We start from the raw sequence: 135,855 nt of genomic DNA, 5'->3' as shown, positions 1-135,855 counted from the left end.
CGCTAAGACTGGGCCAGCCAGCTGAATTGAATCAAGCAAACAGCGGGTTCCTCTACCCCTGAGGGAGAAAATTATGGTGGCCAGCGTTCCCAGAAACATGCACCCCGAATAAAACAAGGAAAGGAGGCAAGCGAGAGTACAATCTCTACGCAAGGCCTAAGAAGGACCAAGAAGAGAATTCAGACAGACCGACGCGGCAACGCACAAGAACAGAGTGGCCCACTCTGTCAGCGTGCTCAACTGCCTGGGAGAAGAGGTAGCAGCTGCCTCGGTCAACACTCCAGATACCCACTAGGTAGAAGTAACGGCGATAGCCCATGACGGCCACGACGAGCAAGTGAGAGGAAGAGCACATCCCAGCCATCACGGACTCCAAAACAGCATGCAGAAATTACCAAAGGGTCGGGCCGCATTTCCAAACAAGTCCTGGGCATCATCAAGAAACTAAGCAATTTTCGAGAAATGTCTAATGTCTGGGCTCCGGAACACGAGTTCCTAGCAGGTAATCTAGCAGCTCAGGCCACCACCCGAAATCACATTCTCCGAGCTGTCCCGTCGGGTTCATGGCATCCCGAAAAGACGCATCGACACGCTGAGCCATTACAGACTGGGTAGGTGGACCTAGCTACCCACCCCCGCATCCCAAGCTAACCAGAGAAGAGGCAGTGATGTTCCTGAAGTTGTATACCGGCACATCCCTACGTGGAACCATGCTGCACGCCAGGTATCCTGCGATCTACAATTACAAATGCGCCTTCTGCTCTGTGCCAAGTAACCTCTACCGCACGGTATGGGAGTGTGAGCACAACCCATGCATCGACACCACCGATCACTAAACCAACCATCGAGCAATGGGAGGCCCAGCTGACAAGCCCGGGCCCTGAATACCAGTATCGACTGGTGAGTAGGGCCAAGCTATTGCTAAGACCCACGGCATTCTGGACAAGGGATGCCGCCCACCTCGGACGATTCCACCCTCAACTCATTTCTACAAATAAATTCTATTGCTCCTCCTCATCGAAATTTGCAAAATACACTGACAATAAGAAGCTGAAAAATTTTTCGCGAGAATTTTGTTAAGTGATATTTTTTTTCTAGAACAGACGTAAAACAGAAGAGTGCATTGCAGTTCCTTATATATTACCTGTGTAATACCACTGGAGCTTGGGATTTTGCACCTGTTTTACGACTCTGAACATGGTTGTCGTTCTTTAGCGATAATGTGGCTCCCACGTGAAGAATTGGTCAAGAATTCTTGCCAAGTTGTAATGCGGTAAGATAGAGTAAATGCTGTTGAAACGTAAAACTACATATTAAAATGAAAGGAATATCAGTAATGATGACCAGTGGTAATTAAGTGGAAAGTACAAAAGAAAGAAAAGAAAGAGAAAGATGCAAATTTCACAGAGCGTTCGGCTGGACTGAATAAGGAATTTGTTTGGACGGGCACCACTGTGGCTCAATCCCGGGCAGTTCCAAGATTCATTTTCTTTCAACCCTAAAGCGACTACAAGACGGAATGAAGTGTGGAATTGTTTGTTCTTCATTACCAAAAGGGCACATAGGAAAGGGCCCCAAATTTCACAATAATATGTTTAGGGCGACCTCAAACATTCATGTATTGCAGAATTCGTTAGACCAGGGAAGTATCGAGTGCGTATAAAAAGAACAAGCGGTGGGCATATCGGGTCTGATAATCCTCTCATAAATGCACGCGTGCAAAAGTTAGCTGCCGCAATCTTAAAACAGAGCAGTCGTGAGCCAAACTGCTTCCTAGTTTGCTCCGATCGAATAGAGGACGCCTGCTTCTTGTCATTCAGCGTTGGGCGAACCCATTTAATCATAAATTTTGTGTTTAAACCAAAGCTCAGCAAGAAAATTTTTTGATTGCCTGTCCAATTTACCAGTCATGTTGGACTGGGCTTTGAAGAGGTAAAGATAGGTAAAGATAAAGATCATCTAAGTTAACCAATAATGACCCGTCAATCGTTTTGTATGTCCTCTGCGCAAATGCGAGGCTCAACTCATCGGGGATCGAGTTTGTCTCGTCGTTTGCGACAGCTGCTGTAACCTTACACTGTCGCGCCAGTCCAAGTCCTCTTCTCTGCCGTCACAGAATTAAGCCTTGACGTCAGCGCGCCGTGATCGTCGTCGATCGACTGCAAGAAAGGGGACAACCTCTTACGCGACGGGAAGCGGTTACCCGGGATACAGCTGGTGGCCTCGCTGCGCTCCTCAAGAATCTCGCCTTGCACTGGCAGCGTGGAATGCGGTCGCTAATTGACAGTGATATTGGGGAAGTAGGACATAGGTGGTGCCATGCAGGAAAAAGTCGTGACATATATCGAGGTTTCGTGCGGGATTGGACATTGTATATAACGCTTTGCCGTGTCAGAACCTCGAGAACTCGGTTCTTTTTCTGGCTATGCCGCCACGCCTCGAAAGAACGGACAGCGAAAAGATATGTGAATGCGATCTTTGAATAGTGTGATGAATCGTTTTGTATCGCACGCAAGAGACAGCGCACACAATTTCAGACGCAATTCCACAATGAAACTACGCGCGTGCACAAATTCTGGTCAGTAAATGTTACGTTCGCAAAATCGCAATTTATCAAATGGAGGGGCCACCATGCTACACACACTGGTGCTCACCTTCACAACCAATTATTAAACCTTTGGTGGAAGACCTTTTGCTTACTGATGTATAGAGAGTTTGAACTCAGTGTTCAAGCGTATTTGCCGCCCTGTATGTTGTTGTGCAAAGTAAGCCTTCCCTTTATTGCTCAAAATGTGTATCCCTAACTTCCAGCATATGGTCTTTCTGAAGAATATATAGTTTAAAGAAGTTTTTAGCCACATAAGACGCCTATATTGATTGACATTTTCTTAGTAGCGTTATTCTTCGTCGCGATACCTCTGCGCAACTTTTGTAGCTGTCGCTTCCAGGGTAGCATGGTCCATTTCTGCATCCATGCCTTCATTCATCCATGTCCCTTTGAAAAATGTTGTACATGGTCTTCATCCAACAAATAAATAACTCGTGGGACTAAGAAAAAAATCATATCGAGTACTAGACATACAGGTCGTGGTTGCGCAATGGCTGCGGCTTTCTGTTGCCGCGGAGCACGAGGTCGCGGGTTAGATACCGTGCTTCAGCGGCTGCACTTCGATGTTGGCTTAATGCGAAAATTCTTCGTGTGCCGCGCTTCGAGCGCCTGTCGAAGGATCCCAGGTTATGAAAATAACACGAAGTCCTCTATTATAGTTTGAGCGGTAAGAATCTGAGGGGCTCGAATTTTTTTATTAGTTGCAACAATACGTAGAAACAGACAGTGAAGTCCGAGAAAGCGTAGGGGAAGTTAATGGCTGTGTTCAATTGAAACGTGGAAGTAACGATACAAAGGTAACGGAAAGCAGATAAGAAGATAACTCGCCGCAGGTGAGGACCGAACACGCGTCGTCCGCATTACGTGTTCCGTGCTTCACCAGTTTAGATATCGCGGCCACCATCCTTCCGCTTCTTTCGGTGTTTATGTACACGTACTAGATTAGCCCTAGGAGTGTGAGCCAGCGCCGCGCAACGGTGAAGGTTGTCGTGTTGTTTTGGGACGCGAAATCCATTGAGTCAACCTCGCACTGCAGTACCATGAACAAACTTGGTGAACAAAATGAATAAATATGTCTATAAAGGGGGCAAGAGGAAAAAAAAAACCACACAAAGATTCAACGCAGTGTAGGAATCTAAATGACACAGAGCTTTTTTGAGTTAGTGAGGGTCCTGCAGACTCGTGGCCTGTTAGCAGTTAGCTGCCTACAACACGAGTACGTAGATCTGTGACACTTGTCGAGCGAAGGATGTTCAATAAAGCTTGTTATTGGGCGAGTTGGTTCATAATGTTTAGAAAAAGATACTGCACCTCCCCCCCTCCCCCCCAATAAGAACATATAATCAGGAGGGGGTTTGTTGACGTGACGTATGTATACAGAGAGGTACGACAAATATCGAAATGCATTCGAGGCTCTGTTCCTCGTACGTGAGGTTAGTAGATTCATTCTGGGTGATTTTGCCAGGAATGGGCACTTACCCAGTGACACATATCTAGTTGCACGTGCCCAGTGCCCAAATTGTCTGTTGGGGCACAAAACCAGTGTTCCCAGTTGTCTTCTGGACCAGACAGCAGACAGCAGCAAATTGTATATTCAGGCACATACCTTGTCACCAAATTTTGCTATTCCGCGAGACAGTAACCGGCCGCAGCAGCGGCAGCAGGAAAGTTGAAGAAGCAGGCAAATAAAACATCGCTTTAAAATTTTCGGTGGGTTATCTTGGCCTCTTTAAAGCAATCGCATGAATTTAGGGTGACAAGCAGTACGTGTTCACGGGATAAATTTGTGAGGCTGTGAAACAGCGTGACGCGAAATTCAGCTGGCAGAGCAACGGCTAAGCCTATAGAAAGAACAGGCTAGTGATCACGGATACAAAATGTGTTGAGGAGCTTGCGAAAAAAGTAACGTGATAAAGAGAGAGATAAGGAGAACTGAAAAGAGAAAGGAAGTGAGGTAACCCAGGACGTGTCCAGTTAGCTACCTTACAATTTAGGAGCAGAAAATGGGGGAAAGATAGATAAGAAACATGATAAGCGTCTAACTATAGAATGGCTCTAATCTTGCAGCACGCATTTGAAAGGTGAGGCTGCGCTGGCACAGGTATATGGCACATAATATGGCATTACATACGCTACACAACTCCAAATATAATTGCCTCCTAAGGTAAGTTCGCAACATAGATGCAAACGTCAGTGAAATGCATGAGGCATTGCAACATACTTCAAAAGCGTCTGTAGTGGTTCCGACAACGACATTGAAGACATTGGTGCTGAAGAAGGTACTTGAGTGTCATTTTACTAATCGCAAGCGATTATCATTTGTGGTTAGCACGATATACGTTCAGTACTGACATTTTAGCTTCCTTAGTTATCAAGAGGTGGAGTTCTTGGGCCGAATTTGATCAATCATATATTGCGCACAACATCAATCACCAGTCGACGCTGTTACTTCGTGACAATATTTTCAACAAACGGAAGCATAAATTTTAGGTCTGCTGGCGTATGACAAACATACTATGTGTTAAAACAATAGCAAACATATTTGCGAAGACACCATAGTGACCAAGAGATGGCGGCTCTTTTTCGAGAAACGTAACTTGCGGTATTCACAAAGCAGCTTGTCCGCCAGGCTACAAGAAGTATTATGCAGCACGGACCTGGCGGAGCAGCTCTGGGCCGTCCAGTGAGCCCACCATGCGGCCAGGGAGTTACAACTCCCGGTCCCAACGTGAGAGTAGCCCGCTCTCTGGGGCCTTGCGCCCCGTAGCTCGCAGGACCTTTCATTAGAGTTATTTCATCCATCCCTCGGGCGGAGTGGTGCAATGCTTGAAGTTGCATTTCAGTTCAGCTTATAACACGACTTTGCCACTCTGTCTGGCGGAAATCCGGTTACGCCATTTTCGAATGAGAAAAGCGCGAGCATTCAGTTTTTCATTAGAATCGGAGCCCGTATTCCCGTAAACTTTTCTGCCCTATAGAAAACTGCTCGTAAGAGCAAAAATGCCAGGCAGTCGTGAGGTTGCCACCACTGCGACTGATTTCACACTGAAGAATGGCTTATGCTTGAGAATCGAGCGTTGGCCAAACGAAAGTATTAGTACGCTTTTGAGAAAAAGCGCTTATAGCCAATGGTATTTCTTACTACGTTGTTTATTCCATTAGTATTAGATACGTCAATATAAATTTACAGAGATTTACACCATTCGGACTTCTTGTGTTTTGTAGATATTGCTACAGACTTGCATCACGGTCGCCTCGATTCATTGAACGCACCGCACCGTTCATTGAAGGCAGCGAATATGTTACTGAAGTGTCATCTGATGTGCTGTGTCAAAGGTGAATAAAAAGTAGACCTACAACCCACACTCATAACAACGTTAGAGCAGGAAGTTGACATGTGACGTATTACAAATTCAGAGCATTGAATTGCAGTGACTATAACATCGGTAGAATGGCAAGATCAGCGACGTTTCGTATGACCAGGCTTTCGAGAAACAAGATCATGGAAAACCCAACCAAAAGAACATTTGAGCTATTCTCCCGAATATTTGGTGTCGAAGTAGAAAATCACAAGCAAATGATGAGTGTCAAAGGTCCGCTTATAAGGGCGCCGAGCTTCAATCTTTTTTTAATTCTTGCTTTAAAGCAAGCAATGTGCATGCGCAGGGCAAGCTGTCGTAGAGGGAAATAGCCAAGCTTTCGTCTTTTTCAAGAATGTGAACATAGAATAACTAGAATGAACAAATAGTTTCGCTTGGTGGGTATCGCGTTTCTGTATGAAGACCCGCGAAATGGGGACGACAGTGAAACAACAGGTGGCTTGAACTTGCGCCAGTTCCCCTTACAACAGCTTCACAACAAAGTTGTTCGCAGCGATACAACCATGACAAGGGTTGCTTCACACCGTTCACTACTCACTTTTATCTCCTCGATGAACGAATCGGGAAAGTCGGATAGGCTCGCCATTGCCGGCGTGCTGCAGCAGCGTCTGCTCTGGAAAAGTTTACGTCTGCTCAGGGAAGTTGCGTCTGTCGCCATGTTTCTTTTCTGTTTTCTTTCCCGCAGATGAAAACGCACTGGGGTTAGAAGAGAGTGCACGCCCGCCGCACGAAACAATGAGAGCGCACTCGGTTTGAGTCGCCGCAGCGATCACCAATCGAAAAATGTACGCAACACCCATCCTCTTATCACTTCTTATAGGACTGCAACTCCCCGCCTCCCTCCCCTTTTCCCCTCACGTCCCCCTTCCCCATTCTCCCTTCGAGAGCAGTGCCAAGTTAGGGAAGCGAGAGATACGCATGGGCCACCTGGCGGACGCATCTGGTGCCTTCCGTTGGCTGGCGCCTAGAGATTGTCAGCGGGCGCGCCGAACAAAAGGGAAAGGAGACGGGACAACGTGGGGATGGCGTTGGAGAGGTGCTGAAATACAGAATGCCAATGAAGATTCCAGGGTGCGCTCCTTTCTTCCACTTTCCTTCTCTCGACTCGCTTTTGCTGGAACTTCGACGGAGGGAGCTCTCACCCAAGTGGAGCGGACGTGTTCTTCGGTAAGCTCACTGAAACACAAGAAGAACGAGATACAGTGGCCTTTCCCGGCCATTCCATGCGTATGCGGCGCAAACAGGTAGCTAACAAGTAACTCACAAGGCAGGTAACTTAAAGCTTTCGACATCTTTTGGTCAGCGTCTACTTATATTTAACCTCTATTTCCGATGTTTGCGACAGATGAAAATTCTGTCTGTAAAGTCAACAGCTTAAACTTTACACTCATGTTTGACTTTGAGGGGCGTTGAGTGCTGCGTGAGGTGCTTAGGCAAGTCGTAAGAAGCCTTGCCATAGCATGTTTGGAAAACGGAGCATTCCAAACTTCAGGCAACTTCATTGTCACTCTGTCATAACTTTCAAATGCCTTTGTAAGTGGCATCAAAACAAGGTTATTATGCTTAAGCATGAGAAACACAGATGACTAAGTACATTGCAAGCTTAATGCCTACCTCCGTACTCTCGCAATGATGTGGAAGTGAGGCGAAAGTTTGGTCGCTGGCGGCCCCTGAAACTAAGAACACCTCAATATAATGACATAAGATTGACGCCGAGTGGAGCTTTAAAATATGATAAGATGTTAGGAGACGCTAATAGACAGGAAGAGAGCGGCATGGAGGAGAAAGCAAACGGGGATAGCCGATATTCTAGATGAAATTACGAAAAAAAAGACACTAGCTGGGCAGGACATGTAATGCGTAAGGCAGATAACCGGTGGACCATTAGGGTTACCAAATGGGTGCCAAGGTGCCAAGGAAGCGTAGTCGAGGATAGCAGAAAATTAGGTGGGGTGATGGATTTAGGAAATTTGCAGGCGCAAGTTGGAGTCAGCTAGCGCGAGGCAGGGGTAATTGGAGACCGCTGGGAGAGGCCTTCGTTCTGCAGTAGACATAACAATATGCTGATGATTAAGACGATCATGATGATGATGATGGTAAGAGGCTGAGTTAAGGACGACCCTCGATTTGGCCATCTTTAATTTGGCGTAGTGTTGTATGCTGTCGTGCGGTTGAGCACGAGGTCGCGCAGACTCAAGCCTAGACACGGCGGGCCCATTCTGATAGAGGTGGAATGCAAAAAACGCTCGTGTACCGTATTGAACTGCGTATTGAAATGACACAATGCAGTAAGTTAATAATGCAGTCGACGCCGAATTAGTAAAGTTCGACACCTTCTCATATGAGCATCACCAAGTCGAGACTGTATTTGCACGCTCTCGTAGGAAATAATTATATTTGAGGTTCTGAATTATTTTTACAGGTCTTAATGTTTTTAAATAAGTGTTATGATTGACTCAATCATAATGGTCAATCAATCAATCAATCAATCAATCAATCAATCAATCAATCAATCAATCAATCAATCAATCAATCAATCAATCAATCAATTGATAGGCCAATAACAATAATATTAAAAGTAAAGTAAGGAAAATACATTTATTGCTCAGACTTTGTAGATAAGCTAACATCACAATTTGTTTCATCGTGCGGGTAATTTGCAAATAATATAACTACTAAATTTTTGCACTGAAAGCACTCAGCACCAATATAGGCGGAGGCTCATGTGCATCCGTCTTGGAGGAGTAAACGGCCGTTTTTTCTGAAGTTCTACCCGACTTTAGAAGAAAACCGGCTGAAGGCGGCACGACAGGCAGCGAAAGACGCCAGCGGGACAGCACACTGCCCAGCTAGAAAAGGGAAATCGCCTGAAGGAGGCGCCATGCCGCGTGGCGCCATCTCTTAATGCGACGCGAAACCCGCGCTGCGGAACTCACAGACCACTGGCGTTCAAAAGAACACAGGCAACCCTATATCAGCACCAAAAGATGACAATGAAGTACATGGTGCCCTGTATCTTGCTTTTGAACGCCACTATTAAAAATGACAAATAAAACTTCAGCGTACTAGAAGTCACAGCTTCAGCGATATTGCGAACAAACATTAGGAAGAACTAGGAAGCAGTATTGTTGTAACTTGTTTGGGCAGTAACTAACGCATGTAATGCAGTCCTGTACAAAGGATTATAGACCAGCGACCGCATTTTCTTAAGTTTTGACTGGTTGCACGGATGTTCTCGTTTGAGTGCCCGAATAACGGCTCTGGCTTTTGGCTCAAGGTCACCTGAAATCGCAGACTACGGGAGCTACAAGCATTTCACGCTTAATAACGTTTACGCTGTTCCGCACACGTGATAGAACTGGATACAAGAAATGCGAAGTGTAAGCCACCTCGAATTGCCAATAGCTTGTGCGATGCGGGGGAAACAAAGTCAGGCTATCAAGTATGTGGTGGTAACGACAGAACTTGGCGATAGAGTTCGCGTGCTGGCCTTACGACGAATTCTACCAACATTATCATATGTGACCTCTGCGGCATTCTTCAGTGAAGGTGGCTGCGCTATAGTGGACAGGTACTACAATGCCTTATCTACACCTGAAATTAGTTTTCAGTGCTTACGTGACATTCAGAGATGACAACAACGCGAATAACAATAGCCAAATACGTGCAGTGGGATGCAGTAAGGTGCGCATGTAAATTTTTTTTTGAACATATAAATACGCTCTTGACTTGAAGTGTTCCTCTGGTACCGGAGCGTTTCTTCACTGAAAGACTTAACGTGTGTCATCGGTAACGCATCTGTGTTACATGAGTTTACGCTTGATGTCATTTTATATTGACAAAGACCATGCAGGACCTACGCGTCTGATATTGCTCATGCAGTGATGTTTAAGAAAGTTGAGAAGGGTCGAGTTAGAAAGACAAGTATATTTTCCTTCTTGTTTGAGAGAAAGGAGAAATGTCCGAGTCATTGCAAGTCCCCTGGCGATCAGATGTCAACTGTAGTCGGACAGAATCTCTTTTGCGCCCGGATGTTCTCGGATGGTCATGCTATATAAAACAATAATAGCAAAGGTGTCTTGCGAAACTACGCACAGCTTGAATTTTGGGGTTTTACGTGCCAAAGCCATAATTTGATCATGAGGCGCGCCGTAGTGAGAGACTTCGGATTAATTCTGACCACTACGCATAGCTTTGAAGTGACCACACGCACAGTGGGGAAGAAAAAAAAATGACTGCACATTTAGCTAGTGCATACTTCCACAGGCAAATAATAATTATTGAGTTTATTACTATACTGGTTATGTTGTGGCTCACGTAATACTTCACAGATATTTTGTACGAGTGTTCTCTCCGCGGCCAGAAATAATGCCGAACAAGTGCTTCTAATTTTCCTTGATGTAGTATGGTGTTTGACCTTTCTGGTGCCAATGTTCCGAATACTTAATATAACCCTATTATACCAAAGAACGTCAGTTTAATCATGATTGTCAATGCAGTGTGTGTCCCAGGTTCAAGCTAGCACTACTTCGCCCACTGTGAAAGATCCTGCGTCCCCCCCTCCCTCTTGACCCTTGGTTAAGGTGTTACGGAAAACTGGTATTCGCTTCAGGCGGGTACTTAAAAGCGGGCTTCTGACTCACGTTTGCTCCACGGCACCGCTATTTCGCATTATACACAGGGTGCCGCCGCTCCTCGAGATGCGATTCATCGGGCTCTTGCGTGGGAGGCGCAGAGATCGATGATGGTTGCCGGACGGGTGGCACAGCGAAAAGGGCCGAGAGGGAAAGATAGATAAGGGGAAAGGGGAGGATATGAGGGTGGCGTCGAACATTCCCAGAGATAGCGGGGCCGCTCGGCATAATCGGGCCCTAACCGGCAACGTTCGAGTGAAGAAAAATAGAAGGCAGGCCCACGCTGGAAGAGCGATAAACGTCGGAACCAAGTGTAAGAAAAAAAAAGGGTTGCGAATGTGGCAGTGCGAGGGCCACCGCCGTATATATATATATATATACATCCAAAAGGAAGAAGATGGTTCTCTATCTGGCCCACGCACCGCAGCTGGCGCGTGGATCAATCACGTGTGCACCACGTGACCACCTGTGGCGTGTTTCCAACGAGATGAGGCTCATTGTGAGGCCGCCGCCGTCCTGCCTCCGCCCGAGTGAAACGGGACCACATTCGGTTTTCTGAAAATGGTTCTCCCTCTCTTTATTATTTTTCTGTTGGTTTTTTTTTTCCCGCAATTCAGCCTTACGTGCGCCAGCAGCTACGAGTTTTTAAATTTAGCATGGTGCATTTTTTGTTTAATCAAACGCAACGCATATTATAGCGTCTCGTTAAATTGGAGTTGTAGCAAGTGCAGTGCATGGTTATCATAATTTAAAGGCTGGGCGGCCATCACGTTTGTAATATCTGCCGTTGCTCGTTGTCTTGACTTCTAGAATGCTTCCGATGCTAATAAGTAAGCTGTGCAGCTGTTTCCTACATAGGGTTTCCCCATTGAGATTAACAGAAAATGTAAGAACTGTTTTCGAGAGAACCATAACTATTAAGAATCCATCCTTCATTAGTTAAGCTTTACCATGTACCTAGCTAGTTGCTTATAAGAGCATTCGTTAATATTATGTAGGGTGTACTATCTAATTTTGAGGTTAACCTTTAAGCGTAAACAGTACGCAAGGTGCATGTTTTCCGTTTATATAATGTAGTGTAAGCAGACAGCGCAGTGTTGCATGTGCGATAATGCCCGGTAGCACTAAATCACGCGGCCAGCAATCCCAGTTTCAATCACGGAGCCAAGACATCATATTTTGGTGTGCGATTCACATATACGGGGCGATCATTTGTATATTTCGAAAAAAAAAAAAACCGCTTACTGCAGAGAACATAGTATTTATCCTTGAGCTGGACTATTCTGACTGGTGGACATTACTTGCCTGAAAAATCGAAACATATATTCAACTAATTAGCGATGATTCACTAATTGCTTTCATAATTATTTATTTACGGCACATATGGCAATTTACGAATTGCAGTCCGGAAGTACATGTTGCTAGGCTAGTCGATTCATATTGCTGAGTAGACCATAAATAGGATCGCTTGGCGCGAACAAGGAAGGACGGAAAGGAACAAGGGGGGCGCTTCCCTTATTCCCTTCCGTGCTTCCTTGCTTGCGCCAAGCGATCATATTATGGTCTACTCAGCCAAACATGTCTCGACCACCTTTGGTCGAGGCATGTTTGCAGTCCGAGGGTGGATGGATGGATGGATGTTATGAGCGTCTCCTTTGGAACGGGGCGGTGGGTTGCAACACCAAGCTCTAAAGAGAGCAGGGACAGCTAGCGCCGTCTGGTGTGTAATCATTGCACCTACGAGAATGTGCCTCCACGCCATAGGTGGATAGATGGATGTTATGAGCGTCCCTTTTGGAACGGGGCGGTGGGTTGCAACACCAAGCTCTAAAGAGAGCGGGGACAGCTAGCGCCGTCTGGTGTGTAATCTTAGCAGACAACTTAGCAGACAAAAGTGAAGAGGAGTGACACAATGCTCAGGCAATGCTAGGGTAAATTCGACGTTACTTCTCCCGAGTGTCTTCTTTCCTGAAATTTTCGATGTACCCAGAGCACTAGGCGTTCGCTCAAAACTCGAATGCGGTGCTTCAGAGCGGGACCCACGCCTTAACAATTCCGCTCGTTAGAAATGACTCAGCATAACTCCGAGAATTTCACCCTGGGTAATCACAACGGAGCAAGTAGCATAACCATCACGAAAAAAATAATGGAGCGGAACCTATCTTAAGATGACTGTCGTCTGTAATTGCGTTTAGCAGGGAATATGTGTAGCGATACAACGTATTCTCACCGTCGAAACGAGTAATTATGAGGCGTGTATTGCAGTGGTGATTTCTCTTTCACTCTTCTCCAGGAACACTCGGCGCCATCTAGCGCCACTGCCACGAAGCCTGGGCATGGCTTCCGAAATGCGTGGCGCGCACGTGCGTGCGAACGCCCGAGAAACGCGTCATGCGGCAACGAGGCTCCTCTCACGCGACCGCGGGAGTAACACGCGCTGGAGTTGAGTAGAGACCACCCGCTGAGAAGACGTCAGGGCCCGCGTCACGGCGCCATTTAGTCATGGTGTCGTTCTGCAGGCGACTACATGAAGTTGTTTCTCTCTCTCTCTCTCACGCGCCTCTCCTTCTTTCCTTTTGGTTGAAAAGCTGAGCCATCTAGTGGGGTTGCCCAGAAGTCCACGCATGGCCTCCGAGACGAGAAGCATGACGTACCGGTGCTTGCGGACGCTGGGAATTTGTTCCCTTGCTTGACGCACACTCAATGACACCTAATTAGTGACCCAAGTTGGCGATTGAAGAGCGGCAGAGACCCACTGCACTTGTGGCACATCCTGGTATAAAGCGTCGGGTTGCTGTCCTCGAGGACCCCTTGCATTTTTGACTTAATCTTTACCGATCAAAGCTTCACTGGGCTCGAGAAGACGCCGCCGACATCTGTGAGGTGACGGTGAGTCGGTCCGAGGATTTCGAAGTGGCGTCGTCTTTCTTTTTTTTCCCCGTCTTTCCTGGCTTGTGAAGCGTCATCGCATAACAAGAGTTCCCGTTTTTTTGGTTTTCGCAACGGTAATTTAGTAATACGCTTCGACTTCGTTTTGCCGTGCCCCTTTTGATATTTTGTTAGATGCACTTTTCAAGGATATCAGTGTGACGAATCGCCCCTGGGGCTACGAGCCATGTTTTTGAGACGACAACAGCAGCACCTTCGTGTGCTGTCAAAACTTGATATCCGTCCGCTTTTTTTTATCCATTTGCGATGAAGCTAAAAAAAAAAAAAAAAGCCGCGTAGTTCCGCCGACTTGTTTCTTGCCCTTGCCATATAAAGCTCGACTACGCCCACATTTTATTTGCGCGCAGATACTGCTCACTGAGTGCGTAATACATTTTACCCCAGCATATACAATCTGTAATCAATGCAATGCGAAAGTGGTGGTACGATACCCTGCGCTCAAAGGCAAATCTATGCTTGTAGTTAAAAAAACGCAATGCACGCTGCTAAAAGGACGGAATATTATACGTTCTTAGGTTATGTTTGCAATTAGCTGTGCGTTCGTTCATTATTCCGAACCAACAGCCGTATAAAAAGAATATTTTTTTGCGACAATTGAAAGTGTTGTCAGTTGTATGGCCCTTGCTCATAAATGGCGCGTACTGAATTACCAAACGTAGGGACAAACACGACTCAAGATAAGCTGATAAAAACAGATGCTACGCAGTAATCTTCGCCAGGTACCTGGTAACCAACCAACCGACTATAATAGCGCATGCGTGCTGCAGGTTTTCTATTGAGCCACGTGCATGCATTTGATGAAGCGTTAAGAAAGGAAGTGGCAAATTTTTGATATAGATATGAAGCGTAGCGTGATGCAACGAAGTTCTTTCCGCAAGATGACAGCAGCATTAGTAATCTAAGACGTCACTGAACCAGGAGGCGGTGGCCCAGTCTATTCGATGCTCATATAAACGAGTGATCACGCAGGTTAGAGCACTTTGCCTGCCGCCGTCCATCTTCAGCCATGGGCAACTCACCCAGCCAAAAGGAGCAGAAGTCCGCAAAGGTTTCTCGCGTTGAAGATGACGAAAGTCAGCAGAACACACAGGGTGCATTTCGCACCGCGCATCACGAGGCTCGAAAAGTTCCTGTACGGGAAGAAAATGAGCGGACGCAGCTTTCATCTATTCCAACTGAAGACCACGGACTCAGCAGCGACGGCAAGCATCCCTATCCTGAACCAAGTTTCAAGGATTCGGCTATCACAAGCGAACCCCAAGTGTCACCGCTGAAGGTGAGCAAAACTCCAAAAGGCAATGTCCACGGCCAAGACTGTTCCCAGGATGACCAAGACCTCGAGGCGAGCGTGCAAGCAGGCACCACTACTCAGTTGCGATGCCAGAGTTCAATGCTTCCAGACGAGACCATAGAAGTGCGAGACATTGTTTCAGCGTACAGTGACACAGTGGCTGAGAGACAAGAAGGCTCAAACCATTCAGGCAACGTTGACAACACTGTCGCAGAGGAAGGGCCTCAAGGCGATTGCACAGATGGACGTCGAGACCTGAAGGACCCTCCCACCGGCCCGTCGGAGTCAACGGGGCTGTGGACAGAAGCTAGGCACTCAGGCCCACATCACTCGACCGAAGCAGCGAGCGAAGTTCACGCACAGAGTCACCAGAAATCGGTGCGTACTTTGAATTTAACATCAGCGCAAGAAGTGCCCATTTCTTCCACTCCTTCTAATCCGTCGTCGTCTAAATTTCTAAGCGAGAACCGCAATCTACCAAGTTCTTCTTCATTACCTACTCGTCAGGTGTCCGAAAATCCAGGGAAGAGTGCTTGGGGCGCGTCACTGCTACGCTTGTTGCCGTCGTATTCCATGGATATGACTAATGTAGCAGACGCTTTTCGAATGCCGGATATGCTAGAACCGTCATCGTCATCAATGGAGAGTTTGCGCTACAAAGCTGATGCGGAGCGCTTCTTGCGAATGAGAAGCGAACGTATACCTTGTCCACCGAGCTGCGTTTTCTGCCGAACAGGAACGTACCCCATCGCTGAAATTCTCGAGGAAGACAAATGTGCCTCGATGAACACAGCAGTAAAACCTTCGACTGTCGACCCTGCTTATAGTTTCAATTCCGGCAACACAGAAAGTCATACCGCAAGTCCCTCAAGTTGCATGTCAAAGGAAACGCTCATGAAAATGTCACCGGAGACAGCGGTGGTAAGCGCACTTCCTAAACGAATGATACATCCTGGAGTTACGAATAACTGCGCTTCGCCATTGGCTATTCATGACCAAGCGATGCCTCGCTCCCACCTAGAACCCCCCTCTTCAAATTCCGAGCAGGCCCTTCTCCCGAGGGCATGCCTCAAATCATCGAGGCGACTTCATGAACACGAAAATAACGTCGTTGACGAGGAACTACTTGCCCGAGGCGTTTACGGCCAGGGAGCACAGATGCAAGGAAACGAGTTATTGCCGACGTCGTCTTCATTTACGTTTGCGTGTCGAGAAGATTCATGCAGCATTGCCAGGTTGCTCACCCGCCAAGACACACCCCCAGAGCACGCAATATATTTTCCTGACGAATGGTTTCTGCAAACGGACGACTATGATATCTTGGGCATAAAAACACCTACAGGCAGAGTTGCTGTCCGAAAAGTAATTGAAGCCCCTACTGGAAGACTGCTCCGTATGCAAAGAAATGCAAACGCGTATGCTTGGAAGTTTCTTAATGATCCCCAGCTTCTACGTAATATTGTTCAGTTAATCAAACTGGTTGTTGCTTCAAGAAGGCCAATGTTGTCTTTTGCACCAGCCGATGAGCATGACATAGAGTTGAAGCTGCATAACCTGGAACAAGGAAGCCCAAATGAAGACCACGGAAACCAGAGAGTTCAATTGTCGTTCGACGGCGTGTCTTGTGGCACTCAAAGAAGTGAGCGTTTTGGGCCACAAATAATGCTGTCGCCACCGCAAAAACCAAGCAGCTTGCGACCTGCGCCGCTAAGCCATTCGAAAGTTGGTAGCCTCGTAAAACAAGTTCGCTCCTTGTTGCAACAACTACAGCAGTTCTCACTAGAGGTCGAGAATTTCCCTCAGCAAGTCCAGACAGTTCTTGAAGTCAAGACCTTTCAGCAGCGAGCAGAGCAGATTAAGCATGAAATCGACAGTTTTGCAGAAGAGGTTTCAAACTCTCAGACCCGAGCACCTTGCGCTACGCTGCAAGTGCGTAGACTCGGCAAACTCCTACACAGCTTTGCTTCGATTGTCGAGTGCTTAGCTCGACTCACTCACACTTTCTCGCAAGAACTCAGGTATTCAGTGGACATGACCAAAGTTAATGCTGCGTCGGAGGGGTCCCAGGGTCACCCACAGGACGCCTGCAGTCTATTCGAGGAAACGAAAGCCATGCAGCGAAACGTGCAAAGTTCACCACAACGATACGGGAACTCCTGGCAAAATGAGCACACCTGCGCCAACCACGGCCATGCTTCCACACAGCAAGCGCACTTCTATCGCTCGTGGCAGTCTTGCATCATTCAGTCAATGATGAACTCGCCTACGTCACGGCATTCTCAGAGTTCAAAACGACGCAACTCCCCGCAAGAAGTTGACTACGTCAGCACTGCGGCAAAACGAGTGCGCGGCGGTTTTCCTAGAGGATTTGGCGGCGCCCGTCGAGAACCGCGTGACTTGAACGGAGGGGCGGGTCACGCCACTGGAAACCACGATCTTGGGCCCTGCTCTGAAAAATCGCCACTTACGAGTCAAACTGAAACTTCAGGAAATCCTTCGACTCCAACTGGTTTTGGCATGACGGGAAGGCTGACGCCATCTTCTACGGAAGACCGGAGTCGAGTGGACCGCTCAGTGCCGTCCACAGCACCACCACCCGCGGAAGCTGTCGTGCGTGAGGAGGACAGTGGGCTTGGGAAGGACTCGACACCGGCTTTGGGAAAGCGTCCCGTCGAGCCACCATCCGCGTTAGGAGCCACCGCTTCAGAAAATGAGTGTTCCTCGCAAAGCGGACGTCTGGGACCGCATCCCGAGTCACCGGCAAAAGACACTTCACCTAACGACTTGCTCGGAAAACCATCGGAAGGCGGCGAACAGTGTATTCCGCCAGGAGTGTCGGAAGTAATAATGCAGCCATCACCTTCACAACACTCTGAAGCGTTACCAGATGTGAAGTCTTCAAAGGACGGCTCCCTGACTTCGCCTAATGCTCTGACGCAATTGTGGCGGTCTTTCTCGTTTATTCGAAAGCGCTCCCGCAAAGATCGGAATGCTGAGTAGTTACGAAACCAAGCAGGAAGTTTTCAGTGTGATGTGCTAGCGAAACGACTGTGGAACACACGCGAAACGAGGTGTCGCTTTTATCTTTGCAGTTGCTGGAGTATCGTATATGGGCCATTGTACGTTTGCTATATGCAGCAGGCATGCCTCAGTGTCAAGAAGTGCAACACTGACGTATTTAGTAAAAAAAAGCTGACAATGGGAGGACCGATTGCAGTACTAGCTTATCCAGTCAGCATAACCGGCAGTTGAGAATCGCACGAGTTGATGACCAAGCCTGGACGATCACTTTCGAAATAAGCTATCAGATGTACGTGTATCTGTCGACATACTTGGTTGTACTTGCCGTTTTACATTTGTTCTTATCGTTTAGAGGCTTCATTGTAAGCTTACATTGGGGGAATGGAAGGTTCTTTTAATGAAAGCTAAAGTGCAAAATACACGTGACGTTTGTGAATAGCCAGAAAATTTTCGTTGTCATGTGTTCTGTAAGGAAAGACTTGGAAAGAGCACTGTGGCAAAGGTGCATGAACTGTACAAGGGTTTCAGACACAAGGCCTTACCATGCGGCGGCGGCGGCTCCGATTGTGGCCGATATTTTTTAGACATGTGCTTAAAAGTGCTGCAACATTGATGTCAGACTGTCTCTGTGCGTAAACTGTGTCGAATGTATTGCAGACTGCGCCGTTTTGCGGCCACGAGCGTATTATTCGTGAAATTGACGAGCCGCAATGGCTGGCGACAACGTTGACTGCAACATTTTTATTCAGTCACCAGTCCCCTGCTCTTATGAATGAACGAAATTCAATAAAGCATTTTCCTTTGCCACGTATGCGTCCTTGACATCATGGGTTTCATGCTGCTCAGTCTGCTTCTCTTTCTATATTTGATGTAGCGCAAGTTAGAATTCGGTGTGTATTATTTGTTCATTGCACTTTACAGAAGTTCTTCGATGCCGTGTGCAACGATCCGAAAAGGAAAAGCGATTATGGAGCGAATACGTGTCGTATATCTTTGATAAGAAGCCGAGAGTATTTTCTCTTATGACAGTGCAGATTAGTGCGCATGTCCTTGCTTGATTTAGCACCAAACGTTGTTTAATAAGCTGGGCTCGCCAACTTGCTTACTCTCAGCAGGACCAGTCTTTTAAACACCAACTTCACATGCCAGTCGAACTGACTACGTACGCCTGGTTCGGCGACTACATTGCACGTCGTGTCGTTGCCGTGAAGGCTAATGCAGGCGTCAGAACCGGACCATGTACTGCCGTGCAGAGTCACAAAAGCGCAGTGTTGGCTATAAAGTACCAGTATTACGCCTGCGTCACTAAAATCGCTAAGACGTGGCTCAACGACGTAGTAACGTTGCCAGAAAGGTTTACTGTAAGCAAAATTTAAGAGTACGTTTGTGTGCATCGTGGCGTCGAAAGTTCACGTTTTCAGGTAGGCGCAGGCAGGTTTGGGGACGTGACGCCGCAACCAAACATCACGCCATTCTTGCACCCGGTTAAGATCAAATTGAAGGGCTGTTTGGTCAGTGATGGTTTTGAACCAACTAAAACCCCGGAAAATGTTTTCGTGACCAGAATGTTTGGCAGCAGGGCATTCTGCAGCTGCTTATTAAAACGATCTAATACTTACTCCGAAATGTACGTTGCTTAGACGCCGCTATTAGAGCAATATTTCTGCAGTGAACGCCTAATGTAACTGCGGCATGCTGCACATAGCGAGCGTGCAGCCTGCAGGTAACGCTTGTGCTATATCTCCTCGTGTAGGAAGTTGAAAATCCTGGTGCAGCTTCCTAGCAGCGCAGAGGGAAAGGCATGTTCTATTGAAGAGAAGCTCGGCCAACCAAAATCGGTCGTCCTCGAGCGACTATATCGGAGACCATGCTGACATCCCCGAGGGCGTGAAAAAGTTTCCGCAACAATGTGGCTCAGTAACATACCACAGTACCATACCATAGTACCACATACAGAAAGACGACACCTAATCAGGGAATACGAGCGAAAATTTGAAGAAAGGCGACCTGGCGCACTTGCCTGTCCACCGCATCGATTGCTTGTGTGAGTCGAGTTTCCAAAAGATTAAAATTTTAGGTAAAAGCAAAGACCAAACTGCACGTGAACGGATGGAAGCATGCCATACAAAAGAACAGGCGACCCGCTTGGACAATGTAAACTTTACCGCAGCGGAGCGGAATCTGGTAAACGACCTCAACGGCGCAAGTCTGGTAAATGACCTCAGTGACTTGCGCCACGGAGGTCGTTTGCCAGATTCCGCTCCACTGCGGTAAAGTTCCCATTGGCCAAGCGGGTCGCTGTATAAACGACCGACTCAGAGAGCACTCGGTGTCTTCAAAGGCTGTTGCGGGTGGTATGCAGCTACCTGCACACATCAAAGATTGTGGTTGCACCTATTTAGAAATGCATCCAATTTAAACAAGTGTAATGACAGACTGGCGAGAGAAATTATTGAGGCTGGCCAATCTGCCACGTGTGTCAGTGTCCCGTCAGTTGCCTCGACGGATAAAAATATTAGATATATCCTTGGGCGTTAGTGTTCTTTGCATGTGATTATGCTTGAGATTTGTATGAGTCTTTTGACTGGGCATGTGCTGCCCTCCATTGCCTGGAAAAACTTTCATTAAACTTCAGTTGCAAGTGAGTGTCTGTCCTATCTACTCAGTTTCTTCCCGCCCGTATTACCTCTCAACAACACTACATGTGGCTAATTACGTTCACCTTAACACCAACGGTCGTGGGTTATAGTGACGCAATTAGCTCTATCTTAATTAAACCTGCGTTATCATATTCGCTATCAAACATGTCAACGAACGATGAGGGTTGTTAGGGGCTTATACTGGTCGGATCAAGTTCCATAACAATGGTAATGACACTGGGTTTCGTGGATGTGAGCAAGTTGCACAATGCTTACGCATAGTTAGACAACTACCAGAGGAGTTTCAGCGTTTTTTTTTTTTGTTTCGCAGGAGAACTGCGATTCAAATTACCATCGCTTTTTTCTACGAAGCGAACGTGCCAGCCTCAGACGAATCACTTCGCTGGACGAAGGTGCTTGAAGGCTGTGACGTTGCTGTCAGACTGCTTGTATGCTCAGACTGCCTAGAATTCTTACTAGAGAATGTTTTGTTTTGACAACAATGATATTATGCGTTAAATAGTCATGGTAGTGGTCAACAACAGAATGTCCAACGATTCTTGACGCACTTGCTAGTAATGTGTTACTATTTAAATGCCCTAGAGGCGGGACACTTCAAGAAAGTGTCGTTTTTTATTTTTTTATAGTGAAAGTTATCGGAATTGCGTCGAAGTGCATATTTATCGATTATTCGATATCGAAACAAAATTGGTGGTGGCTAAACGATGCTGCTTAGGTTTACTTTTGACAGGAAATTACTAGTTGTTTGCCCAGATAAACGCTGATAATCGCATGTACAGTATTCCTTCAACAAAAGACAAACACACACTGCATCAAGCTGCTCTAAGTAGTCCCGCTTCCCCGCACAATCAGGTGATTCTCACTAAACCAAGAAGCGAACCGCTCGAGCTGACAGTATCGAAAATATTCTCTTTGACTGAAACGCATACAAGGAAGGAGCACCCACCAAAAGCTACTGAGATTACCGGCTTGACTGGGTGGTTTCGTCTTTACACTACTACAAGAATTTCTAAAATCTCCTTTTACATACATAACCGCTTTTGTAACGAGCCTATTCATAGAGGACGATTTCATTCGCAATTGAAAACTTAACACAATCACATATATGAAATCATGCATAGAATCGCCACCGTATGTCTAACGCCGGTACTAGGGTCAGATATCGTGCGGTCATAAAATGTCAGAAAGCCTCGTGGAAAGGACAACGGGAATTGCGTGCAGAATAATAAAAAAAGGAAAAATAGCAGATCAGCGAAAAGCGTTTGTCCCTCTTCTCAGACGCGATAATCACGTACGAAAACGAAACACCCATGAGGGTCATGGGTCCAGCACTGTATCCTAGATCGTCTGGCGAAGTGGCGTGTACGTCAGCGGACAAGTTAATAAAGTCTAAAATGTGCACAGCTTCGGTGCCGCCATAGGGTCCCGATCGCGGCAACCGAACGTCTTGTGGAACTCCGGCATGCTGGACGCGGCAAGCGTGCAGGCAGCTGACGCGACGTCCCTCTCCAAGGAATTGAAGTCCTGGCGCAACTGCCCGCCAGCGCAGAGGGAAAGGCAAGCCCGTTTGAAGAACAGGCCCTCTGATGAAACTTTAGGGTCGTCTACTGAGCTGCCCTCTCCCATCAACGGCCTGTATCGATAGGCCAGCTTGATCGCCAGGGCTGCCGCGACGGCCTCGTCAAACTGCTGTTCAGTTTCCAGAGGTGCGTGAAATGCGGCCGACCGGTTGGCGTAGCACTTTCGTAGGGCGCTGTAAGCAGTCGCTGTCTCGTTAGACCACGAGTACCCGGCGGCCTGCGATCCGATGAGAAGGCCCAGCATCTTGCGCGCCATCTGGACACCAAGCAGTGCGATGTTGGGGTAGCTGGCGCCCGACAGATCGCTGAAAAACACCGGCGGGATGGCAAACATTTGCGGCACGGTGATCTTGCCAGCGGCGGGGTCGACAGCCAGCTCGACCTCGACGGTGTTCGCGTATTCGTCGTCGTCTCGCACCGCGTCCGCGTCGTCGTCCACGTCGTCGGCTAGCTTGAGCCTCTTCAGCACGGTCACCTTGTTGAAGATCCAGTCGTTCTTGCGCATACCGAAGCTCGGGTTGAAGCGGCTGTCGCCAATTTCCTCCTCAGACAGGGAGCTATTGCTGAACATGGATATCTGCAACTCTTTCGCATTCAACAAGGTGCTTTCACGGTCGACCTCGCTCATCCATTTGAGGTCGTCGTCGATGCGCTGCTCCATCGCCGTCTTGAAGACCGAGAAGTAGCTGCCCACGGTTAAGGCGGTCTCCGACGAGATGGACAGTACCTTGGTCAAGGATGGTAGCCAGAGGCGTTTGAAGACGGCCATGGTGTCCTGATGGCAGACCTTCTGCACCAGCTCCGGTTCGAGCTTCGAACCTGAGGCGAGCATGTAGTCGAGCTTCAGTACGTTGACCGCCACCAGTGCCAATGGGTACAATGCCTTTACGGGCATTTCGACGTGGAGAAAAACGGACATGATATCGCTGCACGCATCTTTGAATTCTCTCCCGATGACAGTAACGTTGGCGGGCAACTTTGGTGCGTCTTCAACAGCGTTGACTAGCGTAATCCATTTCGGAGGCGGAAACTCGGTGCAATCGTCGGCTGAAATTGGGTCTGGCGAGGAATTGTGACCCCGCGTTTCCTTAAGCCCGATGCTATCATCGAGAGCCAAGCATTCTTTGACCACCGTGGCACTGACGTCTTTGCCTGCGATGGTATTCAGCACGGATTCGAGAAACGCGTTATCTTGACTGTCATTGCCGATGTTGGGAAGCCGGCGTTTGAAGGAAGTCCACCTGTCTATTTCTAAGTAGGTATGGAAATCGTCTTTGTGCGTAGTGATCCTGAAGAGGGAGTGCAACCGATAGACGTAGGTCAGCCGTACGAGGTTGGCAACTGCAGCATCCATGGAAATGTTTTGCCATGGTGCCGGGGTTATGCCAGTGACCTGTGGCAAAACGATTCCATTTGAGTTAGATTGAACAGAAGCAAGTTATTAGGCAAATGCGCTGACAATGTAAGTACCTATAAACGTCTGTCTACCGCTAGCGAGAAACTGCGGTCACTCTATTATCCCATTGGTAAACTTTCTAAATGTGAATGTTCTAAGACTTGCGCCATACGCCACAACGATGCTTTAAACTGCGTGTTTACAATTGGTAATCTTGCTGCTATCTCTGGGGAAACACCAGGTTTCATGCAGCAATACGGCAAGAACGCCCATGCTAAGGCGAAGAGTAGCATTACTTCTGCAAATTTTATGCACTGCGGAATGATGGTCCCAAACATAAATGTTTGCAGCGCTAATTAACTTCAATGAGCCGGAAAGATTGCAAGCTAAAGACTTTGCGCCATGCATGCAGCTCGTACGACAAAGTTGATTAACTGTAGGCCGATGGTCACGGAGAGATAAGTGCCTGCAGCGTTAACGAAATTCGATAAGCCAGGACGAACGCAACCTAAAGATACTTTTGGACGTTGCGTCATGAATGCAGCTCGTCGCAGCTGTAGACATAAATTGCAGATACAAAAAAAGTATTCAGATGTTACGTGCTCCAGAAACAGCTGCTACGCGCACGCGCGCGCACACACCCACGCACACACGCACACGCACACACACGCACACACACCCACACACACGCACACGCACACAGCCAAGTGTCATTGGGTCTGGCATTCTATAAAGGTAACACCTAACTTTCGACATTATTTTCTTGTCGTCATTGTCTGTGGAGTTCTAGCGGTTAGTCCAAGAATACCTGGCTTATTCTATACGCTTATATACAAACAGGCGCAAGCGATCTGGCGAGTGATTAACCTTCAATCTGTCCATGATGCACAGTACCGACAACTGCGTCCTCATAGCAGCGTCACCTTAAAGAGCTTCTCCACTGTTTCCTGCAGGGTCCTCGGGACGCTGTTGTAGGCGACGCAATACACGTAGTAACGTGACACCGAGTCGGCGGGCTCAGCCCACGACTCGCGCGCCATCATCTCGCGGTGCCTCCTAGCGGTGTAGTTTCGTAGAACATCCGCCATGAAGGAAGACGTTGGCGGCGCTGGCGTCGGCGTTGGCGAGGTCTCCCGTGAGAGCCAGTGGCCGCAAACGTGCCCGTAGAAGTCGTTGCATGGCTTGACCTTCCTGTCCACGATGGCTTCCATGTATTCCAGCACCTGTGACGGGTCGAGAATTACTCGCGCATTGTAGAACGTTCCTACACTTCGCATTTAATCTTGCCTCGTTCACGACAATATTTGGCAACATTCTCTTGGAATCGGAGTGGTGATAAATTGCCTGTGTGAGCTATTATGTGTTACCATAACGTAATGTAGTACGATCTACTGCATTCTTTATTTCATGCAGTTACATATGCCTGTGATGATCGCAATCCGCATTTCTTGTATTCTTTTTTTTCTCCACCATTACTCTGAAATTTTCTCGCTTATCTTCACCGCTGACTGAACTTAATTCCACCGTCAGCATTGAACCGTGATGCTTCTGGAAGGCGAACGTTCCCTGCAGTTCTAGGATATCTTGGCATATTCCATTACAATGCGCTGATTGGCTAACCTTTTTTTTTTTCTACAGTACACACGTGCCTCACACTGATGCAAATATTTGCACCTGTATGTTCTTGTCACCTCTTCCATTACGTCACACTGAAGTACCGTCGCTCGCGTTTATACGGGAAATTTAACACAACAGAATTTTGACCTTAATTTTCGCTTTGAACAATGAATCGCCTAAAACATACGAAAGTTGTCAGTGCATCCATCTTCAGAAGAGGATGGGCGAAATTATTTGGATTGGATTAGAAAAACTTTAATGAAAGTCCTGCAGGACGCACGTCAGCGCGCAGTGGGCATCTCCCACGCAGGGGCCGACAGGGAATACCTGGCGGCCGCTGTGCGAGCCTGCTGGACGGCCTATTGCTGGTCTTGTAGGAGCCGGCTTCGTATGGTCTTCTCCCGCTTACACAGCGAAATTATTTGGGTGTGTTTTTTTAAATACGTTATGATGGTTATTACGAAGAGCGACACACACTCAGTGGCACATGCCCATTTGCACATACTCAGTGATCGAAGTTGGCGCGAAGGAAAAAGGTTGGGTCCTAAAAATGCTAATGACATTAATATACTAAAATAAAATTTCGAGTGATTACGTGATCGAAATAAGCAATTTAGAGATTATCTTTACTCTTTCTTTAAAGAAGGATCGAGGGGCCAAGAGACGGGTATGCCACCGCCGTCTCCTCATAAAGTGTCACCTGCTATACCGAGCAGTCAAACAAACAAGAGCGATGCATTGACTAAGCGATCAAGTGGCGAGCGCTATCTTCGCGCGCCGTCTGATTTCGGAGCCTGTGAACGGAAGTTCTTACCTCCCTGCATGCCGTGTAAACGCAGCCTTCCCCTACACTGCGGCCGAACCAGTTGAAGATCACAACGCTGATCGAGATCGCGATGACCGCAAGCAGGCAGGCCGCAAATATGGCGACCAAGCTCGGGCGGATAGAGGCGTCTGCAGTTTCCGCTACAGCTGCGAATGAGACACACACGTCAGCCATGTTCTGGCTTACACAAGAAGGGCAGAGAAATCGGCCTGTGGTACCCACAGAGCGAAAGTCTAAGTTCCGTGGCATTAGTAAACAAATGTTGCATTTCTTGTAGCACACAAATGCAACGTGGATTGAGATTCGGAGCTTGTTCATCGGGGCGTTCGTCGTACACATGGACTATTACATGGACACGGAGGGAGAACGAAACACATGCACATAAAACTGTGTGTGCGGGTTCTGTTCTTCGGAGTCCGTGGACTACACTTGCGGTACAGTAAACACCTTCGTGGTGCCACGTGAAATCGTTTCAGTGCATTCCGGTTGTCGAACTCGCGCGTGGAGGCTGCCCTACTTGATCTGAGCTTTGATGTTTCTGCTGTGAAGAAAAAAAAAAAACAAGTTGGACGGCGATTCAACCTCCAGTTGAAGTCGATGAAAGACAAAGGCTTCCTGAGTGAGCTGGGGGTGAGATAATGCCGGGCGGAGTCACTGAACACCGCATTTTAACGTCCTAGAAATCATGCCTAGAAACTTCAAATGACAGGGCTTATTTTTTTTTGTCTCTCATTTTTTTACGGCCCAGCCGCCGACAACGACCGCACGTGACGTCACCCTCTTAACCCGTTAAGACTAACCTGCCGAGACTGACGTGGCGGCCTTTGACTTAGATAGGCCCACCCATGGAAATGTATGCCTGCCTTTCTCAGGAACCTTGTCCCTGTTTGTAACTTTTCTACTACAGTGTTCTACTCCATCGGTCGCCTCCCCTTCTTGAGTTTGGGTTTACGCTTAAGCATCGCTTCTCATAGATTTCAATATGTGCTTCTGATCTGCATATTTTTTTCCTTTACGTGGGCTCGTTAGACTAGCTACAGGTGCAGAACTGTGACCGCTATTCAGACTCACGTTTGTCAGCAGGAGTTGGTTGTTTCCCGACTTGCTGCTGCTCCTGTAATTCCTTGCTGCCTGCGGCAGCCGGTTGGGTCGACAGCTGTTGCTGCTGCGGTTGTTCTTGTGGTGCTTGGGGAGACTGAGCCTCTTGCTGCAATGGATCTGCATATTTTTTTCCGTTACGTGGCCTCGTTAGACTAGCTACAGGTGCAAAACTGTGACCGCTATTCAGACTCACGTTTGTCGGCAGGAGTTGGTTCTTTCCCGACTTGATGCTGCTCCTGTAATTCCTTGCTGCCTGAGGCAGCCGGTTGGGTCGACAGCTGTTGCTGCTGCGGTTGTTCTTGTGGTGCTTGGGGAGACTGAGCCTCTTGCTGCAATGGACTCCCCGTCTCGCCTTTCGCGTTTGCGTCCGACAACACTTCGTCATGATGGCTAGGCGAAACTGAGAAAAATACGTGCAAACGCGTGTTTACTTGCGGGATTCGAGAGTTTTATTTCTGCTTGCTACATGATACCTTACAGCGATACGTCACACGTTAGGACCATGTTGCGCATGCGCGTCGTATATCGCGTATTACGTATACTGCGGCAGTGAGCAGATGACGCGGTGCGGATGAACGCATCTCGAAGGGCACTCGGCCCTCTTACTGTCTAAGGAGTCCTCCAGCTTCCACAGTGCTTTCAAACGGCGTGCTCAAAGTGTTCGGCTTGTTCGCGTTTGAATTCATGTTGAAGGTAAATGTGATTCTGTGAAGGGAATAAGTTTTTAGTGGCACACATCTCGTCTTCCTCGTGCTTGCGTTTCTTGTTATTCTTTTTGCGTCGCTTGCACATTTACAATCGCATTTACTTCATCCTAAATTCAAAGACCCTCCATGGTTGCTCAGTGGCTATGGTGTTGGGCTGCTGAGCACGAAGTCGCGGGATCGAATCCCGGCCACGGCGGCCGCATTTTGATGGGGGTGAAAGGCAAAAACACCCGTAGTAGTTACGTGCACGTTAAAAAAACCCAGGTGGTTGAAATTTCCGGATTCCTCCACTCCGGCAAGCTTCACAATCAGAAAGTGGTTTTGGCTCGTAAAACACTGGAATTTAATTTTAATCCTAAATTCAGAGAGTTGATGTAGCTCCCGCGTGGTATACGTCCGGTGTAATCACCCGCAAGCAGAGCAAATTTAGCTCCATATACCAGTCGAATGTCACTTTGGACGATATCAAACGGGAGTGTGTTTGTATCATACGTCTTTCATGTTGTCCATGTCTTCTGCACACTTTTATTATTCCTAACGTGAAATAATGTCATGTTTTCGAATTCGGACCCTCTTATTCGTGCCGTTGCAATAGTGTGCTAACACCCCAGAAAACTTCCGGTCATAAATTTTTGACATTAAGCCAAGGAAAAATTAATTTTTTTTGTGCCGTATTTGACCATAGGTATAATATGTTCCCGGTGTATTCAGATAAAAGGAACGTGTCTATTGCGTTGGGCGCATGTACTTAGCATCCTTGTTGTACTTAGATACAAAGCTTATTTGTCAAATACTCTAACTGCACAGTAAGATGTGCCAGCTGGAGAGTTGTATATATTTGTAAGGTATTGCAACTTGCGCTGTTCCAGAGCGCTTATCCGGAAGTTGCTTAGAGGCTGTGCATGCTAACATAGAAACGCAATAGACGCTGACAAGAGGGAGACATTTACATCTTGGTGCTATTTCAGAGTATACAGAAATAACACTTCCGTACTGTCGAAAATGGTAGATGTTGGACGAGCACTTCGCCTGCCATGCAGTGTAGCTAGGTTCCGTTTGGAAGTTATCGATAACGATTTAAATTTAAACGGACATTACAGAGAAAGTTAGGTAAGATATATTAATAAACTACTCTTATAGAATACGAAGGAAGACACCCTTCTCGTGAGGGCAGTCTTAATAAGCTAGAAAAGACGCAAAGTGGATGACTGTTGGTGACACCACCGTGAAGTTCCCGCGCTAGCCGGTCGTTACCGTCATGTTAACTTTGGCGGTGCCCATTCGGCCATGGAAATTTTCTTATCAGCAAAAATGACTTACACTGTGTTCTAAAAGAGCCAGGGTTTGAACACACCAAGTCTCCAGTACATATACAGAGCCGCGACTACCCGAATAGGAAATAAGTATTAAAATCTGTGACGTCACGCGGACGTAGAGGCACTAAGGTATCGAGCGAAATTTAAAATGAAAAAGATAGTTTGGTCATTATTTTTTCTTCTAGTAATCAACCCTTTGTACGAAATTGGCGAAAGTAGTGCTGTGAAAGAGTACGTTATCTTTCCGGACTGATTTACTGTTTGCCCCCGAGTGTTCGGTTGAGTTTGCGTGTTTACCTTATGTAATTGGTAAGCGCACACTATAGTGCGTGTTTGCCTTACCTGACGCCACAGCGTCGCGGTGCTTTCCTGCGCGGGAGAAAGAAAAAGAACGTACGATAATTTGGCTGCGCATGCCGCATGAAGCTAAGCATTGACACCAAATAAGCGACAGTGCCTACGAAAATACGAAAGTAATACATGAACAGGCGTATCTCGCGCTCAGCTTTCTTTCACGTATTGGAGGATGAATATTCTGTACGTATATGCCCTTCAGTCGCGGCTTACGCGTTTGTGGGCGCGGCTTATTTTTGCCGTTACATTGCCGTGGTTGCAAGGAATAGACAACGAACATTAAGCATTGAGTAAATTGAACATCCTGCTTTCCTAAAGTACACCCACTTCACTTCTGAGAGAAATTTATCGCTTTAGACGACTGCTTTGGTGAAGGCAATACCGTGCTTGGCGGGACGTTTGAAGTGGGACGTTTCGGTAGTAATTTCGAAAAATGTTTTTCCCTTGTTGCAATGCTTGTGCCAAATAATTAACCTCTGAATGTAATTCGAGTGGGTGATTAAATATATTTAATGAAGACACGCAGCATTGCTGACCGTACGATAAATAATACATAATTACCATGTAATTATGGTAGCTCTCTATAAAATGCACAATCATTCTCACCTCCATCCTCCAGCACCTTGGCATAAAATGATGTAAATTTTACACACTTATCCACACTTGAATATAATTGGTGACTGAAGGGGATATGAGACTCAGTTCTAGGTGAGCATCCTACAGTGCCTGTGCTTTTGTTTCGTTAGCTGGTTCGATTACAGGCGAACGGCCTAACCAAAAACACAAAGAAAGAAAGAAAGAAAGAAACGAAGAAAGAAAGAAAGAAAGAATGAAAGAAAGACGAAAGAAAATATTGTTGCCTGTTTTGCACTTAACAAGCAGAAGAAAGCAATAAGTGGGCAGTAAAGTAAATATTTATTGCGTATCCTAGTTTCGCATTTGGCGTGTTCTTTAACAGTCCTTTCTGGTCATGTGGTTACTAAAAGAATCACAATTAATATTCGAGAAGGCGAAGAGCAAAGCCGAAACTCACTGGTGAAATGAAAGTGTGAGATGCTCTAATTATAAAGCATGTGGACTTTGCGCTGCAGATCACTGATTCTCACAATATTAAAAAAAAAAAAGCTCCCACTTTGTCTCAACTCAGACTTGGCGCCTGAACTGTATCTATGGAGGCCAGCATGTACGGTGCACAAAGCGCCACAGCCGCAGCACAAAAAATATCGCAGGTATTTTGTGTCTATCGCTAACACAATTGTCTCTGAAATTTTGAAAGTTTCAACAAGCTCTTTGCAGTGCACAACATTTATGCCAAATGGTTCTCTCATGTCGTAAAAAAAGGCGCTTTTGAAAAGCTGTTTTTCTCCCTTTCTTTCCTCCTTCAGCTGTATAGAACATACGTGTTTTTTTACACCGGCAAACGCACAGATCTTGCGCACTGTTGCAAACCTAAATAGCGCGAAGCTTGTATAAGCGAGGAAGCAGCAGTGGCTGATAACACAATCCCAGTCTCGTCACCAGTAGGTGTTATCTTTATGCGTCACGAGATGAAGACGGTGTACCATGCTTGCCCTGAGAAGGATGTTGAGAGGCATATGCACAGAGACGTACGGCACATCAAAATATGCTTGACGCTTCGTGCCCCTTTGTCACAGCGGCGCGCACCCATTTTATAGGGGACTGGTCAAGAAGTGGTACGCATCCAGTGCCGGGGGTTTGTCTTCGGGCGCATACCAAATGGCCCACACACAGTGGCCTAAGTTATCTGCTCTGACAGATAGCAGCCAGCAGTAAGTTGTCTGTTGGGGCATGCCAAGTTGCTGCCTGTGGCACACGCCCACTAGGCCAAGTTGCTGCGGGTACTCGGCAAGACAGCAGAATTCGCAAAATCACGGCAAGATACAAAACAAGCTTCGCTATAAAACAGCACTTAGACCACAAAGGTATAAGAAATGGAAGCGCTGACACGTCTACGCAAACGGTTCACGTAAGCTAAGCTCCAGCGTAGTGTGCATGCGCACGGCGCAGTCCAGCGTCCGGCGCAGTCCAGCGTGACCGGTGCCGTTTGGCGCGCTTTGGCGCGGTCCTCGTAGGAAGAGAACGTGGCCTATCTCACGCCGAAGCCGAAAGACCAGACTGCATCGCACGCCAGCTTGACTGGCCGGATGCATGATGGCCCACAGTTTCGGGGGCATGCACTGAAAGAAGCGAGCCGAGTTTGCGCGCACTTCTGCGCATGCGCTGCGAAAACAGCTGATCGCCTCACTCCTCCGGGCCACGTACGACGCGCGGAACAATCACGAGGGCCAATCTGCGGCGATTCTGGCGTCGCCGGCGTGACGTATCCGATTTCGCGCCGGCTTACTGGCACGTTCGAAAACGCCGGACTATTAATTGCTCCTTATAGGCGAACTTCATCAACCACGTCGGCTGTTCGAAAGCGAAACTTCATATGGGCAGCAGTACTCTCCATGCCAACGCTTTAGCTGGAGCCGTCACCGATACGCGGCTGAGCCGGTCTGCAGAAGTTGTATAGGCGCAGTGCGTTAGAAAGTTTGGAAAGAAACCCCACCGACTGCACATGAGACGCAGTTCGCGGGATTGATTCGGGAAGTGCTTCTATTCGTGCGAGCAATAAGACGTGCGTCGAAGTGGTAGAAACAAGAGCTGCGTCACTCGTGCACTCAACTTACGTCGGCTCGATTTCGACCTGTGTCGCTTTTCTGCAAGGCCCAAACAAAACTGAGGTTCACAGGACGATGGAGATTTGACATAACAGAGGACAGAACAAGTTTTCTCTAATTAAAACACTTATTGAAATAGCGCATATTTCCCTGTGTATATATATACCCGCAAGCTCTGGAGAATTTCTGTTTTTACTATACAAAGCTACTTTCAAGAAACACAATAATTTTTTTGAAGTTATTCTTTTTCTAACGCTGTTTTTTGTTTTTGCTTGGTTTTAGCAGAACGAAATTTTGACTTCAATACTGTGAGGGAAATAAAATTTTTTTGTTCGTTTAGCATTCTAAAGTAACATTTTTGAGCAGCCTGAGCACCTACGCAAGTGCAGGCGGAAGGATTTCATATGCGTGAGCCAATTAGTGTAAATTACGAAGGAAAAAGAAGTGCAGCTGCTCAACGGGCCACCCGTACAATTCACTGCATGGCTATATATATGTGCTGGCAGAGATGATGTTTATATGCGTCCACTATGAGTCTTATTTTGTACCAGGCAGGCTAATAAAAAAAATGTCAGTGCAGGATGTCTGGTCGCTTATCATATGTTCTAAGTAGCGTACTTATGTACGTACTTGTGCGATCTAAATGACCTGTCCCTCAGTATAAAAATTGCTGTAGGTTATAAAGTAAAAGTTACTCCAACGTTATATTTTTCTGTCAAATTAGGAAAGAAGCAGTCCATGAAGCAGTTTTGCAAAATAACAATAAAGGCGAGAAACAGAAAAAGAAGTATGCCACACTTTGTTTTTCACACACACGCACAAAAGAAATTCAGGGTACAGAATGTCGCGTGTTCAGCGTAGGCCAGGAGGAGTATATTGAATGCATGCACACCAATCACATTTCGTACACACAAAAGTTTTACCCACCAGCATCGACCGCAGGATCTACTTCATCCGTTGGGGGGCTCTGGGGGTCCGGGCCTTAAAATTGAGTGAAGAAACGTGTCCACTTATCAGATATTATGAGAGACGAATATGAGGTCCATTCAACTGGACTGCAGTACCTGAACTAGTTCTTTATAATTTTAACTATATCAATCTTATAAAAGTTATTGAAGTTGGTAAACGTATGTTACCAAAAAATCCTACATAGCAGAATTGCTGTTGCTCCAGTACCAATGATGTGGAGAAACAACTAGAAAAATACAAATACAGAAGTGAAAAAAAAATATTTCAATGGCGATGCACTTAAAAATGGTGAGAGATACTATGCTACTGTTTGTTCAGAAGGGCTTTGTCAGCCAGCTCTATTTCTTGGAAAAAGGAGTACTCAAAACAGTGTTGGCAGGGTGATCTCTAAGCAAAGCCCATGATCTATCTATAAGCGTGACCTGTTGGAAATGAAGAGGGTCGAAGTGTCAGTGGTATGGTTACCGTTTAGTAGTATAAAAAAGAATCCAGAAGTTGTACACCTCGACCATTCTTGCACCAGTGAAACACTGTCTCGTGTGCAAGTTTCCATTCGTTTCACGTGGTGCAGATTTAGGGCGGAGCAAACTCACTGCATTTCTAGCATTTGCGGGAGTAGTAGTGCGGGACCAGTGCAGGACGTACCGTGCCAGTTCTGCAAGATGCAGTTACTCGCACTACACCGCAGTGAGATTGTTCACGAACTGCGTGGCGAATCGAATCTCCCTGCGGACATCATGGTCAGAGGTTGTGACCATGCATGGCGTGAACATCCATATCCTTTGTTTTACGACTCATTTCTGCACAAAATATCAAAAGACTAGGACTGCCTTCCTCGACACATTGCAACCTTCACAGACCATCTTCACTTTTGTTCATCTTTAGATAACATTGTACACTAAGAAGAAAAAAATCTGATTCTTACGTAAGCACGATGCTTTATTTTAGTGAGAACTGTAAAACTTATCGTCTCGTTGTATATCCAAACCTACGCCAAGGAACCCACGAAGCAACCCGCGTTTTTATTCTAACCATTTAGAAAAACAGATCTTGCGCTTAACGTTTAAAAGTCCCGTACAAAGTCGCATTTTTGGTTCACAAAGTTCACGAATACATTCGACATTTTTTACTATGATTTATACACAAAATTATACACCACCATATTGTCACGTTGTTGTGACAGTGAAGAACAACAGGGACACAAGGGTGAATCAGAAAACTAACTGAAACCATGCTGAAGGAAAAGTCCAACAAACTCATGCGCGTGTTCGAGTTAGGTACACAAAAGCGAAACTATGGAAAACCAGGGGTGCGGTAAAAATATTCTTTAAAAATATATCGCAACGTAGACGTGGGGCATAAAACCAAGTGGCACCATGCACGGGGGTTTGGCGAGTGCACTGAATTTTCTGCGCGGCCGCGCAGGATAATACCTAATTTACATCTACTACAGTGACTTCCGAACGTTTTACCGCAATGTGGGCTGCTACATTTCCCTCAATAACCAGAAATGTTACGATTGGATAAAACACGTTGGCTAATGTTTCGAAGTTAAGACTGATTCCACAGATTAAAGCTAAGTGTGGATAAAGTTGCAAAGTCTCTACAAGAAGCGACACAGTTTCTACGTGGAAGAACGTTCAAAAAGTGAAGGACAAATGAACAAAAAGAAATTGCAGGCAGCTTACTCCTTCCGCTTCCAGCTGTAAAATATGAACGTATTTATCAATTTTAACATAAAGAGCATTGAGTGTTATCTTAATGCACTTTCTAGGACATGTTCACTCATCGTAAGAAGGCCGACCTCCTTTTATCGCATCTCATTCCGACCAAAGAACACCGAACGATAGCGATGAGTGCCCATGGGTGTGCATGTATCACAACCTCTGCGAGACACTTATGACCTGACAGTTCAGATATAGCTCCCACTACACTCGACATAGCGACCAGGATGGGAGTCTTAGATACTCCCAAAATGGTCACAAATTCTGAGTCACGCCTACAGGCTCCGCAGTGGCAGCCTGGCAACCAGCCAGGCCACCTTTTGATAGTTGAGTTGTGCTTAAAGCGTCAAGAGCACCCGATTTGTGACGCTCATTTTGCCATCAATTCTGATTAGGGCACTTGAGAGGCTCATTGAACAGCTAGCTACTGATGGAACTCTCGAGTTTGATAATCTTATCACAGCATAGAAACATCCGCAGCATTTCACTTGCGTTTTTCTTTCCTCGGCATCCACAAGGTTTGTCTAAGGCAAATCAGGTAGGCTGTAGCTCGCTAAGAGGAAGGAGTTTATGAAATAGCGATATTGTCATTCACTTAGGAGTAGCACAAGGTGACAACTGCTAGCCTCTTGGTTAGCCTAAATAGAACGATCACCCAGCGAAGGCCTTGGCCTTGGGTTTGATTTGCTTACGAGCACAAATTTTTTCTGTAACTGTGACCTCTCCGAGAAGTCCGTATAAGCACAAATGAATAGCTTTGCGCTGTTCTTGGGTAGCTTTTCCTTTCACTGTTTATATAATAGACCGTCAGTTATCTGCTGCGCTCATTCCTTAATTTTAACTATGATATATCTGAAATCAGTAGTCGATTGGGCGTCGGCTAACAAAGAACAAGGTCACCTGGACACCACTGGGTGAGGCCTTTGTCTTGCAGTAGACTATGCTCTCGAGATGTTGATAATACTAACGGAGACGAAACTAAAGCCTCATCTCCCCAATTATACGCGCTAGAGCTTCACTGCATTTGTTAGAGCTGTAAAGATTCAGCGATAAACTCATCTGAGGAAGTCAGCTCAGGAATGACTAAGCATTTCCTTCAGATGACGTTTCATCGTCTTCATCATTATTGTCCCCATCTTTTATTTATTGAACGCTGTCGTCATTAGCTATAACATAAAAGGAAGAGTAGGCTGCACGTTGCGGCCTTGTATAGCCAAGGAAAATTCACTGGAACAACCATGGCATTTTGAGCATTTCTTGAGTGCCTCTTTCTCAAAACTATAGTGAAATAGTTACATAACTCCTGCAAAACTGGCACCCTTTGCCGACTAGCTGGCCTAAATTTTGGAAATGTATGCGTACAAAGGTTGCCAAAGAAAAGTGAATTAGCGGGGTCCTGAACCACGCCCCCGGGCTTGGTGAAAGAAACGTAATCCGGCGATAGGATACGCTGCTGTGAACGTCTCAGCCAAGCTTTGTAGTCGCGCGCGGCGCGCGGAGCTCGCAAGCTGGGCGTGAGTTCACCTTTCTCTGAAGCGCTCTCTTATCAACAAAAGCCGGCTCCCCACGCTTTTCTGGACGCTTTATTTCGTAACACAGCACATTCCCATACCCGGCTGCTATTGGCTAACAGCTGACGTCAATAAAGAAGAGTGTTTGGGTCAGTGGGCCTCTTTCCTACGGCCACTGTGCGTATTTATCGACGCAGTTTAATAAACCGGCTGAAGTAAGCGAAAGTGTGCGGTTGAATTTCGATAATAGTTACTTCCGGAGGAAGCAGACTATAGGCTGCTCACGCTCTGCCTCGGTCGTCCACGTAGGAATTAACTTTTGGCCACCCTGCTTATCATTGTCGTAGCCGTCGGCTCCTGCTAATTTCGGCTAGCTTTGAATGCTCAAGTAGCCTCGAACCACTCAAAATTCAAGGACGGACTACACGCACGCTTGCCAGTGCACACTCACTCTGACCACTCCTGGTTGAACGCCTTGGCAGACTTATTGATTGCGCTTCAAAATGCACAAGTTGCATGTGACTACTATCCGTCGGTCAAGCTGGTGAACGACAAAGCCGGACCGCATGAGGTAGCGCGGTCACACTGGAGCGTATGAGCGCGAGCATGCACTGAATCCCAGTCGTGCATAAAGTAAACGCTGCGCACACGCACTACAGTTGCATGTAACTGCGGTCTGCTACAAATGCAGGGCCTCCGTGATCACCCCGGCGTCGCGAGTGCGACGTCGGAGGCCATGGCTACGTAGCGTCAATACCGCGGCCGCCGCGGGGTGCAGCGACGAGTCCACTCGCTGAAAGCATTGCGGCTCGCTGAGGACAACCGCCTTTTGGCTTACTTTGGCTTTGGCGCGTCGCAGGTGCCAAAATCGGAAGATAGCGGCGTCTACGTTAACATTCAAAATCAGACTTGAACTGCGGTCCACGGTGACGCCAGTAGGCGAGGCGTTGTGGGCACGGCCCGCTCCTTCTAGCCTTCGCAGTGCAAGGCGTTGAGGAAGGCAAGGAAGAACCGCGAAGGGCGTATCTGATTGACAGTAACTCCGCTTCTGCTGAACGCACTGAATCACTACTTGCGGCGAAGTATTTCTGAAAGAAGCCTCTTTTAAATGCAAATGCATTTCTCCGATTCGATAAGGAGTGGCTGAGGGCTCCTTAAAGGTAATGCAGTTTTGAAGTTACTAATCAGAGAGTGAACTGAGGTATTTTGGTTATTTAAAAAAAAAGCACAGTAATTCATAGACCCTAGCGTCCGTCACCGCGAGCGGGACATCGGTAAAAAGAAATGTCCTACTGTCTGCTGCGCTACGTTTAATGACATTTTAAATCTTCTCTTAGACACCCATTGCAATACTTGACCAAACATGCGATGGTCAACTTGAGCCTTCTTCTAGCGAGGCCCTGCGGTTCCTCACCTGTTCGCTTCTTGTGGCGTTTCTTCTTTTCGTGCTTTTCCTTTGTTTCGTCTAAGTGGGTGTGTTGCTCGTGCACGGACTCCTGCAATGGCACCGGCTCCATGGAGGCGCTATAAAGAAGGCAGCTACGTGATAGGCCAGACGTCCGATGAACGGTGTGCGTCCCTCAGTGTATGGGGCAGGCTACGGGAGAGCTCGCTCTGGCAGCAGGGTGTCACGCGGACCTTAATGACGATGGCGATGATGGTGGCCCCAAACGTTGGTACACACCGACAACGGGAAATCGACAATGAAGCTAGCGGTGGAAAGAAAAAAAATGAAGGGATAGAAGAAGATAAAGAATTACTCGTACTAATTTAGTATCTTTGGATGCATCAACTCCTGGCCACAGCGACGCCAAGGTTGGCACAGCCATTCCGAGTTTTCTTGTAGGGTAAATGTGACCTAAATTCTAAATTCAGAGCATCAGATTTCCTCTTCTTTCCAACAAATGGAGTTCGGCTCATTTTGTTTATCTATTTTTGTTTATTTCTCCATTCTTATGACAACGTGTTCTCCAATCTATCTCCTTTGATTCTGATCTGCCAACACTCAGATTTCGTCTTCCTTTTTTCTACATTTCTTAATTCATATTGAACTACGCGGTTCTTAAAGAATCTAATCTTCCAGAGCTGGTATAGGTCGATTATATTAAGAATCTACACCTACACTATCATCAGCTGCTCTAGTGAGTGAGGAGGCGGTGGAGGTACACCATCTCTCGCCTTACAGATTTCGCTTCCACTTTTGAAGCAGAGCTTCTGACGATGATTGTCGCGCGACGCAAATGACCTTTGAATGCATCCACTGCTGCTATTATTACAGATTCTCTTTAAGTTCTTTCTTCTGGAACAGAGTCACTAAATTCACCAGTCTCAAAAGGGCTCCTATCATTAGTTCCACTCGCACCGTAGTATTATTGAATCATTAATGGTAAAGGGTCACTGGGCTATATTTAAATGAAATGGACAAAAAGTAGTGTGAAAACGTGAAAGAAGCCCGCTAGAACACGCAATATTGCCGCGCGAGTGGCCGCTCGAGGCACTTTGCGTGTATTCGTGGGCTTGTTTCATGTTCGGAAAAACCTTTTTATGCAGCATGTATCGAGCAACAGAAAGCATTGTCGGGAGTTTCTAGTGTTGCTCTACAATATTCTAATTGACATCTTTCATGTAATTATAATATTTGAGAAGTTAATCAATTAAGGCTAATTATGTAATTAGGCAAAATGTAAGAAAAATGTAATTTGAGTATCTCCAAGCGACGGCAAACATTACCTTGACACGGTCTAGCTACGTGGCCTCTGCATATTTTTACATGTCTTGCGTGGGCAGGACATGTAATGAGGAGAGATAACCGATGGTCATTAAGGGTTACGGGCTGGATTCCAAGGGAAGGGAAGCGTAGCAGGGGGCGGCAGAAAGTTAGGTGGGCGGATCAGATTAAGAAGTTTGCAGGGACGACATGGCCACAATTAGTACATGACCGGGGTTGTTGGAGAAGTATGGGAGAGGCCTTTGCCCTGCAGTGGGCGTAACCAGGCTGATGATGATGACACTTTTATACGCTCACTAAAAAGACACGTGACAAGCTCAGTACCGTTTTCCGAGAAACGCTGGTTCCTCACCTGTGAGGTGCAAAGAGAGGATGCTATGAGAATCAGTGCCATAGGCACGGTATTGTTTCAGCTTCGATTTTCCTAGTGAGCTTATCAGCATTTCTGTGACAAAAGGGCTTGCATTAAACCGTCGTTCGCAGTTCACAGGGACAAACACCATTGTCGACCTGTTCTTTCATATAGCTCTACGATGAGAACAGAACGTGCGATATATGTTAAGCAACGCAAATAAAGCTTTATTGCTAGCTTAAAGAAAAAGAGTGAAAGTGGAGTCTTGGAAGGCAGGTATTTCCCATGTTATCACCTGAAAGAGAAAAAATTAATTCAGTTGAATGGCAGCAAATGCACGTTTTCTAGCACGATGTTGCTTTTGAACGGCTTGCTATTTCACAGATTTTCTGTTCTCTATGCACTCTCATACAAGCTTGATTGCGCAGAATGGTGCTGTACTTGTATGCTCCGTAGCCATTTTGGCAATATAGGAGTATACGAATATTCGAAATTTGCCAAGAAAGAGTCAAATGTGTCCTGCTCGATTCGTTCATCGAATCGAATAGCAACTATATGGAAAAGCGAATAAATTACGAACAGTTTGGAATATTTCACAGTACAAGCTGTACGCGGTGAATCACGAACTTGTGACACAATTTCATTTTTGCCAGATTAGATATAAGGAACTGGAAGGTGCATTAGGCTTTCGGCGTTGCACTGGAAGCCAGACTTTTCCAATCAAACCCCAAGTATTCGCACTAAGTTTTCACTCGGATATGACATTGGACAATGGCATTGTTCCGTACTATTTATCAGTGTTGCAACTGGGTGTTCTGTTAAGATTAACTCTGAACACAATCGATTACCATATTATTTTCTATAATAGTGGCAACTTCTGCAGCGACCATTATAACTAGAAAATAAGTGCTTTTGTTTTTCTCTGCCATCGCTGAAGTTCAAGCGCATTTCTGTTTTAGTATCGAAGGTTTCTAGAAGTGCTAACAGCCCCATCAGACTGCCTATTAAATAAAACTTAATAGCCATAACGCACTATGCATACTTAAGTTTCATTCCGATGAACTTGTATATTTGTTCGTAATGCTGCATTTGAATTTTTGTTAAAGTGTACTTCATAATGGTGGAGTGGCAAAGATCGAAACTTGTCCATGTAGTGGATGCTCGAATGTCAACATTGTTTTAATAATAACGGGGGGAAATGCTTGTTTTACATTCGAAAACTGTTCCATTTTCAGTTTGGTACAATTCGGTTTTCGCATTATTAGGTTCGTATTCAATTCCGTCTAAAAAGAGATTCGGCCTCGTAAAGTATATTTTAAGGCAGCACGTCAGCTCACCAGTGCGAATACTCGTCGTCGGTCCTGCCCCGCGGGATGTAGTCGTGATGGAGCAGCGGCTGGTGGTACCAGTCGAGTTCCGGGGGCAGGTGGTACCTCATCAAAGTCGTGATCAGCATCACCGGCCGAGGACGCGTGCTGGGCGCATCCTGTGTCGCAATGAGAACACGGTTGGTGCCCCTTCATGACCCTAACAATGCGAGACAGGACACACTAAGAAACTACAATAAATAAGTACTCTAGGCGCGCGGCAATGTTTCTCTTTGTCCTATGCGTTCTTGCTGCCAAAGGTTCTACATGTCAGCGCGTTTTCCTGCCAAAGAAGGCACATGAATGCACCTTTTGGTCAGGTTGTTGCAGCACGTTTTCTTGCCAAAGAAAGCGTTTTTGGCAAGGTTGTTTACAAAGTCGGTGCACCTGTAATAAATAGGAATTATAGGCGGCGTACTGCAAGGCTTCACGCCTCTCCTCACGCCTACGTTCTTCAGGGACGCAGATTTGGCTGCCACTACAATGTGATGACGATAGCTTACGCAACGCATGGCACAAAAAGGACCCGGCTAACCCTGCTCGTTAGCACATAAACACTTTAAAACTCATAAGTGAAACATGGGGCGAACAAGAGAAGCCTCCGTCAGAAGTGAACATCTCGACGAGGGGAGAAAGAGGGATCCCGATGTTCGATGGTCGGCTCTAGACCGAAGCTTCTTTCTGTACGGCACTGTCAGTTGTGTCGTCTTCGTCTTCCTCCGACCTCTTTGTCTTGTTCGGATGCCAGTAACACACAGCACAGAAATGCACAAAATACACAAAACACAAAAGCGTAGGCACTGCAATGACACACGCGCGACAAACGCGCAAGACACACACACACACACACACGCACACGCACACGCACGCACACTCACTCACTCACTCACTCACTCACTCACTCACTCACTCACTCACTCACTCACTCACTCACTCACTCACTCACTCACTCACTCCTACCGGCAGCTTCATCTGTCGCAGGGACTGCGGCAAGTAGCAGGGCCCGTAGTAGCGGTGCTGCCCGTCAGCCGACGCGACGCAGCCCTGCACCAGGATGACGTCCTGCACGGCCTCGTCCAGGGAGAACTCGATGGCGTAATACAGGTTCGGCATGATGCCGCCTTCGAGGAACTGCTTCAGCTTGTCGTGGGTCCAGTCCTGCCTCGACAACATGGGCAAAAAAAAAAAAAAAACAGCAACCACACGAATCACTTTTACATTCCGCAGTTCCAGCAAACTTGTGCTTCTGCATTCTAAGTCATCGTATTTTTATTGTTTTGTGATGGAAGCCATAATGTTGGGCATTTTGAATCAACAAGTTACTCATATTTATGGAACACGAATACTGGTGCACATTCAAATTCAAATTTATTTTGTTCTCAAGGATGAGGGTAGGGTAGGGACAAAAGTGACGTTTGTCACTTGAGAACCTCAATCTCCCTGATACACGGAAAACAACGAGGACAAGAGGGTGAGTTCACTAACCATAAACGTCTTCAACAAAGCATGAGAACGGTGTTACACAATACAAGTCATCATATGTATGAACACCCAATGCTATATACAGAAACTACAATATGCATAGTTTCCTCAGCGCCTAAATAAACATCTCCTTTCACAATAAAAGTGCTTCCTTTGTCTCACACGGACTGCATTGTTCATTTGTTATCATTCCGTGGAATAATTTATTTTACAACACTTGAACGCCAGAACCATACCATTTTTCGCTGAAGGTGTGCTCTGCCAAATGGAATGATCCAATGTTTCACATAACATTCATTTGGTAAAACAGAATGCTGCGTGCGTTGCCGGCAGGGTATACTTTGGCTATGGCAGGCAAGAACGTGCGATGTCCTTTATAGCGCACGAAGACATCTTGTGTGCTAAAGCCTTTACAACAGCAGCTATGACGAGCTTTTCGGTAGTTTAGTCATCACATAATAATCGCATGCGAATTATCGCACACAATAAAATTTAAACGAATGAAACGTTTTGTCAGTGTCCATTTTTTAGCATGCATTCCATCGGGTGTCCTTGAGCAGTGTCTAGCCATAATAGAAGACCGATTCGGCTGTGTATTTGTTTTATTGATGTACACTTCATTACATTTTCATTATCCTTATAAGGAAACTGTTATCCTGTAAGGAAAAAGCAGAACGGTTTAGGAAAACCGCAGAATATTAACGGCATTTCTAGTTTCGGGTGTCTTTCGGGTGTTTCGACACCAGAACTTGTCTTTGGCGAGGCTCTCGCAAAGTCTCCTCGTCGCAGTTGGTCACGTCCTGAGGTGGAAAATTCCGAAAACAACTAGCGTGTCATAATTCGCTATATTACGCCACTGAAGGTTGCCACACACCTGGTACCGTTTGTGGTTGATGAGAACGCCGAGAGCAACGCGCACGGCCACCGAAAACCACATGCGGTAGAGGACTGTAGGTGGGTCCGGGTGCAGCTCGGTGACTCGCTGCATCACCTCCATCGGTATGCTGCACAGCTGCGGGCGGTGGAGAGAGGCTTGGGTTGAAGCCTTCCGTGCGCGAAATTTCTTGCGTCAGAGGCACGATCACAAACTTAACAAGTGTTTTGCTACATGTTTGTTGGTACACGACTTCGTGAAGGGGCGTTTAGCGCAATGAGCAATTTCAGAGGAGGACAGAATGAAGACAGGTGTTCACGCGCGATTATTCTCATTGACGCCGGATTGCACATAGTTACCCGAAAAACCTCATCAGACAACGGATGTCCATATGCTCTACGATTATGGACTATGCATGCGTCGCGGCTATTTCCATGCTGAAAGCCATCGGACATGTCACACTATGTTACATAGTGAAAACACGGGGAAGGCGGGAGATGGAAATTCAAGACGATGAGTGAAACGAGATGACGGTGAAAGCAGGAGCCAATGTTTCGGCAAATGGACTTGTCTTCTTCAAGGCGACATATGCTTTTCTCGCCGCAGTACATGTGCTGCGCGCCGGAACGTTGGCTCCTGCTTTCACCTTGTTCTCGTTTTGCTCATCGTTTATGTTACACCGTGTGTGCAGGTTCGGTGATATTCCCAACGCATGTATCTGTGATTCGATTTCATTTAAATCATTCGTTTAACGTTAGAAAAAACAGGGGGAGCCGCAGAGCTTGATTTTTCTTAGTCCCAGTCGAGCCTGTCACTTTGTATAATTGCGTAATGTTAGCGCTTCTGTATTCTTTTTTCTGTCTTTGCAAGATTTATTTTTCGCTTGCCACCTATTCAGACGTCCACAGCCATTAGTAAAAGTCTGACGATATTAGCGCTTCGACAAGTGGCGTTGAAATAAATACACTAAAACAAGGTTTTTCAGATAGTACGAGTGATACTGATCACATCATCATCATCGTTTTCTGAAACGTCGCCAGCCCTAAATGGCTAAATTTATGTCTTTAACTTAACTTTTTATTAACGCGTGTACGGCATTGTAGGCGACGAACAGTAAACAAAAGTAACACAATTAAACGCATTGTAATTGCAGAATTGAAGCTAACTGGACTGTTAAACCCCCTCATTTGCTTTAAGTCCATTCCCTAATACTAGACTCTAGAAATGCATCCTCAAAATCCGAGGCAGTATGCATTGCCGTTCTAATGAACACTTATAAGCACTAAATTTCTTGCAGAGCTTATAACTGTTAACTAAAGCTCCCACACATTTCACCGCACTTTTTTCAGGATGTGCTTCTTGGAACTGTAACTTGGCACAAGACTTCAACCGAACGTGTAACATTTATAGTCTGGCTAGCTTCAATTTCGCGAATAAAAGCAACGTGCCCCGTAAAGATGTTACTTAAAAAGTTAATGAGCGAATTGTACTTAGGTTGTGAATTCGTGAGTAACGCATACATCCTAACGTCCGTCGCCGCCATTCCCGCAGAGCGACAAAATTTGGCAGACTGTACTGTATTTGAGGTTTACGCACTGCGAAGCGTTGATTATTTGTAGAGATCCGTTGTGTAGCGAAATGTTATGTAGAAATTATATGCTGTAATCCTTACACTTATAATGAAGGCCGACACTATATTAACATCCTGGTTGATTGAAACAATAAACGATGTACCACGTACAAGCGAACCGGCGAAGATAATCAAAATGTCCGGGTAAAAATGCGGTGGGTGCCAAGAACATGCGGGCATCGATGGATATGGGAGAGCACGGGGTGTGGCGGCGTGCGAAAGCCGTACCATCCGCGCCGCAGCCACGGCCCTCTCTTCTTACCACGCGTCGCCCGTGAGCCCAAAAGAGAAACGTCTTCGCAGCAAATACAGACGTGCGACACCCGCCAAGGAATGCTGAAACTTGCCAGAGAACGAAATTCAATGATTGGCCGCTTCCGTCGACAATGCTAACAGCTGGACAGGCACTTCTCCACCGCCTACAATATGGTTTTGCCCTACAGCCCCTTAAGTCATTGATCGCTAGAGCTCCTGTATCCCAAAGGAAAGAAAAGGGACCCACCAGGAAGGCGAGGACACACCGATGCACTTCTTCTGTCAGTGTCCCTACTGCCGCACACCATGTCGTCACATGGCCTAACAGCCCTTCTGGGAATGCCGGGCTCACGATGAGGCACTTCGCAAACACCTAGACCGGACGAACATTCCGCACTACGAGGTTCCAACCAGCGGAAGGCGTGAATAAGCGTGCCATGTACGACTCGCTTCTCGTCTTCGCTAACGAGTCTGGTTTACTGTTCGGACCATGAGGACCACGTAGACAGCTGAATAACCGTCATCTGTTCACGCCTCATTTTCCACCCATTCGCATACCTGAATCTTCCTAGCCTTCCAACATAGGCCAAAACGCCAGCCTCTCCAATGAAGATTCAATTATTCTCATTTATAGTGAGTATGACAGAACGTTTGTAATGGAAAAATGTCATATTGAAAGCAAATGTAATCCCCACTGGCATGTGTATGTGCACTGGCCCGGTGGACCTAGTGCACACACACAGTGGCGTTTGCCCCGTTGCCCCAGAGGCAGACACAGAGTGACATATTCTGTCACCCTTGTTGTGTAACAAAATTTTACAATGCACTAACACTGGAATCGGCCCACTGAATCGGCCAGATAAACCGGCCACCCGCAAGAAAATGGCTGTACTCGAAGAAGAATGCTTCGCTTAAGACATCGTCTCACAGTGTCTATTTTTCTGTTTAATTGTTACTAGACTTCATGCTAAATTTGGTACACACATGACGCTACAATGTAACGTTTCAAGGGTGTTGTTTTTCTGGAATGCGTATGCAAGGATTTGACGCTTTCCGTTCTACACGCACTTCCACGTCGGTCTCGCAGACCGCCTGGCAGACAGACGGTTGCGCGGTGAGGAAACCGATGAGACCGATGCAGTCCGGCGACACCAGGTAGTCCTTGAAGTCGCCTTCGCTGAAGAAGTACTGGTTCGAGTCTGCGTTCGGCAGGCGTCCTTCTGTATCCGTGCCCTGTCGCCTGCCTTTGCCGTAAACCTGCGATGAGAGTATTAAATCGGTGGCGCGTAGTAACAGAGCATCGTATATAAGAATAGGCACAGAAATTGTCGAGGATAAAGTTACGCACATCATTATCACACATAGTTTAATGTTTTCGTAAAACTATGCATAGCTATAACAGACGGAAAAGCAATATCAAAGGCAGGAATAATCCCGGATGCTTTTTCGTGTGTGTCTTGTTAGGGCTGTGAAGCGCAAGTTACCATCCATGATTAAGAACGGCAACTTTTTAAAGGTGAAAGCAGGCAGAGAACTTGTGCAATTAATTTCACCCATTGAATTATGTACACACTGGGCACCGCAATGCAGGAGCAAATGTTGTAGCGATAGTGCTGAGAGCGCGCATTGCCTCTATCACCAGTTTTCATCACGACTGTATTTGAGCATCAGTGCGAAATTCCTGTATCTTGAGGAAAAGAATATAAGTATGTGTCCTTCTACCGGTTTTTCCTCAGTATGAAACAGTTACTAAGCCAGAATTGACACGCGAACCATTGAAATATTTCGCACATAAAATCAGAAGTTTGCGATGGCTGCAGCAGCCAAACGTATCAACTGCACTAGTATTACTGTTCACTTAGGTTGCTTTCTGTGTTTCTGCATTAGTTGTAGACTGCTCCCTGCCGCCGTGAGCCTTTGGCGGCTACATGCTGTTGCTTGGAATAAATTTTCTAGTAGCACGATTCCGTTTGAAGGCTCACAAAACTTCGTGTAAATCGACGTGGTAGCCAGCGTGTGGGCACAGACAGAATATCCTCGCTCATTCCTTCTCGTTTTTCACGTTATTCCAAAGCATGCATGATCGCTTTCAAAAGATGCGATAAGCGACTTGGTAACACATGTGGCTGTATCATATAGCAAGTTAGCATAACAAACATGACTCCGTTGTTACTACATGATTTGAATTCGTCCGTAATACGACACGTATTACGTTATGGGTGATTGTTGAAAGCCATATTTGCAAATGGTGAACGTAGTTTATTTTTTTCCCCATTGCGGCAATGGTTATCCTGCAAGTCGCACACATGATTTCTTCAAATTTCAGTTAATATAATGGATACAAAATAATTTTGTTGGCCAACCTTAGTATTACTTTCGTTGAAGTAAATAACTATTTAACTAGGAGAGGACAATAGGTGACTGTCGGTGACACGGTAGGTGATATAAAAAGCACATCGCAGCTTTTATTCTGGTTTCGTTTTGGGCGCAAATCTTTCATGAGTTACCTTCACGATTCCCGAGCAGATGATGGAGACTCTCTCGTGCTCGTGGCCGACAAAAGCGAGCACGTTGCCTTTCTTTTGGGTCAAAAAGAACGACTGCAAAGCAAAACGGAACACGGTGAATTGTAGCGTTGGTTACATGAGACGTAGTCAGCAGAGCGTCAGATCGACCTGTGGGCATATTCACTGCGAATAGCCGCAGTTAGGACTGCGGATAAGCATGCCACGTGCATGTGTCTTGTACGAGCCAGCTTTGAGACCAGGGTATCGTACATGCCCGGCCACCAAGCGGATTAAGTATAAAGAACGCAAAAATTCGATATAGCCAATAATTTGTTATAAACATGTTCGCTGGAGCGAGTTTCAACTAGCAAGGAAAGCCGTAGTAGAGAGGTCAGGGTCGTATGTTGCGACAGCTCTAAACCGTTTGTAGGCAGACCAAGTCAGAAATACCTTGAGCAGCTTGGTCACTTCTTCCCTGGGTAGCCAAGGGATGCTGAGCAGGATGCAGTGTGCCGTGTCCCCCACAATAATGTTGGTAGGCATGCCATCCACGCGGTGGATCATCCACGTCAGGTCCTGTGAGTCATGGTTCGAGAAAAACAAATGAGGCGGTACAGTGTACCAGCACTGGAAGACCCATACTCTTTTTTGAGTGGAAAGGCTATGATGAGTAGGGTGTGTCTCACAGTCAATAACACATCCGTGAACTGTTAAAGTTGCCATTTTACTAGCAGTATTGGTAGTATTGTTGGAGGTTGGGTGAGTTCAGTAATGACATTATGAAATATAATCAAAGCTCTAGGAAGGACGGAACACATGTTTGCGTGAAATGCACGTCATGTTTTGTGTGTCTTAGCGTCGCAACTGCGTTTCATAATTTCAAGCAACACAAGTGAATGTACTGCTGAACAAGTGCTAAATAATAAAATGCAAAAAAACTCTAAGTGATTTGAACTTCACCGTGAAAGTGGTTACCCAGGCGAAGCAGATGTATCAGTTTGAGTGACAGATGACGAATATCACGCATGTAGTCACCTCATAAAGCATGCCGAACTGCTTGTCGTCCAGGAGACCGCCATCGTGAAGGTCGTGCAGAGCATCCAGAGCCTTGTTAAGCGTCTTGCGCGCCGCCTGGCGCGTCTTTGTGGCGACTTCGATGTTTGGGTACTTCTGCTGTATGTCGATCACGTTCTTCAGTGTCTGTGCATATGCATCGAACAAGTCAAGCATAATGCACGAAATGGCAAGCACTCGCTCGCTGCCTCTAAAGTTTCCACAAGGATTAACTGCCATCATCACCCTCATTATTGTCCATTTTCACATCGACTTATTACGGAGTGAACTTCGCCTACGAGACACTTCCCGCAAACACGAAATCCCTGTGAGCACAGTAAGGACGGATATGCTGGATGAGTAGACCTTAACATTGTCTTTGTTCAATTATGGTGGTGTCAGATGCTTCCGGTTTATTGCTTACAGTCCTACTGAGCTTTTTCCATTTTTTTAAAGATCAGTGATCCTTTGCGGAGTGACGTTAGGTCTGTAACTATAATTAAGCACAAGGTTAAATTAGGAGTAACTGAAAAGGGCACTTTCACGGAATTTTCGGTTACATTTATGCCACAACCTCCCTTGCAGTCCTCTTCACGTTCTTCCTACTGTACTAAAGACTCAGAAGCTCGCGAAGGCTCACTAAGGCTACATTTATCAACGATTCAAAGTGCAAAATTTTATGGAAGCGTAAAAGCTTATCTTGCCCTAAGCGCATACTAGGCAGGAATCGCTCTTTACTGAAAAATGTTTCCCCTATAACATTCTATGTTCGAAAAAAAAAAAAGCCATCTATCTTCATACAGCATGGCACGCAGTTGCGCCAAGAATACCATGGTTACCGGTATTCTGGCATTTCATTGACACATACATAAAAACTTCTTAATGGCTATGTGGACACTTGTTGGAGCCCTTCTAAGAAACTTATGGGACACAGCTTCAGCACTTTTCAACCTGTAGCGCTCTTCAGCATTGTTCACCACTGGTCGTTCAAACCTGAAGCTTGTTGCGTCCGCACGAGTCCCGGATCTTGTTGGCCAGCTGGGTGTTCTTCACGAAACGGCTCGCTTTGGCCATAGCTTCGTCTTCGGCGGTGATGTAGGCCCAGCTGACGTCGTAAGCGTAGAAAAGCTTCCGGTTCAACACACCGTCCATCAGGTCCCACAGCCACACGAAAAATACCTGTGATGATGAGTATTATAATGATGTTTTATTGGCATCCCCTCTGAAATGGGACGCAGACAGATCGTCACCTAACCTGGTTGAGTTGCTCAGGGATGCTATCAATGCTTTTTCCTGCTAGCATTCTTGTATACATCTCTTTAGTCATTTTTATCTACTTTGTACCCCTGCCTATGCCTATAATGGATTCCGTCGTATTAGTCACTTCCCTGCTTTTTTTCACCAATTCGCTAAACGTCCCTTGCTTATCTCAACTGCTGACCGGTTGATATTTCCATGTACCTTAAATTCAAGCGCTTCTGGGAGTTGTACGTTACGTACTGGTCTCGCTGGGTGTATCCCTTGGCATTCCATTAGGATGTACTGAGTGGTCTCCAGATTTTTGCTGCAGCATACACATGCCTAATATAATTAAGAATTCATGCTCCGGTATGTTTGTCTTAAGGCAACCAGCTCGAGTCTCAACCAGCAAGGCACTTACTTCCCTTGGTGTTGTACAGATTTTCCCTTCTAATTTCCTTTTTCCCATTCTTGTAAATCTTCATGGTTTTTTACATTTCCTTCCTTTGCATCCTATTCGCTGTCTCTGTTTCTCTCACTTTCTTTCTGATTACTCCTGGTTGTTTGTCTACACTGTCAATTACCCTGTGCTTGGTTGCCAAATTTCTCTTTGTCCACACTTTTAGAGTACAGATACTTGTGCACTTTAGCCGCCCATTTATTTTGATCCGTGTTCCTGAGTCTGTAAAACTGATTTTGCTCTGCGCTTCACTGACTTCAAGTGAGGCCCAACCCATGTCTCCTTGCACTATCTCATTCGTGGTTTTGCCGTGGGCTCCCGAAGCCAACGGGCCCAAGGATGTTTGGTTGACTTCCAACCCCGACTATATATCCGAGAGGGGGCGGCCGACGACAAGCATGCCCCCCCCCCCTACCCTCAATTACGCAAAACTAGGTACACTTGCTCTCAAAAGTATCAAGGCAATAACATTCATTGTCAATCATGTCATTTCTGTGCAGGGCAAGCCTCTTGTAACACTGCAGTAAATTCAATAGCGCGAGCATTAAGAAGAATTGCCTCTTCTATCTCCGACAGTGGTCTATGGCCTATTGGAACACTTGACTTCACATTAGTACAGCTCAGGAACCCAAGTGGAGTTCTCGTTACATGAGTCGGCGATGGCTCCTTCTCACGAAACATCTCAAGTTCAAAGCATAGAGTTTAATTCTGCATAGATAAACAACTTTTATCTCCTTTCCATGAGAAGTAATGTAAAAGCGCCGAAGGAACAACAGTAATTTGTGAGCAGGCACTCGTCGTTATACTTGCGAATAATGCTCTCATACGCAGGCACCACGGTTCGAACGTATCATGTAGGTACGTTGTGACAGCATTGGTCGTTGCCCGCAGGCTATACTGAGGGCATTCACCGACTGCTACGAAGATAAGACCGCAGTGCAAGTGTGTAGCTCATAGTTATTTTTCGTTCCAGCTAACATCCTTAGGATAATCCCTTTTGTTACACGCGTAAGTTTTTGCTAATGGCATCAGTGAGTTAACGATAGGCGTTCGATAACGCAGTCCCGGGAAAGTACTAGCTAAGGCATAAATGAGATTACTGTGACACTCAGTCATGTAATAAGTCCGCGCACACTGCACACAAATTCGATGGCACAGCAGCAACTACCATACAATCTGACATTGCTCCTTGAACATGCTTGTTTTCTTTACCGCGAAACAAATTTATCACACGCTCTATCGAAAAAGAAAATGCTTTCCGACATTCACTCACGGCAGTTAGAGCATCTTGGGTACTCGGTGGCCTTCGGTGTTAAGAAAGCCGTAGGAAGTAGCATGACCTCTAAATAGGTGCAAGGGCCTTCTCTAACAGGGGATAGTGAATACGCTTTTTTTTTTCAATGGTTATGCAAACGGCATCTGCTGAAAAAGCACAGCTCTAACACAACACAACAACACGCTAACTACGGTAGAAACTTATTTTGTGGTGTAATAATCAGCGTACACAAACTATGTGCAGCATAACGTGCTAGACTGAAACTATTTATACGCTGAAATGGTGACGCATGAACCCAGACGTGAACTCGAACACTATGTAAATTCTACCCGAGCCTCACGTGCAGTTTATAGAAGCTCTGCAGGCATCCTTACGGAAAGTAGTCAAACTCTTTGTTCACTATGGGTGATGAGCGTTAACTAGGATAGCAAGCGTTCGTCTATGCCGAATTAGGATATGCCTCAAACAAGTGTCAATATTCTATAGTCTACTTACACGCTATAGACTGCTGACTGCGAATAAACCAAAGACACACTTTAAGGAATATATATGTGCCCTGTCCGCTTAATGCTATTCTATTAAAAATAAGATCAAGTTTATGGGATGGCATATAGGACTAAAAGGCGTCTACAGACTGCACGTACAAACCTTAAATTCATTTCAACAGTGAACAAGAGAGGAATAGACGCTTACGGCTCTCTTCTGCAGCGTCTTGACGGTCCTGCAGGCGACCAGCAGTATGAAGCTGCACTGAAGGAAGATGGCGTACCACTTGTTCTTCGTGTCTTCCATGCTAACAGAGACGAAGCTGGTAAGCACGAACTCGGACACAACGAGGACGAAGATGATCAGGTCTAACTGGCGCCACACATCCCGGCCCATCCGGAACATGCCCATTGAGTACACCTGCAAGGAACCAACAGCAACAAAGAGCAGTAGCGTGAACCATCAGCTTGCGTTGCCGACCGGTCTTTTGACCTTAAGCAGGTTTATACGAGGTGGCAATAGTGTTCTAGCAAACTCTAGCCTCTATTTGGTAGCAGCTTTCTTACATTGAAGGGCAAACATGTAAACTTGTCATTTATATTATGAAATAAATATAAAGATATACTTGCGAGACAGCTGCACAAGAGTTAGTTTTACAGATAAGAGTTAGCCGTAAGTTAGTATACCTGCAATGTCTGCTACCTCGTTTTGAAGTTGAAGTTGAGGTTTATTTTCCTTCAAAGATGAAAGAGGGAACTGCGACAAAAGGCGGTAAAGCCTGACGAGGTCACAGTTCCCCAAAACAGCCGATACAGCAGTGAGCAACACAGAAATAAATATTAGCATAGTATGATAGTGAAAAATACATTGAATCAAAACAACATTGTATCAAATACATTGCATCATAGTATGATAGTGAACAAACTACATTTCATGAAACGACAGTATTACCGTGAAAAATATTACTTTTAATACAAATACAGTGCACCATAAATCAAAGGCAGTGTATAAACATGGCATGAGGTCGATAAAGAAAACACACACATAAACAGCGGTTACCAGGGACTTTCTTTTCTTGATCACTCTCACATCATAAAATTCTTTATTCATCTCTCGCGTCGAGTGCATCAACTATTCGATAAAAGTATAGCGCGGCGGTGCCCGACTGAGTGACGAAGCGTAAAATAAAGCAAGAACGAAATGAACCACTGCACATTGCGGGCCCAGCTTCCTGCTACCTATTTATGAACACAAGATATTTACATAAATCAAATCCGAGGATCATCTGTGCACGGTGCTGATGTCAATGGCAGCCACAACCTCGTCCCAGCCACGATAACACGTCTGTGCATATCTGCGCTACAGTTGATTCATTATATGTTGTACCAACAAGCCCAAAGAGCCACAGTACAATAAACGGTGGTTTTCTTGACAGACAGTTCCCAGTTATAGGTGACTGTCCTTTCTGTAGCACGCTGTGCACTATAGTTAGTAACTGTTTTCTAATGTTACCGTTAGTATAGCTGCAGTTAATAAGTAATTGGCAAGTTTTTAGATAATCAGCTACCAACTTATTAGCCAAGACAAATGCTTTTTATTATAAACGCTCCTGCCATGCTTTTCGTATATGGCCCTCTGTGGAAATCCAGGAGCATGAGACACTGCTACCATAGTGGGTTTTGCCGACCTCCGTACACGAGCCTGGACAACGACTTGGTTAACTAAAGGAGAGGCAAATGCCAGATGTACTCACCACGAGGAGTATCTCGAGAGCGTACAGCAGGACGTACAAGCCCTGGACGCTGACCACGACGGACATGATGACGTCATTCATCTTGTACTGGGTTAAGAACGCCAGCCCTCCGAGCAGGAGCACGAAGCCCACGGCCACGAGACCCACAAGCACGTGGTACCAGCCCTGAGTGAAATGAACGTGAAGCCAGACAAGAATTCTAACCGATGCCCGAAGCATGGCAGTTGAAATAAAAACTACATGTCAACCTTCCTCGACCTGCGTCACGGAACATTCACTCGAGGAATGGATACAGAAAGGCCCGCCCTTAGATGCGTAGCATTATATGGTCAGTCGGTAGAAAAATTCCATGTGAGGCCAGGAAACCCATCTTCCAATACAGGGTTAGAATGCGTAGTTTAAGACTATTGAATGCGCGGTTGAAGCTGCCATCAACTCTGGTTCAACTCGGTAAATCAATGCCTCACTCTTTCCACACCTGCGTTATGGAGTTGGAGAGCAGGTCCATCTCGACCACGCTGGTCTCGGTCTCCTCAGTGCGGGCGCTGACGCGACCCGAACTTCGACGCTCGATGACCTCGGTGCCCGCAAATCGCTGCAGGACGTTCTTCTGCAGAACGGAGAAGAGCCGAGACATACATCACTCAAGAGGAGCACGAAACCGAACTTTTGGCAGTGCTCTGCTATATTGAATGATTCGTAGATTCATTGTTTATTACACATAATATTGTCGCGGCTTTCCATCCAGCTACTGCCAAGTTAAATAGTTCCCGCACTAATATTAAGTTTCTTCGTTTACTATAATGGTATATATTTTGAATGTTGAGAATATCTATTTTACCTCCACCTGCACTATATTTGTAACAAGGAATTAGAAAAAAATGCGATGTTTATTATTTTAGGGTTTACATCCCTAAGTTGATCAGTGGGTTATGAAGGACGCCGTAGTCGGGCGCTCCGGTCTAATTTTGTCCACCTGGTGTTCAGGTTTACGCAACACTAGCGTTGCTGTGTTCTGCCTCCATAGGAATACGATCGTCGTGGCTTTGAGTCGAACACGCGACCTGGTGTTCAGAAGTTGCATACTGTGGCCACCCAGCCAACATTGTCTATATACGGGTATGTCACAACGCACAACGCAATGAAGCCCCGCTCTGCACCAAGCACTGCTTCATCATCTTCATTTACCCGCGTTGTTTCATTTGTCGGCATTGCTGCAACAAACTGTCTCGTGATAGAGTCGGTAAACCACATGCCTGCAATTATAGTTTACGGCAGGTGTAGCCTGCGCACAACTGAATGAGTTTAAATAAGTGTAAGGCTCTTCGAAATAATTGTGGAGTAACGATACCCACGAGAAACAGCTTCGAAACCATTTCGATTAGATATAAAAATGAGTCACTTGGCAAGATAACTTGCAAAGGATTTAGGGCGTCGCCCGACTCACCAGCGAATAAATCCAAGCTGGCACCGTTATGTACTGTGTCATCATGTCGATGTTCAGGTACCTGCAAAATGTACGCTCGTTACGCAAATACGTCTTTACTGAAAAAAAAAATGCATACGCTCCATATATAACGTGGGCATTCGATGCGATACTATAGAAAACTGTATGACCTGCCATTCCGTATTCTGCTAACAGGTTAGTGAGTTACTGCGCTCACACGTTTATTCAACACGGCATTCTGAAATAACGGCTCTTGCGCAGAGGGTATTTTAGGAACGAGCAGAATTACTCATTGTTGAGGGCACGTTGACGGTCATTATGAGGAATAATGTTGTGTATATATATATATATATATATATATATATATATATATATATGTGTGTGTGTGTGTGTGTGTGTGTGTGTGTGTGTGTGTGTGTGTGTGTGTGTGTGTGTGTGTGTGTGTGTGTGTGTGTGTGTGTGTGTGTGTGTGTGTGTGTGTGTGTGTGTGTGTGTGTGTGTGTGTTTTACTATGCCGACATCACGCAAAGCTAAGCAAGCAGCAGTCATAAAAAGCTTTTCGGGACTTTCGTAATCACAACAATCGAATGCGAAATTGTTAGAATTACTTCGCTATGATAATCACACACCTTTTTCAATTCAACCAACGAAGTATTTGCGCGGCACTTGAAACGAGGACTGGGGGACGTCCCCTAGCCCTCATTGATCGTGAATTGTAGCCAACTAGGCCAAGCCATTCCTCTTGTAACCTTTATCAAGGTTGCGTACCACCACGCGTGATCCAAATGCATACAGCCACTGCACATTGGCACCCCACCTGACCTCCTCCGCATATAGCCGGAGCAACTTCAAGTGCGATCACATTATAAATCAACGCTTGAAAAAGGCTGACAACCTGATCTCAAGGTATTGCGGTTTTTGTGGTCCCAGATCACAACGGCATGCACCACTTCTCTAAGTTTTCGACTCACAATTCCCTTTCCAGCGGGTACTGCAGGGCGGCTAGAATGGTAGTTTTTGTGCGCTTGTGAATCATACCGTCTTCGTACTGCTTGTTGTAGCACACCTGTGAAAAAAAAAGACAATTGTTGTTTCGACTACGTTGTGCAACTTCGAAAAACTTTTAAACGAGTTCACCGCCGTCTGAGTCGGGCCTTCATTGTTACCATTTCCACATACACACACAAAAAATGTCAGAGGTTAATTTGATTCTATTGATTTATCAACGCATGCAGAGCGTCGACGAAGACAAAAATATGTGTAGTATCGGTTCAGGAATTAGTCGTTATTATTGTTTAACTGAATAGCTGTGCCACAGATTTCCTGTTTCCACAACGCGCTTTACTCGCGAATAAAAAAAATACATTTAAATAAAAGTAGCATTTAACTTTGATTACTGTTTACATTGAGCTGTTCTTTAGTGTTCTTTTTTTTACTTCTGCTGCGTGCTAGTCTTCTAAAATTTATTTAGAAAGAGGGCTTTACACTTATTATTATTTGTTATTGTTGCTTAACTTCTAGCATAACTACTCATCAGCCGAGGACACATTTTTGCGTGTGATCAAATGTAGATGTGCTTGTTTAAAAACACCAATAATACGTAATTCATTCTTTAATAATATGAAAAGTATTTTTGTTCGCCATACTCAGAAAACAACCGAATGGTAGAAATCAAAATCTAATTGAGGCTAGTTGTTTACAACGAATTAGCGGGAGAAATGAACTTCAAGGTTGTTAATATCCGAACCGACAAAATTCTTTCACGTCAGGGGTACAATTTTTAGGGAAATCGGTGTAGTTGGCAGTAATATTGCTGCTAGACATAGCAGATGGAAAACCAAGACGATCACAGTGAGGAAAATTATTGCATTGACACTCATTCTAAGGTTATCGATCTGACGTCCTGAACAACAATGACAGTTTTAAAGATAACTATTTTTATTTCTTATTTTCTGTATTTATTGATTTATTTCGAAATGCTGCACGCCAACACTTTTGGCCTGCAGCAATAAATGTATCGGCAATAATTTACATGCTGGCCAACGAGTTTGCTACAAGAAAACACCAAAGGCAACTCCAGATGTCAAGATGGTTGTGGTCTGCGACCACATTTGGTCAGTAGCGCATGCGTCCTTGACCAAGGCCGCCACCACGCGGGCAAGGGCTAAAGCATCGAGGCACCCTATCTTATGGCCATATATACGTAGCGCCTCAACGACAGCGTCTCAAGGAACCAATGCGAGAACAGTCCCCTTAGCTCCGTGCCACCGTGTGGTATCGCACCGTAAGAACAGTATAACCTCGCTACATCTGTGATATTTTTACAGATGCGTAAGACTGCGTTATCTTCGGCATTAGCCCACAAAAAAAGAAAAACAGTTAGGTACTCCCGAGAAATCACCGGTTAGTTCCCAAAGAAAGCTAAAGTTTCCAGTCACCTCACGTGACTGGAACCACCCTCCTGCCAATCTTGTTTCCATCACGGATCATGCTTTGTTCAGACAATCCTTATTTGCATTTTTTCATTCCAACTAACCGTGTCATATAGCGAGTCATTTTGTTTGCATCACGCCGTTCGTTTTTCGTTTTGTTGATTATTTCCTTGTGTTCTGCCTTAATAGCTTTTGTATTACCGTTTCTATTGTATAACTTTGTATACCTTACCGTTTCTTTGTAACCACTCCCCTCTACAATGCATCTACGTTAGAGGGTATTTGGAATGAATAAATAAATAAATAAATAAATAAAAATTAAATTAAATTATGGGGTTTTACGTGCCAAAACCACTTTCTGATTATGAGGCACGCCGTAGTGGAGGACTCCGGAAATTTCGACCACCTGGGGTTCTTTAACGTGCACCTAAATCTAAGTATACGGGTGTTTTCGCATTTCGCCCCCATCGAAATGCGGCCGCCGTAGCCGGGATTCGATCCCGCGACCTCGTGCTCAGCAGCCTAACACCATAGCCACTGAGCAACCACGGCGGGTAAATAAATAAATAAATAAATAAATAAATAAATAAATAAATAAATAAATTAATTAATTAATGCTTTAAGACGTTGAGGTCTTGCTTAGATATTCTAGCGGAGTGCTATAATTATCAAGGGACTCCATGCTCTGGCGTTGAAAAGTTGGCCACGCACCTTCTGCAGCCGCAGTATGTTGGTGTTGGCGCTGTGCTTGGCCTCAGCCAGCGTGTCCTCCCGCCGCTGCAGGGAGATGCGGGGACCCAGGGCGCTGCGCTCCGAGCCAGCGGCCGCAACCTCGGCGTACGGGTTCTCGATGAACGTGTGCAGCTGCACCCACTTCCAGTCGGCGCCGCTGAAGTTCTTCTCGCGGCGCTGCTTGTTGGTCGACTGCTTGGCCGTGTTGCGCAGCGCCGTCACCACCACGTTCATGTTGGCCTTCTCGGCCTCCGACATCTGCACTAAGCCTAAAGAGCGCGAAACCTCGAGGTGCGGTACACAGCTTGAGTGTCTTTTTTAGCTCGGAACTATAGAGAAAAATGGGGGGGAGGGGGGGAGTCGGTATACGCTTACATAATGAAACAAAAATCGGAGATGGAACGTAATAATGTTGGAATCAAAAGGAGGAGAAGTTTATTTCTGTTAGCGACGTAGCAGTAATGCAGCCAGTGCCACGAGCACCACCTCGTCACCTTTAGCTGTTACATCTTTGGGTACTGAGGCCGAAGTCGATGTGTGTTATTTATCGAGGGTCGTGTGTCCATGGAGATGTATGTACAGATAAGTACGACACATATCTAAACACACATTCCTCGTATCACAGTGGGTTTATGCAGCCACTGGGGGATTATTTAAGGATGGACACACAGCCATTTGGACATACTGAGTATCCGAAGTTGTTTCTTTTTACTCGGTAAGATCACACCAGCGAAGTGTGGGCTAGAGGCAAAGACAGCCTCGACACACAAGGTGGAGAGAAAGACAATATATCTAATACCCTGTACCTCCATCTGCATCTTATATATCGCCTTTTCTTCTTTTTTTCGTGCTGTATTTCGTTTTCAAGATTACTTCGCTTCACAACTTATCGCCAGCAGACATGTCATCGCTCAAGCATAAGTCTAGTGCCCTGAAACTGCAAAGCTCATGATCAATAATGCAATGTTTGAGACAGTGTTTCGACTAGGGGAATAGTCTTCATCAGGGTCCCTTGTATAAAGGTTCGAAACGCTCCTGCTCGATTACTGTTGATCGTCTCAAGTCTCCGTCGTGCTGTTAACGCCTGGCTTCTTACAAGTTTGTTAGAGAGAGGGACCCTGAGAGACGCCGTGGCTGATCAGTTACAGGGTGGTTTTCACTACCTGCGTTTGTTTAAAGCTCACCGAAAGCTAGGCGTACATGAGCGCCTTATTGTATCGCGCCGCAATCGAAGTGTGGCATCCGCTGCTGGGGATTCGAACCCCCTGCCTTCTTCTCGGCAGCGAAACGCCGTAGAGACTTAGCCACAACGACCATTGTGTCGCCTAATGCGCTAGTAATTCTCTGTAGCCAGGCACAGAACTCGGGACATTTTTCTTTTGTGAACAGCACTGTACTGACACATTCAAGCTGTCATCCTTCATCAGCGCCAATAAACTGAAGAGAAAGCGAAGACATTCTCCCGAGGAAAAGAAGAGAATGAAAAAAAGGTCGAGCTCGCCTCAGGGAGACTAGCTTACTCGGAGGAGAAGTCTCAGAAAGATTGCGCGCTCACCTAATGTCCACATCAGCTGGGGCAGAGTGAGGGTGTTTATGGCTTGTACCAAAAATACCAGGCCGAGTCGTATTGCGTCCTCCTGCAAGCGAGAAAAAAAATCTTTTTTTCCTAGAGGCTCTCACTCTTGACATGATCTTTCCAATAACGCGCACAATTTGAGTTGATTATTTCCTCTTAACTCACGTAATTACGACGTCCTCTGCATGACCCGGTGCTAGGGTAAAAAGCTTTGGCAAAAGTTTTGGTTGAGCTCCCTACACAGCTACAAAAACAAGTACGCGACCTTGAATTAGTATTTCGCGAGCCATTTCACAGTTTTAGAAAAAACCGATGTGCAGCAAAACTCTTGTACTTACTAGCACCTTATGATTATGCAGGTCTAACTTTATGTGGTGTGTTTCAATTAAGAATTTGTGTTATTAGCAAATAGAGTGCAGCGACCATTATAAGAAGCCGATTGTTTCGGCAATACATCATTTGGCACGGCACGCACATCAGCTTATGTTTGATTATAGGTAATGGACGGAATAATTAACTGAGTTTGACTGACTGGCTTATGGTGTGCGTTGCCGGGTAGGAAATTTTTGCCCGCTGGTAATCCCAAGCGCAACGCCAAGGCAGAAAACTATCTCCTCAAGATATGCGGCGAAATGATGTGTTATTATAGTTAGCATCCTTTCTAATGATATTATACGCAGAGAGCCTTTCAAACTCCAGCTGCAAGATAAATGTACTTCGGCATATATTTTGAGTGCGCATTTCTCAAAATCGGTTAAAGGAGCTAGGATGCTTGCAAATGGGCTTGATTTGCGTACTTCCTTGCTTCCATTCTGCACTTATGGCATAATCTCTAATGCAGTTGATTAAGAGGGTGATTATCGAATAGTGGTCATTCTGACCATTAATAATTGTCACTTAAAAGCGCTTCCACGAATGCTGTGTTGCCGTAAAAATTGTATCCATGTCTGCGGCGCTATACTTACTTATGGTGTCTCCCACAAAACCTGTTAGGCAATTCTACGTGATCATTGGGGCTATTAGATGTTAAAGTAAAAGGCACCTAGGTTTCCATTCATTTACCTAACAAATTAATTTATTTCTTAAACAGGCATTTTCCGTTTCATCATAGTACCACCCATGACGCAGGGCGAAGTTGACAGCCGCTTGATCCGTGACAGACACTCAGAAATTGCGCCTGCCAATCTTCAGTTACGACGCCCCACTACAACTAAATTTGACTGTCTAAACGGGTTATAAATGAGTAGTATATACTATTGAATCAATCCTGGCAAAGCTGCAGGCCTGGTACTAATTATGTTTCTTGTTTCTTGTTTCTTATTTCAACCAAGCAGACGATGCAAGTAGACGATGCGTGTAGCTATAGTAGTTAGCGAATATGGCATAAATACCACCACGTCACCCACGGAGTTCTTCACCGCGTCGCAGGCATGCCGCGGCGCAGCATAATTTGCACGTTTACGCTGAGGATCCAAGCTGGTTTTCAGCGTTGTGGGTCTTGCGTCACTTCCAGAGAGCGGTAACTGCCGCATTTTTGTTCTTTGTTTTTCAATGGTAATATCAACAGCGTTTATTGTTTGCCACGTTCTTGTCGCGCATCCACTCACATGCAAAAGTAATATCTTGCACGGCGGTTGATGTAAATGGATACACTCTCTGTTAACTTCACACGGTGGTGACTAACAACAATCGAGCTCCTTGGTTCCCTTTCTTGAGTTTGTGTTTGAGTTTATTCAGCCACATGGCAGGTACATAACAGTAGACATAGACATAATTAGGTGTGATGGGTAAAAAAAGCTGCATTTCACAGCTTTATTGGCCCCATCACTCGGAAAACAAAATTACAAAATTGCAAAATTCTTCTCGTTCTATCTAGAACTGGGCCTTTTACGTGGTCCAGATATTCGGTCGCAGTTGACCTTTCAACGACACTAAAAGTCCGAATTTGGCTCCAGCTTCAGAAGTGTACCGAGAGAAATAGACTTAAATCGACTAGACAGGCAACATCATTCGCGTATCTAGCCAGTGGTGCCGTTATTGCTGGGACCCCGCGCGAAGCAGCGCTATTGAATGCGGCGGAATGGCTTCGTCGAACGGTGTACCCTGAGGGCCACGCTGACGTTGATGTTCGAGATCCACGACGAGAGCGAGAAGCCCATGATGACGGCGCTCTTGAAGTTGATCCAGACCAGAGCCACGCACTGGCGCCAATTGAGGTCGTAGCCCGTCGAGCAGAGGACCGGGTACAAGACGAGCACCATCAGACCCCTGAAAGTGCCACGCGTTGTGGAGGATTGAACAGTATCCTGCTTGTAGTGAGTGTAGCGAAGAGTAGGAGCGCCAGATATTACATGCCTCTTCACGCGAAATCGCTCGCTTGGCCGCACTCGAACCTTCCACAGATGCAAAGTAGCATTTTGCCGTCAGTTAAGCTTAACGCCATGTTTGCGGGCGTTCCTTATGTTCTCGTTGCGCTCTGGTTGAACTCAGCATCCCCATATTGCGCTACAAACGCGGCCGATCACGTTGTTTGTGTGTTTTTTTGTGTGTGTGAACTGGCGTAGAAGAGAAACTTCTCATTTAGGCATAAACTTAGAGAACCCGCTTCTTTGGGATGTGTGTAGCAATGCGATATACTTGCCGCTGTAACACAAAAGGTGCAAAATCCCTAAATGTAGCAAGTTATGCGTGGTACTTTGCTATACATGCATCTGTCACCGCCATTCTTCCCTCTACAAGCATTATGCACTGCATTCGTTCTGGTTACATCGGTGCGTACAGACGCGTCTGGCGCTTTATGTGCGACTAATTTGTTTTTCGTATTAGGGGATAACATGTGAGTGGTCGAGTGCATAAACATATAATTTGCATGAGATTAAAGTTGGAACATTCATCGTGGACAAACATAAACATACTGCATGAAATTACTCGTTGCATATAGGATTGAAGTAAACAATGATATACGCGGGGTCGTTAGTTGTATAACATTTAAGTAAAAGCATTACTAAAGGTTTGCTCCACTTAGGCTCCGAAGAGCACGTTACGTCGATATATTCAATTCATGTATAGGGTGCCCCAGCTAACTTTATTCAAGCTGGTGAACGAAAAAAATGTGATAGAACACGACGCCAGACACAGTTTTAAAACCTATGGTCTTCGGTTTTCGAAGATTTGACGTCCGAACACGGTAGGTCTTGTAATTGTATCATGCACCACGTTTTTCTTTTTTTTCGTTGAGCGGCTTGTGGAAAGTTAGCTGGGACACCCTGTTTATTGTAATGGCGTTCGAACGTCTAAAGGTTTAACGAACAGCAGTTGCTATATTGTTTAACTTTGTTTTCGCTGAAGCAGAATGAATAGGCCAGCACCGCAAGTAATTGCACTAGGTGCTCGCAGATACGAACATCTACTAAGCCCTATATCGACTCACCTGACAATTATCTTGGCGGCGTACGTGTGACCCAGCAGGATGATGTCGTCCACGTCCAGATATTCGACCGCGTCGCGGCCTACTTTGAAGGCGGCCAAGAACACGATAACCGTATTGTACGTGTATCGAAACAGCATCCAGAACCTGCCCCAGGGAGACAAAAAGAGAGAGAGCACAAAGTCGAAACCGGATTTTGCGAAATTCTTGATTATACGAACAACTTCTCGTTCTCGTGAGGTATCCCAATTAGCCTTTTATTTATTCCGCAGTTCTTCTCCGAAAGGTGTGCCATTTTTGTTTCATTAAGATCAGAAAAACTGAGCCGAAAGATACGAGCGAAGGGCGAGGTCCTCCCCCAAAACCATGCTGCGTGCGCTTCCCATCATTTGGCGTTCCTCAACGGCTGGTGGAGGCCCGAAGGGAAGGCGCCATCATTTCTCAATAACCAGGAAGGGGCGCATTTCACAAGCTGAACGCATTCAAAGAGAGAAAGCTCACAGCTCTGCAGAACCGCAAAACCGACGAACGTGCAGTCAGAGCCAAACGTTTGCACGCAGCGCTCACGGCGAGTACGCTGCATCGCGCCATGAAGCGCGCATGAAAATCCTAACAGAGAAGGATCAAGCATGTTTCCTCGCTCGAGGATGCTACTGCGTCCCTCAGTCACGGTTGTACAGGCCGAATTCGGCTAACCTCAGCGTTTTCACTGTGCGCGCGGTTCGCGAACTTTCGTCCCCGACTATGCATGCAGACAAAGGACAGCATGGAAACAGCACGAGCTGTACGAGCGAAACAAGGATCTGAACACTTTGCATCCGTGCGCTACACACACGCGCAAGTGACATTCACAATGCGCAGGCTGGCGCTGTGTATCATAGAAACATCGTGGGTACAGCACGAAGTAGACAGGATGAGAAGAAGTAGACACACACCCACCAGCCGAGTAACGAAGTGAAATGCGATCGCAATCTCCGTGCGCACACGCGCAAATGTAAATGCAATCCGAAACGCATCACACATTTCCTTCAGTGGCGGCTGTGGCCGTCTTCTGCAGTTTTTATCATCTCTACAATCGCCAGCATTAGGCTTCATGCTTATACGTCACTCAAGAACGGAATCCTTGCTTGCGTCAGTGTAACGACGCGCGCAGCATCGGAATCGAGCCTTACTTCCGCAGCACTATCGGGTCCATGATGGTCGAGGCACTATGCGCGCTCGCGGTGAGTGCGAGCGCGATGATTGACGTGACGCCGCTGCCCAGGAACGCGTGCTCGCTCAGCAGGAAGGTCAAGTAGACGGCGCACAGCGAGACCAGGTAAGTGATGGACACGTCCTGCGACAGCGCGATGAGCAGGTAGGCCAGCAGGTGGCCCACCAGCTTTCCGAACACCGGGCCCAGCACCAGCGTGGTCAGCACGGACAGGCCAAAGTCTGTGAGCGAAAGGAAGTCCGAGCGTTTAAGCACGCGGTTTCCAGTTGAACCTTTCGGAGCGACTCGGAATGGAATAGGCTATAAACGTTTACTTCGAAACCGACACAGAACTTTAATGATGGCTGGTTTCGATCATGCTGCTGTGACGAGGGCTGGTGTAGGAGAGAGAAACGGGCTTTATTGTAAAGACGGCTGTTTACCCGAGCCGATGTCGCCGGTAGGGCATCAGTTATTGCTTTTAGGCTGGGAATTTCACCTGAATGTGCTTGATCTACTGCACGAGGATTCGGCGGCGCATGTGGAGAGGGGGTTGTGAGGCGATATTGTGGAGCGATCACTATCAGGAATACGATCACCTTTGCGAAATTTCACGTGACTTGGCACCGGACATGACGAAGTATTCGCTCCGCAGCGTTGCTCACACGGTGCGAAAGTACTGGGGGCGAGCTCCACTACTGGAAAAGCTGGCGCCATCATCGGCGTGACGTGGCATGAGGGATCACGTGGACAAAGTGGCCGCGTTGGCTGCTTCCGAAGCACCGAAGCGAACTGAAAACGAAAGTCCCACCTGCGCTGCAGTTCTGATTAAGTGGCGAGGTTTTCCCGCCTTGGATAACTGCTTGACAGCATTTGAAAGCACTATAATAAGTAGTGGCTGCTTTTGGAGGCGTGCTGCATAGCAGGCTACTGCTCGGTGCCACAGTGCCGGACGTGGGTGACGGAGCCTGGTGTCAGCCTTATTCACACGTAGCCGCAAGACAAGAAGCTGCTTGAAGCTTGGCTCACGAAACTTAGAACCGGCAATCAGCCATCGGCTACAACTCGGGTAAGCAGGAAGAACAGAGGCGAGGAATATTTCTGCTACGGCGTCGGGACTGCGATGTTCGGTGAGTAGCAGAAAACGCGCACTGAGGCACTCGCCCGAGCACGGCTACCCGGCTAGTGTCATGACGCGTTATTCGGTCTATGAACTTGTTGATGCTAGACACTGGCAAGTTCACTGGAATGGAAAGGGAGCGGTAGGATGCACGTTAAAGAAAGGCATGGCACATGGTCGTGTTTGTGTTGTGAATTTCTGGATTACGAAAAAGAAGCAGCAGGAAATCGCACGCTGAGAAAACGGATAAAGATACAGTGCGGCGCAACAGGAGAAATAGTGATATTGAAAACATTTAAGAATTTAGAAAAAAAAAAGATTGAATCGTCACGATGGCACGAAATTATTTTTGAACAGCTCTGATAGCGTCCACGCAAGAATGGTTGCTGGTGTACTGTCAAACGCTTATATTATGCGGCCTAAAACTCATGTCACAGTGCGAAAACGCGCTCGCAGCGAAAGCAAAACATTGTGCGCGGACATGCATGCAGGCACGCAGTCGGTCGCTGCGAGCCCGTGCGATTGCTGCATTGAGGCTTCATTCTGTTATGTTCTATTGGGCTATACAGACAGTCCACTATAAGAACATATTTCACATATTTTGCTCTCAGCGTTTTCCTACCTTTCACCCAAGAAGCCGGTTCGGGAGACACCATAGCGGCGACCGCGCGCAGTGGCGCTCACTGTAGATATTCGGTAAAGCGACATAGCGTCTGTAAACTATTCTGTGCTTTCAGTTTGCCCAAGATTGTTATTTTGATAATATAAACTTCGCTCGTTTTGAGAGTTCTTGCAGAAATTTTCAGGAGGGCCACTGCGTGGTGTTTTTATTGAGTGCCGTAAGCCAAACCTATGAGGAGCGTGCCGCGTTATCCCTCGTAGTACGCAAGAGAGGCGCTTCCGACAGATGGTGACTCCGCAAGTCCTCTCCCCCAATAGCACAGTGGCATAGTGCCAGGAATGCTATCGGAGCATCCGGTGCCGTGTCACGCGGAATCTCGTAAATGTGATAGTAACCCCGAAAGCGATCGCTCGAGAATACCGCCTCTAGTGGAGCGGGCCAGCTCGCCCATGAGCGGAGAAGTGATAGGGGCAGAGGAAAATGATGGAGGAAATAGAAAGGATATTTAGCGTGAGGACATTTACAGTTGGTGAAAAGGCCATAAGGGCATATCGCCGCAGGCCTGACCGGACATATAACCTTGGCGGCAATCTACAATATTCTAATTGACATTAAGAGAAAGAATTGGTGCTGGGCAGGTCATGTAATGAGCAGATTAAATAACTGTTGGACCATTAGGGTGACAGAATGGGTACCAAGAGGTACCAAGAGAAGGGAAGTGCAGTAGAGGACGGCAGAAGACTAGATGGTGCGACGAAATTAGGAAATTTGCGCCTGCTATAGTTGGAATCGGTTGGCGCAGGAAAGGGGTAATTGGAGATCGCAGGGAGAGCCTTCGTCCTGCAGTGGACATAAAACATGATGATGATGATGGGTACTGAGTGCTTGGGGCATACACCGGGCCACAGAGTTCAGGAGCTCTGCGTTTGTCTCTCACGAGCGATGAAGTGAGCGAATTCTCTCTGCATCACCTGGTGTCCGGCAGCCACTCTAGGATGACGTGTAGCGCCTGCATAGTTGCATGTATGATGAACGTGTGCGTTGCTTGGATGTGGGGAAGTAAGGAGTTGTGACGGAATAAGGACACGTGCGGTATTCGTCTTACTCGCCGCGTGCCACATTTTGAGTAAACGAAGGAAACGTACTTCACGCAATATTTTTTTTAGACATGCTGTACGTGTTCTTTTTGGATTTCCAGTGGAGTACATCTCTGCCTGCTGTCGAACGTACCTTGTGAGAGGGTTTTGCAACGTTGTTCTTCGATAACAAATCCAACACTGCGATTGGCTTATGTCTGTTCTTACAAGGAGTTCTGCCGTAAGACCTTTCTTTTTGTGAATATGTCATGCGCTGTGCGCTGCTTACTGGAGAAGGTGAACTCCTTGACAACTGCGACGCTGTTGTAGACGAACCAGAAGAATGACAAGCCCACCAGTGCTTCACCCATGACCAGAGTCTCGAGAATGTGAGACTTGGCTGCATGAAAAAATTAATGTGAAGCATTTGACACAGGCGCCGTGGCTACGGAAAGTTCTTAATGTAGTAAAATCAGATGTTATTACAAGACTGTTTACTGCATCAAGAATACGTAACTTGAAACGAAATAACCATGCGGAACCGGATGGAGAATCAGTCGTCATTCCGGATAGCAACTCGAGCACTATGGTTGTCTTTCTTAATTGCACTACAATATTATAACCTTAAAATTCTTGCTGTTATTTGTGTGCCGTTATACTTGATGTCGTACCTCCGCTAAGACCGGTAGACTATTCTTTATATTTAGACCACAATTTTAATTATTCATTCTCGTAATAAATCAACAGTCTGATGGTAAAATTTGACTATCCTAAGACAAAGAAACAAATAAAGACATTTCGACAAAAAAATATAAGGGTCATAAGTGTTTTTCGCGGACGTTTCTTTGCCGTGTAGCTTATGACTTGAATAAGGAGAACACAGTCTCGCAACGTAATACTGCATCGCGAATCTTACATGCCTGCGGCAACCTGATTGGCTGACCATGCTCCTAATATGGCGCCATTGCCGTTGGTCAAGTTGCCGTAACAGTTTATGAAGACATCTTGGTTATTTAGAAGCATCATCATTAAATTGTTTGGTTCAGGCGTCATTTGTGCATTTGTGTGTAGAGCACCACTGAAGTTGCAAGATAAACAGGTCTGGTGACTAGACCATCGGCAGGTGGTTGAGGAATTGGCGGTCCTGAAATTTCTCTGTACATTATTTCGTTGCTTGAAAATGTTCGCATTCTGAAGCTGCCCGCCGTGAACACAGTACCCGTGAATTATCAGCAAGTAATTGCTGGACTTGCAAACTGATGCTGTTACATGTCCCAGAGGGTTTATTGGAAATGCCGCAGTGGAAGGTTCCTTTTTAATGTTTACTATGTTGGGTTCTTTCGTTTTCTTCCAAAGCACTGTAAGCGAAAGTTCTTGCATCTCGCCCAAACAGGACTGCGGCTGTTACCGTAGCCTGGAATTGTAGTAGGGACGTTGTGCATAGTAGTATAAAGTCCCAGTTACAAAAGAACGGCGGCGGGTAAAACAGCTTACTACAGATTGTCCAAGGACAAAAGGACTAACCTTGACGAGCTTTAACTTGACTTTACATTTGGCTTTAGCGCGGCGCGGCCACAGGAAATATTGGGGGCTCATTGCTTGCCTGTGGTTAGAAATGCAATCTCGGTGTAGAACATGGGTTCCGGGCAGCAGACCAGGAAGCCCATGAGAGCTGATGTGGCAGAGTTGTCCCCTAGGCCGTCCCGACCCGGGCCCATGGTGTCGTGTCCACTGACGCTTTCCTTGCTTGAGGGCACCATGAACGTCATGTACAGCACGAACATGCAGCAGCAGAGCACTGAGAAACGCAGCGGGAAGATTCCGTTGTTCAGTAATGTCTGAAGGTGTGCGAGATAGTACGAAATAATTGCACCAGGGTGGCCAACCACTTCTCTGGCGAGGGAGTGTCGCTGCGTCATTCTGTCGACCTTGCAAGCAACTTCGGTCATGCTAATTTAGGTTCAACAAGTACAGAACTGTAGGGCATGTATATCGTGCTTGTGTGGTTGTGCCTCGTCCGGTCTTTCGAGCCAACACTCCGAACTTCACGCTGGGGCATCACTAGGGAGGGAGGGGTCACAGCTGGCAGGCACTACCACTACACCCTCTCCCCGAAATTGTGTACCAGGCAGCCGCCGGCACAGCCTTCCTATCGACACCCCTCCGTCCGTCCTCGATTAAGTGCGGACTCGCACCGCCTCACCCCCCCCCCCCCCCCCCCCTCCGTTCGAAAAAAAAAAATATTTTCCTGGCTATGCCACTGAACTCAATCAAGAGAGACACGGGGAAGGCGAGAGATGGAAATTCAAGACGATGAGCGCAACTAGAACAAAGTAAAAGCGGGAGCCAATGTTTACACAAGTGTACTTACCTTTTCGGCACAGTATACAGTGTGTGCCACGTTACCAGATGGAACGGCGGAAAAAGTGGATATGCGCGGTCTGTAGGCAACAGTACGCACAGTGCTCAGCAGTTGAGTACTATACCCGGAGCACATGGGCACTGGCGCTTTTTGCATCAACTGTATGTGCTGGAGGCACCGAGCTCATGCATCGTAGCACAGTGAGAGCGAGAACCTTTGTGGCGCATTCTGACTGCATTTGGTCCCACGGCGATCACCTAGAGCTCATCTGTGGCGCAGAAAAAAAAGATAAAGACGGTGGCAGCCGCACGATTCGAATGTTTCGTTTCAATCGTTGAGCAGTCTACATTTCTAACGCTGATTTGCCATGGTCTAGTAGTTCTAGCATTAATCAAGGAGCCTTTCATGCGAAAAAGCTTCGCGTCCCATGGTAATTGCCTGTCTTCGCGTCCGCAGCTGTAACTGCTCCGGAGCTTCGGCTATGAAGGCGAACAACCAGATATCCAGCCGCCATTTTACCGTCGTATGCGTGCATCAGTCTTCCTTCTAGGGTATGTTTCCCTTCCCCGCGCTTCCCAACTCTGGTTCCGTCCTGTACATGACTGTTTGCTGTGCATCGATGGCGAACAAAAACGCAACGACGTCTTCACATTCGCAGCCACTGGCGACTTTCATCGCGCCAAACTGTCTGAATTGGACCATGACTGAAGATTGGGCTAGCTTTTAAGACATCAAGAATGGCGAAGCATTAGAAAGATAAAAATAATTGCAACGGACAGAGAACAAGAACTTACCTACACATGTGCGATCGGCGAAGGAGCTCAAAAAACACAGTCGGACATACGCCTCCTTTTCTTTGTCCATAATTTTATAGCACAGCTCTTCCATTCCTGCGTTGACTGTCCGCAATGGATGGAAGAGCGAAAGCGAAGCAACGCGGAGCATGAAAGACGGCGATGTCAAAGAGAGCGCGAGGAGGAAAGCGGAGGAGGAGGGTACGGGGAAAGCGTGCGAAGAAAAGCGTAGTTTCGTACAAGGCGGCCGCGGGCTCTGCGGCAGCGACCGCTACGGCATGCCGCCAGACTAGTGCGTCGCCGTCTGTGCACCGATGGCATGCGTACCGCACGTCGAGCGTTACCGTATATGGAAACAAAGCGCTGCATGAGCGGGGGTCTGTTTACAGCGGCTGCTGTGAATCACGGCCACGCTTCACGCACGCGCTGTCTCTAGCGATCCCTCGATCAACGACGCAGTCGCGCCACACTTTGCTCCGTTTGCAATGGGCCGCACGAGACATTATCCGCGCCAGCCAATATATCGTGGAATCAAAACGCGTACACGTTTCGCATTGGGGAGTCTCGTAATCGTCGGCGAATTTTCTACTCCGGAAAGAAACGATACGACCTGGGACAAACGTAAAGGCGGTACTATGTCTCGTAGCATTTTTCTAGCATTCAGCTACAAAGAAAGGACCGGGGAATGAGAGCTGACCCCGATGGCGGGGGGCAGTTTGACAGTGTCCCAACGCGTTAGCTGCCACGAGATGAGAACAGGACAAGCTGACGCGCCCCCGTGAGGCAAAACATTAATTCAGTTAATTAAATTATGAGGTTTTACGTGCCAAAACCACTTCCTGATTATGAGACACGCCGTAGTGGAGGACTCCGGAAATTTGGACCACCTGGGGTTCTTTACCGTGCACCTAAATCTAAGTGCGCGGGTGTTTTCGCATTTCGCCCCCATAGAAATGCGGCCGCCGTGACCGGGATTCGATCCCGCGACCTCGTGCTCAGCAGCCCAACACCATAGCCACTGAACAACCATGGCGGGTAATTCAATTAATTCTAGTTTCCAAATGGAAGCTAGAGCGCACACAAATGTTCTAACTCGTGCTGTGTGGAACGCGATGTATTCGTGCCACTCGTATCAAAGGGTAATACAGGTCACTTCATTGTAAAGGTCGCGCAGTGTACCTGTTCACACAGGAATAGACCATGCCGTACCACAAAGCGGCGCTCGGATTAGTTGGCGTCGGCATGAGAGAAGCATGTGTACGGCTCAAACATCGCGCTGCATGATTTTGTGGTATCGGGGTGAAGAATGCACCGCCCATTAGCAACATGGCACAGTGGTTACACCGTCATTGGAGCCAAATAATGAACGCACCACCGTAGGTGTTATCGTTCACAACCACTACACTCACTCGGGCAATATTCGTAGTCTCCTGACAAAGATTTAATCATGGTATAATTCACGAGGATATCAAAACATTCTTCGTGCACAACCTCGGTAGCATCGAAAGACTCTTAGCGCAGTATCTCCATGCAGAGCCCTGAAAGAGCACAAACGCGATGTTGGAGGTCACATTTGGCAAGGACGTGCTTCTTGAGAGCCGAAAAAAAAAAACAACTGGAGGACGCTTAAGCTTCACCTTTAAGAGGGGAACGCGACAGCATTCCTCCCGACTGCCTTTCATGCTTCCCGGCAGCTGCAGCTTACGTAACCGTAACGTTTACTGGGAAACGCTGGCGGCGAACGCTATGCACGAAGGCAAGCTTTCTGGTAGAAACGCGGCCCCTTGCGTGGGTCGATCTGCTGTCATTATTTCGTACTTTTAATATTTCAGTCTTGAGAAGAGATAACATAAAATATATGCGCAGTCGGTGTTTGATTTTTCTAATGCATTTGTTTGTGAGGTGCCGTTCTCAAAATTCCGAGGAATAACTTTGTAAAGAATGAAAGACAAGGTATGAGCAACTTTGGTAGTGGAAGAGTGGTTGGGTATGCGTGGTTCGAAATTTCGTTCGATGTTCATTTTGCCTATGCGACGTCGGACGACGCCGGATTTTCTGCCAGACGGGGCCGTTAACTCTGTCGTGTTAAATACCTACAACATCAAGAAATATCGCATCACCTGAGCGTAACCGTCAAGGTGTGAGGTTGTGATACTTGCAGCGACCCAAAATGAAGTACTATTAATGTTAACGTACACGGCAAAATAACATCTGGAATGTAAATGGTGGAGGTCCACGTCATAGCTTACCGTAGTGAGCTCTGTTGGTGGGGCGCATTCGCATCGAAATTTGGACTGATTTTCTACTTTATATATTACCAGGTGCCGTGAATTTGTGGCCTGCCTCGTACAAGTGGCATCTTTTCTCAAAAGCAGACGCACGAGAAGGCGTTTTCCGGTACGTCATGCCTTAAATCCTGCAGTGCGAAATCACTGGCAGCACCGTGAACGCTTTCGTCCCGTCTTCTGCTTCACATGCCAGTGCTTTGACGTCTGCCGTTCGTGGTGCTCTTGAAGTAACAGCACGTTTGAGTGCGGCGGTGATGTTTGGGGCGGACGGACGTGTTTTTTCAGGGCTCCGTGGCGGCGACGAAAACATGTTTTTCGTGCATGCTTTCACCTTGCTTCTGTTCTTGACTTACTCTCTTTGACCTTGAAATAGTAATTGGGCAGTCTTCCTTTCATTGTTTTTTGCCTTTTTGTGTGCGCGCAGGTGTGCATTGTGTGTATTTGGTTTTGCTGGATAGGGAGAGGGTGGTTTCGCGCCACCTGTTTCAACACGTGCAACCGTGTGAGACGTTCAATATTTATAGCCTTTAAATAGTTGCACGGAACCAAGGTAATGTTTGCCGTCGCTTGGAGATACTCAGATTGTTATTTGTTTTTTCATTCCGCCTAATTAAATAACTAGGCCTAATTAATTGAGCAAGTTGTCAAATATTATAGTCACGTTAAATGTGTCATGAAAAAAATTGCAGAGCAAGATGAGAAACTCCCGATACAGCTTTCTTGTGCTCAATACTGCTACACGAAGGTGTTTTTCCGAGAGTAAAAGAAACCCGCAAGTAGACGAATAATTGACGTTCGAATGGCGGCTCGAGGACCTTGCGTGTTTTGGCGGGCTTCCTTCACGCTCAGAAAAAAAAACACTTTTGTGTAGCACATATCGAACAACAGAAAGCTGTATCGGGAGCTTTGCGTGACGCTGTGCAATTTTCTCAATGAAGGCGCAATGAAAAAACAAATAATCTTAGTATTTCGAAGCAACGGCAAACATTACCTTGGTTCTGTCCAGCTACGTGGCATTTGCATATTTTTAATCTTCGGCTCAAATAACGTGGGACACCCTATTATGTTATGAGCGTCCCCTTTAGAGCGGGGCGGTTGATCGCGCCACCCAACTCTTGTTATTATATTGCCCAATGTCTTACCTATGTTAAAGAAGAAAAAAGAAAAACCCATGATGAATTCTTATGACCAAACATTCTGAACCCCTATTGTAAACTTTATTTTTGTATGTCTCCGTTTTTTTCTCGTTTCCCTACTTTTCTTCCACCAAACTTCCAATCGCCTCTTACTAATCTTTATTGTGGACATGTTTACTTTCCCCCTGCTCTCGCTGAACCCAAGGGCATCAAGGAGGCCAGAGGTGCTTAAATCGATCCCTGGTCAGATATCTTCAAGTTCTGATAAAACATGCTCCGTCATTTCCCAAGCCTTACCGCAGCAAGCACATGCTGCTTCTCCTTTTTTATATCCCGCCCTATAAGTGCGTGTTTAAGGCATCGCAATCTCGCTTCGAAAAGTCATAAACTTCCCTTTGAATTATCATAATTTGAATGTTTCTTGATTTCGCTTTTTCCATTTAAGTGGTTACTCGTGGCAGGTTTTTTTTTTTTTTTTTTTTTTGCTTTGCCGCCACCTATGAGATTATCTCAGCCTTTCCAACTTTCCGCTTGACGGCGTTCTTTGTTGCCATTTGCTCACCATACAGGTCGAATAGTTGCTGGTAAGCTTCCTAGTTTTTTTCCTCCACTGCGAGTCAATCTTCTTCCTGTATACGTATCGCTGTACCGTATCATGTAACGATCAAAACTAAAACTCTAGCGTATACCCAATAATCAGTCAGTTACGCCGGGAACTATATACCGCTGAGCAAGGATATTACCTGTGTGCGACTCGTACCTTTGGAATGCTGCAAACAGCTTGTGAGACGGAGAGCGGTGAAGCGAAGTACTGCATCGTGACACTAACGAACGCCGACAGGGGATTAACGCTTTGGTAGTCACTGTGCAGCGGAGGCTCCAACACCATATAGCCTGGCGTCGGCACTTTGCACAAATGGTTCGGCTTTCGCCTCAGTTTAGCCTGTGGCGCTTCGTCGCCTGCGGAGTGCAGCTTCAACATGAATCCGCAGTGCTTCCACGCCCCTACTGCTTCGCTTGCGATGGAACCAACTAAGAAAACTGCTGCGCTAAGTGGTGCAGAAAGGCAATGGCGTCGACGGACGAATCTCGCTTTGGTCCGGCGAGAGACACGCCATGCAGTGGGAAGCAGAACGCCTTGGCGCGTTCGCGGCGTACGCTGCGAACTGTGCCAGTCACATTCCTGAAGCTGAGGGTGTCGGAGCTCAACTGGCTTCCCGAGACAGGAGTCGGACCGAAATGCTCGTACCGTCGCCGTAGCGACTCGGCGGCTGGACGCCGCTCGCCAACAAGACGCCGCGCGCCAAGCAAACCTGCAACACCACTTCCGACCCGCAAATCACTGTGCCTTTCGCTGCAGTGGACCGAGTGTTCGCGAAGCAAACATGTAACAGCTTTTGTGAAGACACGTTTCATTTTCGTGTTTTACCGATGCCTCTGAAGGACGGACCAAGGACCAAGCATAATGTTTGAATTTACTCTTTTCCATTTGGCCCCCTGATGGATGTATAACCCCTTATGCTTTGTAAGGTAGCGACACTCTTTTCCTCCGCCTTCACTCCTCCTCGTTTCTCCTCTCTTTCACGCTCCCTCCTCGAACGTGGCGCCGCCTACACTGCTCGAGCGCAACGGCGCCAACGTGCGCTCCTCGCCACTCCGTAGACGTTTCTCGAGCAAAAATGGCGCTGATGCACGGCATGACAATGATGATGATGATGAAAAATGACTGCTGTTGCCTATAGCTTGAAATTCAGCATAGCGAATAGATTCTGAAGCTCCCTTTGAAACGTTTATGCGTATTGGTTGCAATGTGCCGTCTTGAAATTATGGATGAGGAATGATTCTCCATATTTCGTGCCTTGCGCAGAACGGAAATTCGACTGCAGGATGTAGAATTCGAGCCTTATCAAAGTTACGACCTGGTTGGTGGAAATGCTCCGCGATGGCCTTGGGCAGCTCTTTAGTTGTGTTCGCGTGATGTCGGCTTAACCTGACGTTCATTTGTTGCCCCATTTCATCGATATACTGTTTCTTACAGAGAGAACATTCAAGCATATTTCGCCCGGAAAGTACAAGTCCACTTGTCGAAACGTTGGCTCCAGTTTTTGCCTTTTCATCGTTTTGATCTCAATTAAGTGTTTTAGTCAGGAGGTGCGAGCTGCGGATCTTGAGCCACTTCGCGCGCTATTCCCGACAACCTGACAGCCTAATCATGGGACCGTATGCTTCGGTAAATATGTGTCACGTGAGAGTGATTGAAAGGGAGTCGGGACGTACCGAGCCCCACGGCGCCCAGGAGCACGCACTGCCAGAAGCAGCGCCAGAAGATGTGGTACCTCACGTTGAGCGCCACCGTGAACACCAGCACGGGCATGTAGAGGTGCAGCAGCTCACCCACGTGGGCGTCGGTGACGGGCAGGAAGGTCTCCTTGTCGCCGTACTGGCTCACCAGCCAGCCGGCGAGGAAACCCCACAGCACCGTGACGGCCACCACTGGGATGTTGATCACACGCTTGACCATGCGCAGCACGGCTGCACGAAAGGGATGGCCGGTGAACCAGCGCTTGCCTGCGAGAATCTCTTACCATCAACCTACTTTAGCAAAAGCAGGGACGGCTTTAAATGGGGCATGGTAGAGGGGGGGGGGGGCGAACTTTGCCAAATTTGTGCTCCCGCCTCCCTTCTCAACATAGCTCCGCTCTTAGCGCCAATGAGCGCCAAGTGATAGGGTGCCCTCTTGCTCTCCCAGCAAAATTTAAAAAAAAAAATGATAACTCCTCCCCCGCCCTACTCCCTATGCGCAGAAGAAACCTTGTGCCGTCCCCGACCACAAGTGACGAAGCTCCGGCATAGCCTACGGGTTTAAAATGGAATAAGAGAGAACACTTCAGCGCCCATCACTTGTTTCGCCATCATCAGGACCTCTGTATGCGCTGCTGCGCTTCAGTACCGTATACTTCCTACTTACACGACACAATCACAACGAGCAGCAGCAGCAAGGTGCCGTACTCCGGCTGGCTCTCGTAGGTGGCGCTGGTTGTAGCCGGATCCTCCATTTCTGCAAAGACGTTTGCATAAGCATTGCATTACCAGTCCCAAAAGGGTTCGCAAGCTTTCAACATCCCTGTAAAGGAAAGCAAGTAATTACTGCATTGTCACAGTTCTCGCATATGCAGCTAAAACCTTTAGATCAGCAAATAAATACGAAAGGAAGCTTAGGGCCACTTATCGAATCACAGAATGAAGAACGACAGGCGTAACGTTCCGAGACAAATATGGCAGTATAGATTTTAAATAGTACCAGAATGTTTTATTTGAGATAAAGATGAAATACATTCGCCATGCGGCATTGTGGCACAAAACGGAATTTGAGCAGAAGATAATCTACTCTGTTGCTCAAGTACACCAGGTGACCATCCAGAATAAGGGACTGCGTACCAAGCGTAATCAAACGCAGCAGAACATTAAGGCTGCGTTCCAATTACTCGCCGTAGGCAGCAAATTAGACGGCTAAGTGGGCGGTGGTCATCTTAAGCCTCGTTCCAGCTCTCACGAAGACGCTAAATTGGACAGCTTCGCGGAGACAGCATCGAAGTCAAAAACGATGCAAGCTACTTTGGTTTCGAAACAAAATGGCCGCTGAGCTGTACGCTTGAAAATTCGACGGGAAGGTCGCATGCGCACAATGAAACGTAGAAATGCTTTCATATGCCATTTATGTAAATCACGTCGTGTTTTTGATAGGTTCGAAGGCCCAAAGACTTAAAATGCAGAAATATTGTGTGCTTATCTCAACTTTCTCTTCTCGCTGCGAGGTGGCATGACGTCGCAGAAGCATCTTCCATACTTCTTCCCATTCGGTTCGAAACGCGTTTCACTACATGGCCTCGAAGCTGTCTCGGCTGTTTCATTAGCTGCCTAGACTGTCTCTGAGGCTGGCCAGAATTGGAACACACCCCTTATAAATAGTTTCCATGTGACGGCACGGACGCAGCTCTCACCGTGCTAGTACCCAAACATGGCGGCCAAGATGACGTCAGGGAGCCGTATGGCCAGGCGCACATTGTTTTGCTTTTTGACGACGACTATTTTTCACCGGTTTATCACTGTTATCTCTGTCGTTCGATGCAAGACGCGCCTGTCGTGCTCTCATCCTGCCACGTTTCTTGCTTACTCCGCATCTCCACGTGCTAGTACTCATAAATGGCGGCCGCGATGACGTCTGTGCAAACTATCTATAGGATGAGCAGATATAGGCAGTTTTGTGAGGACTTACGCATGCACGCAAGCACGCATGCACACACACCCATGCACGCACAAGCGTGCACAGACAGACAGAGCGGGCTCGGCTGATTGAAGATCTCTGGGAGAAGCCTTCGTCACGAAGTGGAGTTAAATACGGGCTGAGGGTGATGGCAAAACGAGCTTGCGGCGCTTGCGTAGAAAGACGGAGCTACGTGCAGCCCTGCTAAACCAATCAGTTAATTTCGTTAATGGTTGATTGATTTTTTCTGACGATATATGCCGACGTCGGGGTTCAGATGGCGCGATGTTAGGCAATGCAAATGTCATAGCGAAGCCAACTTTATTTGGCGATGGTTTACTCCAGCAGAAGCACCAGGAAAGGAGGCCCGACGGCCTAGCGAGTCAATGTATAGCCACGGTTATTGAGCACCCAAACACATGTGTCTGCGTAATAGTAGTATGTGTCACCCGTTGAAGTGTACGATTTCAAAAATGCAAGAGTTACGATGACGTGAGTGTCGTAGAGCTCAAGCATCTCGCCGTTGGTAGCTCTGAAAACTGGTATAGCTGTGTTTACGAGCTTGCATAAATATTTTGTTGGTTGGCTGGATATAAGGCATATACTACAAAAAATAAGTTATATTACCGTTGTTCCTCGCCTTTGATGCCACGCACGGAAAAATTGCTTTCTAAACTAATCAAAAGCGTTGCTTCATCCGTCTCAGAGTAGAACGCCGTCTTTAAGCACTACGATGAATACCCTAGCAACCTACAGCCGCAATTAATACTGGGAAAGGCGGCACCGCTTTAAATACCTTGAACACAAAGGGAAATAAAAACAACAATGCTCGACCTATCTACAAGAAACAGTGACACCAACGCAGCCGTAGAGAAGGCTCGAACAATAAAAGCGATACATTTGTTTAGACTAGTGCATTCCATGAAGAGCTGTGAAACAACGTTATCTACAATCAATGATGACGCAAATTTCTCCTTACCTTGCGCAGTAGAGGAATCGAATGTAGGTTCTAGATGCGAACAGCTGGGGAACTGGTTGATTCTTTCTTCTTCTTCGACTGCTCTTTCAACCGACTGCACTTCCTCGTCTTCTTTACCACACTGCAGCTCTTTCATACTATGTCCACAACTCAGATCATTTCAGTTGTGTTGCTCTTTCTATACAAAAAAGTATTTCCCTTGTAGAATATAACTACTTGTTATACGACGGTTTACCGGTACCCCTGCACCCTTAAAACAATATCTTGTGGACAGTGGATAAGTATACGTCATGCAAAAGCAATTAGGACCCTAAGAATACGCTTCAGATAGTTGGTGATCAGGTGTGTTTAAGCTGATCGCATGAATCATAACGTATCACCGTACAACACAACGATCTCAGCCGGGAATTACTTTCACCCGGTGATTATCACTATTTAGTGGTTCTTTCAGTGCAAAACGCATTGGCTTTATCAAGCCACCTGCGTTGTGCCAAGAGTGCTGTATAGCTGAAAAGAATAAAAAAAACAGACTCCAACTATCCAGGTCGCACGCATTATTTACGAATACTGCCCACGAGCCTATCCTGTATACACGGTGTTCCAACTATCATGCACCAAGCTAAAAATTATGCTAATGCCACATAGCTGGACCGAACTAAGGTAATGCTGTTTGCCGTGGCTTGACGATAGTCGAATATATTTTGCAATTTGCATAATTACGTACGCAATATTAATTAATTATTTAACTAAAAATTGTAACTGGATGAAAAATTCTAATGCGAAACGTGTAGAGAAACATGAACTCCCGATACCACTTTCTGTTGCTCAATACGAGCTATATAAAATTGGAGGACGCTTAAGCTTTGCCTCTAAGAGCTGAGCACGATAGCATTGAAAGATCCATAACTGCTTCTCACGCTTCCCGGCAAATACTGCGTATGTAACCGTAATGTTTACCGGGAAACGATCTGGAGGTGTTGCAAGGAACCGGGCGCGCCACTCCATGGCGTCGGAGGTATGCACGCGCCGGGGCGCGCAAATCTCGGATGCCGTGGCCGGTCTATGCATTGTAGGAACGCTGAAAAATTGTTTTTTTTTTGTTTTCGCGTAACAGAACTATGTTTTCTCGTACATTCAAATTACAATCGAACGCTACCATGTCTGTAGTTTGTGGGTAAGTCGTACTTTACGGTTTTTCTGATTTTACTGATAATCTTACTTTGAGAAATTTAATTAGTTCAGTAACTTTGCTCTAGACGGAGGTGTCTGCGTGGTTGAATATGCGTGGTTGTGTTTACTAGGTTCGGAATCATTTTTGTCGGTACTTCGGTTGACGCAGGACGCCGACGTCGGATTTTCTGCGACACGGAGCCCTTTACACTGTCGCGTTGAAATTGCTTTTCCGCGTGTGAAAGAAGGCCACGTGTACACACAAAGGGCCTCGAGCCTCCAGGCACGCGGCAATGGTGCCGTGAGGCCATTACATCATTCTAGCTTTGTCATCAGGCTTTCCTTATGCCATCGTCGTCATGCATCCGTTGTCATAACGTTGCCGTGTTGCTGTGATGCTCGTTCGATTGTCGTCACTGCAGCTTCGGCATCCGACTGGTGTCATGGCTCCGTCGCCGGGCCATCATACAGTCTTCGCAATAGAGTCGTCGTCATACGCTTGTCTTCAGCGTATTGCACGCATAATCATTGTCATGCTATCGTCGTCCTTGTGTGGTCATTATGCACTCGTCGTGTGCGCCGTCGCCACAGAGTCGTCGTCGTCACGCGTTCGTAATACTGTCGCCGTGGTGCCGTCATGGCTGTTTCATCGTTGTCATTTGAACTTCGTAATCTCACTCTCGTCATGTCATCATCGTAACGCCTTCGCCTTTAACCACTGTCGTCATACCATTATCGTGACGCTGTCATCTTATGATCGTCTTCATTTAAGAAACATCTGACTGTATTCGTGGCGTCATCGTCATACCACCTTCGTCGCTCCATCGACGTCATTTTTTCGTCGTGATTCTATGGTAATCAGGCTCTTGTCATTCAATCGCGATTATGCCTTGCCAACGTCGTCATTGCGTTATTGTGAGGGAGCCGCTATCATGCATCTCTTGTAATACTGTCGTCGACACGCTGCCGCGGTCATGCCATGACCACCATTCTAGCTTGGTCCTCCGCATGTCTTCATACCGTCGTCGCCACGCTTTCGACGCCATCGACCCCGTCATCTAATTGTCATCGCGCTGCCGTCGTCACACCGCCTTTGTCGTTCCGTCGACGTCGTTCCTTCACCACTCCTTTTACCCGCCGTGGTTGCTCAGTGGCTATGGTGTTAGGCTGCTGAGCACGAGGTGGCGGGATCGAAATGCGAAAACACCCCGTGTACTTAGATTTAGGTGCACGTTAAAGAACCCCAGGTGGTCGAAATTTCCGGAGCCCTCCACTACGGCGTGCCTCATAATCAGAAAGTGGTTTTGGCACGTAAAAACCAATAATTTTTTTTTTTAAATTCACCACTCCGTCATCGTCCATGCATGATTGTCATACAGTCATCCCCATGCCATCCTTGGGCGGCCTTGGCCTGTGGCAATCGAGGGACATATCAAAGTCGGCCGACACAGGAGACAGCTAGTGTATGTCACGTACAGCGGAATAAAGGGAAAACTAAAAAATGACAACTACATGTTTTAAATAAACGTGACGTCAGCAATACGGCGTGTCACTACATTTCTTGAGTGCTAGTCGGATTACCGTTGAGTCATCGTGAGGTCGGTTCTGTATTATTTTTTTTTCTTTTTATTGTGAATATGCAATTCATGCGTGATTGAAATCATCCGTGGTTATTATATTAGTAGCATAGTGTAGCGGCACCTATATATTTGAGGAAGTTTACAAGACAAGGCTGGGCTTCTTTTTATTGTTCACTCGCGTTAAATTTCTGTTATTTTTTTTCTTTGGTTTATAATATAAATGAATATCGCATTGTGTTCGTGCATAAGTTGATAGGGATGCAAGAGATGCTTTCTGCGAATGTTTGGTTGAGGGTTACATGTCAAAGGTTCTATATGGTATGGTATGGTAAAACTTTATTCTCAAAGGCTTCATAGAAAGATATAAACATCATTTGTTATATGGCATACTCTAACTGAACTTGATTTCATCGGATGAATGTACCCTAGAATAATTTATGTTTAGAATATTGGATTAAGACATGACTGCCTGAATGTATTAGGCTTAATATTGCTTAGTAGTGAAAGTTTTTTTTCTGCTGGCTAGTACAGGATGCAATGTTTAACTTTGCGGGCTGCCTTCTCCGTCATACAGGCATAAACGCTTCTGCGGGCTGGTTTAGTAGGCATATTGTATACATATGAAAAAGAAATTTTGAATAAATCAGACTGAATGAATAAATAAACAAAGCAAGGTATACCAAAGTAACAATGCTGCCATGCTGGTAAGTAGTGGAGAATCTTGTAACCATACTAAAGTGCCTCGACAAAACACAACTCTAGGAAATCCGAGGGTTCATCTAACCCGTGAATGGCGTGTAGCACGTAGATTTGCCTAATGTATTTGCCTGTAGCTTTGCACTTCCTTGCGGCTTAATTAGTTAAACAGGCTTTACCTGCAGGAGGGCTTGTTGACCTAGTTGGTGTTTGCCTGATGATATCTATGGTAGTACGAAGGTACAATCCTAAAGAAGACACACAAACGCACGTCACTGTGGGTCTTCTTTGTGATTGTGCCTTCACGCTATATTATATGTCGTTAGGCTTTACTGGCTTTTCTTGACCTAAATGTTAGAGGACTTAAATTATTTAGGTGCAAGAAGGCAACAATACTCTGTGCAACTGCGTAACTATTGCGAACTGTTGCATTTATAACATCAATATATTGTTGAATCGATCAGTTTATAAAGTGACAAAGTTGTCTTAAAAGGACGCTAAGGGCAAATATTGAGTCAACGCGGAATGTTAAAATACCATTTCAGTAACCTCGCGGCGCCTGTTATGTGCCATGGAGAGACTTCGTTTAAGAGAAACTCAAGTCTGAAGGGTGCGGATACCTTTAGCGCAACTCAAATCGCCTGCTCCCTAGCGGGGGAGTGATGGCGTCGAATACGCTGTCGCAGCTCTTGGCAGCCTGGTCTGTGAATAAAACGGCGCCCTACAGATGGCGCTGCGGTTTTCTTGCGAAAAACGCAAACGAGCAGCTATACAGAAACCGAGCCAAGACAGAGCGTTGAGTTCGCCGCGGCAGCAGTGGCTTGGACCGTTCGGGCATCAAGCGTGATATCACGTAGACGTGGAAATCTTTGCTACTTGCACTTTGTGGGAATTTAGCATGGCAGTCAAACCAGCGCAGCACTAGGCGATAAGGAAGCTACTCAAGCGCGAAGGCGCGGGCGATGCAGAGTTGAACGAAAACGAAACCTTCCGACCGCCCTTGTCGTTTTGAAGGGCAATGAGTACTTTTCTTTTAAACATCGAATAGAACTGGACAAGTAGCATGTCCTTCCGTCTTATAATGCAATGAAATTATCTTTTTAACTAGAGAAGTTGAGTGCTAGCGGCAGAAATAAATGAGGAGTGCCATCGTCACCGGGCTAGTGAGTCGCAAATTGTGTCGTGCATTTGTGTCAATTTCTCGATTACTAAAACTTTGTTCGCGATAATATTCATAACTTAGGCGTCCTCGAGAATTTATATATATATATATATATATATATATATATATATGTATATATATATAGGGTCCCTTGAAGCTAGAAAAATGAAGTTGGGCAAATCCATGTATTATTGGTCGTTATCTCCTTCCTTACAGTGCTGACACATTAGCAGCTTCCTTAGCCGCCAACAGACACTGCGTCACACTTCCATCTAGTAATTTTTGCGCCAAACTCTGTGCCTTCAGTGCCCTCTGTTATGCTTCCGGGAGAGCAACAACGCGTCTAACCCGTGGCCTCCGAGGTTCCGCGCCTCGTTCGCGGCACACTCTCGGAGGCCGTGCTATACGCCGGAATCGAGCACAGCAGTATACCTGCAACCTCGCGTTGTTTATCGGTCTGTCTTTCGATTTCGCTTTGCAGGGGACCAGCGCGAACGCCGGATCCCCCATCGCAAAAATTGCATGCCCCAACTACCCCTATTTGGGGGGAGTGGCGAACCTCAGCAAACCCATAGTGCAATGGTAAGCCTTAGCTCGGGGAGCTGGCCTTCCTGTTCACCATGACTCCCGACACCAGGTAAGTATACTGGGAGTCCGGACTTCGATCCAACCTTCCTCTTATAAGCCCCATAACGTTCTCCGGTAGAACACCGCACTTTTTCGAAGATTTCAAACTAAAGGAAGCGTATTACTGTGGCCATAGTGACACAGTTCGAGTGATCACGTTCGCGCGTCCACATCTACTATTTGCGATGTTCACTCCCTTTTCAGTGTTCGCTACAAATTGCAAATTTAATTATCCTAGCTCTTTGAAATACTTCTGCAGCGCTGGAAACATTGTTCTGCTCGAATAAGACATGAGAAGCAGAAGCGTGAAGTGGCAGATTTACGCCCGGGACTGCGTCAGCTCTGGGGGCCTGCAGACTCTGCGCCTTCCGGTCCCGAGCGTAGAACAATGAGTCCATCAATACGAAGCACCTGCATCGCTGCCTCCGCGATGCGTAGTTTCTCGCAGCCGCTGAAAGACCGGAAAGCCGCACGGCAAAATTCCGCAGAAAAAGAAAATGGCAGGGCGGGAGCCGTTGTAGGTTGATTGTCCAAATCACGCGATAGCTTCCTGGTAAACCTTCACTTATTTGATACCTCCGTTGGGTAATGTTAAGAGGTGTATGATTGCTGTGACATTGCGCGGCCTCCAGCGTCGGGCGCTTAGGAACCACATTTAGAAACTTGCGAAGGCGCACTTAGTGAACTGGTATCATGATCACAACACTGTGCAGATGTCATCGTTGCCTTGCATGATGCTGTCTCCTGAATTCCGAGTCTACTCGGCCAGGTAGCCGTCCACACAAAGTGGAGGGAAGGAACCAAAGAAACCTTTCCTTTATAACACAGTTTCACTGATTCTAGCCAGACCTTGTAAAGCCACGCAGCTATGTATGAATGTTGGTCACATACGCCTGTGTGTTGCTTTTGCCAAGTCATCATGGTGAACCAATATAAAAGGAAAAGCCATGGGGCCGCAATTTGCGACCCTCTTATTTCATTTTTTTTTCTTTTGTGTCCTCGTCATTGGCTCGGACAAAGTCGAGGTGCTGTTATTGCCAGGATTGGCTGCTGTATAAATTGGGGGGTGAGGTGGTAAGAAGAAAGTTAGGCGAATCACTACAATAAGCGGTCCCGGATTTGCACTAATTTTGTTTCTACATGAAAGAACAAAATTACTGAAGAAGGAAAGTGGCATATTAGACGAAGAAGTGCTGTAATAAAATCAACATTTTCAATTGGAACTGTAGACGCCTTGATGGTGGACACTGGTACCCCTCTCGCTATTATACCTTATTCCATAAACTCCTTATGAAACTCCAAGATACGGAATTTGTGTTTGTTTTATACGGAGAGTTGTGCTAAAGTGTATGCAATCATGCTGCACGTTCTTAGAGGTCACTTGTTTCTTCAGCAACTTTCACACAAGATCCGCATCAACATACAAGAGAAATTCGATAGCTTTCGTCGAACTAGCAAGAAGCAAGCGTTTCACACGCCTGAGGGTACGATCACGCAGAAATAAGAGCGACAAGGCTTGACGATTGTTAGTGTTTCTGAAAAGCAGTAAAAATGACCCTTGGGCCACGAAAGTAGGTAATAAATCGATGGTTATAAATGCTAACCCCCCGTATTAAAAAAGTTTTTCTTCCAGCAATTTTTCTTTCGAGTACTCTAAATATAAAGATGTACATGACCCCTCAACTAGATAACTCTTTAGCGGAAAGCATTTAGGGGAGCTCTGACTTTCACAATTTCAAGAAATTTTGCTTGACTAATGATTAGTTGTTCTTTTTCTATACTAGCCTCGAGTGTACACGAGAAGATTGCACATTAGTTGTCACACTAGCAGCTGCGCTGTGGGGCAGCAAGATTGTAAAACAAATTATACCTCGTCATTACTGGCCACAAGACTCACCATTTAACTTGACCGAACCTGCTGGCCCGTTGCACTCCTTATAGAACAGGTTACTTACTCTTTTGATACCTGACTGCTTTTCATTTTCATTGATGACGCTGACAGATTCGATAGGTTTCCATTACATTGCGTAAAGAGCTTGTGAGACTTGCATTATGGGCACGGAATTATGCTAAAATCTGCCTGGTGAGCACAAATGTGATTAACATTATGTGTGTTTACGATGTAATAGTAATAATAGTAATATCTGTAAGGCAGCATTATTCTGGCAGCATCGATATCGACAATGCTTTTACCACTAAAGAACCTGCCGCGGTAGCTTAACGGCAGAGGAATTGAACAGCGATACAGAGCTCCAGGTTGCGAGTTCGATCTCGACCACGGCGGCCGCATTTCAGTGGCTAAATTTACTGAGATACTTAGACTCGCGCAAATAGGAATAGTTGCACGTTAAGGAACCCCAGGTCAATACGGAGGTCCCACTACGGCTCGCCTCATAATAATAATGTGGTTTTGGCACTCAAACTTCATAGTTACATTTTATTTTATGACTACAGAAGTGTACGAAATTTTCTTACAGTAACTTCCAAATCAATTGCTTGCTGGAATCTTGTGGACACAAAATAGAATAAGCTGGGTCATAAGTCCTTGAGCATGTCCAACATATTTAAAGGGACAATAAATGCGAGCATCAAATTAGTTTATAATGGTTTAATGCTCTTTCACAACTCTGCATTTATTGCTTTAGTGATGACTAATTGGCAAGCAAATTTAAGCTTTTCATTATTATTATTTTTTGCATTTCTCACAGAATCCTGATTGCCGGAAGTGCGACGTTACGAATTTCAAAGTATGTTCCAGTATTGTGGAAGGTGTAAGAAAAGCTCTCAAAACTTCTCATAGGTTGAGTCTGGTGGGGTGATGAAATTAAGAAATTCGCAGGCGCTAGTTGAAGTCGGTTGGCACAGCACAGGGGTGATTGGAAGGGCAGGGAGAGGCCTTCGTCCTTCATTGAGCATAAAATAGGCTGCTGCTGCTGATAATGATGATGTAGTTCCTGTAATGACAGCATGTATGTCACACCCCTTGTCGTTTGTATGCTTTACCCGAGTGTTGTCATTCCTACGCATAACGTGTTCATCGGCAGCGTCTTACGTCACCTGTTACGTGAATATTCTTGTATAGCGCCCTTTCCTGGGTTGAGCGTCGGCGTCGCTGTAAACGCGCGCGTGCCACTGCTCGCGCCTTTGTCGTCTGCTGCCGCTCATCGTTCTACACTGTAAAATAATTTACACCCTTAAGAGTCAAAAAGGGTGTAAATGTGTCTATAACTCACACCCTTAGGGTGTTATCTATATAATGGATACCCTAAGGGTGTCAGATATAGACACATTTACACCCTTTCTCACTTTTTAGGGTGTAAATTATATTACAGAGTAGCGTTGCCGTACCGCCCCTCCCTCTTTGAAGGCGCTGACGGCGCTGACCCACTACCAGTCGGTACGGCGGTTTCGGTCTTAAATTCTTTGCTTCCATATATCGCGAAATGAAAACAGATACAAAGCGGCACTCAAATTTCGCATTAGGGAGTATCGTGATCGGCGGACATGTTGTTTAATTAAACATGTCGCCGGACAAAGAGATGTTGTCAATCTTGCCATCACAGTGTGCGCTCTCTAGCTTCCGATAGCTCTTTCGACTTGAGTACAGCACGCGGCAAAGGTTGTAACCCAACAGTTCCTTGAGAATATGATTCAGTATTCCTTAACCCACAAAAATTACACTAAACCCTAGTACGCATTAACCACCAAATTTGGGACGTCAGTGCGAGCTCTTGTACAAACTTCAGGAAGGTGTCGCCACCAATCTTTCACTTTTTCCTCCTTTGCATCTTGCCCAGCCTCCTCCGATTGTTACCGTGTTGCTGTATCAAAAGCGTATATCTCATATCGCCTAAATTGATATTTCTTTGCCGCTTCCCTCGACTTTGCGGGCACTGCTGCTGTGATGGTCTTGACGCGCGTGCAGTTTGGCTTTCTGCAACACAACCAGATGGAGCTCGCTTCGTGGCCTTGCTGAAGAGCGACTGAGGAATATGGGAGAGTTTTCAGGCATTTGTAGAAGAAAAACGTTGATTCGCAGTGGAGGAAAAGAACTAGGAAGCTTACCAGAAATCATATGCGACCTGTATGGTGAGCTATATGGCAGCAAAGAACGTCATCAAGCGGAAAATCAGAAAGACTGAGATAATTTCATAGGTGGTGGCAATGGATAAGGAACCTGGTATGAGTAACTATATATTTAGGAAGAAAAAACGAAATCCGGAAAAAAAAACAATTTATGATAACTCAAAGGGAAGCTCATTACTTTTCGAAGCGAGATCAGGATGCCTTATAACACGCTCTTATAAAGCGAGATATAAGAAGGAAGCATAACCATGTGCTTGCTGCGGTAAAGCTAGGGAGCGAAACGACGGAGCATGTTCTATTAGAAGAACGTGAAGATATCTGCCCAGCGGTCGATTTAGGTATCTCTGGTCTTTTTAAAGCCCTTGGGTTCAGCAAGAGCAAGAGGAAAGTAAACATGTCCGCACTAGAGTTTAGTAAGAGGCGATTGAAAGATTGGTGGGAGATAAGTTGGGAAACGACAAACAACGGAGGTGGGCAAGAACAAAGTTCACAATAGGGGTTCAAAAAGTTTGGTTATGGGAATTCGTCGTGGTTTTTCTTTCTGTTTCTTTTCTTTCTTTTAACATATAGGTAAGGCATTAGGCAATACAATAATAAGTGCTTGGTGGGGCCACCCACCACCCCGTTCCAAAGGGGACGCTCATAGCATCCGTCCGTCCGTTCGTCCGTCCGTCCGTCCATCCATCCATCCATCCATCCATCCATCCATCCATCCATCCATCCATCCATCCATCCATCCATCCATCCATCCATCCATCCATCCATCCGTCCGTCCGTCCGTCCGTCCGTCCGTCCGTCCGTCCCGGCCGCCGCGATCACGGCGGGGTTTCACAAGATGTGCGTATAGCACGTGGTGTGCTCGCATTTCTATGCGACAAATATGCAGGTGCTGGGCTGAGAAGGTCGCGTGCTGGAATGTGATAGTGTAAACATTACAATTGTTCACAGCCTGAGGAGAGCGCTTGGAGCTGCCGTCTCAACAGTGCACTAGCCACGTATGCAGAATGAGAACCTAAGCACGCGTTATTAAAATGGCTCTAAAGCGTGTACTCAGCCTCAAGGACATCCAGGACCGAAAGGAGCGTCGCGCAGAGGAGGAGTGTCTTCGACGCTCAGCGAAGCGGGGTGCAGACCGCGAATGTTTGTATACACGATATATGTGATTCAAAGGCCATGATGTCGACAGGACAACAACCTGGCACCCACCTCATCAACTGCACATCACCATGCAAGTATTCAACGCCACGTCGTCAACACCAAACGCAGAGATCCTCCACCTACACCGACCAGCGTCGTTATCACCGCATCGAAAGCCTTGGACATACCCAAGTATGCCGAATCAGTGGACGATGGACCCGTGGAAGATTGGTTCTGCGTCTTCGAGTGCCACGCATCCGCTGCATCAAGGTCGGAACGGGAACGTTTCGGAACGGCTCGCAAACTTCAATGATTACATCACCGGTCAGGCGCTTCTAATTTACGCACACCTTTGAAAAGAACGAACCGTGGGAGAACGTTAAGGGACAGATGATTAGTCGATTTGCAGTATACGTTGCAGAACCCTGATTATCCAACAGCTTGCAATCGGATCGTCGCAGCCATACGCCGTCTCTACGTTGCAATCATCATCAGTGCCAAACAAAACCCCACATTAGTAGAAAGTGGACAAGTTCCCCAAGTAGTGATCCACCCGAAAATACAAATAATGAAGGCAGTGTTAGGGCGACCATGTTTGTCTCCGTCTGCAACTTCCTGCTCGCGTCACATATACATGCAGTTATGTTAATTAATTGAATTACGGATCTGTACGTAATTCAATTAAAGTTTGCCACATTTGTCACGAGGCGGTGTGCCATGTGAGGCAATGATAATGCTGAACCCTCTCAGAGATTACGAACGATGGTGCACAATAACACCTCAAGCAAGCAGGCGTCTCCCCGTGTTTTGTGGACTACGCAGACAAACAGGAGTGGTGCACGCAAGGTATCGTTTAACATCAACTCACCAATCTTGTACTGGGCCACCGACGAAGAAATTTCACATTCGTCGCCGACGTCACCGCTATTTATCGTCAATCAAAGCAAACAGCATACAAAGCTTCGCTTGCATCGATTGCCACAGTGCTTGGAATCAGCATAATTCGTCTTTCTTTTTGCGCCTTTAAAGTAGAAGCAGCCTGATCTGGGCGAGTTGGTTAAATTTAGGCACAGAAGTCTAAGCCGTGAAGTAGTCACAAGCATGGTGACAGGGGAACATACAAGCGGGAGTAGCTGCCTGCATGTCATGCAGCGCCTTGGCACGTGGTCTCTGCCTTCTGATGGCTGTGCATGGTGTTTGTAAAGCAAAGACAGAAACAAAAGATGTGCGTTTGTGCGCGCGTTGCAACTTGGTAGTCAGGAGAAGGGCTAAATGCTTGAAATGTGTGGCATCTTTCCTGATAACTTCAGATGGAAACAGCACCCGTGCTCATGTTCCTCTGTTTCCGTACTCGAGCAATTAATGCGTTGTTATAAGCTTAACTGCTTTGAAATTCCACACAATACAGTCTCTAGACTTTCTATGGAGGGTACAAATAGACTTCCCCGAGGGCGTTCAGGTGAATTGTGGAACATGAAGTTGCCCGAATGGGGCTAGTCACTGGCGCTCGCTCTCGACACCACAACACCGTGTATAGCTACAGCGTCCAGACAGGGCGATGCTCAAACTCCAGCCTTCTGTAAAATAAAATTTATAAAAGTAAAAAAAAAAAAAACGTAACGAGTTGAGTGCGTCTTGTTTGCGCCATTGCCGTCTTCTGTTGGTTCACAGTTATCGGGTCAGTGACGGGTCTTGATGCATCACATATCAGGCTCTTTTCCCAGGTACACTACGCCATGTGTCTTTTCAGGGATGAGCTTGATCGATTATGAGGGCACTAATTTGCGATTTGTAGATGGTCTTCGTTTAAAGTAATTTGATTCACGGCGTCATCTAACTCACTGCCTATGTTTCCACCACTAGTGGACGGACCAGGTAACTAAACATTATTAAATAAAATTTCACCCCAGCATTTAAAGGAGCTTGCCGTAATTGCAAATTTGCGGTCAGACGGTAAGAAAATTCTAAAGGACTGTTGAAGCAGATTCCTCATTGCCGTCCTTAAAACGCCATCGGTTCGACTTAGATATGTAAAGGCCAGGCGGGAAGGAATCCGGAGAAACTTGAAAACATTTTTTTTTTTAGGTGAGAGAACTCTACGAAAAAAGATCATTCAATATTCATTGCACAATTTGCGACTGGCATAAATAAGTATTGCCCAAACCACACCATTATGAAGGATTACTGACACCCATCGTCGGGGTTGTAGGCACTCTACAGTGTAAGCTTGGCCCACGTACATAGATGTCACTTCAGATGTAAGAAGGCTCGGCAACGAATGGAACATTTTAGTTTAATCTACAGTCGTTCTCAAACCATCTGGCCTAGTGTAACAGAGCAACATATATAGTTTAATGACTGTGATAAAACTCGTCAGGAGAGGGTGACACATGGTCAATATAAAACGAGCACTCGCTTACAAAGTTTAAAGGAAACGTTGAGTTTTGGGGTGCTACGGTTCCCTTGTCAATGATGAGGTATTTCAGCCCTCGTCAGTTGCACTGCTGTTTTGTAAAGTATGAACAAGGAGGAGGGGGGGCGTTTTCCAACCAGTTCAAGTTTTCCATGTAAAGCCGTCGCAGGATGCTTTCTTAGAAAACATTTATACTTGACGGTGGCAGTTCTGCTGGGGCGATTATTCCTGTGCAGATATGCTACAGCAGTTAAGTGTCGGGGACGTGACGGTTTCTCCACCCCCTTCCAAATCCCTTCATGCGTTCTCTAAGAAAGCACTCCGCGTCGGGGTCACCACACCACCACCTCGCTGAAGGCAAAAGCAGAGTAGAATGACAAACGCCGTCTGCCTGTCTAGAATGTCGCCATTGTAGTGCGGCTAAGCCCCTTGACGTGAAGCCGCCGGTGTCCACTTTGACGGGGTTTCAACGTGTTGACCACCGAGTGGTGGGGCTATGCATGACGAGGTGGCCATGCCGAGAGGCGCCGCCAAGACCCTGCAATCCATCTCTTGTCGCCTGTCGTTTCTGCAAACTGCGTCTGCTCAGTCTGAAGGTGACGGGGAAAGATTCTGCCGCCAATTAGTATACGTGAATCGATAGGCCTTTTCATCGTGCACGGTCGAGAACTTACTGGAGGAAAGGCGGAGAGGTTGGACTGAGCTAGTATGATTTGGTGGGCGAGGTTGAAATTAGCGCGCCGGAAGTCGCCTCGTATTCGAAGCTTGCTGCTGAGTGTTGCGTGCCTTGCATCACGCAACACTGCTTTAGTTCACCGAGCAGCGGGACACTACCTGCTCCCGTGTTAGTCAAGCCGACGGACCCGAAGCTAACGTTATTCTTAAGTGCTCGGCGATAACTTCAGGGCCACTGATATCCGTACCAGCAGGCGCACTTGGAGAGGCCGGCCTCCAGAAAGGGCGTCGATCGTACTAGGCTATACCGCGCACACTGCGAGCAACACCATTGGGAAGCCGGGGCAGCAACGAATCGAAGACGTGAACACTAGTGGCGTGGAAGCTTCTTAATGAATCATCTTAATGAATAGTAAGTAGCGTACGCCTGTGTTTTCGAGGAAAGTTAGTTTTTTCTTCAAAACCAGATATGCCAGTTTCGGGTTATTCGTAGATAACCCGTTGCTCTATGTCGTAATTACACTATTTTAAATATTGAGTATTCCCGTGGCACCAAAGAAGTGCAAGGACCAGGCCCAAAGGGGCAGCGTGCGCGAACTTACCCCGGTGTTAGAGGGCAGGAATCTGTGCAGAGTCACTCGTACGATAAGAAAACCAAAGAAAATTTATTCGCGCGGTTTCGCTTTCAGAGAACTGCGGAGTTATACTATAGTGCCTAGAATATACTGCTTTCGCAGGGGTGTGCTGCCACGCGTTGAAGGGATTTCCACGCATATGTGAACTTTGCTTTACTTTTGGTTTCGTTAGGGTTTACTAACAAAAAGTTTACTTGGGCACTAACGAGAGGATCACATTGAAAAGCGTGCAGCTGGTCACTACATCAAGCCACTGTGTAATAAATAATTTGTTCTCAATTTATCGGAAATGGTTGTAGGCAGCTTGCAATTATGGGTAGCATCCGCTGCAACGCAGAGCATGATTTTATTCGACATGAGTGTTGTCCTTGGGTGGACTACCTTGCGCCAAATTTGCTACAGTATTGAAGTGCGTGGCGCTTGAAATTTGTCAGACTCCCCAGCTTCCCTGCTGGGGAGTATGCACAAAGCATGCACAGGCGCATATACATCGTTTTTCGGTACCACGTTCCTTCACCTCCATCGGTAGTCATCTCCGGTCTATCATTAGCATATGTTGCCACCAATAAAGCAAATGTCATGTGCGAGCAACATCATTATTTTTTTCTTTTCGCTCACCTTTTTGAAGAGAACAAAATTATACTGGTTAAATACCTACACCTTGAAGCATCAAAGTCAATGGATGTCATTCCCTCCTCAGTAAAACCCAAGGTTCAGGAAACCCATAACTAGCAGAAGCTCCAGACAGGAGGACTACAGAAAAATTGTACTCTTTAACATGTCTTCAGAAAACGAAAACATGGAACTGCCGCCGAATATCGTGTCACTTTCCCGAACTAGATGGCTTTCAGTTCCAGGCTGCATTGCTAGAATACCGGCAGTTTCAAGGTTTGGTAAAGTTGTTTCACAAAACAGGATACCGCAACTACGATGTCCGCATCTCTCGAGAGGTCTACCGAGAGCCGAAGAATCCCGCACATCTGGTATTTCTTGCGTCTCTCTTCCATGCCGTAATGCGCGTAAAGAAAATGTTCCAGAGCAATACCACTGGTCCTTTTGTCACTATTACGAGAGTTTGTAGTTGAAAACCTTGCGACGAATTTCGAAGCCACCGCTTTTAAAAGGCAACACATCGACAAACTTCTCGCCGGATTTGGTCAATGTGACATCCATTGTCGCTGCCGCCTCGGATACCGCACGCAGTCCTGGGAGACGCCTTCTGCGAGGACGTAGTCAGCCTTCCTAGTGAAGATCAAAGGAGCCTGCGAGAGTGCTAGGTGCTCCCATTTCCTGAAGAAAATGGCAACACAGCTGCAACTCTATCGCCGTTGCAAGGAGCTAACACGCTGTCTATTCGACAGCATGTTGGCTCAGGCTAGTAGCTACGACACTGCGCCTTCTGTGCATATTCCTGTCGTGCAACGTCTGGAAACATATGTTTCTTAGATAATTTTTCTTCACCCAGTGCATAACTCAAATTACAGGTTTTGTGTATATTGTGTTTCCGTCGCGTGCAAGAGCTCATACACAGGGAAAGCTTCATGGCTGTAAGGTTCGAAACATCACCTTTTTTGAGAAATTGGGTATGAACCATCTACTCGTACAATATTTAGCATTGGTGCTTCGCAACCCAACGCCGTTGAGAGTGACCCAGTTGAGGCGATATAGATAGAAATGCCCGAGGCAAACATTTATTTTTTCAATTACACGATTCCCATATTTGGCACGAGTCTCTGCAGCGAGTGCAGAGTGGCTATCCCACAGGTTGCGGCGTCACACCGACCACGAGTGTCCTTTCTAGCTGCTCTTGCCGCCGTAGTAGGACGCCGGCCTCGCAACGCTGTCATCGTCACTAGCAGGCTTGGCTGGAACCGGCTCGGGCTGCTGAAAAAGAGGCGAGACGGTACGACGGAAATGCAGCGATTCGTAAATGAAGCTTCTTTATCCGATAGTAAACTTGCGTTGAATAATTTCAGGGAAAACTGTGCAGTTTTATTTTTGAACATAACATGCACCGGACCAGAGCAGTGAAATACGATAAGAAATTTAAATCAACCACGTCACACTGACCTAGCGGCATTTATGTAATATCTAAGGCTAGGTAGAAGATACTGGAACGCCAAATGCGAGTGGCACCGGCGTCTTATAGTACCCACACCCGATCGCCTTGATGTCGCGAATTCGACGCCCACTCTTGTCTTGTTCATCGGTAAATGCAGACTACTTCCATTCTAAACGAACTCAGGGTGGCAAACTTTTCTTTTTGGATTAGGACAGTGAAGCCGAGAAAACTCGGAGCAGGCACACTGTTTCTGAAGTCTCGGGGCTGAACTGAATAAAGACATGTTTGGCATTAGTTGTTTGCGCTAGTAAGCAGTAAGCAGAGAAAGTGCACACCAAAGTTCTAAGGTCAGCGTGACATCACAAATTGTTTTTTAGGGAGGGAGGGGGGCTTTGTGGCTCAGTAAGTTGGAATGTAGTCAAGGTTAACCACGAAAAATGCAGGACGACAGGGTGGAACTGCAACTTGCGGGGGAACTGCAAAGGGTTATCGATACCAGTTTTTCGTTCTGTCAGGCCTCTTTCGAAGGTCCTTTATTTTTTTTCGTGTCGTAGCCCGGTAATTTGCTAAGAGCTCGGATAGTGTTGCCTTTCTTAGAGTTATAATTTAGCGACCTAAACTGACTAACGATTGGTACATAGTGCCACAATATCGGGAGTATCGTCTCTCTTCCATTTGCACCAGACGCTAGCACAGTGTACACTAGCGACGACAGATTTTGCTTACGCTTTGCTCGACGGGGGCTTGGTGCTTGGGCTCGGGGTAGACTGCCGGTCGCGGCTGCTCGGAGGGCGAGCCGACGGGAACGCCACCGACTCCGCCCTGGCCGACGTGGCGGTTCAGGTAGTAGAAGCTCTCAGCCTGCTGGCACGGGGCCGTTCCCGGGGGACTGGTGCAGGTCAGGGACTGCTGGTCGAACATGGTGGTGTTCGGGCACACGAAGCTGTACTGCATCATGGCCACCTGGTGGGGAAAAAAGAAAGAAAGAAAGGCAAAGATAGCATGTTTTAAAGATGTGTTGCAATATTGCGGAAACGTAAAGTACTTCCTTAGCGGTGACATTTCTAATGTTTCGCGAAGTTTGTAAAGGACGAGCTTGGCTGCTTTCTCTTCGAACTCCACACGAATATGCTGCGAAAGATTTCATTCTCGATTCACATCACCTGCCTTCCTGGAAGAATGATAGTTTTATTATCTTGTCAATTCTTTACACTAGGAGAACGTAAAGTAGTCGGACAACTCGGTAACGTGCCTTTCTTAAGTACAATTGCCCTGTCCCCTTTTTTATAGACGCCTTTAACGCATGACGTCCAAACCACCCCATTTTTGGTTGGGAGTCCACGCTGTACATGTGCCACTTGTGCAACAAATAAATGGACATGGAAATCGTACATTCTCATCGATAGAGTCTAGCAACTGCACCCTCGAGCTTTCGAGGCATAAAGGCTGTAAAGTCTAAATCTATGTTGCAGTCAACGCTGTGAAAACCGATCAAAGTTTGTTCGCGACAGACAACAAATATATTACAACGAAAGCGCAGTCATATTTCGACGACCACTTTACCCGCGCATTTCGTGTGACTACTGGCTGCGTGTCCTACGTAAATATGCGTAACCACATGAAAGGTATATTTGCCGCATATGGGAACCCGCAAAAAGGCAGTCACTGATGACCATACGAACGGCCTTAGGACGCGGGCCGCTCCTGTCGTTCTCTTTTCCTCGTCTTCCGTTATCTGTTGGTCTCATGTGGTTAAATTAAATTATGGGATTTTACGTGCCAAAACCACTTTCTGATTATGAGGCACGCCGTAGTGGAGGACTCCGGAAATTTCGACCACCTGGGATCTTTAACGTGCGCCTAAATCTAAGTACACGGGTGTTTTCGCATTTCGCCCCCATCAATATTGCGGCCGCCATGGATGTCATGTGGTTGCGACTAACAAAAATAGGGCGCCTCGGTTCCGTGTATCCTCTTTGAAGCACATATGTCCTTCAACAAATGCCAAAACTAGACCAAGAAGCGGTTCTTTTGATGCATAACGTACCGGCGGAGAAAGGGATTACATAGGGTGACTGGATACAGAGCTGTTGCTCTGTCAGGCTTTCTGTAGATGCGAGGCATGTAAGGGTAACAAATTTGTTTCATTGGGTTTAACGTCCCAAAGCAACAGCGGGGCTATGAGACACACAAGCCAATGCGGAGAAGGAAACACGTTTTTGACGCCATGTATTGGATATCACCTATGACGATCTCTTGGGATTTTTGAACAAGCTCAATCGCTCACCTGTCCGTCGCTCAGTAGAACGGGGTTGCAGACGTGGAAGATCTTGCACTCATTAGCGATGTCAGCGTAGTAGCCAAGGCTCCGGTGGGCACAGCTGAACGAGAGGTCGATAGGGCTAACGATGTCATCCGAGCCGGAAGGAAGGCCCAGGTAGGCCGACTGGGGCGACTCGCTGTGGAGAGAGTCCTGCGCCTGTCCAGGCTGATTCTAGTTGTTATAGAAGTTAAAACAGGTAATTAATGAAAGACACACGGCATGCACTTAGGTTGTGTTGTCGCATCAAGAACACTCCAGACAACACTTACGGCAAGCGTTATAGAAGTACTAAAAGGACGTCGGTGGGACGCTGGTCGTAGGAATGATTTTATGACACCGTAATAACGCATTTCAACGTATACGGTAAATATATTGAGCTTGGCAGAATGTACCAGGTACATGGCGACAAAACATGATAGTAGCCTGAACTGAACTTGTGGCCGTATTCTGCGTAACAGGCGAGTAGCGTCATGTACTGAGGTCTTTCCGTAAACGTAGCGACAGCTTTCGAGACGTTGCCCAAGCACCACGCACTAGACAAGTACTCCTGTTACCTGGGAGTTCTTGACGAAAGAAGCATAAAATAAGGAACCGTGTTAACAATCATATCACTGCTGATACTTTAAACCAGCAGGTAAGTAGAATATGCTTGGTTACTGCAGTAACATGTTTGTCCTTTCTGGCTAAACTCTGAGCCGGGTGGCACTCTCATCCTGACTGCTCACGCTTAGGTCACCAGTATTGCTAAAAGAGCAATACCTTTACGGACTACCAAAAGCCCCCCCCCCCCCCCCCCCCCCATTTTCCTAGTGTTATTCTCGGACTGATGAATATCGATGCACTCAGTACAAAGGCTCGTCGCGAGTGTCCCCAAATAAACATACTACAGACTTGATCAATGAGCTTTGCAATCGCTACGGTCATAAAAGAAAAAAATGTCTTTAATACCTCGTTTTCCTTACAGGGAAATAAAAGTCACGTATAATCAGCGCTACAGAATAAGCATGCGCAAATGTAAGTGGTGGGATGGACTTACGAGTGGAACAGCGGACACGGCGCAGAAGACCGCCATCAGGACGATAACTGCAAACAAGGCAGAGAAAAGTATTGCTTTAACAGTGTTTGCATACTCGCAGTGGTTTCATTTATTTTCCTTCTTTCGTAGGATGCACTGTCTGGTGGTCACTGGTGATGACTTTGTCTGGCTGTGCTGTTACAACTATAGAACTACAGCAGCAAGGCGGCAACTGTTACGGAAAGTGCCCCATATTTGAAATCTAACGTTGAAGTGAACACATGATTAAGCATTGAAGAGATCAGCGATTTGTGCATCCAGCTTTTGTTCCTCGTGTATGCTATCTGTTTTGTGCGACATGTGCCGTACATGAACGCCGAAATACCGATTGAATCATGTTCAGAGCACGTTTGAACCCGTCACGCCAGCACCGCGATTGTGATAGTCATTTGCTGCTTTACCAGTGCACTTGGGTTCAAGGCGGGCTTGTGCATACTGCCAAGACCACCATGAAGCCCGAAATTCGCAAAACAAAACAAAATTCTCACATCTGCGTGGCATTGTGAATAAGTTACTCATGCCTGAGCTCCACACTGTAAGCGAATCGGGGCCCGTATTCACAAAACGCCCGTACACTAAAATTGTTCTTAAATGAAAACCCTAGGCAAGGAGGATGTCCGGCCAATGGCACAGTGAATTCGACCCTATAAGCACGCAAAACGCGGCGAAAATTAGTAGAATGTATACATGAACTAGAATACCCTTTTGATTGAAACGTCCGTCAAGAAATTTTGTCACATATGGATCAATGACGTAATCAATTGTATCAAAATGATATCCAACGCAATTCAACGCCGAAATGCACGTGAAATGCCTCGAAACTGTCTCTAATCTAAGCAGTCCAACAAGTAGGCAATTTTCCAGCACGGTAATCGGACTACCGCAAGCACGGCCTGCGGAAGGATAATGATGATCTAGGAAGGAGGAGCGCTTAATCGGATTAGACACACCTGAAAGCGAGATAAGGAAGGAAACGATGAGGTACTCACGGGAAACAGTGTTGGTCATGGTTGCAGGTGGGACTGGAACGTAAGAGAAAAAGACCATTAGCTGCAATCGTCAGCAGGGAATTTTAACCCACATACAAGGTGGGGGGGGGGGGGGGGGGGGGAGGTTTTCGTGCACAAAATGTCCGCTATTACAAAAGGCACATTACGGCTTCGGCATTTTTTTCTTTGTGTGAAATGAAAATGCCCCAAAAATTTAATCGCCAGCGATAACTACTACTGTACAGATAGTAACCATATCGAGTAAAATGTAGTAAAATAAGAACAAAGATCAAAGGCTCTGAAGTTCTAGAGTTAGATGAGAGTGAATAAAGTCCACATGCATATACTCCTAGACGCACCGGTAAATACAAGTCCGACACACATCTAAATTCTTGCAGTGGAGTTTGCAGCGTATTGTTAAAGTTGGGCAACATTTGTCGGCCGCCCATAAGTGCTGAATAAAAGGGACGCAGAATATGTCGTGATGGGGTTGCCATCGTTGAGATTCTGGTTAAGGATAATAGCAGCAAAATTAGGGCGGTTTCATCCCAAGGCTACTGTCGGCAGAAAAGTTTGCGCACCAATAATTATGTCAGCAGCCTGTCCTGACAGTCTTAGCTTCACAAGTTTAGCTTGATATTGGTTAGCAATGTGCGCCCCCAAGATACCACAGCTTCATCACTGGTAGCATAAAAGCCATTATCTAGTATCCTTCATTCCTTGAGAACTTTAAAAAGGAAGTCACAATCGTGGACGCAATGCCTGCTGCATGCGCTGAGAATAGGAAGTGTGCAGTCTTAAAATGTGGGTCAGCTGGCGCAAGACAGGACTAACTGTTGGGAGAGGCCTTCAGCTTGCAGTGAACATAGGCCGACGATGTTGATGAACGATACAACTTGAGACGCAATCGCGTCGACCATTTCAGGCTGCTGAAATAGTTCGGCATGGGCAAGCCCCTGAAGCAGTAAGGTTGCAGCGAGACAGACCCCGTAATGGTTAGCAAACAAGTTTGAAACATCTAGCGCGGGGTCAACTGCGTTTACCCTATTCGAATACATGTAAAACGCCAGGGCGATCTGAATTGAAGTTGATGCGTCTCAGAGAGAAACTTGTCTAAAAAGCAGATTTCTAATTTAGGACAACATTTGCCGTAAATTGAGTACATTTTACGCACAGAAGCACGAAGCTTACAAGTCCATAACTAGTGCTAACATTCCTAAATTAAAAAAAAAAAAACCTTGTCAAAGTCGGTGCAGTGGTTGCCGAGAAAAAAGGTATCTGGTTCATCATGTACTTAAATGGAAGCTCCTAAGCTAACGCTTCCTCATAAGAACTCACCAATGAAAATGATACCACAATTATGTTATTCGCGTATAACAGTACATCTAAAGCGGACAAAATTGATATGTTACACATAAATATCAAAATTTTAGTAATATGGAAATACAGCTTTTGCAGAACCCTTGTAACAAAATTCAGACCCTACATAGAAATTCCGCTTGCAACAGTCACTGGAATTTACCCTTCTCTCTCAAGTGCAACAAACTTCACTAAAATCTGTCCAGGGGTTATCTGAGGAAAGCACTTCTGCTTTTCACATGTATTTGAATAGGCCGCGTTAGAGATGAACCCGAGCTAAAGCTTTCTCAACACCTGGCATTCTCCTCCAAGACATAAACACGATTGCAACGTGGTGATCGTCGCAATATTTTCACCCTCTCCATTATTGAAATATTAACGAAAGGACCCTTCATAAAATACATTCTAATGAGAGGAACTTGCTAACATTGTGAATATATCAGGACGTGAAGATCACTTTGATATATTAGTGAAAATGAGAAGGGGGGGCAGGTGCTTCCTTAATATTCGAAAACTATTTTTAAAAATATATTTGATATTCGGCTCATATGCCATTCAGTCTCAAAAATGACTATTCTCATGCTACGACTAAACAAGATTCAACGATCACTCACCTCAGATTCACTCCGAGAAGCAGGACAGTTTTTTTTCCGGCGCTTATGAGCCGCCCGGGACCCAGCGCACTCCTTAAATAGGCTCACAACCTCAGTCCCTCCTTCCCCTTCACTGGTCCAAGAAAGCCCAAGTGAGAGAAGGGTTAAACAATGTTGCTTCCTCGCCACAACCGCACCTCCCTATCCTGTTTAATCCTGAGACACAGACGGGCTCAAAAATAGGGGAGGTGGGGAGCGGGAGGGCATTGCTCCTCCCTTGGCCATGAAAAGCTGGTTGAAAGGGTCGCATAGCGTTGAGGCGCCTGTAGAACTCTCAAAAGACTATGGAGAAAGCAGAATTCCAGCCACATTTTTTGCGCGTTGAAATGAATGCAAGCTTCCTATTCCTTGACTTGAAGCAATGAACTTTCCACGATCGTTCGTAACTGTGCCAGAGGCTCAAGCAACCATAAACCGGTCCGAGTAGGTCCCCGTAAAGGTTGAGAAGGAAGGAGAGGGACACGCCGGCCAAAGGTCAGTCCCCCTCGACCTTTTCCCGACCAACCAACTCCGGCTTCCGGGAAGTCCTCGGACACCACCAAGCTCACCGCGGCTAAATTTCCGGCCGCTGCAAAGAGCACGTGTCCCGTCTTGTCAGCACGTGCAAACGTGCGACACGCACAAACACGCGTGTACAGCGAAGCAGACAACGGCATTTAAAGGCACTAATTCGCTGAGGTGTGTGCGCCCGCGGGAGGGGGTGCAGAAGCTAGACTTGCGGACAGTAGCCAATGCACAAGGCCGAGCACTGCAGCCCCGCGTGCTACGTCACGGAGACATTAGAGTCGGGCAGGCGCCGCGTCGGCGGAGTGAGCGTGTCGAATCCAGCAGTCGCAGAGCCGTTCAGAATAGGCTCACCGACCCCATCGCTCGCGCCTGTGTTTGCTTATGGCGACTAGTTTGCTGCCAGGGGGCGCCATTGTAGAAAGCGCCTTTTCGGAAAGTTTCTTCAGGCAAATACTAGGAATGAAAAAAAAAAGAACGAAGAAGGTGGCGGGGTGCCGGGTGGACGCGAAGCTTCGTGAAACTGAAAAAAAAGAGTGCTTCTGTCTGTGGATACAAAACAAAGCACGCATCTGGCAAGTAAACTTTTTGCTTGCCAGATTTTGTTCCACGCGTACCAACGAAGAAAATGTGATCGCATATCACGGATGTCGTTGAGCAACAAAGTAGAAAGCTGGATCCGTTGGTACATGACTGAAGGTCCAAAACTAGCGAAAGATACAAAGTACGCAAGATTAGATGACTATGAGACGAGACATGGATTAACAACATTTATTATGAGCCATAAAAAGCATCTAGCCTCTGGCAGTCCGTAGGCGCATGCGTTATAAATAACACGAAACCAATGAAAAAAAAGAAACATCTATAAACAAATCACCTGATAAACAAACCATTCCAGAAAAATAATTCCGTGTCACTGCCTAATAATATATCGTCATCATCATCAGCCTAGTTACGCCCACTGCAGGGCAAAGGCCTCTCCCATACTTCTCCAACTACCCCGGTCATGTACTAATTGTGGCCATGTTGTCCCTGCAAACGTCTTAATGTCATCATAAAGCCCCGAAAATGTCCCTCTCTGACTATGCTTCCACGGCCCCAAATTCCAGAACATACAAATTTAGGAGGGCGCCCGCACTGCCTGATACGTCTTACAAGTGCGAACTGTCAGTTTCTGAAAAGAATGCTTTGTTTTCTTTCGAGTGATCATCGATACATACGTGCGTTTGGCCGATGTGCCCCTTCCCGCATGACAACGAGATACAATTTATCCCCTGCGTCAAACAAGAAGCATAGTTAATAGCGTGGGGGATACCGCACTTGCTTGTTCTTCACTTTTGCTGGCTGATTGATACCCGCACAAGTTAGGCTGCTTCCGAGGAGCCGAGAAGATTGCGCGGGCATCGAACTTGCTCGCCACTTATTTCTACTGTTATGCTACATCCTATGTACCTTACGTATTCGCAACTTTCACGTACGGTGGCGCCGTCGTGCGGCGGCGGCCGGAAACAATCGAAAGATTATACTCGCCGCTGGCTGCCACCCGTTCGGGTAGCGTATTAGTGTTGTGTGCGCTTTTCCTTCACTTTTGGTTGATGTTTTAACGCGTTTAAAGCTCCCGTGGGATCCTGTAGGACAGTTAACATGCTCAGAATGAGCAAACATAGAAGTAACCGTATTTGTTGCGTGCCGCAATGGGTGCCGAGAGGTAGTTATGCGGTAGGTGAGGTGAGCCTTCACTCATTCCCACCGGCTGCGTCCATGAGGAAGAAATTGATTATTAAGCTGCGGATTGGCAAAGCTGTCACAGAAGCGATGAAGGTTTGCAGTGCGCACTTCATGCCGGAGGACTTTTTTTTTGGAATACGACAGATGAGTGACGATTCCGAGCAATTGAAATCGCGAATAGACGCACCTCCATAAAGACACAGAGATAGCTCTATATTACGTGCAGGGAAAGAAATAAAGCGCAATCTTAACTCAAATGTGTTGTAGGGTGATTGATGCTTGCGTTCTTGCCACTCATGCCTTTGCGGCTACGTTGGAGCGCAAACATTCTCCGTGAAGCCTTGTACCTGCTTCAAAATTTCTTGTTCTCGTTCATGCATTCGTGCTCTGCAACGCCGGCTTGACATTCCACCATTTTGGAACACAGAGATGAGTTTCTCATATGTGCATCGAAGCAAAGTGACGCAGGCGTAGAGGGACCTGGAATTCGTACCTCGTCTGCTACTTCCATGCACGGCTGTAGCGTGTGCACAGGCACGCATGACTGCATTCGTAAGGTAACAAATCCTAGTTCAACAAACGTTAAACTACTGTGCAGTGTTTGCGTCGCGAACCCTCAGCTGATCTGCGTGCATATTATTTTATGAAGATAACTGGACGAATGAAGCCAGCATTGCCGCGGACCCGTAAATATCGGCTATGTATTGCTCAAGACGCGGTAGGACTCACGCGGGATGTAAAACTACCGCAAGACTGTAGCTTGCACAGCACGCATAAAGCGCAATAACCAAATTACAAGGGTGAACGGTTATCGTATTAGCTCGCAAAAGCGGTCAGATATGGTTTTTTGTTTACTTCTCGTGTTCAACATCCAGCTTTGTGAACACAGGCAGGGATAACTAGACAAGAAATTTTCGCACACAAAACGCTGCTTTTCACGCCGTCGATGTAAAGGACTTCGGTCGCGCGACACCAGGAAAGTTTCTTTTTTCTCGGCGCGGCGGCTTATTCAAGCGGTCTGAGTAACAACTTGCAGAGAGCACCACATCGTATAAAAGTTCATGGTACCCGTTCAAAGAGGTTAAATTAATATAATAGCAAATAGAAAGCACGCTCACTTCAATTAATAACACCGTCGCGGCAAAACTGAAACCACAGCTCGTGTGGTTTGCTTCGAAGCCGCGAAGTTCGTATGCAAAGGCTTTCAACAGTCACGGACGTCGACGGGCACACTTTTATGCCGCAACACACAGGATCACCAGTGTTTAGGACTTCCTCGCCTTCAAGCAGGCTTCGAATCCTGCGTTCTGCTCGCCCAATATGAGCCACTACGCAGGCTAACGACAGCGGGCGTGTAAATTGAAGAGACATTTCAACCAGACGACGCGAAACAACATGCCACTGAGCAAGACGACCGCAGCACTGCACCGACTGCTCTAGTTCTTAATCTCTCGGACAGCCATGTTGGATTTAAGGTGGTGCCCCCTATAGGCCGTGAAAGTTGCGAATAGTATTACTTTACGATTCCGGTTTTCCACAGTGACGGCGCTTTCTCTTCTTTTTTATCCATTGCGCCCTGTGGTTTTTCAAGAACATTTCGATGCAGCTTTTATCAGGTGTCTTGTAAACCCAGCTGCAGATTTCCTGCCTGCTTTTGGAAACTAGAATGCATTGGGTGTGAACGCAACGTTCTGTGCAACGCAGCTTTGAAGCACAGCATGTCGCTGCCCCACTTGGTCAGCTTCGAGTGGCACGGACTGCAAGGTAAGAGCGCCCTTCTTCGGTCGCGGTGAATACATTAAACAAACATATACCCTTGTAATAAATGTCAGTTCAAGGTGCAGAAATCTAATGCGACTCCTTTCTGGGAGTTGATATTAAATAAAGTGAAATGAAACGCGACCCCAGGCGATAATCTAACAGTAGGTCGTGGGCACGGACTGCAAGGATAAGAGCGCCCTTCTTCGGTCGCGGTGAATACATTAAACAAACATATACCCTTGTAATAAATGTCAGTTCAAGGTGCAGAAACCTAATGCGACTCCTTTCTGGGAGTTGATATTAAATAAAGTGAAATGAAACGCGACCCCAGGCGATAATCTAACAGTAGGTCGTGGGCACGGACTGCAAGGTAAGAGCGCCCTTCTTCGGTCGCGGTGAATACATTAAACAAACATATACCCTTGTAATAAATGTCAGTTCAAGGTGCAGAAATCTAATGCGACTCCTTTCTGGGAGTTGATATTAAATAAAGTGAAATGAAACGCGACCCCAGGCGATAATCTAACGCGCCAGTGGCCAGAAAAAATATAGTTTTGTTGGACGATAACCTTAACAAAATCAAGAGATCAACTACTTAACGGTAATCCTTAACAACTTGGTTGTGGTCAAAACTCATTTATAGTGCTTGATCAATTTTTGCCAGGTTTTTAATATAGAAACTGCACTGGACCCTAAACAAGTGCCATGTTTTTGCACATAAATTACCATCGCCAAATTCCCCCATTGTGGGCATTATAAATAGTGAGCAAGTTTGCCGGTGTTTTTGAACACGTGCACTGACTAGCGCAATGGTGGCTTGGGAGGTCAGTGCATAACTTTGCGACATTTAGTGGCAAGCAGTATGAATATGCCCATCTCGCGTGTTGACTTTTTTTTTTACTTTTTTTTTCTGGGCGACTATATGCGTACTTCCTTATATCGACGTTTTAATTAATTCGTGTCTTATACTGATCGTGAGGCGCGGATTAGCGAGGGACTCCGGATTTATTTTGACAAGTTCGCGTTCCTTTTACCACGTTGTTGCAGTTGCATTTTGCAGTCAAGTTAGGTAATCACTGTGACGACGCTGCTTAACGGCAGGAACGTAAAAGAACTTAGCAGCGCAACTAATTAAGCTAGTTCGTTTTGAAACATCTCGTGTGTGAAGCGGAAACGCTGAACACCAATACAGGAACGAGAGCTCTCCCCACAGGCAAGAAATGTGGCCTACTGCCAGCGCCGAACGTTTATAGATAGCCATTGCTGCAAAGAAACAAATAAGTGAGTAAATAAAGAAAGCGAAAATGTGCTCAAGATATTGGGCATGCAGGATGTGAAACCGTACGTGAGTACGTTGTTCACATAGTTCATTTTGGAAATCCAAATACCAAACTGCATGCCGTGTAAATAGCTCGTTCTTAGGTCCTGGCAGTAAACAAAGTGAAGTTACGTTTCGTAATCACTGTGGTGGGGCTGCTTGATGACAGGAACGTAAAAAAACTTAGCAGCGCAACTAATTAGGCCAGTTCGTGTTGAAACATCTTGTGCGTGAACCGCAAACTTCTAGCCCCGATACAGGAGCAAGAGCTCGACCCTCAGGTAGTTTTGTTCCTGTCTCGCTGCTAAACGTTTGTGCGGAACGCCCAAGATGTGAGAAAGAAAAGTGGTCTGGCCAGTTAGCAATGCCAAAAAAAAGTCATTTGTCATTTTAGTATCACTCGTTCCTATTGCTGTGTGATGTGCGCATAAGGCGAGGCAAACACGACGATTGCCCTATTCGCATGCTTTGCTCATTCGCACTGACAAACGGCGTTGTCTCAGCTACGGTAGAGAACCGCAACGAGGCTGAGGGGATAGAGGGGGAAAGAGAGAGAGTAGGTTTCAGGCAGCCTACGTCAGCATCATCCATGGGAGATGGCATGGTTCTATGTTCATGTATTAGACTTGACGCCTGCGGTTGAGAGGATGTTCCACATCCACCGCCATATAGTCGCGAGGGGGGTCGGTGGGCCGAAAAATTTGTCAAGCTTCTTCCGCTTAGTCTCTGGCTCTTGCAGAACGCAATGTAGTGTCAGTGGCCATCTTTAGTACACGTATAACGAAATTAATGGGGCCACGGCTAGGCAATGTCGCCGTCCGCCTTTCTTGCAAGCGTCTTTCCTGGCTGTCAAAGGCTACTTTCAAGGCCAACATATTTTGTATTGCAGAGCTGCAATTTACTAGTGCAGGCAAGCTTGTTTTTCTTGTGTCTTTCTTAACAAAACATTGCCGAGACGCGCCCACAGACTGTGGAAGGGAAGACAGTGAGATCAGTGGCTAGTCCAGGAGTTCTAAGATTTGCGTCGTCGCATACCTTTTCATTTCTTTATTTTTTTTTGGCGCCGTGTTTCGCTTGCCAGCTCTCCGCGCGAGGCATGTAATGTGCTTTCGATGCTCCAAAAAGTCTAGCTTGTCTTACTATATCTCTTTGGTGCCTCCTTAAACAAAATATTTTGTGAAACTTTTTTTAAAAAGGAAGGAAACAAAAAAAAATGCTTTGATCTTAGAGCCGCGTTGTTCGTTCTTTTAACGCGACAGCGTTAAGGAGCTCGTGTCGCAAAATATCCGGCATCCGCGTTCGACGTCGCTTCGGCAAAAAGAATTTCGAACGAAATTCTGTACTACGCATATTCAACCCCTTATCTACCACCAAATTTGCTCATGCCTTGTCTTTCATTATTTACAATGTTATTCCTCGGAATTTTGAGAATGGCAGCCCACAAACAATTGTAATAAAAAAAAAAACACCGACAGCGCATTTCCTTTATGTTAGCTCTTCTCAGACTGAAGTATTAAAAGCGCGAAGCAATAATGTACAGGAGATCGACCCATGTAAGATGCCGCGTTTCTACCAGAAAGATCACTTTCGTACATGGCATTCGCAGCCAGCGTTTCCCGGTAAACGGTTACATAAGCGGCAGTTACCGGGAAGCATGAAAAGCAGTAAAGGTTCTTTGAACGCTATCGCGTTCCACTCTTCAAGGCGAAGCTTAAGCGTCCTCCAAATTTTTACTTCGGTATGCTGTGAGACTGTTTGTACGAATTAGACAGTTCATGCGTCACCTTCGCACCTGGACTAGCGTGCCCATCGTCACTGGTGAAGACCGAGCAAACATCTCCAGCAATGTGTACGTCCTGAAAAAAAAATACGTTGCTGCTTAACGGTGCAAGGTACCCCTTACCAGAAGAGAAGCAAAGTCAAGCGGCGACATAGACGCGACCCTCTGTCACGCTAAAATAGGTTTAACGACTTTGGTTCTTATTTTTTTTTCGTGCAGGTGTGAGAGGGGACGGGAGTTGGAGAGTAGAGAAGGCGGAGGCCGTGGGCGAACTATCCCCGAAGGGAGTGCCAATGACCTGTTCACTTGCATTCTTTGTGAGCACGAAGACCCTCTTTGGCACTGTAAATTTAAATGTGGAACGCTAAAGGATACGTCCTGTTCAGGCAGGGAGAGATGGAACTATTAAAATGCCCGGAATGGACACGTTGCGTATCGTTCAAGAATATACAACAACGAGACGGATGAAATACGAAAATGTGAGCAATTACACAGACACGGTATCTTCAGTACCTACAAGGCCCAATTTATTATAACAGCGCATAAAAAGAGAGCCTGCCATGCAAAACACCGCCTTAACCTTAACCAGTATGGCGCTGCTCATAAGCGGCGCCAATGCGTTCACAATATGGCGGCGCCTACGAAAAAACAGTGCGTAGAAAGTGGAAAAATACTACGTGCATAGAGTATGCTCAAATCATTGTAAAAGATCTAGAGAATTTAGGTGCCACTTGGGGTAACCCTTGGATAGGAAGAGTATGAAAATGTGAATATATCGCTTAGAAAATATTGCATGACACTAACGTATGCGCTTTCCTTTCATTAGGAGCGTATACGTATGTCACCGGATTTGCATAATAAAAAGATTTGCTTACTGCATTTGTTTCTATATTAATATTATAAATTATTTCTTTAGAACTACGTGTCATATTTCTTCTCTATTACTTCAGGGCTTTGTACTGTGTCGCTCGGCCGGGTTACCTGATCCATTTGTTTAAACGGTGTGCGTGAACGTCAATGCCTGCGCACTCACAAACATTAAATGTATTTTTAGGTGCGGAGAAAATGTACTTGCAAAGGCACCTTTCTCTTTAATGAATAGACATCATTACTTTGAAGTTTATCGAAAACTACGCGGTGTTTTCAGCACGTTACGAAGACGAGGCTCTAATAATCGCCTGCATACATGGAGGCGTGGGGTCCTCTAGTACTGATAATGCTTCCGCCCTAGGAAACCGACCTATGCGGGGATAAAAACTTAGCGCAACCGAGGCAAATAGAAGATTACTAAACACAAAGCTACGTCACGAGCACTTGGGATATAGCTTTCGCGTTTCTTCTTGTCTTTGTCCCCGTCACGCTTCGTTTTTATCCAAGTATGAACTAACTAACCTAAATGTTTACGGTACATGGATTCCCGCAAGGATCAGCTGCCTGACCGGTTGAAAACACATTTGGTTTCAGCGCAGTCACATGTCGAATGCTCAATGTCCCGCTGCAGTTATGAACTACGTTTCTCAATGTGCCGAGCATACTCAGCGTTATAGAAAGCTGGTATTTTGTTGAAATCGCATGCACCTTAAGGTCAATGTGTTACGCAATTACAACGTTTATTTGCTAATTAGTAACGTTTCAACTAATTATGCAAACCACTTTTCTTGTTTTCCATTTTGATGCATTGTACGATGCTCGCCCAGTGTCCTCAGTGGACTAAGCAAGACAGCCTGTTTATGTTTGGTGATAGTAACATCCAGGTAATGGGTGATGTAAGGCCAAGTCCAATGTGAGTGGGTTAGCAGTGTGTTCAATTGGGCTGGTTGGTTCATGTTTAGAATAAAAATGTGGGTTAATTGCGTCATTCCGGACCTCCTCGGGGGCGGCCTAGGCCCAGGCCACGAATTTGCCGGATCATCAATAAGTTGTTACCACCACCACCAATTGCGTCATTTGCACTCACGGACAGAGAACAGAAAAGAATTGATGCTCTTACAACCGCTCGAACAAATCAGCTTTACTAGAGATTGGGTTGTAATTCTGAAATTCGCACCAACCTGCTGTCATATTTTGCATCGATGCGCCCTTGTTCAACTGCCCTGTCTTAGCAATGCCAGCAGAGCGGGAAGACTAAAGCCTACCGCGCGCTGTGGTGTGACGATCACGTGTTGGGCCGATAAGTATACCTTCAACTGGGTTGCGAAATGCTCGCTCCTTTTTATTTCCTTCCATCATGTTACCCGCCCACTGTTCCATAGTCGGCAATGTTAAAGCTAACCGCGCTGCCGGAGCTGCACATATTGAGTCGGCCGAACTGATCCTAAAGCGTACTCTATGGGGTGACAAAAATAGCGATTCAGAAGAAAGGAAGTAGGGGCTGTTTTCGGCTACCTTCACCGAGCACCGCTCAGGTTAAGATGAGCGGCCGTATGGGCCCAGCAGGTATCACCTTCCCAACAGTCTTTTCACGCTGTTGGGGAGGAGTGGTCTAGATAGGCTTGATCGTGTGTCTACGTCACGTGTTGCTTTTGGAGCAGTGAAATCACTATATATTGCGAGACAGCTGTTAAGCCTCAACGGTTTATTGCGTAGGTCGCGCGCTGAAGACGATGGCGCTGGCCATGACGAAGAATATACACAGATGAAAAAGATGAAGGGGTAATATAATGCTCACACAATTTCCCCCGCGCGTGGAAGCGGTCAACCTGGCCGCTGGTTATGGCGGGAAACGCCGTATGAAAGGTTTTAAACGCGAAACATGCACAATCTCTGTGGAACGGCAGCGGCCGTCCAAAGGCGGAACAACTGGAGTGACACGATAGTTAACTGGCGAAGTCTGTTCCCGAACAATGTAGGGCCCGATAAAACGGGACTGAAATTTCTCGCACAATCCAGGAGTGCGAACTGGGGTCCACAGTAACACTTCGTCTCCAGGGTGGAAGGAAACGACACGGTGAGATGCATCATAGCGAATTTTGCGGTCTTGTTGACAGGCGTCGGTGTTGAGGCGGGCACGTTGGCGACACCGGGCAATGCGCGAAACTAACTGCTCACACACTGATGTGGGCGAAGGCACGAGGACACCGAAGAAAGAAGCGTCGAGGATAGTGAGCGGTTGGCGACCATATACAGGAGGAAAAAAGGCGAGTATACCGTAGTGCGTTGGACGGCCGTGTTGTATGCGAAAATGGCGAATGGTAGAATGACATCCCCATTGGTGTGGTCAGGGTTGATGTACATAGATATCATGTCGGACAGCGTGCGATGAAAGCGCTCTGTGAGACCATTAGTTTGAGGCTGGTAGCTGGAAGTCGTTTTATGGATGGTATTGCACGCACGGAGAACATCGTCGAGAAGTTTAGAGAGAAAGGTCCTGCCGGGTGACTCAAAAGGACACGTGGGGCTCCTTGCCGTAAAAAGATGGTTTCCAAGAAAAAGGCTGCAACCTCCTGTGCGGATCCCAAAGATAGTGCGGCTGTTTCAGCGTACCGTGTCAAGTACTCCATAGCTGTGACGATCCATCGTTTACCGCCAGTGGTTAAGAGCAGCGGTCCATAGATGTCGATACCAATGACCGCAAAAGGAGCTTCAGGACACGGGACAGGTTGGAGCAGTCCAGCCGGAGGTGAGGTCAGTAGGTTGCGGTGTTGGCAGAGCGAACAGGAAGCCACGAATTTCGCTACGCTGGTTGCAAGTCCAGGCCAAGAGACCCGGCTGCGAATTCGCTCGTAGGTTTTATGGAAACCAAAGTGACCGGCAGTGGGATCGTCGTGAAAGGTCTCCAATATCTGGGGCCGAAGTGATCGGGGAACGAGAGGAATCCAACGGTGTCCTTCGGGATGAAACACGTACCGGTATAATATCGAATTTTTGATCTTGAAGTTCTTCAACTGCCGACGGAGCCGAGCGATAGGTGGGCGAGATGATCCGCGAATACGTTCCGTAACGGAGTGGCAGTAGGAGTCATTACGTTGGCTATAGGCAAACGTATGAGAATGGCTGGATGGGAGCCGGTCTAGAGCTGCGAGCGTAGGGAATGTAGGCGACGCGCCCTGTGGTTTCCTCCCGGAAGGTGGTAAGCAAGCAGCGTTTGATGACGGTGGTAGGTGACAACGAGAGAGAACATCGGCATTCTGGTGTTTCTTTCCAGACTTGTAGGTGACGTCGAAGTCGTATTCTTGTAAACGGAGTGTCCAACGGCCGAGACGTCCCGTTAAATTCTTTAGCGTCGCCAACCAGCACAAGGCGTGGTGATCACTAACGACCGTAAAGTGGCGGCCGTGCAGATAAGGCCGAAATTCTTGGTCGGACCAAACAACTGCGAGACACTCTTGCTCGGTAATCGTATAATTTTTCTCTGTAGCTGTTAGCGTGCGACTTGCGTATGCAACCGAACGTTCTTCAGAATTTTGCTGACGTTGCAGAAGAACAGCGCCGATACCGTGTCCGCTGGCGTCAGTATGTAGAAGAGTGGGTGCGGTGTTGTCGAAATGACAAAGCACAGGTTCTGACGTAAGGGCATGTTTGAGGGCGTAAAAAGCAGTTTGGCATTTGTCCGACCATACGTAGGGAGCTCCAGAAGGATGGTGTTGATGGAGCGGCGCCGCAATGGTGGCAAAGTTACGTATGAAGCGCCGTATGCTTTAGCGCGTTCTTTGAAATAATATTATTAGCAGAAATAATATTATTAGCAACAAAACAGCTTAACTAGTGGATACATGTCACTATGGCATCCAAACTTGTCGGTGATATAGGCGCACCTTTCATCCCACTCGATATGGGAATGACGTCTCTGATGCTGTTTAAAAAAATTATTCAGTTCTCTTATAAAGGGGTTGGTATAGGCATATTGAGGTCAAAAACAGCTCTCCTGCTTCTTTTTTCGCGGTGTTATTGCGATTAATGCAGCGGTAAATGAGAAATGTGATAATAAATAGAATAATAGTAAAGATAAAAACACCACGAGGACAGTTCCATTCTCTAACCGCTGTACACACTGCTACATAAATGTAGGGTTAAGCTTTGGAGAAGTCTTTTCCACATTGCGCAAATGTCAGGCGTAAATAGAAGCTCGTGCTCAGTCTACACAAAAGAACACAGATGCACCTCAGCCTACATGATTACATCAGCACACTTATCAAAAAACTGATCTAACCTCCACACATCAAACAGTGAAACGAACCGCTGCATTTGTTCGAAATCAGTATAAGGAGTTGTACCTTTGAATACTCTCAAAAAAAGGTTGTGCAGGCACGATAATACTTGCTTCTCTGCCCGTCAATAATTAAAACCTTCTGCATGCCTAACCTGCTTTAAAGAACTGACCTTACTAAGAAAGCCATTATACCACAAGTTGGTACGTGGGGCGTTTGTGAAAATGCGTGTTTGTAAATGAACTGGGAATCTCTCAGAGGAAAGCAGCATTGACGCTCTGTGAAATTGCTGTTGAGTACAATATATTAACGTCGCACTCACTGGCCCGAATCCGTCACAGTAAAGTGTGTGCTAAATGCATATTTGGCTTGAAAACATACAAAGAAAGTGGCCCGTTTTTAGCGTTCAGCCATAGCGGAATACCACCAGGCATTGCTACTTTGTCATGGTCAGAGCAGGAAGAAATTCTAGAGGAACGCCAGACGTGCTAGTTTACATAGCACTCGCGCTCTCTTCGTTATTTGTTTTCTTGGAGAAGATGGGATGTGCAAAAACGGCGTGTCGACGTGTACCAGGAGTGGTACTGCCTCCAAGAGAAGAGCTTTTCGTTCATGGTCATCGACACTGACGATGTCCTGCAAGTTTTCCCCTGCACATGGGAGTGGTTTTGGCAATGAATTGCTTTTACAGCATTCGCATTCTGTGCTTACTTTGCTGATGGGATGCGCATGGTTTCGCATTAGCATACGTTGTATAGCGGTGTTCACTAATCGTACGGAATTACTGTGCGATGCCAATTGGCTTTCGTATGCTCAGAGATGACTCGAGCATGTCTACGCGTAATTTTTGAGTTTGGAGCACCTGGAATGTGGCCGCAAAATGCGAGGGCTCAGTTTTTTAAACTAAGTATTATTATCGAATGATAACCGTGCGGCCTGTGTTGGCTCACTTTTTTGCTTTTCTTCCGAAAAAGAACCTTCGTGTTGTGTACCGGAATGAAGTCATGTACGGTGCTTCCTGTGCAGCTGATTTTCGAGAAGCCAGACGCTTTTATACTATTTTTCAACGCCTGATTCCGGCACCGCATGCCATGATGACTCTGCTGCAAAGTGGGCAACGATCTTTTTCTGGGGGGCCTCTTTCTTCTAATTCTGCTATGCGCTAGCGCGTACCCTCGCCCCAGCTGCATTCGAAGCTGCACTGTCATATCCGCAGGGTAGGTGTGCGAATTGAGTGCGCCTTTCATGGGGCACGGCAATTTCCGGAGCTTGCGGGACTGAAAAATAATTTTGCTCGTGTTAGGAGCGTGAATATCGCTTAAAGGAAACGCTTGAGCAGTTACTATAGGAAAGACTGCAAGCAGACTTGTCGACGAAAACGACTCCATGAGCAAACGCTCTAGCGATAGGCTTAGCGCTCGCGATGAGTCTCATGCCAGACACTCGCTGTGCTTTCAGTTGCACAAACCGGCTGGGAATGTTCAAGATGTTGTATTGGCGTGGCGCGCACGTTAACTTACAAAAGACAATACTTCATTTTACCAATGAGTCATTATGCGATTCTTGCCGACTGAGGCAAGCGTGCATTCTGCTAAGAGCACGACACCAGCGCAGTGCACATTCGAAAAGACTTGCCGTTCTATGGCTGATCCGGAACTCTCGGCGATGTTTCAATCGACCGTTACGTATATCGCTGGACTTCTACAATTGGCTGAAGAACGCGTTGCCGCAAGCAAGCGGTAACAGCTGTGCGGTTTCGTGGGGTCAAACAAAAAGAGGAATGCCGCCGCACTGGCCATCGGAACGCATCATGCGAAACCAAAGCGACGCACTTACGTTGCCGCATCGGGAGAAACTCGCAAACTTTATTTTTTTTTTGCATGCAAATGAAGCTTTACGCGCCTTGCCAAAACAAAGTGTTGCGTCCACTCACCTTCTGCTCCTCCCTACCCCTCCTCTATGCCGTACGATACGTAACTCGAAATAAAGCCGCACTTGCCCTGCAGTCCACTGGCATTACGTGTGGAGAACGTTTGCACGTTGTTTGTTCATTGTTATGAGCTAGCTGCTTGCACTGCCGGCTCTTGAGGCGAAGCGCGTGCCTACTTATGATGACCGCCTCATTTAAGACGAGCCCCTCCAAAGGACGGTCGATTTTGTCCCGAAGAAAGTCCTGCGAGACGCGTTCGACGCTGAAAGGTGTCTTTACCGGATGGCTCAAAGTACTGGCCAAGCTGTAGAGTAAGAAAGGCTGGCGCATCTCTCAAGTCTTGGTTACTAACGGCGTGCACGTCGCATCGGCATGTCACATTCGCGTCCGTAAATAGAAAATGTGTTATTGCCCAAAAATTTCGTTGAAATGGCTGCCGCTAGAGGGGCCCTTACTGGAAAAAGTTTCACAGCGCAAAGGTGAGACAGGGGTATACATATAGAGGAGGCAAGACAACAGAGAAACTACCCTCCGACAAATCTTTATTTGATGCGGTATGCATACGTATTTACATGGACGAAGGGACGCAATGGTCCTTTTCCAGATAATGCTACAGATGGTGTGCTGACACATCGTGTGCCCAGTCTATCCATCATATTAGCCTCAATTATTTCTCTTGCTAGCTTTTCTTTATTCTTCACAATCACATCGGCTTCCTGAAAATGTGGCTGACTGCCACACATGATGCAGTGCGTGGCAAGAAGACCGTCCTTCGACTTGCATACATATACCGCTGTGTTTTCTGATACGGCCATTTAGGCATCTAGGGGACTTCCCGACGTTGCATTTGCCGCAGCTTAATAGGATTCCAAGGGAAGGAAAGCGTAGCAGAGGGCGGCAAAAAGTTAGGTGGGCGGATGAGATTAAGAAGTTTGCAGGGACAACATGGCCACAATTAGTACATGACCGGGGTAGTTGCAGAAGTATGGGAGAGGCCTTTGCCCTGCAGTGGGCATAACCAGGCTGATGATGATGATGATGATGAATAGGATTCTGTCCATGACATAACATGTTCTCTCCATGAGAGAGAGCGAGAGAGAGAGAGAGAGAGAGAGAGAGAGAGAGAGAGAGAGAGAGAGAGAGAGATGAAGAGGAAAGGCAGGTGGGGTGAACCTGATATTGGTCATGAAATATCTTCAGCGTTTATGTGCTGCAGTCTGAGGGTTTTTGCGAAGTATCCCTTGATGTTGATCGGTGGGGTAACCTTGCGCATATTGCACTGTACACTATGCTTCCTTGAATTACAAGTGAAATGATGATTGCTCTGTAATCTTAGATGGCATTACTTGCTGTGCAAGTTGCGAGTGTTGTGACGCACAATATGCTAATTTGAACTTTACGTGAGCTCGGCGTTAGGGCGCTTGGTATTTGTTTACACCTGTTTTGATCTTCTACTCCAATGATTTGAAGTAGCTCAGCTTTGTTATGTGCGTTTTCGCTCGTTTGTTTGCTTGAGCAGCCCTGTGTTCTTGCTGTGCACCGTTTGCCTGAAAGAGAAGGAGTAGCGGGCAAAACCCATGATGCCAACCTCTCGTAGATACGCATTTATTTAAAAAATAGTTCGCTATAAAGGCGTTTTCCAGAAACACCACTAGTATTACAATTATTCCCCCTTAAGGCAACGTGCATTTGGGAGCTAAATGCACTAACCACGGCGTTTTCACGTCGCTTGAGCACACCGGCGTGCCACGCCTTCGATCTACAATAGACCGCACGCTCACCGATAATAACATTGTTCTTGCGCGCAAACTAAAATTTATTAGTGCACTGGAAAGTTCACTGTGCCGAGTTTGCACTGGCGTTCCTCAAATTCAAGTTAAATCCGTAGACAAAGAAAAAAGAACGGCTTTATCGCAGAATCGCCAACCCACATGTACAACTTTTTCTCCAGGGAGCACTTCTGAGGTCACGACAAGTGCAGTATTGTATAGCGGACGAGGACGAAGTTGTCTTCATGAGCAAAGACTAAGTTCTTCAGAGTATGACACCCTTCACTGCGAGAGCTTGCTGTTGTAGCAGTAAATTAGCTGAGAACCAGAGGAATCGCTTAATTCGGTGGATTTTCGAAATTCGGGGTATTCTCTAGCTGGTGATGACCCCTTTCAGAAAGACCAAACTTGTACTTTTCTTTTTTTATTCATAGAATTCAGTTTAATACTTTATGACAACAACCTACTCTAAATGCCACAGCTTTTACCCATCGTCATCATTCATTATCATAAAGGTGAATGTACTCAATAGACGAGCAGTATAGGAGCAATCTCAGAGCGGATGGGCGCGTGCTTAAAAGGATATACATTTGCATCTACACGCAGGTGCGGCACCTCGTTCCACATGTGTCACCCTGCGGTAGCGCCGCAACGACATAACGAAGCAGGAGGCTTAATGTCACATGCACACAGGTGTGAGTGGGACCATGGCACTGTGGTAAACAATGTCCCCGTTGCGGTGTTCGCTGCCCCGGATGTCGACGATTGCGGGTCATATCAAGCATAGAGCTGCTGAGGCACCCTGCATTAGAAATCGAAAACACGCACGCACACACACACTTTGCACTCGACAGCAAAAACACACAAAAACAAATTCACGTTTGTTTAATCTATACTTGCATTCATAAAGATTTTCCCCTTTATTAAGGTTTAACTAGTTCAACTCAGAGCTTTTTCATCTCTTTTGCGTATGAACTGAGCTTTTACTGCTTTACATTTTTCCTGCTATTCTTTATTGAGAAGGGTGGAGCGACTCACACAGATCATCGCCATAAGTCAATGATGCCATGCTTTCTTTTTCTCTATAGAGCGTAAAGAAGCACTGAAATCGAGTGAAATGAAATATTTATTCCACTCTTTATGGCTCCTCGAAGTCTATTTCTTAAGGCACATAAAGCTTCTCAGCCGTTATGGAACTAACCTGCTCAGCTGTTGTCAGTTGTAAAAATAAATAAACTTTGGTGTTTTACGTGCCAAAACCACGATTTGATTACGAGGCACAACGTGGTGGAGGATTTTATATTGATTTTGACCTCCTGGGGTTCTTTAAAGGGCAGGCAATGCATGGTACGAGGAGTTCTTGCATTTCAACCCCGTCGAAATGCTGCCGCCGGGGCCGGGATTCGATCCCGTGCCTTCCTTAGTACCGCAACGCCATGGCCAATACGCTACCACAGCTGGTTGTTATATCAGTGCTTCTCCACTTAATGTTCTATGTGAAGATAATAAAAAGTTAATTCAGTCATGCACTCATATAGGTGCGTGAGGCAAGAGAGAGAGAGAGAAAAAACATTTATTCGAACCATCGAGGTGGTTGCAGCTTGAGGTCAAGTGGGTGGTGTCCTCATTCCAGGACTTCACTGGCCATGGCTGCTCGACGTACTTGCCGGACGAGAGCTTCTTGTCCCGCCAGGGTATCGCCGGTCAGCTGTGCCTCCCACCGCTCAAATGACGTGCTAGGCGTCTTTAAGTGTTGAGGTTTGCTCCCGCACCCCCACGAGATGTGAAAGAGTGTAGGGCGTGTGTCGCCGCACCAGGAGCAGATGCCGCGATATGTATGTGGGAACATTTTACTGTATCTGTGTAGGTTTGGAAATGTGTTTGTCTGAATAAGTCGGAGAGCTACGGCATCTTCAGTGCTGAGCTTTCTATGAGGCGGAAGATAAATCCTGCGGTTGAGTCGCTGGATCTCGAGTCGGTCGCAGTAATTGGACGGCAGGGGCATGAAGGTAAAGGGTGGGGATTGATGAGACGATTCGTCTTGCCCCGCTCGGTTGATTAGCGCTCGAGCTAGGGCGTTCGCCCTTTCGTACCCCTCCAGACCCGCGTGGCCCGGCGTCCACGTGATTTGATGGTATTCTTGCAGCCTCGGGCCTAGAATCTGAGCCACCTGCAGCGGTGTTCGTCCGTTGGTAAAGTTACGGCAGGCCTGTTGCGAGTCGGTAACGACATGGACTTCCCTGCCTACCCTGTCTTCTTGCTTTATTACCAGCGCCGCAGCTGGGGTCTCTGGCCTTACGGAGGCCGCGAGGGTCAAGGAGTTGTCTCTCCCGTTCACGGCGGCTACCGCGAAGAGGCCCCCTACAGGGTACGCCGCCACGTCCACGTACGTTACGTACGGGTCACTCTTGAGGCAAGATTTTATTTAGGATCGCAACTTGTATTTTTTGAATTATAGAGGTAGTTTACAATGTTTCTGAAATGAAAAAAAAAATACGTACAGCACCAGTAACTTCACCATCATTTTGTTTATGCACATTTCATTCTTTCATACCTCAAAGTTTGCTGTACTCATTGAGCTCCCGCTACAAAATATATTTCCTATATATTGTCCCAGTATTTGTTAGCCTGAGTTTGCTCTTAATTGACTGGGCGTTCCCGCTTGCGCATTTTCTCCCCGAGTTCTTGTTCACAATAGCACGCAGTACTGGTAATCTCTTCTCCGTCGTCTGTATCCCTCTCGTTGAACTCGTTGGGATGGATCATCTATGTACCTGTGGAGTGTACATTACTGCGAGGCAAGTTTTCACCTCAGCCGTCACCGTCGCCGTGCCGTCTCGAATGCGAGGTGCATGCCTGGCCGAGCCCTGCGTGTGTTGGGGCTCACGTCATCTGCTTGCGGTTGCCAGAGCTGAAGGACGCGCAGGCGAGGGCGAGCCAAGAAGACGGGTCGATCGCTTTGTGCGCGACGTCTTTCCCCGCATCGAGTGTCAGACGTCACGCGATCGAGCGAAGGATGCTTTTTTTTGAATTTTCCTTGGATCGAGCCCGCTCTGCCATGCGCTTTGTCCGCGCAGCCAAATTAACGCGACCCGCGTTTGAAAGACGTGGTTTGCTGCCGATGTGAGCCCTGAACGCTGGTTGCTTCAAGCATGCTTTACAAAAGGAAAGACAAAACAAAAAGAAAACCACCGCCATGGGTAGGCTTCGTGCATGCTCTACCTTCCCGTGCACCCATCGTTGGAGGTCACGTGATCTGCTGCTTCCCGGAGATGCAGCAGGGTTTAAAGTGGTGAAAAGGTCGTGCAACGAGTCGCACGCACGCAGACAGTGGCCTGCAGTATGTTGACGCGCACAATGACTTCTTCGATATGCAGCTAACAGTTAGGAAGTGTCAAGTGATTTAATGCTGCACATACAATAAAGTGTACAGCAGCAAACGTGTCCAAGCGAACTGATAATACATATCAAGTACGGCAGTTCACATTGCACCATACAAAGAAGAAAAAAAAAAAAAAGCAAGAGACAATAACGAAGGGGAAAGAAAAGCGAAAAAAAAAAAACGAACTGCCCAGGAAGAAGGTGTTTCATTGCTTTCTAACCATAAAAATATGTGAAGAGAATTGTACAATTAAGTGCACGGTAAAACTGACGCGCCGACGTCGGGGACGCCTCGGGAAAATACATGTACTATCGTGCTCGCCATGAGTTACAATTCCAAAGCGCGTGGCAAAGAGGACGCGCGTTGTAACTCGGACCGTAGCGCGAATGTCCGGAGTATGTTCCACGCCCGTTTTGCCTTTAAAGAGCCGCCGCGCCGCACAATCGACGAGGTTCCGTCAAGCACACCTAATGCTGAACCTAACTGTAGCGGGCTGTTGTCGGGCGCACAGAACTGATCCCACATGGGCCATGTTTCCGTGCGACAGCATGCGGGACACAGACACGCTTTTTTTTCCCGTTCTTGTTTTTGCTTTTTGCCGCACTTGCGCGGACGCGCGTCTGTTCCATAACGCTTTGCAGGCGCCAGCATCAGTAGTCGACGTGCGATAGTTCTCTCCTTTTGTTGACGTTTTGCATGTGGGGACGTTACCAACGCAAACGCGTTTATAAGGGATGCTGTTTTTGCCAGATGCGTTAAGCATCGACGTATAGAACCGAACGTGAAGTCCCTCAAATGAAGTCCTTCGCCTGAGTGAAGCTGATATTCGAAGAGTCTGCCTGCTTCTTTCCCAAGCCATGACCGGATTTCTCATCGCCGCGTTCTGGCTGGGATCGCTGTCACTGCTGAATCCGTCGATGACTATCGGCTCCGCGGCCACCGAAGTAGCTGAACAGGCAAAGCTACCTCCGGTATGTTAATGGTGGAGGCTGTATTTCTCTAGTGGACCGTTCCGTATCTAGGGACGTTCCCTGCTAAGACTTATCCAATTTTCTATGAATATCAGTTCAATATAGCCGGTGACAACGTAACAATAGAAAGGTTACATGTACGATGTCCGACTCAAAAACAAAATGTATTGTGCCCATAGAGTCATGCAGTTTTGCATGTTAAAACGTACGTTTTCTCTGTATAGACCTGTATGTTTACGACTGCTTTTAGCATGTCGGGCGAACTGCTAGGCTAACATCTCCAGCACATCAATAAAGCTTGCTTCTCTCTCTCTCTAGCGCTGGTTATAGGACGAAACCTGAGCGTCATAGCAAATTTTTAGTTCACCCTTATGTAATCGATTTACATTAAAACAATGAGCTGTTACTTTCCGATCGGGCTAGCATTAATAGCAGAGCAATGTCATTAGGCTGTGAGTGGACTTCAACTAAGTGGCTATAGTAGGATACAACTTAAAAAAAAAGAGTAGTTGGCAAACAAGGCACACGGACCGCGCAATTACAACGCCCGCCAATCACAGAAGCGAACAAAATCGTCGTCATGCGACCATTTCAAAATGGCTTCGTACTTGATACCTGCAGATTGTCTGCTGTTCCTGAAGCGTCTTTTCATCGGCGGAAACGATGAGGGGCACAACAGATACGGGCAAAGTGTATGGAATCTGAACATTTCCCTCTACAAAGGTCCGCGGTACGGTTAATTTCACTGCTAACCCCGTTTTACTCGTGAAACTTCACTGCCAAATGAAGTGAAACTTGACATTAAACAGTATTTCAGTTCAATAAAGAATTAGGCTTTCACTGTTCCGCTATAATAGACGAGTGAAAGCGTAGGAAATTACGCGCTTATAATTTTATTTTTCTAATTACCACCCTATTTAGGTAACAGAGAAAGTCGGAAGTGCGAACTATTTGCAGCCTCGCGGAGGAACAGTGGCTGGCGGTTATGAGGGCGTGGGCGGGGCTTCACTGCAGGCTTGAGCTGTATCCGACTATAGACACTCTTTCAGAGGCAGAAGGCAGCTGCATTTCGTTTTTCTGGCTGGCGCTTATTTGTCATAATTCTTAGGTTGTCACCAACTATAATTACTTTTCAAACGTGTGTGCGGTATAAGCCCTGTCTATGTTAAAGGGACTCACAACAAATTTTCATGGTAGCCGTTTTTTTTTCAGTGAAATGATAAGCTTACTGGTCAGAGCTCATGAAGCTTCATGAATCATGAAGTGCTAACGCGGAAAACGCCGTGGAACATTTTTTATCACAATTTTTTTTTTATCTGCAGCGACGATGTAGTAGTTCACTGGATGCATGCTGAAACGGGTGATAGATGAGCGCGATAGCTATTATACGCCTGCATTAGTTGGTGGCGGACGACAAGTGTGGCCGTAGCTGAGACAAAGTGTGATCTTGTTTATCAAGTCGATGTTCCTGCGGTTCGTGTTCTGCGAATTGTCAAAGTATTTCTGCGATAATGGCTACGTGTTTGAGGGGATTCCAGCCCAACTGCTCTGGTATTTATTGTGTCAAAACGAAACCAACCGGATCGAAAACGAAACGACGCCTTAATACGTGGTACGGAGTTCAGCGCGTTGTCGTTGCAACGCCTGTGTTTTTGATTTGCGAAACATTGAATAATGCGCGAGTGTATAATAATATATCAACTGCAATTGTAGGCAATAATTATGCTGTGCTTAATAACAGTCGACTTACCTACAATAATCACATAGAACACATCAGAAGTAGCAATAGGTCGCCACCAGGCCATGTCACTTACTGGTTTTCGAGACTTTCTTTGCCGATTTAGAATTATGACCCCTAGCTATTTAAATCGCGAGCAGTGAGCGGGACTCCTTTACTATAAATCACAGTCCTCTCATTTTCATCAACGTATCACAACACGCCATGGCCAGCCATCAGTCCCTTCAAACAACTGCTTATGCGCACGCGACCTGCTCTTTTGGTTTCGTAAATGGTTGGTTTGCAAGCCATATGGTCATGTTTTTAGCCATGACGAGGTTTTTTCGGTGCTGATTAAACAGCTATGCCAATTGCCATGGAGATGCTCTTGTGGCCATCTAAGGCTTTTAGTGGAGCTCTACACCTCTGGAGCTGAAATTCATTGAACCACATGGCGCATGAATGAAAATGTGCGTAAGCTGCTAAGCGGTCCATAAGTAGCACGTATAGGTTGTAGAGTTTAACGGGAAAAAGAATGTGTTGCGTTAAATTCACGTTTTAGATTCAAGGCGCAAAGATCGACTACTGCAACGCTTGAACAGCACTGCTCAATAACTCTGCGGGAAAGAGCACTCTGTTGGTATTATTAATATTAGCTACTTCAGGCATAATGAAATCGTCGCGAAGGCATCAGCCAGCCTAGTTCCAAGCTCCGCTTCACATACTAATATTAGAGGCGGGGAAATATCAATTTTTTGAAGTATGAATCATTTACGAATAGTAATGTAGCGAATACTGAACGTTCAATAAGAAATACTAAAACATAGACGCATATATTTACAGTAAGTATATGAATTTCGGCATATTTAGGTACCATGTTTGTACCGACTAGGCGAAAAGGGACATATGTATATATTGCCTTTAATAACTGCTGCACTCGAAGAAACTTCATGTGACCTCGAATAATTGTGTACAGAAGTAACGGCCTTAAATAAGTGTATTTACCAGACCTCATAATAGGAGACAGCTCAATTCCACAGCCTGAGTCCTTTCGCACCGCCTAGAAACCGGCGTCTCTTAGATGAGCCCTACGACAAGCGGATTCAGTGAAAGGCATTGGGAGAGATATACGCGTTTTGTGCATATTAGGTCACACAAGTACACATCAATGATAAAAGCCATATTCTGAGAGTTAGTATTCATAGGTACCATCAATAAATATTTTCCTCACGAAGGGTCATGTGAGAAGACATAACACTGCAGCGATTCCGACGTTCTCACTGCATTAACGGCGATGCCGTTTGCAGGTGCAGCAGAGGCGCTTGCCTGTGATAAGAGAACCGGCGCGAATGCGAGGTCGCCGGAGCGTGCATTCGTAACGTGCTGTCTGCCTCTCACAGGGGCCGCGCGCACCAAACCGCCAGTGAAAATGTCGTAGACATCACCACAGAACACAAATTGTCCTAAGACGACTAGATTACTCGAATAAACGCGAAGCTCCTTCACACAGTTCGTGCCTTCCGCCGTCTGCTCGGCTGAGGGAATGTGACGAAAGCTTATCCCTGCTGAAGTCTTATTACTTTTCCTAATTCGCTCACAAGCTAGTAATAACATGTGCAACCCGAGTACTACGCGTACCTGCAGTAATAATAATGGAAAACTGCGGTGCTTGCAAAAGCCGCCTGGCCGCTCTCGGTCGCTTGCCAGTGCTCGATGGATGGATAAGGCTGAAACCTTTCAATCGAGCAGCGGTGCGTGCCACCTAGCCGTGACTAGCAATAACATGTTGTACTTTGTGGAGGGTGAGATTTCACTCGTGCCTTGGTTTTAGACAATAATCAGATACCCCCCGTTTCGGTATTTTTACCCGCTTAAAGACTACTCCACTGTCCCTAAACTCCAATGCTTTGAAAAAGTTAGCCCCGTTGCTTTGGTCTATCCCTTGGTACTTCACTCGGTACGTTCTGACCCGCCATGCTCCCGTCTTGGCTTGGCAAAACAACAAAGAGCTTCCCCTAGAATTATCGTAGCTACTTCCTTTGGAAATTTCCTGCTCGGAAGTTCTGTATATACACAGTGCTGATTTCGTCTGCATCCCTGTTTTCCGCAGACCTCCTCTGTGTTTCTTCAACCTTTTTCTTAACCGATGTTCCTTGGTTTACTCCCCCCGCTGCTGTGAAAATATTTGCTCGACAATTTTCTTGTTCGCTTCCTCCATTTTGTGGTTCAACATTTCTCATCTACGACTAACTGCAAAATTTCCCAGCCCGCCGCTTTCCCGCCAATTCTCTCTATCGCTCCTCAAATTCTTAGCCGCTAGCGCCACCTGGTAGTGTTAACATCAAGTGCATCACGCACGGCTCGCCGCTCTATAAAGTACGTACTTGCGCTTATGTCCTCCAGTTGCGGACTAGCTTTGCCGCGCATCAACTCCTCGAGTGGAGTTCCAGTAAAGAAATATAATGACGTCGATGATATACCTTGTGCGCCGCTAACTAAAGGGCGTTACATTGAGGGAAGGAACCTCTTCTAAAGCCTTCCTCCCCCCCCTCCCCCCTCTCCTCCCCTAGTAGTAATTTTTCCTTCGCAACGAAAATAATTCCTTCTACGTGTACAGAGGCCAATGTCGCACGTGGCAGCGGCTTGTATCGAGTGCCCGGGCCAGGCATGTGCCCGCCTTTATTCCCTCAAGCAGCTGCAGTCAGCGGCCGCAATAATCCCCTTATCCATGCAAGAAGGAAGGTTGAGACAACGTTACTAGACTAGGTGACGTTGGTTTGAGACGCCAAACCACGCAGTGCTTTCGGGGGCGTTGACATTTTCGTTGGGGTAGGAGAAAGCCAAGGGGAAGAACGTTGTCGCAGCGAGGCCAGGAGCTGCTGCACAGGTAGCAGTAGTAGTAATTGGTCGTTTAGTTTAGCTAAAGTGATGAAAGGGAAAGTGTGAAAAATCACTGTTGAGAGCGCCTGCACTGAAAAGTATTTACCCCCTTAAGAGTGTTTCCTTGTCGCACTGGTAACACCAGTGCGACAACCAGTGCGACATTACAAAAATTAATTGAGGCCGCCAACGGAGCTCTAACTAGACGCGCAATGACAAAAGACGTAGTTGAAAACTGTGTAATCATTCTGACAGCCTTGGGCGCACAGAAATATCCGACAGGAGAATTTCATATTTCTCTGGTGCCGTGGCTGTCAGAATGAATACATAGTTTTCAACGACGTCTTTTGTCATCGCACGTCTAATTAGAGCTCGGTTGGTGGCCTCTGGAAATTTTTCGTAAGGCCCGAACGGTAAGGGCGTTACCAGTGCGACAAGAAAACAGCTACAAGGGTGTAAATATTCTTACAGTGTAGCTGTAACCTGCACAGCGGTCGCCAGTGGGGTCGAAGTTGAGGGGAGGGGGAAAGGGACAGGCTGACAGGCCCGGAAGACAGCATAGACTTGCCAAAGTTGAAGAGTTGGCGTGATGGTGTAGCATATTATTTATTTATTTACTTATTGATACTGCAATCCCGGTATTCGGATTATTAGAGGGTAGACTAGGACAAAAGAAACTATTTACTGGGAAAAATAATCACCAAGTAAATAAATACATGTAAAGAAATAAGACAAAAGCGAATACGTCAACATGAAAAACAGTAGTTCTCTGGCAGGGAGAAAATCAAGGGGATTCGAGGGGCTTAGTTTTTTTTTATTTTCGTTCCTCACAAGCATGGGAAGTAATAGACCATGAAGCTACATAATTTATTGTTGCGGTTATTTGAAATGTTTAAATGAAAGGCAGCTCAGAAAGACATAGCACCAAGAATAAGTAAGAGGCGACACAAAGCCTGTGCATTGCCCAGTTGAATCTGCTTCCTTTATCATCATTAGTTTTAGTACATCTTAATTTAAACTACGCCATTGATTGTGTTGCTTCTATCACAATAAATCTGCCAGTTCTCGCAAATTTGCAAGTGAAATTTGACTTCCATGTTCATTTGGTCTTTTCTGTCCGAATCTTGGAGCTGCTCCTCTATAATTATTGGTTTTAGTACATTTCAACTCAGACTAATTAATTCATTGCGTTGCATCTACCACATTAAATCCACCCAGTTGTTGCAAATTTCCAAGTGAACTTTAACTTCTGTAGTTATTAGGCCTTATCCACTCGAGTATCAGCCGATACCCTCCTCCCCCCCCCCCTCCGAGTGGGTATGAATCATGTTGTATATGAGCACAACAACAACAATAATATTCAATGAAGCTATGGCACCGGCAAGGTGGTTCCATTCTGAGCTGTTCTTGGGTAAAATTCACCATAAACCAGGTTTGTATTCAAAAATGAATTGCGACTTTACACTGGTAATCGGTGTGGGATGAGAAATACGATGGTTTTGAGCAAACGTCGCGTTTAATTGACCGGTTCCAAAAAAGAGTCTTATGAAGGAAATGGAGACGTCTGCCGACAGTAAAATTATTTTACTGGTACGATAAAGGAACACAATTGCGCACGAACCCAGTGCCGGCTACTCCTTGTTACATAAAAGCTAGTGTTTCGCAAATATCCTCTCATACATTGTTATGAATAACTCTGATCCTCTTGTACATGTAGCCTATGCATTTAGCGTACTGTACACACCCAACGCACACACATAGCATACAGTACATATCTTCTGTATAGAAATCTAGGCAGCTGCCACAGCAATAAAATGGGCGCAAACAGCGTAAAACAATACAGCCTTCCCCTTCACAAACAAAACAAAGAATTTTTGGTAGCGCGGCCAAGTTCGTTCTTGCGAGCGAGAGTTTATTTACTTTTTTTTTAATTCGCGCTACTCATCATCATCATCGTTTTCTCCAATTTCTACCTCTGATTTTGTCCCCATTTTCCATCTAACGCTGAGCAGAAGGTTAAAAGACAGCAATTCAGGCCAAACAAAACTTTTCCTCGGAATGAATCTCTCTCTTTTTCTCTCTTCCACTCTCCACTTTGAGAGAATTGGAGGTTGCTTGCTTGTTCGCACCGGAATTATTACGCATCTTTGCCGTTCCTCAAGCCCGGCAAAGAATTCTAGCCGAACAACGCGCTCTTGTGTGCTAGCATAATCAAGGTGCGGACAAGCCTGTCCTTCAGAATAATACTGCATTCTGCAGTGAACGCGTCGCAATGGAAAACAAAACTAAAGGAAAATCCAGAAAGAAATAGGAAACGATGCGCACGTAATGTGCTTGGTCGCCATCAGCGCTAAGTAAACAGAGCAGTAGGAATAAAACTGTTAAAAAAAGGAATTTTTGTATTTCGGCATCTGGCTATTGAGATCCGCCGCCAAGCGTAGAAAAGTAAGAACTGTGTACCTTCTTTTGCGGCGAGTAGATTTTCGTAATCTTGTGCGCACACGATCTGGTCTTACAGTGACGCTAATACAGGGCAACCCTCATGACTGCATGAAATCCGGCTCAGATTGCGGACCTTTCATAGTCAACGAGCCACTCTTGCTTTATACCACATCCACGTCACTTACTTAGCATACCGCCGTGGTTGCTCAGTGGCTATGGTGTTGGGCTGCTGAACACGAGGTCGCGGGATCGAATCCCGGCCACGGCGGCCGCATTTCGATGGGGGCGAAATGCGAAAACACCCGTGTGCTTAGGTTTAGGTGCAGGTTAAAGAACCCCAGGTGGTCGAAATTTCTGGAGTCCCCCACTACGGCGTGCCTCACAATCAGAAAGCGGTTTTGGCACGTAAAACCCCATAATTTAATTTTTTTTATTTAGCATACATTATCACTGTCTTTCATTTTCCTAATGTGCCAGAATTTTCTACGCCCCAAAGCACATTGTTATATTTGCGCATGAAAACAATGCAGTGCTTCGCTGAAGAAAGAAAAACGCAGCAATTAAATAAATAGAACAAGAAAACAGCAGACTAGCACCGTAGTGCTGTATCGCAGTCTACTTTCCAACGGCGCTGTTAGTTCGACTTGCAAGTTTGCTCAAGCCCCCGTCGCCCTTTTAACTCCTCACATCCTGTTCAAATTTCAGCAAGCTACAACGTTCAGTTGTTCTAATATCGGCCGACAGCATCAAGTTTCGCACGTTCGGTGCTCACGGTTACGTTTTTTCGAACGATTCTATAGTCCCAGTAAAAGCTTCTCTGTAAAAGCAATCGCTGCCAATTGACCGCGTAGCTTTTGTGGTTTTTTGCAGTTGCAGCTGCAACGTGACAGCTGCAGTTGCCTGACACGTGAATGCGCGCAGATGTGAGCGTTGTATTCAATGCACGTGCGCGGTTCGGCCAGCCAGTGTCCTAAAGAGGCCATATGATGCTGGATGCAGCTGTAGAGTTGTTGATTGCCGAGCCAATTGGTGTGCAAGGGCGTTCGAAATGTTGCTCTGAACGTGAAAGCAGGAGAGACACTTTGGAACGAGCGCTTCTGACTCTCTGTCTCTTTTGTCCCATGTTATAATGCTACATTTTAATCGCACTAATAGAAAGAATAATTAGGTCAAAGCGCGATCAAATTACGTGATTTATCGCTCCAAAGCCACCTCACGTGCTATGAGAGCTGCTATAGTGGAAGGGGGGGTGGGATATTATTTCGACCAGCTAGAGCTTAATTTAGAAACACACGATCGTTTTTTGCATCCCGTATATCTTGAGAGTCGACACCAGCGATTTCGTGGGGAGCACCAAAATGCCGTTGCCACTGGACCGGGGTGGTGGCTTCAGTATGTCTGAGTATTCTGGCTAAAAGCATTGGTGATAAACGAAGCAGTTGGGTAATAAAGTGTCACAAAGCAAATCCTCTCTTACAGCAGCCGTCCTACAGTCGCACATACGAGCTGAGACAAATCATTTGTCGGGCTCAGCTTACACGTAAAAGGTAACCTTAAATTAAATTGTGGGGTTTTACGTGCCAAAACCACTTTTTGATTATGAGGCACGCCGCAGTGGAGAAATACGGAAATTTCGACCACCTGGGGATCTTTAACGTGCACCTAAATATAAGTACACGGGTGTTTTCGCATTTCGCCCCTTCGAAATGCGGCCGCCATGGCCGGGATTCGATCCCGCGACCTCGTGCTCAGCAGCCCAAAACCATAGCCACTGAACAACCATGGCGTGTGAAAGGTAACCTTGAAGAGTGTAATGATGCTGAATAACTGTTTGAAGTAAATAAAAAATCTCGCAGGCGGAACTGATGCGGTACTTCGGCTACAACGTCGAAGTCCACAAGGTCACCACGGCGGACGGCTACATCCTAGAAGTGGACAGGATATTACCCAACTCGAAGGATAACAGAACGGAACAGCGGACGCCAATGCTGCTCGTGCATGGCCTCCTGGCAAACGCCGTATCCTGGGTGGCAAACCTACCTTCGCAAAGTCCAGGTGCGCATTTCATTCAACGGTAAAGGCGACCACGCTTGTACACGTTTAATCCTACATGGATTTTGATGTAGAATAGCATCATCACCATCATCATAGTCATGGTTATTATCAACCTGTTTTACATATCTGCAGGGCGTGGCTCTCTCCCATCGATCTATAATTACCGTTGTTCTGCGCCAGCTGTCATCGTGCTATGTCGGCACATTTCCTCTTTCATCCCATGACCCAGTTCTTTGCCGTTCTCGACTGCACTTCCCCTCTCCATGGCCCATTCAGTAATTCTAATAAAGCATAGGTTATATCTGCCCCACACATTAAATGGCCAACCCAAAAACCACCATTTCTTCTTGTCGACTTCAACCAGAATATCGGCTATACTTGTTTCACTTGCAGCCTTACCATGTCTTAGCGTTACGCCAATAATTTTTCATTCCATCCCTCGTTGAGTGGTTGGTTAGGCTCTTCTCAACCTCCTTGGCTGACCTCCAAGCACCCATTTCTTATGTTAGTACCGGTAGAATGGAATGATTGTACACTTTTCATTTTAAGCGTAACGGTAAACTGTCGGTTACGACTTGTCATGCAATTCGCACCGTATGTGCTCCAAGCCAGCTTCCTCATGCGAAATACAAAGCGTAGTTGTGCAAAATCTGACGCAGCTGTCCCCACAACCTGCCGGCCCAGACTGTCACCCTGCGTGCGATGAAACAGCTGTACAAGGGTTTGTCTAAGCATCGTTCCCTTCGCATGGAATAGGTTTATGAGCTCTTCTTCTAAGTTAACGCTGTGGTATAACATTTTCCTGTGTGGAAAGTTTAGCCTGGTTTACCCTGTAATGCTTACCGTCAAAGTGCTTTGAGAATATCACAAGTCAGGCGAACACTTAATGATGTATAAAATAGATACCAATGGTGGGTGCTGTCACGGCCTAACGCACATCTAGCGGTATGCATGACTGGAAACGTCGATGATTATTTATGCGTGCAAAAGTGCATAACGAAATGAGGCATTCATTAACGTATACTACTCTACTGCTTTAAAGAACCCTCGTCCGACTGCCACGCAACACAGCTAAACCACAAAGAACAGTAAAAGAAGTCGCAGTTTTCTATCTCCAGGAAGCGACACGCAGTCGCGGGAAAATAATATACCAGCAATTATTGCCATGATATATCGAATGCTGTAGCGCAGCAGTTTCCTCTACCAAGTTTAATAAAAGTTATTTTAGTAAATTATTAGGGGGTGCTTTAAAACTTGCCACAGTTTTTTCAGAAGTTTACAGGTCTGGGATACGTAAATAACGTAAAAAAAAGTCAGACGTTGAATATGTCACGCGTGTACTCAGTGCACAAGCAAACAAATTTTAATGTATAATCCTGCAGGCAAAGAAAGCTCTGTTTTAAAGAAAACCTGCTGGCTGCACTTCTCATCATTTTTCAGGCTTTCTCTTGGCTGACGACGGATTTGACGTATGGCTTTTAAACTCGAGAGGTGTGCCGCAGTCCAACTACCACGTTAATCTTACCACGAATGACCCGAAGTTCTGGAAATGGAGGCAAGTTTGTTATATGGGGCCTTTTTTGTTTTGTTTTATAATGTATGTCATCATTATAATGGCCACAAAAACATTTCATAGTTTAACACAGTACTTAATTCTTTTGTCCTTTTACTAAGCATTTGTGTATATTTTTCTACTTCAGCCATGACTGAGTACAGGGTTGATGTGTTAGAATACAAGGGCCGTTTAACGAAAACTATTCCACTCTGAGTTTATTGCAATCTTGTGACGTCAAATTTACGTAAGCGCCAACGCAAGCATCGGGCAGCGACATGCGGCGTTGTTTGAACGATTCAATCAAACATTCTCCTTGTTGATAGGAGCTCAGTTTTGTTTGCTTAAAAAGCCATTGCCTACCTTGACAGTATTTTCCTACCTAATTGGCTGACGACAGTCTACGAGTGCGCATATATTCAGTGGGGTTCGGTGGCTCCGAGCTATCGCAGTGAAAGTAGACGACCCGCTGAGGAGGTCGGCACCAGCGTCCGGGATTTGTTCACATCTTAGCTTGCGGTGGCTGGTTGAAAATCGCGGCGGCTTGCAACGGAAGGTTCAAAATACCGCTAGAATGCATCCTCAGCAAAGAAGTGATGGCACAGCGATGTCGCATACGTGTTGAAAGGGCCCGACAAAATCATACACTGCCACCAAAAAATTTTTGTTATACGCAGAGAACTTCAATCTACCTGGTTGAGAACTTTTGGCGGGCTAGTTGGTCTGAATCCAGGATAGAGTGTGTAAGCGCGACTGAAAGAGGACGTAGAAAGAAACAGATACAAAGAGACAGCGCTGCCTCTGTGTATCTGTTTCTTTCTACGTCCTGGTTCAGTCGCGCTTGCACACTCTATCATGGATTCAATCTACTCGTCAGCTCCTAGTAGTCGGCGCAAAAGCAATCGGTGGGTAGGCATCGTTTATTACCTTGGGACTTGGCAGTCACCGGCTATTCCAAAGAAAAATACTTTTTATTTTTATTTGGCATTATAATGCATGTTTAGTGTGCACACTTCACTTTGACATAGTGAGCGAGCTTTCGCGGTTTTGTGACGTTGCGTTACAGACAAGTGAAATCGACGCAGTCCAAAAATTTTTGACGGACTGGACTAACAGCACAGGACTCATGACAAAAAAAGGCGTAGAAACATTATTTCTTCTTTTCGTTCGGTCTCATAACGCATAATCAATGTACATTTCAGAGGGGGAGTTTTGACACTTTGCGTGCTGTTGCATGACAGACAGGCGAAGTGTGGATGAACCAAAAAGTTTTTGACTAATTGTGGAGGGCTAGCGTCAAGGGGGCGGTGGGGATAAACATTTATTGTAGAACCAGCACTTTATGATGGCCGGGCCAAAGCCTCCCGTGAGGGGATGTCGAGGGCTTGCCTCGCCGCCGCCTCACGGGCGTTCTGGGTCGCCCAGGTTGGTCGTCGAGGGCGAACTCTGCAAAGTGAAAAATGCGGACATTTATTTGTGTGTGGCAGACCGAGAGCTTGCATCGACTTCGCAGATGTTGCGGTGAAAACGGCTTGATACGCTCAAAACTGCTTTATTTAACAATGCACTGATGCGTTGACGCTGCAGTGGGCATTTTCGAGGTACTCAAAGGAAAAAAAGAGTTTAAGGTGGAACTCTGCCATTGAGGCCTCTAATGACAGATGCATGCAGTTTTTGGAACTCAGTTTACAAATGGAAGTTGTCACGCTTGGTGGGTGTGTTTACTAGGACTATGAAGCTCATTATTGGCTTCTTGAAAGATTTTAAAGAGTCATATTGCCGTCTTTTGTTTTAATAACACTTTGAAAATGTCATGCACGTCCCAAGTAGGCGAAAGCTTCACCAGGCAAGCAGGGCCGCTCATATAATCATGGTATCTTAAGGGCAACGTGGCATTTTTATGTGCAAGAATCCTGAAAAAGTCAGATTAAGGCTACGGGTTCATTGTCTGAAACAATTGTTGCGAAAATCTGGCCAATCTCAAGGGTTTATACCTGCAAGGCCTTTCGCGTCGCCTTAAGAAAGTATGGCCAAAGTTTGTTTTTTATGTCCTACCTTCGGCAAGGAACAAGTTAGGCAGAATACTCGTTGCTGTGAACCGATAATTCCTGCACCAGATGGGTTAGCATGTACGCAGGCCCTCAGGGCTGCGCATAGAGTTACGCCATACGGAGGACAACGTGTCATTTCTGGGTAAAAGAATGCCAAAAAGAATAAAGACGAGAGCTGCGGGATCATTGCCTGAAACAAATGTTGCCAAGGGTTTGTCAGTTGCAAGCACTTCACATTTGCGCGGCCTGTCGCGTCACCTTAAAAAATTAGGGGCAATGCCCGTTCTTAACGTCATAATTACGGCAAAGTTTGGCAGGACGTGCGCTTCTGTGAAAAGGAGGGCCGGCGTTGCTACCATCGATGGATGCCGATGCAGCGTTTAGGGTGCCTCAATGTCGTCCTCGCACTCTGCTTCGTACATGAAGAGGGCGAGAACGTGAGCATTGAGACACTCTAGCAAGTATTGAGCAGAGCGAAACGGGGACCGCTTTCTAAAAGGATGTCACCGGCAAGAATGGTTACGTTGGCGAGATCGGACGCTATCTGAAACATCTGGTAGCGGAACATAAGAGCACTTTCCAGCTCAAGTATTCAAGCAATCAGTAAGTCAATTACTCTATGAAATAAACCTGTTCCAATTGAGCAAAGTGTAGAATGACGTGGCCTATTTGCAACGCAGTTTCGAGCAGGTCGGCACGTTTGACATAGCTGCCACCATCGACTTCATCCTGAACGTGACAGGATTCTCCAAGGTGGGCCTCCTGACCACGTCGCAGGGGACGACATCGTCGCTGGTGTTATTGTCGATGAGACCAGAGTACAACGACAAGGTCCGTGAAAAAGGGCAAGCGTTCTTCCTTGAGAAAAAGAAAAATCCAGTACAGGAAATCTAGTGTTTCACTTTGAAACGGCACGTCACCTGCCCTGTCGAAAAGTTTGCGTATATTGTGTATGTTGTAAAGCGCCTTCGGGGGAGCGTTCTGCACAG

The 135,855-nt window shown here is 46.4% G+C and overlaps 4 protein-coding genes, 1 long non-coding RNA gene and 1 other non-coding gene across 8 annotated transcripts in view; 2 read left to right on the top strand and 4 right to left on the bottom strand.

Moving 5' to 3' along the window:
• Nucleotides 1-18,771: 18,771 nt before the first annotated feature.
• Nucleotides 18,772-37,845, bottom strand: LOC126543666 (uncharacterized). The gene is made up of 7 exons (XM_050190773.2): nt 37,743-37,845; nt 29,429-29,455; nt 27,257-27,463; nt 27,034-27,180; nt 25,951-26,108; nt 24,443-24,742; nt 18,772-23,516 (listed from the first exon to the last, which is right to left on the bottom strand). Exons 1-7 carry the CDS (start codon nt 37,843-37,845, stop codon nt 21,933-21,935), a joined length of 2,526 nt encoding a protein of 841 aa, XP_050046730.1. The 3' UTR covers nt 18,772-21,932.
• Nucleotides 37,846-39,600: 1,755 nt separating this feature from the next.
• Nucleotides 39,601-77,050, bottom strand: LOC126546178 (sperm-specific sodium:proton exchanger-like). Its single transcript, XM_050194319.2, has 23 exons — nt 76,963-77,050; nt 76,272-76,526; nt 69,018-69,212; nt 67,704-67,814; nt 64,577-64,838; nt 63,408-63,551; nt 62,080-62,245; nt 59,957-60,038; nt 58,381-58,670; nt 56,209-56,303; nt 55,238-55,298; nt 54,269-54,400; nt 53,791-53,955; nt 52,245-52,457; nt 49,570-49,755; nt 48,559-48,723; nt 47,974-48,099; nt 47,524-47,616; nt 46,085-46,273; nt 43,132-43,269; nt 41,736-41,933; nt 40,746-40,894; nt 39,601-39,703 (listed from the first exon to the last, which is right to left on the bottom strand). The coding sequence occupies exons 1-23, from the start codon at nt 77,048-77,050 to the stop codon at nt 39,700-39,702; spliced, it is 3,507 nt and encodes a 1,168-aa protein (XP_050050276.2). The 3' UTR covers nt 39,601-39,699.
• A 7,224-nt stretch (nt 77,051-84,274) lies between these two features.
• LOC129380325 (uncharacterized) lies at nt 84,275-99,311 on the top strand. Its single transcript, XR_008608320.1, has 3 exons — nt 84,275-84,482; nt 98,768-98,907; nt 98,969-99,311. It is a non-coding gene; the product is annotated as an uncharacterized lncRNA (long non-coding RNA).
• LOC126546356 (U1 spliceosomal RNA) lies at nt 84,325-84,490 on the bottom strand. Its single transcript, XR_007602574.1, has one exon. It is a non-coding gene; the product is annotated as a U1 spliceosomal RNA (small nuclear RNA).
• Nucleotides 95,084-101,928, bottom strand: LOC126543664 (uncharacterized). 3 transcript variants are annotated; one of them, XM_055061124.2, is made up of 6 exons: nt 101,841-101,928; nt 99,868-99,900; nt 98,840-98,886; nt 97,768-97,974; nt 96,207-96,443; nt 95,084-95,299 (listed from the first exon to the last, which is right to left on the bottom strand). In XM_055061124.2, exons 2-6 carry the CDS (start codon nt 99,884-99,886, stop codon nt 95,216-95,218), a joined length of 594 nt encoding a protein of 197 aa, XP_054917099.1. In that variant the 5' UTR covers nt 99,887-99,900; nt 101,841-101,928; the 3' UTR covers nt 95,084-95,215. The 3 variants fall into 3 exon arrangements, with proteins under 3 accessions (XP_054917099.1, XP_054917100.1, XP_054917098.1); XM_055061125.2 differs by having other exon boundaries at nt 95,084-95,302; nt 97,768-97,959; XM_055061123.2 differs by having other exon boundaries at nt 95,084-95,302; nt 101,841-101,924.
• Nucleotides 101,929-131,043: 29,115 nt separating this feature from the next.
• Nucleotides 131,044-135,855, top strand: part of LOC126543663 (gastric triacylglycerol lipase-like) — a 21,350-nt gene continuing 16,538 nt past the window's right edge. The window contains exons 1-3 of the mRNA XM_055061122.1: nt 131,044-131,263; nt 132,704-132,818; nt 135,547-135,697. Of these exons, the coding sequence (XP_054917097.1) occupies nt 131,074-131,263; nt 132,704-132,818; nt 135,547-135,697 (456 nt within the window). The 5' untranslated portion in view covers nt 131,044-131,073. The remainder of the gene's footprint in view (nt 131,264-132,703; nt 132,819-135,546; nt 135,698-135,855) is intronic.

Source organism: Dermacentor andersoni, chromosome 10 (assembly GCF_023375885.2).
Source record: "Dermacentor andersoni chromosome 10, qqDerAnde1_hic_scaffold, whole genome shotgun sequence".
NCBI classification, from domain to species: domain Eukaryota; kingdom Metazoa; phylum Arthropoda; class Arachnida; order Ixodida; family Ixodidae; genus Dermacentor; species Dermacentor andersoni.
This window is presented reverse-complemented; position numbering and strand designations above follow the sequence as displayed.

What these genes read in the sequence shown, in the direction of transcription:
- LOC126543666 (XM_050190773.2), bottom strand. Translation starts at nt 37,845, where the DNA reads ATGGAGCCGGTGCCATTGCAGGAGTCCGTGCACGAGCAACACACCCAC. An exon ending in CCGCGACGCTGTGGCGTCAG is followed by an intron (nt 27,464 to 29,428) that starts GTAAGGCAAACA and finishes TATTTTTCTCAG; the next exon opens with TTTCGCCTAGCCATCATGAC. An exon ending in TTTACACGGCATGCAGGGAG is followed by an intron (nt 24,743 to 25,950) that starts GTAAGAACTTCC and finishes GACCCGTCACAG; the next exon opens with GTGCTGGAATACATGGAAGC.
- LOC126546178 (XM_050194319.2), bottom strand. Translation starts at nt 77,050, where the DNA reads ATGGAGGATCCGGCTACAACCAGCGCCACCTACGAGAGCCAGCCGGAG. An exon ending in CCAGCTGATGTGGACATTAG is followed by an intron (nt 58,671 to 59,956) that starts GTGAGCGCGCAA and finishes CGCGCTCTTTAG; the next exon opens with GCTTAGTGCAGATGTCGGAG. An exon ending in CAGCTTGGATTTATTCGCTG is followed by an intron (nt 54,401 to 55,237) that starts GTGAGTCGGGCG and finishes TCCGTTCTGCAG; the next exon opens with AAGAACGTCCTGCAGCGATT.
- LOC126543664 (XM_055061123.2), bottom strand. An exon ending in TTCTACTGAGCGACGGACAG is followed by an intron (nt 96,444 to 97,767) that starts GTGAGCGATTGA and finishes TTTCCCCACCAG; the next exon opens with GTGGCCATGATGCAGTACAG. An exon ending in AAGCCCCCGTCGAGCAAAGC is followed by an intron (nt 95,303 to 96,206) that starts GTAAGCAAAATC and finishes CCTCTTTTTCAG; the next exon opens with CAGCCCGAGCCGGTTCCAGC.